General features: G+C 43.1%; 7 protein-coding genes across 13 annotated transcripts in view; 6 read left to right on the forward strand and 1 right to left on the reverse strand.

Annotated features, from left to right (window-relative positions):
* Nucleotides 1-15,469, forward strand: part of LOC310776999 (CD166 antigen homolog) — a 42,959-nt gene extending 27,490 nt beyond the window's left edge. The window contains exons 5-16 of the mRNA XM_083637233.1: nt 251-338; nt 609-782; nt 4,885-5,009; nt 5,177-5,309; nt 5,692-5,804; nt 5,933-6,059; nt 6,216-6,337; nt 9,250-9,382; nt 10,128-10,157; nt 11,742-11,853; nt 12,992-13,127; nt 13,409-15,469. Coding sequence (XP_083493359.1) covers nt 251-338; nt 609-782; nt 4,885-5,009; nt 5,177-5,309; nt 5,692-5,804; nt 5,933-6,059; nt 6,216-6,337; nt 9,250-9,382; nt 10,128-10,157; nt 11,742-11,853; nt 12,992-13,094 — 1,260 coding nt within the window. The 3' untranslated portion in view covers nt 13,095-13,127; nt 13,409-15,469. The remainder of the gene's footprint in view (nt 1-250; nt 339-608; nt 783-4,884; nt 5,010-5,176; nt 5,310-5,691; nt 5,805-5,932; nt 6,060-6,215; nt 6,338-9,249; nt 9,383-10,127; nt 10,158-11,741; nt 11,854-12,991; nt 13,128-13,408) is intronic.
* Nucleotides 15,470-29,340: 13,871 nt separating this feature from the next.
* On the forward strand, nt 29,341-42,208 carry dyrk1ab (dual-specificity tyrosine-(Y)-phosphorylation regulated kinase 1A, b). Of its 4 annotated transcripts, none has more exons than XM_083636921.1 (12): nt 29,341-30,073; nt 31,935-32,004; nt 33,754-33,950; nt 34,359-34,451; nt 34,645-34,833; nt 35,062-35,209; nt 35,319-35,605; nt 35,723-35,869; nt 36,637-36,777; nt 36,935-37,238; nt 37,639-37,763; nt 38,617-42,208. In XM_083636921.1, the coding sequence occupies exons 2-12, from the start codon at nt 31,995-31,997 to the stop codon at nt 39,202-39,204; spliced, it is 2,229 nt and encodes a 742-aa protein (XP_083493047.1). In that variant the 5' UTR covers nt 29,341-30,073; nt 31,935-31,994; the 3' UTR covers nt 39,205-42,208. The 4 variants fall into 4 exon arrangements, with proteins under 4 accessions (XP_083493047.1, XP_083493049.1, XP_083493048.1 ...); XM_083636922.1 differs by lacking the exon at nt 29,341-30,073 and adding an exon at nt 30,726-30,922; XM_083636923.1 differs by lacking the exon at nt 31,935-32,004.
* Nucleotides 42,209-44,052: 1,844 nt separating this feature from the next.
* thap12b (THAP domain containing 12b) lies at nt 44,053-48,747 on the forward strand. The gene is made up of 5 exons (XM_083637034.1): nt 44,053-44,277; nt 45,743-45,863; nt 45,961-46,068; nt 46,182-46,218; nt 46,315-48,747. The coding sequence occupies exons 1-5, from the start codon at nt 44,189-44,191 to the stop codon at nt 48,222-48,224; spliced, it is 2,265 nt and encodes a 754-aa protein (XP_083493160.1). The 5' UTR covers nt 44,053-44,188; the 3' UTR covers nt 48,225-48,747.
* Nucleotides 48,748-51,174: 2,427 nt separating this feature from the next.
* Nucleotides 51,175-58,139, forward strand: map6b (microtubule-associated protein 6b; the record flags this gene model as incomplete). The annotated part of the gene is made up of 3 exons (XM_083637635.1): nt 51,175-51,914; nt 55,487-55,700; nt 57,927-58,139. 3 exons carry the CDS (start codon nt 51,175-51,177, stop codon nt 58,137-58,139), a joined length of 1,167 nt encoding a protein of 388 aa, XP_083493761.1.
* Nucleotides 58,140-64,520: 6,381 nt separating this feature from the next.
* On the forward strand, nt 64,521-72,152 carry LOC310776231 (histone H4 transcription factor). Of its 3 annotated transcripts, none has more exons than XM_083636430.1 (11): nt 64,521-64,640; nt 65,534-65,737; nt 65,915-66,150; nt 66,318-66,429; nt 66,579-66,731; nt 66,849-66,923; nt 67,543-67,663; nt 68,453-68,591; nt 68,728-68,784; nt 69,403-69,527; nt 69,662-72,152. In XM_083636430.1, exons 2-11 carry the CDS (start codon nt 65,587-65,589, stop codon nt 70,089-70,091), a joined length of 1,599 nt encoding a protein of 532 aa, XP_083492556.1. In that variant the 5' UTR covers nt 64,521-64,640; nt 65,534-65,586; the 3' UTR covers nt 70,092-72,152. The 3 variants fall into 3 exon arrangements, with proteins under 3 accessions (XP_083492556.1, XP_083492555.1, XP_083492557.1); XM_083636429.1 differs by having other exon boundaries at nt 64,522-64,640; nt 65,530-65,737; XM_083636431.1 differs by lacking the exon at nt 68,728-68,784 and having other exon boundaries at nt 64,522-64,640; nt 65,530-65,737.
* A 9,252-nt stretch (nt 72,153-81,404) lies between these two features.
* LOC310776171 (mediator of RNA polymerase II transcription subunit 13-like) lies at nt 81,405-107,644 on the reverse strand. Of its 2 annotated transcripts, none has more exons than XM_083636349.1 (30): nt 106,990-107,644; nt 105,989-106,223; nt 103,104-103,272; nt 94,728-94,873; nt 94,409-94,606; nt 94,067-94,261; nt 93,741-93,900; nt 93,545-93,652; nt 92,718-93,428; nt 92,383-92,596; nt 92,130-92,160; nt 91,889-92,010; nt 91,693-91,777; nt 91,393-91,589; nt 91,092-91,291; nt 89,698-90,587; nt 89,402-89,563; nt 88,976-89,199; nt 88,649-88,844; nt 88,114-88,498; nt 87,238-87,454; nt 85,425-85,616; nt 85,067-85,290; nt 84,700-84,842; nt 84,415-84,573; nt 84,097-84,279; nt 83,757-83,902; nt 83,408-83,572; nt 82,935-83,035; nt 81,405-82,338 (listed from the first exon to the last, which is right to left on the reverse strand). In XM_083636349.1, the coding sequence occupies exons 1-30, from the start codon at nt 107,053-107,055 to the stop codon at nt 82,206-82,208; spliced, it is 6,357 nt and encodes a 2,118-aa protein (XP_083492475.1). In that variant the 5' UTR covers nt 107,056-107,644; the 3' UTR covers nt 81,405-82,205. The 2 variants fall into 2 exon arrangements, with proteins under 2 accessions (XP_083492475.1, XP_083492474.1); XM_083636348.1 differs by having other exon boundaries at nt 89,402-89,569.
* An 834-nt stretch (nt 107,645-108,478) lies between these two features.
* c18h3orf33 (c18h3orf33 homolog (H. sapiens)) lies at nt 108,479-113,202 on the forward strand (the record flags this gene model as incomplete). Its single annotated transcript, XM_083636719.1, has 5 exons — nt 108,479-108,601; nt 109,144-109,203; nt 109,320-109,479; nt 112,546-112,706; nt 112,945-113,202. 5 exons carry the CDS (start codon nt 108,479-108,481, stop codon nt 113,200-113,202), a joined length of 762 nt encoding a protein of 253 aa, XP_083492845.1.
* Nucleotides 113,203-139,607: the final 26,405 nt, after the last annotated feature.

Below are 139,607 nucleotides of genomic sequence, written 5' to 3' on the forward strand. Positions count from 1 at the left end.
TCCCCCAACTGCAATTAAAAGACCCAAAGGATCTGAGAGGTTTAGAAATGCTTTGGGGCATTTCATGGTCTACTGCGTAGAAAACTAGCATGCTGTAGAGGCACTAAAAAGACCCCATTTGCACAGATATTTGGTCAATTAAAAAGATTCATATTGATTCTAAATCCATAAAATGGTTATTTTCTCAAGCCTGAGTGTGTAGAGTGCCGGGAACTGCCATTTTTCTCAAGTGTGATTATTTGCTCCACAGCTGGGGAATTGCACTGCGCAAGATGCCAATCCAGCTGCAAATATCACATGGTTTAAGAACAAGAAACCTCTGGTGGCTGATGGGAAAGGTGTGTATGTCTTCATTATTACAGTATGTTGCATGATATGTTGCATGATTTTCCAGTGAAATACAACTGAACATCGGAGGGGGATGGGAAGAGTAGACATATGTAGATCTCACACAAGTTATCTTTCTCCGCTCTGATTAGGCCAGTAGCATTATATTTCAGCTGTGGATTGCAGCCTGCCCCCCTATGTTTTGGTCTTTTTCCGTTCGTCATTACACCGTTGTTTTCCGGTAATACAGCAGCAGTCAATGTTGTTTGTTTTCCTTCTAGGGATTTTGATTCATGCCTCGATGCAGGTCGACCCTAACACCGGCCTATCGACCACCTCCTCCACACTGGAGTACTCTGCTGGGAAGGAAGACACGGATGCTCAGTTCACCTGCGGCACTCAGCACACTGTGGGCCCAGAGCTGGCATCCGTACCAGTGACCTTTACTATCACCTGTATGTACACACACGCACGCACGCACACGCACACGCGCACACACACACACACACACACACACACACACACACACACACACACACACACACACACACACACACACACACACACACACACACACACACACACACAAACACCAAACTCTGCTCACTGCATCAGCTGGCCAGACTTTCCACCTGGTTGTACATGTTGTTAGCATACTGGCTATCCTCAGCGGACTTGCAGTGTTAATCTCGTCACAAAATTAATGACCTCTTGGAAAATTAATGACCTCTTTGTAAATTAATGACCTCTTGGTAAAGGCTTTTTGCGCTTCATCAGTTGAGACAATAGGCGCTTTCAAACCAAACAGTTATGGGGACTGCCTGAGAGGAACTGCCCGCTGGGGAGGTCCCCCGAGAACTACATACCTTCCAGGGCTTTTTTCTGTTTGCATTCGCCCCGCCAATAGGAACCATAGGAACGCTGAAGAGAAGTAGTTAAGCCGGGCGGTGGTTAGCATGCTAACCGCTACTAGTAGCTTCACAACAAAGCAAGTGAGCGTTCATGGGGGATTATACTATTTTGGCTAACAATCACATCTCCACATCTGGGGGCATTAAGTTTGAGTGTATATACATTTATATCACAATTATTTTAAGCAGAGAATGGGCTCTTTGGAGTCTCAGCTTTCTTGCCATACCCAATTTCTACAATAAGCACCACAGTGTGCAGAAGTATGAAAAGGAAAAAAAAGGCAAGAATAACATGTTTTTACTGCATGCTGTGTCTTTCAGACCCTGGAGCTCTTAAACCCTCTATAGCCGATTATGTGACACATAGATGGCTGTAAAGACTCCTGTGGTCCTAATGAGTCCACTTTCATCTTTTATATTTTGTATCGCTTTTCTGTACTTTTGAGCTTTTGAATTTGAAAACTTTTACCTTTACCATATTATCATCATTACTCTGTAAAGCACTTTGAATTGCCCCGATGAGTGCAGGAAATGTGCTATACAAAAGCTGCCTTGCCTTGTCTACTGTGATGGAAATAAGTGTCAGACAATGCTAATTATGGTCATATTCAAGCCATTAGCCATGTGCAACAGCCACTGGACTACTTTCATTACCATGCCCTAGAACTAATGCAATGTAGCTACCCTGAAGTAGGAGCTAAAAAGGTTCCTCTAAACGGCATTCTAAGAACTAGGATGGTTCCCAGTTCCTGCGGTATGAACATAACAAAAAGGGGAAAGTTCCTCCAACTGTTCCTAGAACTATGAAAAGGTTCCTGCGGTCCGAAAGCACCTTATGATGAGTAAATATTCTGTCCCATGATGATATTTGAAAAAATTCCAGTTAATTGTTAATTCTTACTAGTTAATTCTAGTATAGACAGCTATCCGGGACCAATCTGGGAATCCATCTGTAAAAACAAAACAAACAAAAAAAAACTCTGGGGGCAAGCTCGTTTAAATACCTGAGTAAGCGGAACTCAACTTTACCTCAACTGCCCCTTTATGCTAATTTTACCGACCGCTATATCCGGTTCTTCCTCTGTTTACAGTCCGACAAGCAACAGCACTACACAAGCTAACAGACGAGCTGTTTGACAGCGCTCTTTCGCAAGTTGCTAGTAGCGATATTATCCAGATTTTCTTCAGCCATGCCAACATATTTTCATGCAACTCGAAAATCTGTCTTTATTTTTTGTTTTATAACACAGATAAACATGAGGTTGAGTTACATTGGATCATATACATAGAGGTTGCTAGACACAGAATGGTACACTTTCATTGACAAACTGTTTCACAATTGCATTTACTACAGTTTCAGTTGTCAGACTCTGTGTTAGTCAAGGATGTGTCCCATTCTAGTACTGTTCTTCCATTTCTTTCTGTAATCTTAAACTGAACGTCATGCATTCCATTATGTTGTTAACGATATCTCCCCATTGGTTCAGGGTGGGAGGCTCTTCAAGAAGCCAGCGTCTCGTAATTGCTTTCTTGCTTGCTACAATGAGAATTCTTATAAAATTTTGTCTCTGATATCCAGCTCCTTAGATATGTTTGCTAGGTAAAAAGACAAGTGAACTCTATGTCAAATCCTAAAATACTCTTAGTGGCGGCTTGGACGACAGCCCAGAAAGGCTGCAAGGTGGGACAGGAGCAAAAGATGTGGGTGCGATCTGCCATTAAGTGGAAAATCTGTCTCGAGAGATTAATTTAGAGCTAATGTAGGGCTTGTTTATTATATGTACTTGGCTGATTAAATGTGATGTTTTTGACATTAGTCGCACAAATAAATTACATTTTATAAGATGGAGTGTACAGTTAACACATTCAGTGCCAAGGACGTCTGTGGACGTCCTAAAAAAAAGTAACGAGGAGTGCCAAGGACGTCTGTGGACGTCCTAAAATCATAATTCATATTATTCCATAATTCTGCTGTTTAAGGTCGTACCTAGCCAGTGAGCATGAATCCCTTCAAGGGATCACACGGCGCCACCTTAAACATCGTCACAGGAGCTGCTCCACCCACCTCAGATCCTTTACTTTGTACAGGAGACAGCGGAGAAAGTGGAAACCGATGCATGCTTTCTGCCAGCGCCGTATATATTGCTCTGCCTACAGCGGAGAGTGGGCTCGGCTGCATCCGCGCTCACAACTGAGCTCTTATGCTTCTATCTATCTCCACACGATTTCCTAGAAAGGCAGCATCCGAAGCCGAACGGCCATGCCTTTTCGTTCAGTCGCGTTTGCCCATCAAGGAAATGATGCGCGCTGGGATCTGTCCGGGGCAAAAACGAGAAAACAAACTGTGCGTGTGGGAGGAGCCCGCAGCTCAGAGGTGGAGAGGGGAGAGGGGGGAGGGAGGGGGGGGGGGGGGGGGGGGGGGAGAGGTGTGTGTGTCACACAGGCTTCACAGAAACCACACCACACGCCACCACATCAGAAAACACCAGCCAGAGTCAGTGAATGTGGTCGAAATTAGAGTGCAAAAGGTATTCATAAAAGGGCCTATAACTTGGAAAGTAAAAAAAAACGACAGAAAACCATTGAAAGTGCACTTTTTTGAGAGGCTGTAATTTCATAATGGAACTGTCTAGAAACAAAATTTCTTCTTTGGAAGAAGCAGGAGTGTTCAATCTTTCATTAAAGTCCAGCCCCGTTAATATAGCCATAATAGAAAAAATTCTATAGCTGTTTTCAACTGAATGGAAGTGAATCTGGCACAGGCTCCAGACAATTTTACTGAAGCGCTGTGGCACTGAATGTGTTAAGAAACAGTACAGCAAACAAATAGGAAAATGTTTAAATGTTGAAAATGTCATCTTCACTAAAAGTGTGGTGCTATTGTTTTCTACTTGAACTGAATGAGACATATTTTCAACAACTATAATGTCATTATTTTAGTTGACTAGCATCACAGGCCATTGCAGTCAGTAAATAATTGGCTGAATTTATTCAATATGCCATGACTCAAATCTGGCAGAACTATTTCTATCAACAGACTATGACTAAATTTAAAGATGCTGTGAACATTTAACACTGGCAGACTGTTAATCTGCTCATTAGCCAATAGAGACTCATCAATACGCATGATTGATGCCTGTTTTATTTATATATTATTTTCAGTCTACATTTACATAATTAGCTTGTTTCCTAATAAATGATTGCCTCCAGCCAAGACAGACAACAGTGAGGGCATCTTAATGGTGATAATTGATGTGAGGACGAGCCTGTTATGGGAGTGATACTGAACATAGCACTAATGATTAATGCTATATTCTCAAGATGACCTTTTAGTCGAGCCTATCAGTGCTAGAAGGCAGTTTAAACGGTCTCATATGGAGCAGCAACACTGAGATGTCAAAGGACCGTTTGGTCCAGTGCCTCAGGGTGTCACTGCAGTTCAACCACCTCCTCAGCTTCATTTGTGGACTGCCATAACCAATACTGAGGCATGAAGTTTGAGCTCCCTGGACCACTGTAGCGTACAAGCGGTGCTCGTCTCTGCGCTTCCTACTGTCAGCTGCCTCGGGCACATATACACGCCCCTCCTGATGCACACGCTCTTGTTCTCTCTCTCTGTATTCCTCTGGCTGCTGACTCGACACAGACCCTACAGAGAAGATCAGTCTCCAGGTCATTTCGGGGGGACATCTTACAGAGGGAGACAACGTGACTCTGAAGTGTGTGGCAGACGGGAACCCGCCTCCTACCAGCTTTAAGTTTCACCTCAAGGTATTTAGACTTTCCTCAATATCCCCTCATCAGAGGCTCAAAAGCATTCCTCCAGTTCTGCATGTGCAAACTTATTATAATGATTACCTGTACCTTCTCTCCGCTGATGCATCGGCAACTAAGACGCTGCCGGTGTCTGGTGGTAATATGTCATTATGTCTTTGAAGGGAGAGGTGGTGAAAGTGGAGAATTCAGACGCGTACACCTTGACAGATGTGACACGTGACACCACCGGTGAATACAAATGCTCTCTCCTCGATGACGCCACGATGGAAGCTTCGAAGAACATCACAGTCAACTGTAAGCGCCCAAATCACTAACATTAGGGATTGCTACATGCTTGCCACACACCAGTAAATTATAAAGTTAAAAAAAATAAAAATCTGAATTTGTAATGAACACTTTTCAACACTATTGACTCCAGAATGCTCTACCGTTCCATCATCACTGGGCTGTATCTTTCCATCTGTACTTGTATTCGCTAGTGTTTGTTACAGAGAAGAAAGCTGCACTCTAGAATCTCTTTGCTTTGTGATGAAAGTGTCAGCTGTGGTGCCTTTAATGAGCTGCATCTGCAAGGATGTTTTGAGCATCAGGGGTCTAGTACGGTTAATGGCAGGAAAGCCTTCATCCTTCTCAGGCTTCTTGAACCATCTTCTCACAGCTCTGTCCTCTCTTTCAGACCTGGACATGAAGTTAAGCCCCTCTGGGAAGATCTTGAAGAGTGCCGGGGAGGCTGTGGTTCTGGCTTTGCTGGTCGATGCTTCTGGAGACCCAAAGGTGTCCTGGACAAAGGTGGGGGAGCAATCACTATATATACCAAAGCCTATGGTAGTCCCAGCTGAAAGTGTACAATAACTACTTAAAAGAAGAGTATTTGTGCACATTATTAATAGTCGTGATATTCTTTTTTATTTAATTAGGATAATGTTAAGCTGGATAAGCAGCCCGTGTTCAGCAATCTCACCTACTCTGACTCTGGCCGCTACGACTGCGCGGTGACAACGGGCCATCTCAGCCAAAAAGCGTCTTTCGAGCTGGTTGTCAAAGGTAAGGACTTGAGTGAGATTTTCCTCTGTCATTTTCTGATGTGGCCATGAATGAAATACCAGTGCTCTCTGTACTGCATACCCGTGTGATGTAGTGTGACAAAAGCAATAATTTCCCCCCAATCTGATGTAGCTGAAGAGGTACGTCTTCTTTCAGGTGCTCCAGTCATCAGGCAATTGTCCAAGCGGCGTAGCGACGATGGCCGACACAAGGTCCTGACGTGTGAGGCTGAAGGCTCCCCAAAGCCCACTGTTTCCTGGAGCATCAATGGCACCTCGGTATGCACACAGCACACACACACACACACACACACACACACACACACACACACACACACACACACACACACACACACACACACACACACACACACACACACACACACACACACACTCATCAACATTATCCCTGCTGATCACCATCATCATGAAATTGTCCTTGTGCTAATAAGGAAAATGATGTTAATGTTATAATTTCTGAAGGTCATACCAATCGGTTTGATATAATGGCACATGCCTATTTCCCATGAAGGTCATATCAATCGGTTTGATATAATGGCACTTGCCTATTTCCCCTTGTAATTGGAAGATTTTTTTTTATTTATTTAATTGGGAGCCACCTTTCTTCTTTCTGTTGCCAGCACACAAATCATGCCCAAATTCTCCCCGTTTTTCCAGACTTGTTGCCCTCTGGGGGAAAGATGCTTGCAATGAATAGTGATTATTCAGCACATAGTCAGATAGGAGCCAATTGGGAAAAAGAAAACCAAAATATTCAGTTACTGTTTATGCTGAATGGTAGAGACTCAAAGATGTGAGTTTAAACACTTAGCAATGAAGACATCAGTAGGGATGGGACGATCTATAATTCAATATATCACAATAGAGGAAATGTGACAATATGTGTCTTGGGACAGAGAAACTTGATATTAGCTATTTCCCCCACTTTGTAATGACATTTCTAAATTGTTTACATTCTAGCAAGCCAATTGCATTGCTAGATAGATTTGTGCCTCAGAATTATACTGCACAGTCAGACTTTGCTTTCATTGAACTTGTATCTATTACATTAAATTGGTTGGACTTTTGGAGTCAACGACTATTACAGAAACACTGAAGGAGCAAAGATTGTATAGGCTTCACACCCTGTGATTTCTGTGAAGTGACACCCCTTCTGCTCAGGCTGGGGATTCTGGAGATTCCTTACTAAGTTACATACTATTCTTGCAATTTTCCTTGCGTAGACCTAAACATGAAAAAAGAAACTATGAGAGAAATCATAGTCATTCCTGTTCTGAGAATGTTCTGTCCAAATCACAGCAACAGTTTGTCCCACTGCAACAACAGTCATGAATTGGATAAGTAGCCAAGAGCAACATCTGGATGTTTTTCCCCCACAAAGTAGCCAAGACATAGCTGCCAATTCTATCTGCAGCAGGTGTATATAAGACCAAGTTTGTCATTTGGAACGTCTGAAACAAAAGAAAACACGTTTCTACAGGTATATTATGGAACAGCTAGCAGTTCTACGGAGCAACCAATTGTTCCTAGAGCAGCAAAGAAGAATCATAGTTGTTCAAATTACCTGCCTCTATAAAAAGCATGGCTTATCTCACAAAGGCCCTGTGAAGAACAGCATGTTACAATGAACAGAAATAGGGAGGTGTGAACCTGCAGAGACAGTCTATTTCAGCTTCCTTTTTATCAAACTCTGTCACGAAGCCAGAAGACAATGTGAGCTTCATTGTCAGTGTCTCGCTTTTGAGGCAGTCCTTTCTTTGCTCTGCAGAGTGAGTGAAAGGTCTCCTGCTATGCATATAGTGGCTTGACATTGTTCGCATTTCTGTCATACTTTTCAACTTAACTGGTAGAAACAGCTCCACATTTTTCTTCTTATTCCTATTAGTATTAGTATTATTATTGCTTCTTTATGTTTTCTTTTCTAAATGTTCTCTGAGGCTCTCATTTTATTATGCGTTTTTTTTTTGTTGCAGAGCATCTGTATGCACGCTGATAGCAGAACCACACAGTAAAACAGTGTGAATTGAACGTGCAGCCTTTTTTGCATTACATATGGGTTTGTGTGTGTCTGTGCATGTGCGGGCGTGCGCGTGTGTGTGTACACACATATAAATGTCTATGTATGTAGGCTGGTAACAATTCTCTATTCTCACAGAAATCTGTGTCTAACCATTGTACATTATATGTGCAAATAAACTCTTAATTGAAATAAATCTACCTAATTAATCAACATCAAGGATATGCTGACCTCATTTACTGAGTGACAGTGCATTTGGGAGAAAATGCACATTTCAGACAAAGTTTATTCTTTAGTTTATTAGTTCATGCACGACACACCCATTGGGCCAGAGTTAGCTCGACAGCTAATTTACATCTGCAGTCCCGGGCAGAAAGCTTCTTTCTTCTCTCAGTGCATGGTGTGGCATCCTTTAACGCCTATTCAGGGAGAATAATATACGACTCAAAACACTGGCTTAGAAACAGCTATTTACAAAGTACACACATCCTCTTGTATATGGAAAGGATGTGAAAAGGGTGTTGGCAGTGTGCCTTTGTGTCTGGGGTTTTCCCTCCGAGACCCCAGTGTCTCCCAAAGGCACACGCCGCTCTCTTTGTCATCCCAAGGCTGAGTGACACATAGATCCAACACCGCCCTCTAGTGGTGTGAAACAGTATTATGCACTCACTTCTGATAGAGTGCCGAAGTCCCACCATCGCGAGATTGCCCATGGGGCCTAAGGAAATGAATTCCCAATTCATTTTTCCCATTGACATTCCGTAAAATCCAGAGAAAAAGCTATATTCAGAATCACGAGAGACCACAGAACATTTCACGCGGACCAACAACAAAACAACAACTTTTTTTGTTGTGGTTTTGGTCCGGGTGAAATGTTCTATGGTCTTTCCTGATTCTGAATATAGCTGAATCACTTGGTTTGTCCAAATACAATTATTCTTTGCAAGGTTTTATGAAACATCAATGGGGGAATTAATGGGAAATTTCACTCCCTAGTCCCCATGCGGAGGGCGTGACATATCTAATGCTATGGGACAATGTACACTTTCTTCAGAATTACATACCATATAGATGTTGTTAAACCCAAGACATTGTCGACTTATGTCAAAGGAGCTACCGTACATACTAACGGATGTGTTTTTCTCATGTTCAGCTGGATGAGAGTCCCTTCGTCAATGGAAAGGTAACGCACAGGATCACTGTTGTGCCTACTGCCAATCTGACCGTCTCCTGCACGGTGTACAACGAGCTTGGCCAGGACAGCAAGGCCATCTATGTGTCATCCTGTAAGTACAAAGGGGGAGAGCGGGTGTATGGCCTTCAGCCTCCCTGCCCTTCACATGTTTCTCTAACTCCGTAATCTCGCCTTTGTTGATCTGTCCTTACTCTCTGCTCACTAACTCTCTGTCTGCATGCTGACATCACTAAGTTTAGTGATGCTTTACGTAATAATGGTTCACCTAACAATTTGAATTGTTTACTAGGGATGTAATGGAGGGCATCAGTTTACATACCTTTTTATTTGTGGAATAGATTTTGCACACTTTAAAATGGAAAGGCAGAAATAAAATCCTTTTCTGAAAGTATTATTTTTTAATATCGGTGTTGTGTTTGTCGTATGATGACCACCAAGTGAAGGTTGTACGTTACCCTCCTTTTTTATTTATCACTACATCACTGTCACTTCTCTAGCCAACCTTAATGGGCGCATGCACTCAGCTGACTTTTGGGGACACACTCCTCTCCATAACTCTTGGGGACACACTCCTCTCCACAGCTCCACAGTGCAGCTGTCAGTCTTTGCTTCCTCTCATCCCTGTGTGTTTGGGACAGCATTTCATCTACCTCTCTTCTCCCTTTACTTGGTGTGTGTGTGTATATGTTGGGATGCTGGACTCTATCCTTTCCCTCTCTGAATCGTGTTTTTGATTTGCATGCAAAAGTAGCGTAAAAGTAGCGTAGAGCTCTTTTTAGTTTTGTTGGCTTTTGCTTTTTGGTTCGACGTTAATGTTATTTTATATCTGATTTCAGTATTTGAGGAGGTGAGAATGGATAAACAAGGTAAGTTGTAGCAGTCTTTTTGCTCATAAGAAAGGGGAGAGGGGGCCTCTTTTATTGTACATTCATGCTCTTTAGAGCATTAACACCACCCAGGGCTCCTGTACTACTAAATCAATCTTTGGACAGTGTGTTGCTGGTACAGTAAATCAATCTGTGTTGCTGGTACAGTAAATCAATCTTTGGACATTGTGTTGCTGGTACAGTAAATCAATCTTTGGACAGTGTGTTGGTACAGTAAATCAATCTTTGGATAGTGTGTAGCTGGTACAGTAAATCAATCTTTGGACAGTGTGTAGCTGGTACAGTAAATCAATCTTTGGACAGTGTGTTGGTACAGTAAATCAATCTTTGGACAGTGTGTAGCTGGTACAGTACATCAATCTTTGGACAGTGTGTTGGTACAGTAAATCAATCTTTGGACAGTGTGTAGCTGGTACAGTAAATCAATCTTTGGATAGTGTGTTGCTGGTACAGTAAATCAATCTTTGGACAGTGTGTTGGTACAGTAAATCAATCTTTGGACAGTGTGTTGGTACAGTAAATCAATCTTTGGACAGTGTGTAGCTGGTACAGTAAATCAATCTTTGGATAGTGTGTTGCTGGTACAGTAAATCAATCTTTGGACAGTGTGTTGGTACAGTAAATCAATCTTTGGACAGTGTGTTGGTACAGTAAATCAATCTTTGGATAGTGTGTAGCTGGTACAGTAAATCAATCTTTGGATAGTGTGTAGCTGGTACAGTAAATCAATCTTTGGATAGTGTGTTGCTGGTACAGTAAATCAATCTTTGGATAGTGTGTAGCTGGTACAGTAAATCAATCTTTGGACAGTGTGTAGCTGGTACAGTAAATCAATCTTTGGATAGTGTGTAGCTGGTACAGTAAATCAATCTTTGGATAGTGTGTAGCTGGTACAGTAAATCAATCTTTGGATAGTGTGTAGCTGGTACAGTAAATCAATCTTTGGACAGTGTGTAGCTGGTACAGTAAATCAATCTTTGGACAGTGTGTTGGTACAGTAAATCAATCTTTGGACAGTGTGTAGCTGGTACAGTAAATCAATCTTTGGATAGTGTGTTGCTGGTACAGTAAATCAATCTTTGGATAGTGTGTAGCTGGTACAGTAAATCAATATTTGGACAGTGTGTTGGTACAGTAAATCAATCTTTAGACAGTGTGTTGGTACAGTAAATCAATCTTTGGATAGTGTGTAGCTGGTACAGTAAATCAATCTTTGGATAGTGTGTAGCTTTTACAGTAAATCAATCTTTGGATAGTGTGTTGCTGGTACAGTCAATGTTTACTCGTGGCTGCTTTGAAATGTGAAATAAACACACATTTAGAGCAGTAAGAGGAATGGAGCTGCCAGCATCCTGACAAAATTCTCTCAATGGCTCGTGAAATGAATCATGAAGGATTTCCATCACATACATTTAACTCTACAAGAGTCATAATCATTGACAGTGTGGGTGTGACCATTCATCAATGCATTTATTGAACTTATGATGCTCTTCCTTCCCCTTATTAACGTATTGATCAGGTTTTTCGTCATACTGAAAGTTGTCTTTGCATCTTTGTTTACAGACCAGTCGGATGACAGCGAGCAAACCAAGTTGGTGGTTGGACTTGTAGTTGGCCTCCTCATTGCAACTGTGCTTATAGGCCTGGCATACTGGGTGTACGTGAAGAAATCCAAGTAAGTCAATATCAACAAATCAGAATTATGTTACATTGAATATCATCTGTTTTTTAGTCAGAATCAAAATCACTCCATTTGCCAAATACAATAAATGTTAAGGAGTTGGTCTCAGTGATGTTTGTCATCTCAATCTTACTTATTAATGTTGGTCTCGACCTAGTTTCAAGATGAAGACCACGTTAGCTCACATCACAATAGGCATCAGCTCCCAGCTTAAGTCAAGCGTAATCCTAGTGTGACGTCCGTTATGACGTGTGCCTCCTGACTCATCACCCCATCCTCAATAGCCAATCAGTCCCTGTCAACATGCCAATATGACGTCGGTAATGACGTCCCTGCCGAGGCTATGGCGTGGCAGTACATATAGCCATGCTCAGCGCGTCATCGTCCTCTTTCCCTGATCCTTCACCTCTATGGTCACTGTGCCTGGGCTGATCATATCCCATCCTCTGAAGCTGTGTTTCTCCCCACCCACCTCCCCAGTCCACCACCAACGTCTTGACTCCTGAAGAATCCCCTACAGGGGGGGATTCTCTATCCTAGTCCGAGCAGATACCCTCCTCTCTCACCACAAGAAGAGAGGCATTTTACCACGGAGTCATTACGCCAAAGAACTAGTTGCCATGCTGCCATGCCATAGAATTAGTTGCCATGCCATTTCATGCCATAGAACTAATCGCCATGCCTTTCGTGAATAAAGCTTGCTTGTTAAATTGTACCCACTGGTCTCTCATGATTGAAATATAAATACAATGAGGAATACATGGCACAGGGACAAAAGCAACTCCTATTCAGTGCAACGAGACAATACAACAGACAGCAGCAGTTACACACAATATACATTCATCATTCTATCACTATGTGCAATTGTTTGTTTTATACAACTATAATGACTATAAACTGTTTTTTTTTTTTTTTACATTACATTACATTGCATTACGTCATTTAGCAGACGCTTTTATCCAAAGCGCCTAGAATAGCACATTTTGTCAACAGTAGTGAAATCAATTGTGCAACAACACTGTATACGTCAGTCGTCAGCTAATCCTTTTTTTAATGAATGGGGTATCATTTGTAGAAAGTTGTTTTAAGAAGGGTTATCAGCATGCCAAGTGACAATGCTTTATTCTAAAAGGCAAGGGAGCTGGAAGACTGGTGAAAAGGAGAATGGATCTTCTGAAGAGGAGAAGAAGCTGGAGGAAAAAGTGGAGGAAAACAGCCAAAAACCCGAGGTGTAAAGAAGCAGGAACCATCCTTTGGGAATGTGAAAGGTACAGAACAAAACACGTCACATAAACTTCCATCAGGTGCATTTCTATATAGAAATGTTTAAATAATAAAGAGACATACAAACATCTAGCAAACAACAAACAACACGTATACAGAAGGGAAATGTAAATAAGGCTTTCAGTAAATAAGGCTTAATTTCTTCATATTTTCCAGCATAAATAAAGCACAGATGTTGTGATGATTCATTTTTCAGTCTTAATTTCTCCCTCATTGATTTTCTTGTGAATAACACGGTTTTGATTCCTTCTTTCCCCCCCGACAGTGAGGAGCGATAACAAGAAGCTTTTGCACATTTCTCTTCACCTCTGTCTTTTGGGGAAAACAAGCCGAGTATTTGGATGAAGACTATTTGGATTTGGTTTCATGGAGAATTTCCCACAAAAGCATATCCACGGATACTCTATGTGATATACGGTACATAACTTGTCTGCACTACTGATACATGTGTAAACTTGTCTACTATTAGGTTTCATATCCATTAGAAGCGATTTTGGGAAACTGAGGAAATGCAAATTTTTGGGTTTGTTAGTTGATACAAGTAGAATTACTACTAGACCAGTTGCCTTTGGCCTACATTAGTCTACGTTTGTTTGTCTCTTGGACCTTCAAAAGGCTTTGGAGGGGCAGAGGGACATCGCCATCGTTACTTCTTAGTTTCATATCATCACAATCAAACAACGTCTGCCTTCAAAGTCGGTGTATTCAGTCTGTTTATTTGTGCATATGTTTCAGTTTGTTTGTCCATGCATGGAAATGTTGAAATTGAGATGAACCTGCTGAAAGGGCTAAGTTATACTCGGCATTAGATAGATGGTAATATGATTTACGGGTTATTATAAGGCATATTTCCCCTAGCGTTGCAGGAAATAGGCGATGTGCCAGAAAATTATTTGATGATACATACTTTTTGTTTCTTTGTTTGTCTGTACCTCTTTGCGAAGCAGCGGGAGAGAAACTTACAGACGCTCAGTTCATTCTGCCTGTCTCTTGTCATTATGTAGATCGAACATTATCACCAAGACACAGGTAGATTTTTGAAAGAATCTAAGTCATAACATTTTTATTGGCATTAGTTTGATTGCACAGATTGTATTACATATACAGTCATTCTCTTCTTTCATACTTTTCCTTGATGAGAAATTCTTAAAAGTGTAGGCGCGAAAAAGATGTCATTTTTTAGGCTAGTGATAAGCGTGTTAGTGAAATTCTCAGTTGGTGCACAGTCCTATTCTGAGGTATGAATCATTTCTCATATAAGTATAGCTTCATTTGTAATTCGTGAGCACACAGAGGAACTTGCTTGGAAGATAGCTTTCATGATATACTTGCCTTCTTTTGAAAATCTACCTGTAATTGCTTCAGATGTGCACTAGGGTTTATGTTTTTCATGTCAAATTTGTGTAGATATGATGGAAGATACGCAGCTGTACACAATTTTGGTCAGGGTCATGTATGAGCATTTACTAAATCTGAAAATGTATCAGACCAGGATGTAATTGTGAAGTTTGTGATTTTCCTTTTTCTTTTTGCTATTTATATTGTTCAAGATTAGAAATCCTGTTAGGCAAAATCATTCACAAAATCAATAACTGTCACTGTAGACTGAAAAATTGATAACAGTTACTTGCAGACTTGACGGAAAGTAATTCAGTTCTGAGTCATTAGTAGGTTGCTCATAACCTGACGCTGCCAGATGGATGGGTTTGTTTCACATTCTTCACAAACAAAGGTGTGTGTCTTTTTGTGAAAACAATACCGCCCCCATCTGGCAGAGTCAGGTTAGGTTGCTCAGCGTTCTGGTTGAATATTAGATTCAGCATGTGATAATGTCAGACTTTCAAGCTGCTGTTTGTTCCCTACGTTGTGTAAAACCATCAAATTGGAAAGATGACCAAAGAAAGTGAACATTGCCATGCAAGTATTGTAAATATTTGACATTTGTTTTTGTACTTTTGTTTAAAATAAAGTGTACATTTGGAAAGGTTATGTCCACAGAATGTTATGTTGTTATCTTTGTCATTAATGAAGCCTTGATAGCCTTATTCAGTCTGTTTTCCATTACTCAGTCAATGGCACATCATTGCTCATCTTTGAAATAAACAAAAAGGCAACCCCAGATTTTATATACGGTATTATTATTTACATTATATAACCTTTGTGCACCATTGGGGAGGGATTCCATCCTTGTGAAAATTCGTATTACGCAAATTCGTGCATCAGTCCGAAGTGTATGGAATTTGGCCCCATACGTGTATGACCTTGGAATTGTCAAAAAAGAAAGAGGGGGAAATGGCAGTTGGTGAAAATTGCATGGCCTCAATGTCTTATGTCTGCATTTATCATTGGTTTTAATGATTAAAAAAACATTTGTGCATAAAAGCATGAATTCTCTGATGTTAGGCATTCATCCTGGAGTCAAGGCTTCAAATTTGTATTTTTTACTGTCTGACTATCTTCCACCATTTCCCCATGTTTGGCATAGGGATCGATTGATTTCATGTCGTTTAAATGAAATATTTGAGATCCCAGGCTCTGATACCCCCCACCCCAAAGAAATGCATTTATGGGATGGAAAATAACTCACTTTTTGTGATTTTTAAACTATAAAAGAAAACGATGATGTAAACAAACTGGCATTTAAATGGTTAAAATTAGGGTTAGGGTTAGAATTAGTAGGAATGAAATGTTTGTACCTCAGGGGAGGAGGGATGTTACTAATGAAGAAAAAAGGAAAAAAAGTGTTTTGACCTTTGAATCTTGCACACCTTACCTTAGAACAAGTGTACAAAGAATTCCGATGGTGCACAAGGATTTTTTTTATTGTTATTATTTGCTTTTCTTTCATAACATTCACAGGAAACTTGGGATAATGAGGAAAACAATGTCAGTCAATTGCTTGAATGAACTGTTTCATCCTTGTTATAGAATGGAATTTCACCACTCCTCATCTGCTTTATAATGATTCAAACAGCTTATATAAACCAAATGAATGGAAACCATGAGCCAGAAATATGTCTTATGAAAGTATATTTAAAGCCATAACATTCTCCTATAAACTGCATTATAGGAGTGACTGAATCTCAATGTACCATCTGATCAATGTACGGAGTCCAAATATTCAGTAGCGATTGACAGTTTGACACATGCTTTATAGGCAGAGAGAAACAGAGAGAGGAGGGGAGAGGAATGTGTGAAACAATCCTCGTTGAAGCTTGGTAACCTTGTTTTTCACTAGAATTCGGAGTAGGGCTGTCACTTTTTATTCGAAATTCGAATTTAACTTCGAATGTGGGGGAGGAGGGCATGTTCGAATGTATAATAGACCTGTTCGATTTTTATTTTTTATTTTTTTATTATTATTATTATTTTTTTTAATTAACCAAAATTAACGAACTGCTGCTTGCTGGTAATGTTAATCCCATGTCGCGTTAGCCTCTTCTGAGAAAGATTGTCTCCAGGGTCTGAAAAGTTGTCTCGAGTTGGATGCAGCCAAAAAAAAAAAAAAAAAAAAAAAAAAATATATATATATATATATATATATATATTTTAATTAACCAAAAAACTTCGAATATATTCGAACATTTTGCGGGCAATTAAAGTTCGTTCGAACTTTATTTTGGGAAAAAGTGACAGCCCTAATTCGGAGTGGGTAGAGACAGTTGAAAAAGGAGAATTTTCTATACACAATTCACGAATAAACATTGAATTCTTAATCTAATTATGGAATTAAATTAGATTTTAAAAAGTGTAACATCCCAAATGGCAGTAGACATCCATATAGATGTATAGACTTTAGATTAGAATGTTTTCACACGTTATAGAAATTATGCTAAATGGTAGTTTCAGCCACTCAAATGTCAGGTTTGAACTACAGGCAACATGTGCTTTTAGAGACAAGTGATGAAAACTACTGCCTCTGAACACAGCTGATCAGAAGAAGTAGCCTAACTTACACTTTCTGGAGTTTGCTGAAGGAAAAACAAGGATGTTACTACAATAGATAGTAGTATCAGTATAGTATACAAAATCAAAAGGATGCCATCTATAAATTTATATGACAATTGGCTTCATAGTAAAAAAAAAAAAAAAAAGCTGACAAGGCTGAGTTAGATTTGAATGGGAAGGTTGAGGTCTGAAGTAGCATTTCAGGGGAGGTGGAGTGTTGATAGCAACTTGAGTACAGCCGCTATGAACAAAATGGACTCCATGGGTTTAAGTACACTTTAAAATAGGGGCAAGTTGCGCTTTTAATCATTTCATCAGATTGCAATTTGTTGGATTTAATTTACTGCCTGTATCACTGCAGAAGCTTTAACACAGTGTCATAATGTAGCCTACAGCATAATGTAGATGCCATTACATTCTCTGACCTACCAGCCCATGGAGTGGAGGAGACACCTTCAACATGAGCAGTGAGCACCTTCAAAAGCAATAGGGCAGAAGCATGTTTGATCTGATGATGCATGTTGGGCTATGCAGGCCTTTGTACATTGGGGCATGCAACCTGACAAAAATGAAACTAAATCTAAGTCAAATTGACTGTATTGATTGATTGATTGATTGCTTTATTGCAGACTCATGGTCCATAGAAAAAACATACATACATAAATACATAGATACACACAAATCACATAAAAAAATATACATTTCACTTTAAGAAACAACTGGTCAAATAATTAAAATAAATTCATATGCAGGCTTTTAAGCCAATGTGCCCTGAGACTGGACGTATATCGAGTGCAGCTCTTGACTGGGTTAGTGAGAGCCACAATTATGCTGTTTCCAGACACATCCAGTCTACACATAAATTTGTACATGAGATTCCTAAGTACTGCCTGAAATGTGTTAACTCGTGCAGTAACAAACATCTCACTCGCACTGCACCATCGAGGTCTCTTGAGAATTATCCTCATAGCATCATTATATGCCACTTGTAGTTTCTGCAGGCTTGCTTTTTTGTAACTTGACCACAAGTGGGCAGTGTAAAGCGGAGTACAATAGGCTCTGAACAAAGTCACCTTTACATCATACGAACACATACTGAACTTACGTGCAAGGGTGTTTGCTTGTGCATACATTTGGCGGCACTGTCTATAAATATCATCATCATCAGTCATGTGTTCTGTGATAATATGTCCAAGATACTTTACCTTGCTGTTTACACAGAGATCATTATTGGACAACTTAAAATCAGGAAATATCTGATGCTTGTCCTCTTTGGTTCTACTGATTAATATGACACTCTTGCTGGCATTGTATTTTATATCATTTTCCAAGCCATACTCGGTGCATATTGCAAGGAGCTGCTGAAGACCAGCGCTACTCGGGCTGAGGACGGCCAAGTCATCTGCGTACATCAGATGGTTCACCAATGTATCGCCAATCATGCACCCAGTCTTACAGGCATTCAGTCTCTTGGACAGGTCATCAACATAAAGATTGAACAGAACAGGGGACAAAATCCCTCCCTGCCTGACCCCATTGCTTACCCTAAATGGGCCAGATACACTATCTCCCCATTTCACCTGCATAGTTTGGTTGGCATACCAGTACACTAGAATCCTTACCAAGTATCCAGGCACACCTCTTTCTCTCAACTTTGTAAATAGTTTACAGTGGTTAACCCGGTCAAAGGCTTTGGAAGCATCAATAAAACATATAAACACAGATGAGTTCAGGCCTTTGTATTTGTTCACAATCTCCTTCAGTGCATAAACACACAGGTCAGTGCCATGTTTGGCTTTAAAACCAAACTGGTTATCTGTGGAGTGGATACACTCATTGATTTTATCCAAGATAATTAATTCAAGGACTTTAGATAGGATGCTAGCAAGAGCTATAGGCCTGTAGTTATCTAGGCTACTTATTTTCCCACTTTTGTCCTTGACAACAGGTACTAATAAGACAGAAAGCATTGAGTCAGGCAACAGGCCATGGACCATAAACCCAGTAAAGCATAAAGAGAGAAGAGGAGCTGTTCTCAGACTGGCATATTTGAGGTGTTCGGCTGAAATGTGATCAAGACCACTGGCTTTGTTATCGGATATCTTGATCATAGCTTGATACACTTCATGAGACATAATCACAGACACATCATCAGACACAGTATCTGCCTTGTACAGGTCACTTTTAAGACAGTTAAATAAGTAACTATAGTGCTGTCTCCATATCTCTGCAATGTTGTGTGATCCAGATGTTCCATCTACAGTACAAGGTAAAGGTGCTTTACATTTGTTAAGGACCCTTACTTCTTTCCAAAAATTAGCAGCATTATTACATAACAATTTCTTGGCCATGGAGTCAGCCCTCATGGCTTGTTCGTTTTTTGTAATATAGCGAATAGCATACTTGTACCTTGCATTAGTGAGTAGCTTATGCTCCAGCACATGCCCTTGTCTGGGTCTGCCTGCAGAATCCCATGATTCATAAGCTTCTCTGGCTTCAGCTTGATACCCGATTACATACTCACTCCAACCAGGTCTGACCTTATATTTCTTATTTTCCTTGTAAAAAGGTTTACTGCCTTCATGTAGAGCATCCACTATGCTATTATACATGGAACACAGAGCTCTTCCATGCTCCTCATCCTTACAGTTAACATCTCTGCACATAGCTGCATCTTTACATACATTAATATTGCTTAACAAATCATCAGTACGAGCATAATACGTTAAAAAATCATCCTTTGTGAGGGATGTCCAGTCAATTTTCTTTTTATTTTGACTACTGTCTCTCACTACCGCAGGTAGGAGATCTATGTCTAGTGCCATTGCAAATGGTATGTGATCAGTTATTGATGTGCCATACAAAATGTCCATACTCCCCAGTGTTCTTCACAAAGACACATCAATTCATCTTAAACACATATATTTTCATAGAGGTCAGAACAGGGTCATCTGCTCATTTGCAGATTGAGCTGGGGGTTCATAGTGCCATAGGGTGTTTTCATATTAGGTATGATTGCTTTGTACCATGCCTGAGTACGATCCCCCCCTTCCATGCCCCCGCTGCTCATCTTTCACATTAGTAATGTTCCTTACCCGAGTACTTCACATCAGGGCCCCGGGCCCCATCTGAGTACACTTGACCCCCAGTTGAATCTATTTGATAGTGTATTTCCCCCCCGCTACAGTAGTTTTCACACCTGATGCGAACCATAAGTACACATGAGCATTATACTCGAGACTCCCTTTTCAATAGTTATTCCCTTTAACCAGCTCCCACTCAGCTTATTGGCCTCTGTGTCACAATGGCCAGTCTCCCAAAATGAAATGAAAACAGAAATGTAATTGTTTCAGTCAGAATCCAGGCAGTCACCTTCGACCTCAACATCCGGCAGTCTGCAAAACACAAAATAAAGATGGGCTTCTGCTGCCATCCTCTGGTCAATTAGCATAACAGGCAGGAGTGAGTCATGGCAATACACAGGTTTGTAGAACATAGCCTCATTTTGCTCTGGGCACAGAGACTGTACTAATATTTTCAGCCAAGCTAAGCTGCCTTTAATATAGCATGGGGGGGTTACAATATCCCCACCTCATAAGAATTCTACTGTTCTTATCACATCACTGATACAGTAGCAGGGTCATTTTTCAGAGATGTGCAGCGAAGCATAATAGTGTGAGTTGAGTTCCAAAGCTTTTCAGTACTTTCACTGCTGTTGACCTTTCTGAAAACACTTTGTTTGGGTAGTCCAATATTGATACTCAACTACAGTGCACTCCTCCTATAGTGATCACTTTGGGAAGGGTCAAATTGTTCACTATAAGCAGATGATCATTATGACTGATTATTATTTTTATTTATTTTTTCTCATGCAGATTACCATCTAATTGATTTGTATATGTATTACATGAATACAGTACATATAAAGTATGTACTTTATATGTGTATTTATTTTATATAAAATCCATACAGTAAGTTAGGCCTCCAGCTGTTTCAAACACAGCAGTCTCACATAGACAGAGCCACACTATAACCGTGATCACTATAAGCAGATTCCACTGCATAGAAAAGTAGATGTTCGACAAAGTGTCACTATTGCACCGGTATACGTAAACCAAATCCTAACTGACCCATCTACATTAACCCCACCTTTAAGATTAACCCCACAGCACTGAATTTAATATCTATGCATGTAGACTACCGTTCACACAGTTATGAGTATCACTTGAAACTTAGTAGACTTTCAGTGATACATTATAATCATTTGATAGGAAGTTGAAAATCAACATTGGATCCTTTCTCACTATTCATTTCCTACTGGGATCTTGGAGTGATCATGTGATCACTAGTGATCATGCAGGAGATGAGGGAATGAAGCTTATCTTTATTTCACAGAATAACCTATTTGGAAGTAGCCAGGTAACTTTGGATGCTTGATTTAGTTCAAATAGAGTCTCCATAAACTCATTAAAGGTGAGAAATCAAAATCAAAATGTCTGCCTACTTAGGTCAGTTTGGAGATAGGCATACTCAGAGCAATCTAGTAAGAGAGTGGCAGCAGCGGAGGTCCAAAATGCGTGACATGTAGCCAATGAATAGCCAGGAAGGGGGCTTGCGCTACGTTTGAATGCATAAAATAAAGCTGATAATATACAATTTGATTCTTTAAACGTCTGATCCTTTCAAAGTACATCACACGGTCAATTTTGCCACAACTCGACAGCGCTGCTTAACCCAGAACCCTACTTCCAGGAACTTTTGTGAGGTAAAAAAAAACTGGTCCATTGGAGTGAATGGAGATGTCGCAAACTCTTCTATTATACAGCTCTGGCATGGGCCTACTGACATTCAAAAACTGCAGGAAACAAAGTGCACACCTGTTGCTAATGAGGTGTGTACTATGTTATTTATTGCTTCTTAGTTCTTCTCTTTATCCCCCCCCCCCAATTGTATGAAATTATAACAAAATAAAGTTTTATTTGTTTATAAATGAGGGATTCTAACTGAGTCATTCTCCCCACAAGGAATGACATGTATGGCACTCTGGGCTTTAGGGCGTCTCTTACATGGACATCAATGAGGGTTTTCATTTTCAGTCTGAGAAGGCAGTTTGACAAAATATGTGTTAAACAAAGACATGTTCAGATTGAAAACCATAAAATATTATTCACACTTTTTACAAATTGAGTCAGTACGATACTCACATGTAGTTAATCAATAATGGTTTCTGAACATTGTAATGCTTAATTCAATATTCTGACCTTTGATACAAGGCTTATAGACTTACTGTTTAGAGTGTATTTCCTCAAATTAGTTGTCCTGTTGTTTCGGACATGAGATGTATCACTACACCACTGTGGGAATTCCCCAACAAAACACTCCTACATTGTATCATGATGTTGTAACATGCTTATGATAACAGTGTAACAGTAGTCTCGCTGGCCAGTCTCCTCTCCCTTCCGTCCGAGGAGTCTGGCGCCGCAGGTCTCCATAACTGGGATAAACCCTCCCCCGCTCTACTCTGCTCTCCCATTCGAGGCGTCGGTTTCGGGGAGAGGAGGCTGGCCAGCAAGACTAGTGTAACAGTGATCTTCACAACGTGCCTGTCCCAATGATGAGCCATGAAGTCACTGGTGTGTAGTGTATAGGAAACGGGAGAAGACACAATCCCTGAGGTGATCAAGTGGAAGATGAGGCATTATTTACTTTCACCCTCTGAGAACATGTTCAAAAATAATGTAGAATTCAACATGAACATTTAATGCTAAATCACACATGTTCCTAGACTTTCCAGATGTTTGTACATAAATTTGAGTAGGGTTCACACATCTTTCTCACCTGTCTCATAGGTGAACTGGATGTTGTCTATAGTGATGTTTGATGTCATTATTGGGAATCTGTTTCTTTGCTTTAAAAAATGCTAGATTGATTCCATGGCCTGGAATTTACTGTTGTTCTAGTCACAGTGTAAAGTTCAAAGCTTTCCATTTCGCCCTCTTTGGCGACACCTATGAAAATGAGTAACTAGTAGGGGTGTCACGATACACTCAGTTCACGATACGATACAATACACGATATTGGGTTCACGATAACGATACGATACGATATTTTAACAATATTTTTTTGCGATCGATTTGTAAGTTGAGGGGGCATCCTCCACGCTAATTTGAGTAATTTCACCATTTTCATCCTCCGTGTCTGTAACGTCCCTCGTCTGTTCAAACAAAGCAATGAAAAGGAGAGCGAGCATGCAATGAGATGCAGATCAGTGCCACCATGTTCAGCTTTTTTTTCTCACGATATGAGATTTCATCTCAACGATACATATTGTCACGTTTTGATATCGCGATATATTGTGGGACGCTATATTGTGACATCCCTAGTAACTAGTACTAGTAGTAATAAGTTGCACCTACCTCATGCACATAACCCCCCCCCCCCAACACACAAACACAAACACACACACACGCATGCACGCACGCACGCACGCACGCACACACACACACGCGCACACACACACACACACACACACACACACACACACACACACACACACACACACACACACACACACACACACACACAGATCTAAGGGGAAAGGTGGTAACTGTGCAATAACTGTGTAATGACTGTCCCAAAGCTGTCTCAATAAATCAATAACTGTGCAATTACTGTCCCATAGCTTTGCTCATATAGATGGATAAACAAGCGTGCGATATCTGACTTATAGCCTTGTTTACAATACAGCATGGTTTACATATTTCTTGCAGGAGCTATGGAAACTGCCTCCAGTGAGAAGAGACCTACCACCACCACTACTACTACTATTAGTCCTGTTCTTATTACAGCTGCTACTGTTACTACTGTTGTAACTGTGCATTACTATTACTATTACTATGCTCTTAATTTTTGTAGTTGTTAATGGTATCATTATTACTGCCATCACTCTCTCTCTCTCTCTCTCTCTCTCTCTCTCTCTCTCTCTCTCAAACCAACTGCTCATGGCAGAGGAACGCCCACCAAGAGCCAGGTCTGCTCAAGGTTTTCTTCCCTGTTAAAGGGGTCTTTTCCTTGGTAATTGTTTCAATTGCCACATGAAATCGCCAGTGCATGTGAGAATTGATTCAATTGTTGGGTCTAAAATAAAGAGCCTGGTCTTCTCCCTGCTCTATTTTGTAAAGCGCCTTGGGATAACTTTTGTTATGATTTGGCGCTATATAAATATAAAATTGATTGATTGATTGATTGACTTACATACATGAACATCTTTGAGATGATAAAATGTGGAGCACACGGTATTAGACCGCTGCTCAGCACACAACCTCAAGAACATCAGTGATTATCTGGCCCTGGACTTTAACCACTTTCATTTTATCCCTCGAAAACGTTGCTGAAACATTGTACAAGGCGCACCTGTCACACTCTTTCTACACCTGTCTACCAGAAGCCCTAGACTTGCCATCCCCCATCTGTCCACCAGAGGCCCTCGGCCTTTCCCCCTTGTGTGCTCCTCCCCCAGCCTGCTGTTCCCTCCACACCTGCCCTGCATGTACCTTTGTTAGCCCTGCACTGCTATTGAGATTCCCCCTCCAATCCAACATGTTCTCAGTCTGCTGCTTTGTCACACAACTTGTGCGCCGGAAGTTAACACGCTTGGACGTGCACAGTACCCTTGTGTGCCATGTTTGGATGCACACGGGCGCACCTGGTTGGGGTGATCGAGGCACAGGGCAACAAGGGGGGTTGGGGTTAGCCAAAGGTCAGTGATGCCTTGGAGTTGGGGTGAGGCATGGGGTGAGGGACAGGGGGTGAGGGTGTTTAGGTTTAGGTACTGGTAACCACTTAGTTGGGGTTAGGGTTTGGTTACGGTGCAGGGCTCAAGGGGATGGAGCCCCCTCCCCACACTAGATAGCTGCAGCCCCCAACCCACAGCCGAAGGGTTCAGCCTCCAGCCTTGGTCAGAATTCTCTGTCTGGTTTCCAAGAAATCAAGGTGCCGTGTACGTCAACATCCAACACACAAGGTGCATGACAAAGCGGCAATGTTAGTTGACTAATTAGCTCTCCTTATTTCTCCCCGCTCACCAGATGTCCCTCATGTTGTTACTTCTGTATTTTGTCTCCAATTCTGCAGTCCAGACATGAGAGTCCGGTCCTGCACTCCAGATGCCGGTTGTTCATCCTGCATCCTGCCCCGACCTGCAGCCAAATCTTCGGCTACATTCCCTGAGTCCCAGCTTCTCAACCTCCTGAGTGGACCAGGCTTTTTTGCCAATCTCCCGGGCCAGCCTTCGTAACCGAACTCCCGTGTGACCCAGCATTCGTCGCCAGCCCCCTGAGCGATCCTGGGACTTCATCGCTGGCCCCCTGAGTAATCCCGCCTTCGTTGCGACCCCTCGAGTGGTCCTATCTACACTGCCGCCATCCAGAGCGGTTCCGCCTACTTCGCCAGCAGCTAGGCCAAACGCCGGAGCTGCATCATCTTCATCACCAGCACCCAGGCCGTCGACTGAGGTTTTCTGCTCCATCCCAGGTCAGCACCCAGGCCAACTACCTGAGGTTTCTTGCTCTGCCCTTGTCCAGCATCTTGCCTCCGGATCCCTCCTCCAGACTCCCTCCACCCACCCTGATTGGTGTCCCTGTTCAGCTTCTTGTGACATCTGGGATCCATCCACAATCTTGCTGTCCAGATGCCATTCTGCACCTGTCCACCAGAGGCCCTTGGACTTGCCATCCCCATTCTGTAGCAATAATTTTTGAGTCTGCATATAGAATTACTGCACAGGGCAGACATCCACTTTCAAGTGAGTCACAGAAATGAATGTAACTCAAAGAGCCACAATACTGACACGGGCCACCACAAAATCAAAAGTTGGCCAGTTTGCAGAAATTGCTCTTAAGTGATCAGCAGAGACTAATCAGGCCGGCGCCCACATGCTTTTCTATCCCATCTGATTGTGTGAGAGAGTAAAAGCAGAGTTGTTTTGGACTCAAATCGAAAAGCGAGATTAAAATTCAACAAATTTGCTCCAAACTTGCATGTTTGTAACCGTGTGTGTAAAAAGTAACTTGACACTTTTAATCAGAGCTGTGTGAACCTGCCCAACACTATTAGGAAATTAACATGGGGCATTTTTAACTGCCCGAGTGACATCACTTCCAGGTGACCTCTTAGGTGACTTCTTAGGTGACTACATCTAAAGGCCCAATTATACTCTACGTTAAAGACGGAGACAGAGACGGACAGAGACTTTTCTGCATTAATTTCGTGCATATTTCTGTCCGTTCTCTGAAAGCTTACGGATACACATGAAAAGGAGCAGAACCACACACACACTCACATTTGACTCTCTACTGCCCACTGGTGGATGTATTGCTTAACATGATACCAACATGAAAGACACATGGAAGTATGTGTGGGCAGTAACAATTACACCGTTGGAAACGGACGCATTTTCATTTTTGTATGAAAATGGCGTATAATTGGGGCTTTAGGTGACATCTTAGGTGACTACATCTCAACTACCTGATGACATCACAGTCGAGCAATTGCGTGACATAATTTCCAGTTGAGTGACATCACTTCACACACACACACCCTCTTCCTTGTTGCCTCGATCCAGACCTAAATCCAGACCCAGAACTCGGGTGACATCACAATTGAACAATTGCAAATGCATTCAATACACTTACACACACAACTGTCCGACTGACATCACTTCCGTCACAAATTGTGACTAAGATCACAGTTGCTCGAGTGACAGAGTGAAGATCATCAAGGACACATACCACCCCCACAACAGCCTGTTCTCCCTGTTACCCTCAGGGAGGAGATACAGGGTCCCAAAAGCACGAACAAATCGCCTGAGGGACAGTTTCTTCCCGCAGGCCACGAGACTCCTTAACACACACAAATAAACAATCATGTAGCAGCTGCTACCATTACATATGATAATTATGCCTATGTTATTTGCACCTGTGCAAACAGAATGTTTAATCATGTTTTAAGGGGTCTACGCTAGAAAAGAAAAGGAAAAGTTTACTGTTATTGCTTGTTGTTCTCTTGTTTTACTGCATCTATATGCCCTGTTTTTGCACTGTTATACTGTTATTTGCACTATGTTGTAACGGAGCCTACAGCACAAGAATTTCACACGTGATACTTGTACTACGGAGTGACAATAAAAAATAAAAAATAAAAATCTTGAATCTTGAATCTTGACATCACAGTCGAGCAATAGATTGTTTTCGACCACGTGATTTGGATGACGTCTGTGTGACGTCTGAGGGGCAGCTCTCCCAGAGCTACTATGGAGAATGGAGGAAAGCGAGTATGCAAATGGTCAATGGTCTTGCCCTGGTCGCCATCTTGATGTGACATCACCTGAAAACAACCTGTTGCGTGACATCACTTCCAGGTGAGTGACAGCACTTGCCAGATCTCACGAGACTACATCTCGTGGTCCTACACAGGAGCACAAGATGGATTCGCCCGGGTGACTTTTCAGGTGACTACACACAAAGTCACTTATAGAAGTTGTGATTGATCAAACATATCTTTGAAGTGGCAACAGGCCTGAATTGGGTCATGATGGTTTGTCATTTTTAAAAAGTGTGTCCCCAGAAAAAAGTTTGGGGAACACTGCGCTAGACTGTAACAGTGCTTGCGCATGTGATTTTATTTGCGTGTAGCCTGCTCTCTGTCACCTGGCTACTCGCGGTGCTGCAGCTTGATTGGGTGTCTTGCTGTCTTTCCTTCTTGAATTGGTCAATTTCAAAGTGGCTCCGATCACCTCCAAAACGTGCAGAAACGCTTTTCAGGGTCTGGAATCAATCTGGTGAAATACAGCAATATTTTGTAGGATTGGAGAGCTGTGTGTGTGTGTGTGTGTGTGTGTGTGTGTGTGTGTGTGTGTGTGTGTGTGTGTGTGTGTGCGCGCGCGCGCGTGTGTCCGGAGTTGCAAGGTGCATCGTTGCTCTGATCACCTCCAAAATTAGCAGAAACACTTTTCTGGAATGAATCTGGGAATTCTTCGCATTACGGATAAAAATAGCGATTGTTAAATTGAATAATAGTTGTCTCTTTGCCATTGTTTTCTCTATAATTCTGCTTTCAGAGCTAGTTAGGCTTCTAAATAAAGTTATTATATTATTACTTGTTATTGAGTATTAAGTTATTACTAAAAAAAACAATAATCGAATCAGGCAATTATGAAATATGATAACTTGTAGGCTTACGCAAATTTGTGTTCAGCATGATAATCTTCACAAACGTGAATAACTTAAGTGAAATTCCCATTCTAAAACCCCATAGACTTTTCCACTGATGAACCAAATGGCGGCGATTTCTGGATAAGCCTACAAAAATACATCATCCCTGCAGTACCCTATTACTGTTGATGATGTCATACCCACTGATGATGTCATGCCACACAATTGTCCGAATGGTGACCAGAGTGATGACATCATTGTCATCATCTAGACAGTCAAAGGCAGTCTAACTAATAGACATTGTGACATCAGTGATGATTGACATTGTATGTAGACTGTTATCAGTGATGTCACTCAAGCAATTGTGATGTCAGTCTGACATCACTGATGATGTCACAATGTCTATGACATCATCAGTGATGTCATAGACTGAATGATGAAGACTACAGAAGGGGCACAGGCATTGGCATGAGTTTGTTCACACACACACACACACACACACACACACACACCACATGCACACGTGCGTGTCCACACCCACACACACAAAGTGTGCCCATGGCGCATCGGCTCCAGAGTCTCCACCCTAGAAATTGAGTGCTTATACAGAATAACAATCTATAAGTCAATTTTGGTTATTAATCTTCAGATCAACATATTAATAAAGACAACAAACAAACATGCAAACAGATTAAAATGTAAAATATATAAACCAGAAATGAAACCTGTCACATGTTCTAGGAATAGGCTACATAGTGGAGACTGCAGAGGTAAATTTGGACTGTTGAAGCCTACAGTCGCTGGTAGACTAAACACGGCGAAGACAGACAGGGACAAACAAGGAGGACAACGCCAGAGTTATGAGAATATCCTCCTGTTGTAACTCTGGGCAGTAGATTTTATTCGTCATTGGTACATCCGGGTACTTTATTTTTTTGATTGACAGTTGCCATGGCAACAAGCTAGAGCATCGCCATTTTGTCAGAAGGTTTTTTTCCCCCCAGCTCAGTCTTTTCAAATGTTCTCCCTTCCCGCCGGAATAATGCTGTCAGTGGATATATATTTGACGTTTTTGGTTAAAGAAATGCGTCGAGTGGATCGGATTAAGAAAATCAAGAGGCCGACGATTTAACATAGTTGAAATAATTAGGCGGCGCCGCACTAACTCAGTTGTCCGTGTCTCTGGTCCACCGGGCCGGTTCACTGCGCAGGTTTGGACCGCGCGCCATTTTGTGAAAATTGACACAAAATTCTTAACCAAAATTATCAGAGGACACGATTTCCGTTTCATCTTTTTTAAGTAATTTGGATTTATCTAAATTGTTGCATGTCTCGAAGTGACCGACGCTGAATTTGTAAAGACACGTAAAATTGGAATTTGGCACAACGTTTATTTAGCGGTAGCTAGAATTGTTAGCTTCGGGCTAGCCAGGGTTGCTAGCTAATGTTAGCCGCGTTCATTTTGTCAACGAACAGCTAGCCAGTTTGCTAAGGTTAGCTAGTAAGTTATGCGTGCTAGTTAACGTTAGCAAGTTGCTAGTCATCAGCTGATACTAGTCAATGTTGCCGTGGTCACCGATGCTGTTCGTGAAAGCGTATGGTATAAAAAGCATGGTGAAATTGGCTGACGAATTGTAGAGTTTGCCGGTCAGAAGAAGGGGATCGGGTTTAACGTTACTCGCTAACCGTGCAGGGAGGGGAGAATCTCAAGCTGGATAAGTTGCCTCATCATACAGGTTATTGGACTTTAAATGAAGATCGTGCCATCAGAGGTGAGCATTTGTAAAACAATATATTTGACGTCAGCTATCGTTAGCTTAAAATCCAACGTTGGCGAGTCTGCTGAATGTCTAACGTTAACATTTAACGTTAACAATGATGGACGCAACAGTAAAGTTGAGAGAACGGTAACGGTAGGTATGGAAGCTAGCTAACGTTCTGTGGCGGTGCCGACTCTTCTGCAGCTAGCGACGTTTGCTTTCAGTCAGTAGGTCAACGGACTAACGTTGACGTTAGACAGGATTAGCTCCCCAGCTAGTAGTGGGCTAAAGGTGATAACGGATTGTGTGTGCTTGGATGGGGAATCATGCTGGAACGGTGTTAACGTTACAGCTCACCTTGCAATATGTGAGATTGTCATTGTAACGTTGCGAATGGATCAGATGTTAACGTACACTGCTAGCTAACGTCCACATTCGCTTTGCTGTGAATGCAGTGTTTAATTGCATGGATTGTTGTCAGTGTCATCGGAGTTTCCTGGTAATAGGTTAACATTAGCTCACCTACACCTAGCTAACTTGGCTAACGCCTGTTAGCTAATTTGGCTAACGTTAATGGTTAACGTTGGCTTGTTGACGAGCCAGCTGAATGGGCCCACAACCCGCTGGCTGAACATAGCGTCACTAGCTAACGGTGGATAGGTGAGGTTGGCTTGCTTGTCCCGCAGTTTGTAGGGTAACGGAGGTAACGATAGCTAGTTAACGTTAGAGTGCTAACGTTAACGTGTGTCATTTATACGGGGAATTCGAGGCATAGATGAACGATATGTAGCAAGTGAAGACGCGAAATACATTGAATATGCTCTGTAAATTCCAACCATGACGAGATCTACCCCATCAACTGTAAGTACAGAGCGCTACTCGGGTACCTTCTGAATCTTTAGCTTCTAATTATTTCGTTCAGCTTTGGAATGGCTGTGGTTATCAGCTTGATTTGGGACGATGAAACGTAGGCTTGTGAAGAGATATTTTACATAGCCATCACTTACGATACGAGACAGCTACTGAAGCTAGCTAGCTATATTTACACCTAAATAGGCCCGTTGACGCCGTGATGAATAGAAGCCACAGAAGGAACTGTTCATAAGTCAGTACTGAAAATGAAGAATGATCTCTCAACGTTCAGAATGGAGATGGGAGCTACAAGTGCGCTTGTTTAATGGTTTTATGGTCTTTATTGGTCGTTCAAATAAGTTAAATTAATCATGTAGTTTTGCCAGTTGGCCTGTTACCAGGTATTGCGTTTGGGAGATGTGCTCAAAACAAACTTTTTTCACTTCTTTGTAAATTTGCATAATCTTGTACAGTAATTTTACTTTGACCAGTTAGGCTGTGACTCGTTTTTTTTTTTTGTGAACCACAGATTCAGGGCCTTGGACCTACTATACTTTTCATATGGATTGCCTATGGACATGCTGAGAGGAGATATCCAGTATTATGAAATCCACAACAACATTAATCCTGATTTGTTTTGATTGATAGGTAGTATACTAGTCTGTGCCTCCCTGAGTCAACTAGGCTATGTGTCTTAACAGTTTTTCACAAGAGCTTCACACCTTTTGTGTTTTGAAAATGCCATTGTGTAGGCACTAACTGCCTTTGACTGTTTGGTCTACTCAATTTATAAGCAGCTTTCCTTCTTTTTGAATTCCAGCCATATTTTCAGAATTTCTTGATAGTTCATGAATTCCCACCACCACCACAGTTTTTTTTGGTGGGGCCTACGTCTGTAGGCCTTTCGTCTGTTTGGGTTTCCCCTACATTCTTTTAACAAAAGTTTAATCACTTAATATAATATGAAGTTAAATCCCTCCAAAGATGCACAATGATAATGATCTGTTTTTATTCTTTGTAGTGGGTTGTGGTTTGCTGCTGGACTCTCCTCCCAGGATGATATGAAATTTTACAGGAGACGATGCATCCAGGTTAGCTGCCATATATTAAGTCTTTACCCTTTGGTGGGGAGTGGCACACTTCTGTTCTTCCCTTTCAATAATTTCACTGCTCTGGCTGAATAAGGCATCTAATCTTCTAAATTGAAAGGCATCATAAAGTGGAAGAAGTCAAACAATGTCTGGTCATAATTAAGCTCTGTAGTGAACACAGTATTTCATATTTCCATGGGTTGGAATTGTATTATCCCCCCCTCCCCCCATTGTCTGATATGGTGTCATAATGTAAAACTAGATGACATTATGGTCTTTAGGTTGCAGGAATTAAAGACACTCCAGTCATCCTGACAAATCAGTCTTGTCATTTTAGTGCTTGAACAGTGATAGGTTTTCAAAAAGAGCTAAACACATGATTAAAAAAATATATTATATAAATATATATTGAAATGCTTTAATTAGGATATAAGGCCTATAAAATTGAGAAAAAATACAATGCTTCTTTAACAGAATGCATAGTTGAATCCTTGTCACTTGAGGGTCATCCCCTCTTAAATTCAATAATGTGTGTATATAATAATATATATATAATATAAAATAAATATTTATATAGATATATATGTAGATACATGTATACATTCTCACACAGTACTATGTTAAATCATATAGTTTAGTTTTCTTAATTTATAACCTGTTCTATCTATCACAGTTCCTCTTATTTCTTTTACTGGATCTGTATTTCTTCCTTTTCCACAGCTGGGTCAGCTTTCTAACGCTCTCAGATGGAGTGCAGGTTTTGGGCTGTGCTGCTATTTTGCTGTCAGGCTCTTGTGTTGAAAGCAGCGTCTAAGTGTGCCAAAGTTCAATTTTATTTCTTGTTTATTTCTTGTTTTCTCATTGGAAAATGGGAGCAGCTCTGCCCTGGCAACAAAAGTAGGCTATTTGCATACTGCGTTGTGATTGGTCTGTGCATTGATGGGCTTGCCAAATCACGCTGTATCTCTGTGGTGATAGGCTATGCTAATTAGGTGCTGTTGCTGGGATTCTGAATAGTGGTTACTGTGTAGCACTGGTGAATTGTGTTGTCTGGTGAGAGATGCTGATAGCTGAACATGCTATTTAACAATTTTTTGATTCCTTCTGGCTTAAAATGAAGGATGATTCACTGTACAGTGTGGAGAGGTTTTATTTTCAGCCCCTTTTACTGTTAAACCCACCATTTCTGCTGCTTTTTCTTCACAAAGGTTGATATGACTGTTATATATCTTGAGTTTGTTCACATCCTTTGATGCATTTCATGACATTTTATATTTTATGCAAAACAATGTATTTGATTTGATATTTGCCTGAGCAATGAATTTATCCTTTAGTTCTTGTTCTCTCAAAATATTAGTATTGTCTTAGTCCATATAAATGTATGAGCATCAGAATGTCAACATACATGGTAATATTACAAATGCATAATTTGTCTTAGGTTTTACTTCCAAGTCTCTCTTAATGGTGTATTAATCCATTTTTGTTTTATGTGGAAATTTGCACTATGGTTTTTTGTTTATATTGTAGATGATGGTTATTGATAATAAATCTGCACGGCTTGAAGCCCAGGCCTATATTTATATTTTTAGCTGTCTTATTTGGCCATATGTGTCTTTTGTGTGAAAGAAGAAATGCACCTGTTTTACATCCTGAAAATTGCCCTTTGTTATATGGTACATGATATATTTTGTGGTATATCATGTAGAATTAACTGAACATGCAACTCATAACAATGTTAATTTCTTCCAGGAGGAGAGACTTCAGCATGCAAACCTTCGTCCGTCCGGCTTGCGCCCTCTTTTTCTTTCCACACTGCTGGTCTTCAGATGGCTGCTCCAATGCCCCATACGCACCAGCAGTACAGTGACCGCCACCAGCCAAGCACTGACCAATCTGCTGCGGTCTTACCGTACAGCGACCAGACACCACAGCTCACTGCCAATCAGGTATACTGTTACTGTTAATTCACCATTCAAGCTATAGAAACATTGTTTTATACATACTTCAAGATTGGGTCATCATAAAAAATGTAGACAATGGGGTCCCAAGCCATACCACATGCATAATGCTATATGATTTATTTTGGCGTTAACGTGTGATGTTGAAAGAATAGTAATACTTCTGTGAAATGATTTTTTCTTTCTTTTTTTCCACAAGGCCACTTGATTTTTACCGCTATCACTGCGCAGACTAGTTGCTTGTCAAATGTTTCCTCCACTCCAGCCACTTAAAGATTTCCCACATTTACTGAATGGCCTTTAAGATTTAGCACAAGTTCTCGTACGTATAAAAAGTACCGTGCATATTGATAATGTATCTGAATGAAATGTAATGTGTTTTTCCTGATACTTCAGAGGCACATGCCCCAGTGCTTTCGTGACCCAACTTCAGCTCCCCTGAGGAAGCTCTCCATTGACCTTATCAAAACATACAAACACATCAATGAGGTTAGTGGGTTTATTTTCTTTATTTTTAAATTGTACTTTTTCAAATTATTTGTCAGCATGAAAGTGTCCAAATTATTTGTCAGCATGAAAGTGTAAGGTTTCTTAATTTGGAATTTTGACAACTCAAGTACAAAATATTACGTCCGTCTCTGATCATGTCTTTTGCCTTTATTTTTTTTATTTTATTTTACAGGTGTATTATGCAAAAAAGAAGCGGCGGCACCAACAGGGTCAGGGTGAAGACTCCAGTCACAAAAAGGAGAGGAAGGTCTTCAATGATGGCTATGACGATGATAACTATGACTACATCGTCAAGAATGGGGAGAAGTGGATGGATCGCTATGAGATTGATTCCTTGATAGGAAAAGGGTCATTTGGACAGGTGCTTAATTATACCCACACTATTGCATGAGTAGGCTATATGAGAGACAATGAGACAAAATTAATATTAAAAATATAGAAACCTAGTAGTGATGTTGTGTTTTGCTCTGTATAACCTGAGAGATTTAATGCCATCTCATGTATTTTTCTTACAGTTAAATTGAAAATGGTATTTATACACTCATTTTGAGATGCACATAATTATTTTTTATCTTCCTTGCATCTTCAGGTTGTGAAAGCCTATGACCGTGCAGAGCAGGAATGGGTTGCCATTAAGATCATCAAGAACAAGAAAGCTTTTCTCAATCAAGCCCAGATTGAAGTGCGCCTCCTAGAGCTCATGAACAAACATGATACCGAGATGAAATACTACATAGGTAATGCACTCTTTTCAATGTTCATCTGATGACGTGCAAGACTTAATTGAATATTAAGCTTCCTTTCGTCTTACTGTACTGACCTGTGTGCACTCTGGTTCCTCTGCAGTTCACCTCAAGCGTCACTTCATGTTCCGGAACCACCTCTGCCTCGTGTTTGAGATGCTTTCATATAACCTGTATGACCTACTGCGAAATACCAACTTCCGTGGCGTCTCGCTCAACCTCACCCGGAAGTTTGCCCAGCAGCTATGCACGGCGCTGCTCTTCCTGGCCACGCCTGAGCTCAGCATCATCCACTGTGACCTGAAGCCTGAGAACATCCTCCTGTGTAACCCCAAGAGGAGTGCCATCAAAATAGTGGACTTTGGCAGCTCATGCCAACTGGGACAGAGGGTACCTATCTACAATTTTATATAGTATATATCTGTGTAGATAGATATGTGTGTGTGTGTGTGTGTGTGTGTGTGGTCACAAATGGGTGGTCTGACTGTTCCTGGTTTCTTTTTGTAGATATACCAGTATATCCAGAGTCGCTTCTACCGTTCCCCAGAAGTGCTGTTGGGAATGCCCTATGACCTGGCCATCGACATGTGGTCCCTGGGCTGCATCTTGGTGGAGATGCACACTGGAGAACCTCTCTTCAGTGGAGCCAATGAGGTGTGAGGCCAAACACTGAAGTGAAATATCTACTCAAATTTGTTCTGTGTCGTGGCCTGTAATAAAACTAAGGATGCAGATTTTAACTGCTTCACTGATGTGAACAAAAATATGAAGGCAACATGGTCGGTCTAAAATGAGAAACATTCCAAAACAAAAGTAGCTGACAACTTGTTTTGGGTGCACAAAAACTCAGAATACATGAAGAACAAGGGCATTATTCTAGTTCTGTGTCTATAACACTTAACGTTCATTTGGCATACTGCCTACAAATACTGACATCTAGGCCACAAAGATTGGGATGTGATGTTGGTAAACTTAAAAACAAATATTATAATTATTATTAATAATTAATATTATAATATTGTGACTTCACAGTTAGGTGGGTGTGTTTGGAAACAATTTGCCTGATTGATATGCAATGATTGAACGTCATTGCATATTAAAGACTCTGCATATGGAGCCAAGAGTGTGCAACACTTATTTGTTATTTTTCAAACTTAAAAACAAAAACAAAAAATCACATATTGAGTTGTCAGACTATTTGTAACATGTTGAACACATTGCAAAATCATCAATTATTGTGGCCTCTGGATAACATTTGATGACATACGCTTTACATTAAAAAAAAAGATTCAGCAGATACTTTAGCCTCTAACACCAGGTGTAACTAAGAGCACTTTTCTCTCAGGTGGACCAGATGAACACATTCAGCAGATACTTTTAACTCTAACACCAGGTGTAACGAAGAACACTTTTTCTCTCAGGTGGACCAGATGAACAAAATAGTTGAAGTTCTTGGTATCCCGCCTAATCACATTATGGACCTAGCCCCAAAAGCCAGGAAGTTCTTCGAGAAGCTATCGGATGGTACATGGAGCGTTAAGAAGACCAAAGATGGCAAAAGGGTGAGCTCAGTTGTTTGCTGCTCTTTTGATCCTACAGTCTGTGGCTAATAAATGTGATTTCTATCTTTGAATTATTGTCACAACCAATCAAGGTTGTGTAATGTCATTCAGAATTCAGCTAATACATTTGTTGATCTGTGTTCCCTGTCTTGAGCAGTATAAGCCTCCAGCCTCGCGGAAGCTCCACTCCATCCTGGGTGTGGAGGCAGGGGGTCCAGGTGGCCGGCGGGCAGGGGAGTCTGGCCACGCTGTTGCTGACTACTTGAAGTTCAAGGACCTGATCCTCCGGATGCTGGACTATGACCCCAAGAGCCGCATCCAGCCGTACTATGCCCTGCAGCACAGCTTCTTCAAGAAGACTGCGGATGAGGGGACCAATACAAGCAGCAGTGTGTCCACAAGCCCTGCACTGGAGCAGTCCCAGTCTTCAGGAACCACCTCCAGCACCTCCTCTAGTTCAGGTAACTGCCATTTGAATGTGTGTCTGCTGGGGGAGGCAGACATAATTAGCCATCATTCAAGTAGTAGAACTTTGAAGCCATTCATTTGTCAGTACTTGAGTACCTGTGTACTTGAGAAACCATTTTTGCAAGTGGTTTTGTGACTTGACATCTGGGCTATGAACGGTAGCAAGTTATTAACTACCGTACTCGGCAAAATAATATCAGATCATATACAGGTAGCTGTCTGAATTTGCATTCTTTGTGAAACTTCAAACAACTGTAGAACTTGCAGTGGTATTTGGTCTTGTCTTGTACCTCACCAAATGTCTCCTAGTCCTGTTGTTGCATGAGCCATGACTGTTTTGTTTATGTAACATTGTTAAGGCTGTGCTTGTGACACTTCTGTTTACCCCCTTAGGAGGGTCATCTGGGACAAGTACCAGTGGCAGAGCGAGGTCAGACCCTACCCATCACCACTTGCACAGTGGAGGGCACTTTGGCACGGCCTTGCCTGCCATCGATGGGGACAGCCTCTGCCCACAGGTCAGTAAGCTGCCCTGGAAAGATCTGGTCATATTTGGAAATTAGTCTTGACATTTTTAATTTATTGATCTAATGCGTTTACAATGGAGGTATTTTTTTCTCAATTACCGTATATCTTAAATTTTCACATTTGTACTCATTCAGTATTATATGATTACTGTTTTCAGAACGAATCAATTTATTTCATTTGTTTTTCTTAGTAAAGATTTGGGGCTGTATCTTACGCCTGGTGCCAGGCGTAAGGCATTGTCATTGCTAGTTTCTAGCACTCAAAATATCAGTTTTTCTCCTTTTAATTAACACCGGGTTGCTGATCGCATTGATGTACTGACCCAGTGTAGTGTATATAAAAGGGAAAAAAGGGAGATTTTGAATGCTAGAAACGAGCAATGACAGCGCCTTGCACCGGGCGTAAGATAGCCTCTTGGTGTCATTTGCAGATGAGTGTTGTTGATGGTGTGGTGGCAGGGCAAACATGTACTTGTAATGCAGCCTTCTAGAAAGCAAATTTCACACTGCCACAATCTCCAGGAAGTAATGTTAACAAATTAGTTTAACTAGTGAACTCGGGGGAATTTTGGAAATTTTGATTTAAAAGTAAAATAAATAGGTTTTCCATATGAACATGCACCTTAGTTCATACCTCTGCATCATGAAAACTTGCAATTAACATTAATCTACTGAAAAAATACAGTCTGAGGATGTCTCATTGAGAGGGACAGAGGAATCGCAATGCAATCTGCTATACCATCATCTCACTTAGAAAGACAGACTACCCTCAAACACTGGAAAAAAAGAGGCAGCAACCCTATGCCACAAGAAGTAACTGTTTTTATTTGCTTGCCGTTGACAGGCAAGACAGCCTTACCCCCCTCCACTGGTGTGGGGAGGTGGCGTTGGACCAGAGGCAGTCACTGGAGAGACCCACCCAGTTCAGGAGACCACCTTCCATGTTCCCCCTCAGCACCCGAAGGCCCTGCATCCCCACTCACACCCTCATCACCATCACGGGCAGATGATGGCTACGCGGCCACGCCCACGCCACTACACCTCCCCGACACACAGCTCCTCGACACAGGACTCCATGGAGGTGGTTCATGGCCATCTGTCCATGACCTCCCTGTCTTCCTCTGCCTCCTCTTCCTCTACATCGTCCTCTTCCACTGGGAACCATGGCAACCAGGCCTACCAGCTCCGCCACCTGCCCGCCGGTGCCCTTGACTTTGGTCAGAATGGTGGGCTGAGCATGGGGCTGGGTGCCTTCTCGAACCCGCGGCAGGAGACTGGCATGGCAGCGCACCCTGCCTTCCCCATGGGCACGAACACAGGGCCTGCCCACTACCTAGCGGAAGGCCACCTCGGCATGAGGCAGGGCATGGACCGGGAGGAGTCTCCAATGACTGGAGTGTGTGTGCAGCAGAGTTCTATGGCCAGCTCGTGACTGCACTGACATTTGGCTGTGTGTTCCCCCCTGTGCGTCATTTTTAAGGTGGTGTTTTTTACTACAAGGTGTGTTGAGAACAAAAGCTGCTCACGTCAGAAGGGAGATATCACTGAACCGCTACTACAGAGAAAAACCTTTGTTATTAAAAAAGTATATATGTAATTTTCATCAGTTTCTTTTGCAATCATTAGGCACAAAATAATACTGCGGAATAACCATAGTAAGATTGAGACATCCATCTTACCATATCACCGATTTCATGTAACCACCAAGTAATCACCATATGGTATTATGTGGCAAAAATCTTCTGAGGAGCATTTCAAAGTGAAGTTTGAAGCTGTTTTAAAGGTAGCTGTCAGTGACGAAATGCTTGGCGTCCTCTTTCGGTTCGAGCCGTGGAATGCCTGACATTACTGTTCCACTGGTTGTTAATTATTTTGCCCTTTTTTAAGTGAAATTTCACGTAAAAGCTGCTTGTAAATCCTGTAGCTTGACAACGAGGGGAAGTGTTTGCGGTGATATTTCTTGTTGTTGGTCGGTATTGTGTAACTCTGCAAAAGGGGAGCACATGGCAGTGGAGTCCCTATAGCGTGTGCTGGCCGAGTGGAGAGGAGACCCCGCGGGTGGATACTGACGCCGGCCGGGGCGGAGGCGAGGGAAGCACCACCCCTCAGGCCGAGAGGCTGCAGCCGGGCCTGGCACAGACGAGAGCAGCGGCGGGCTCGGGAGACGAAAGGATCCAGCCCAGTGAGAGGAAGACAGTCAGTGGCTGGTTCTTAGATAACCCTTTGGCCTTATGACTCATGGACTTGGAAAGAGATGGAGCTGGACATTATCATTTGAATTAAGATGGCTTTTCTCTATTTTTCTCTCTAGACAGCCCTTAATTCTTTAAGGAAATTAAAACAACATAGAAAAGGTAAATAAGAATGGTAATTTGAGGCCTTTCTCGACAAAGATTTCTTCTTCAGCAGGGCCCCACATAACAGGGTCTTATTGTACACAACAACCTCCTAAACATTACTTCCTTGAAAATCTTATTCACTGATTAAGGATTTTGCAGTGGAAAGAACTATCTATTCCAGAGTCTACCCTTTTATGTTTTGTTACTTTTTTCCCTTTTGCATGTAGTTCCTCATCAGAACCACCTGCACAAGTCTCTCCATCCAAAACATGGAAACTGAAGAAAAAAAAAAGTTAAGTGACTGCCTTTTTTCTCCTCAAATTATGCTGTGAATTTTACAAGAATTTATTTTCCCTTTGGATATGTTTTTATACCAAAGCAGTTGTTTTATAGCATATAGGTGTCTGTAACCAATAATGTAGCAGTTCACCACTTTTGACGCAAAGTTTATCAAGATCTTATTTTAACGTCAATACAAAAACAGCTGCAATATATTACTTTAGCAAAACTGGAGACCGTTGTTGAGATCGTTGGCTATTGTGTATTCTGGCCAGATTTGTTTGCAACGTTTTACCAAAACTGTTTCCATATTAATTGGTAGATTATTTTGGGAGTCTTTTAAAACTTTGGTATGTTAGAGAATTTGGTAGTTACTCTGCAGGCTCCGGAGTAGCAACATAGAAGCTGATGGTAAAAAAAAAAGGAGACTAATGCGTTCTATTTCTGTGTCGTCGTTTTTCTTTTGCCCCCATCATACTATTTCAAAGGGTTTTGCTGCCTTTCATACATCATTTGGTCAACACGCTAGTTTCTGCCATGAAACAAGACTTTATGTCATTGTCCTGGCAGGGTATGGATAATTGTGGCAAATCTGAATTTGTTTAGAATGGTATTGTTCTGATTTGGTAGGGCAGATCCCCATGATTGTTGTCCTATTCAAAGGGAAAGCGTGCCCGTCAGCCCAAAAATCACATGCTTGGCTTAGGCAGACAATGCATGTCCTCAGAACATTACACTCAATAACCAGATTTTTTTTTATATCAGGGATTTTGAAGTGCTTTCTTTTCTGTTGCTCATTTTATCAACTTTGAAATTAGACAAAAAAATAACCTGCCCGCAACATTTCAAAGCCAGGGCAGGGCACAGGTCATTCTCTTGTCAGTTCAGAGGAGAAACCGTCATATAGAGAAATCATGCTTGGTATTTCCACAAACACAAATGTAAAGCTACCTATAATGAGATTGGGGTTTTATCTGGATGTCAAGTTTAATTGCAAATTTGCAATCATTTTTCATACCCCACCGAATTTGAGACATTCAGAAATCGCCAGTGGTTTTATTACTGGCACTCATACTGGTACTAAACATTCCAAAATAAAGACTGAAAAAAAAGAAAAAAATTGACTGCAGTGACTCGTAAGTGTGCGCCTATTTCAGATCATGCTGATTGACCTCTTATTTAGAGCAGTTGTCATGAAATGCAGCCCCTTTTTAATAGTTGAAATAGAATTTATGTATATATTTATATTTTTTTAATAAAGGAAGTATAGAACTCACTACCTTGCTCCTGCTGGTATGTTGATTATGTTTGTCAATTTGGTGACCATTCAGTGGGCAGGAACTCCTGTTTTCTTAGTGGCAAAACCTTGCCTTTTGGCAAAGGTACTTGACTACATCAGGACAACACTATGAGGTAGGGTTTGAATCAAACAGGGAAAGCTAGATCTTCAAACCTTAATAATTTTCACAGGGTATATTGTAAGTGCATGTACATCACAAACCTTACTTTTTGGTTATATGAGAAGCACATGGTTGGAAAAAAAAGTTCCATATTCCATAAGCCTGTTCAGTTTGTGGGTTTTACACAAACGCGTATTCTTGTTAACACATATCTTACACCCAACAGAAGTCGAAGTCCTCTTATTTAATTTCAATATTTTCCTTCATTTTTGATTTCACATTTTATCACTTTTTTGTACATGCAACATGCACTATAGAATTGAACAGCATGGGGGAAAGGATAAGTCCATGTATCCACAGATTGTAAGATCTAGTCAAGACTTTGCTGTGTTTATGACAATGCCCTTTGTATTATATTAAGACAGTCTTATGTATGATATATAAAAAGAAGTTAATTGAATTGTTGTGTGTCTTTATTCTTCTCTGCCAACTACATGACTTACTTATTACTAAGCAGGAGCTTGTCAGAAGCCATGATATTCATGACAGCTCTTGACATTAGAGTGAATTATGTAGCTCCATCCATTGCATAATCATTTGTTACTCATAATTTACCTTAATCGCCATAGTCTTCAAAAACATTTCCCCGAGTATGAAAAACGCAATTCCGAATAGAACATGGGAGAATGCACTCTATAGAGGAGTAAAGGACAATGTCTGTAATGCCCCGGCTCGTTGGTCTAGGGGTATGATTCTCGCTTCGGGTGCGAGAGGTCCCGGGTTCAAATCCCGGACGAGCCCTGGTCTTTTTACTTCAAGTACAAAAGCTCTTAAAAAATAATATTCTGAATGTTACTCAAGACTTAATGAAAACAGGTCGAAAAAGGAAGCACGGAAACGTGGAATATGGTACCATCAGCCATGGCCCACATGTTTTATCCATTTGCCGGTTGCGTTCGGTGTTTCAGCCCGTAGATACACAGTACGTTACTGCCCGGAATCCAAAGTGTTTCAGAAGAGATAATAATTATAGTAATAGTAAATATAATAAAAGGGTGGGCTCGTCCGGGATTTGAACCCGGGACCTCTCGCACCCTAAGCGAGAATCATACCCCTAGACCAACGAGCCACGTGATAACATAACCATCGGTCTGCACTTTTTCATTGTTATTCCGGACATTATATTTTATTCGTATTATTTGTTGATTCATTCATTCAATTTACCATCTAGAAACAAATTATAGCCTCCGTTGTAACTAAAGTGTAACTCGATGTAAAAAACCTTGCAAAAGAAAGTCGACGAGAGTTACTGATGTTGCTTTCAGGGAACCAGTGGGTGGCAGTAAAACGCCTGAAAGAGCAGCAAGTCAGATCACATCACACGAAGAAGAAGGGCGGGGGTTGTAATCATAGACATATAAGGCTAGATGGCTTAAGGCGGAGTCACCAGCGTCGTTGAAGCGCCGCCATCTTGCTACGGCAGGCTTTCTGGTACGTTCTCTGGTAGCTGTTGGAGGGTGCACAGACAAAAATACTCATAACTTGCTGAAATCTTGACGGATTTACAAACGGTTTGGTTTATTACAAGCATATTCCGTTCCCGAGATATGGCAACAACAAAAAAAACAACACTAAAAACACTATATTTTTGATGGGCTCCAAATTACACCAAAATTATACCGAAGCATCTATGCCATAAGAGGGATTCAGGCACAAAGTTTCATGCAGTTTCATCCATTTCCCTAGGAGTTATGATCATCTGATGTGATAATACTAACCCAACAACAGATGCTCATAGCTCCTAGCAAAATGGATGAAACTGCATGAAACTAGGTGCGTGAATTCATCTCATGATGATGATGCTTCAGTTTAAGTTTGGTGTAATTTGGAGCCAAAAATAATAATAAAATGTTAGCGTTTTTTTAACCCATAGATATATATAAAGCTGTGGTGCCGTAGCAAGATGGCCACCATGCGACGACGTCGCTCTCCATTGACCGGCAGCGCGGGTAAGCCATCTAGCCTTATATATGTCTATGGTTGTAATCATTCGTAAGTAAACACCATGAACAGTAATATTTCCGACCGGTGAGAGGCAGCAATGTACAGCAAGGCATCTAGTCTGCCGGAAGCTATTTGAAGACGAAGAAGAAGAAGAAGAAGACTGGGGTTGGCTCTGTTTTGAATCCACAAGCTGGTGCATGTTTAAATTAGTTACCTTAGGTCACGTCTAGTGGATAAGAACACAAAATACGACATTTTAGTGCTAGAAATAATATTGCCGTAACAAGCAATACGATCGCGGAAATTCCTAAACCAAATAACTAAAGTTATAAGTTAGCTAGTAACTGAAGTTAGCTGATGGTAGCTAGCTACGCTAGCGTTAGCTACCTGAAAAATGCCGAATTTTTGCGCGGCTCCAAACTGCACAAGGAAGAGCACCCAGTCAGATTTGGCATTTTTTCGTTTTCCACGGGACCCTGAGCGGTAAGAGATGCGATCTAACGTTTGAATCTTCAACGAAACATAAGTACTGTTTTAACTAACATTATAGGATGAATCATAGAGCACACACAGCACATGATGAACTTTTAGCGCAATCACGTTCCAGGCCAGCCTTTCAGTGCGTATCCACGGATATTTGGAAACGGATCATCTGTTTAAATTTGCTCAACATTTAGTTAGGCTACATCGTTTACCTTTTTCTTTAGTGAGTTTGATCAGCAAATGATTTGGATGAAACAACCATTGGTACTTAACAGTGATCCACATACATTTTTAAACTTTGTAGCAGACAGAGTTTGAGGCTATTTGATAACTACCCCTTGACTACAACATGCTAATGTAATTCATATTGATTACAATAGCAGATTTCTCGCTGAGATACAAATCTTGCAAAGGTATCTGACAATACGAGGAATCAGCGTGACGTCAAGACACCGCAAATCCCCCGGAAGCACAGCAGTTAACTAGTATGAGTTGTGCCAAACAAACGTTAATATCTCAAAAACTATATATGACTTCGCTTATATTTTTGACAAACGCGGTTTGTTTACCAAAATGCTGCTCCCTCTTATACTAGCAGAATACCCATCCCTGTGTGACTCGCTCACAGAGCCTCTCTTCTCCCCAGAGGGTTTACATTCGCCTATTTCACTTCCCACTCAATTCACCCATTTTGTGTCTAAAAGGCAGGAAGTAACACAGGTGCAAGCAGTTGTACACTATGAGGGTTTCCAACCTCCAATCCATTTAGGTGTTCCAGTGCCAGGGCCCTAAGTAATGTCTTGCTTGAACCTGTTACTTCCTGCCTTTTAGACACAAAATGGGTGAATTGGGTGGGAAGTGAAATAGGCCATTAGTCCACTTCAGTAGCTGATTACAACACAGCTCACCTGTGGGCTCCTCCACTCTGCAGCTCGCCATGGTGCAACTCTCCATGGTGCTGAACTTATTGAGTCATTTTGGCCCATTTAATTGGCCCTAATTACCTACCGGTACTTCAAAAATCCGGCTCCCTTTGTCACCCACAGGGGTACTCTTCACACTGACTTCCTGAAAGATTCAGCACGATTGCATGTAAAATGGTATAGTTGTGGCCGAACACAATTCTGCTCACACACTCACAGACAGGCAGACACTTCGCATTCTTATTACAGGATAGGGAATTCTGGTAACCTTACATTTCTTGCAACAGGGCAGAGGCAACATGAAAGTTTCCATACAACTTTCTTGGTGCAAAACTTTTGTGATACAACTTTCAATTCATCTGTGATGATGTGTGTGTGTGTGTATATATATAATGCATTTTAAATTCAAATGTAGCATGAAATTTGAGTTATGGGTGTGACAACTCACAACTAATGGTCCTTATACTGCTGCTCTCACAATTGGTTCAAGTGCATCACTGTTTTTCAAAAGCCAAGTCAAGTTGTTATGTTTTGTGTTTTAGATGCAGAATCTGGGTAGAGAACTGCCGCAGGGCAGATTTGGAGGCAAAAACAGCGGACCAACTGAACAAGCACTACAGGTTATGTGCTAAGCACTTCGACCCAGCAATGGTGTGCAAAACGGTAAGTAGCTCACATGATTCTAGTCAACATGTCACTAGTATCATTTTCCCAGCAGAGGTTGTGTGAGGTCACTGAGGTGATTGCTCTTGTTTTTCAGAGCCCCTATAGGACGGTATTGAAGGATACAGCTATTCCAACCATATTTGATCTGACAAGCCACCTGAAAAATCCTCGTACCCGACATCGCAAGCGGATTAAAGAACTGGTATTTGGAAATCTATAATTTCTTTAGTCATTCTTTAAGCTTGTTTCAAATGCAGCTACCAATTGCTGTCTGACGTTCTCTATTAATGTACATGTATTAACTTTTTTTCTCAGACTGAAGAAGATATAAGGAAGATTAAAGAAAGGAGATGTAAGTAAATGGGAAACATGTTGGACTTGGTCTTTGTCATCTGTTTGTTTCAAATAATAACCTTCCCCTTGCCTGCCTCTCTCTCTCTCTCCCCAGTGGCATCTTCTATTGAGCAGCTGAGGTCAAAAAAAGATACAGTAGTTGAGGATGGCAGCAACAATGAGGTTGAACCTCAGCTGTCTCCAGAGGAGAAAGAATGCCGTGATTACCTGAGATCCTTGTTTGAGGTTGTGGTCATGCTGGGAAAACAGAATATCCCTTTAGCGACTGACAAAACATCTGAAAGTGAACGCAAGTGCAGCAACTTCCAGGCCCTTCTAGATTACCGCATGAATGCTGGAGATGAGGCCTTGATGAAGCGGTTTGAGGCAGCAACTGTGAACACAGAATACCTCTCTGCAGCCCAGCACAGCCAGCTCCTGGAAATCTGTGAAAACACCGTGAGAGAGGAGATGCTCATGGAGGTGAGAGAGAGTCGCTTTTTCTCCCTAGTCACAGGTGACACTGTTGACTTTGCCGACGAGAAACTCCTGCCTCTATTCTTGCGCTTTGTGAATCAGAACAACATCCTTCGGGAGGAGTTTTTGGACTTTCTGCCATTTGATGGCGATGAGTCTTCCCTGGTAGAGAGGCTAGAGGCCCAGCTGACTGACCGCTGGGGGCTGAGCATGGAGGACTGCCGTGGGCAGGCCCACAAGGCCACTGGGACCTCCACCACCAAGATGAAAGCTGTGGCAGTAATACTGATGGAGAAGTATCCCCTGGCATTGCACATGCCTTGCTCCATCACTGCACTGAACATCCACCTGGCCAGCAGTCTACCTTTCCCCAATGTCCAGGTTGTCATGGAAACCCTGAGGAGGATTGATGCTTTCTTTAGTACACCGTCCACCCAGGCGGCGCTAGAGAAATCTGTCTCTACTCACTTCCGGGGAAATGATGAGAAAGGAGCTCTACTGAAAGAAGCCTGTGACTCGCACTGGACAGAGCAACACGGTGTCTTTGATTTGCTGTTAGATATGCTGGAGTCGCTGGTGCTATGCTTGGACGGCATCCGGGCCAACGAGAATGGAAAGTTTGCAGAAGCCATTACAGCAGATGCCTATTCGATCACAGAAACCCTGGCTGACTTTGAGATAATTGTCACCATTGTTATCTTAAAGAACGCGCTCTCTTTCACCAGAGCCTTCGGCAAGAATCTCCAAGGAGAAACGCTTGATGTGTTTTTTGCTGCCAACAGTCTAACTGCTGTCCTGCATTCACTGACTGAGGTAATTGATAACATCGATGTGTACCATGAATTCTGGTATGAGGAGGCTGTGAATTTGGCGACTGTAATGGAGATTCCTGTGAAGGTACCGAGGCTGTTTACTCGGAAACAGCGTGCAGCCGATCTGGGCGAAATCCAATCAGAGGCATATTTCAAGGAATATGTGACCATCCCTGTGATCCGTGGTATCATCCAGGAGGTGGAGGACATGTTCTGTGAGACCAACCTCAAAGCCCTCAAATGCCTGTCATTGGTCCCGGCCGTCATGGGTCAAATGAAGTTCAACACCTCCGAGGAGAACCATGCGGACGTTTATCGCAATGACCTCCCCAACCCGGACACGCTCCCTGCAGAGCTTCACTGCTGGAGAATCAAGTGGAAGCACAGAGGCAAAGAGGTGCGTCTGCCCACCACCATCCACGAGACCCTGCAGCTTCCAGACGTCAAGTTCTTTCCGAACGTGAACTGCTTCCTCAAGGTTCTCTCCACATTGCCAGTGCTGAAGTTGGAGGACGGCAGCGCTGAGACAGCGAGTGTGCGGCTGCAGGTCTACATCGACAGTACACCTGTTAACCAGCGGAGCAGGAGCCTGGCAGTGCTTAATGTTAATGCTCACGTCAAGCACGACCTGGATGTGATGGTGGAAAAGCACTGCAGACTGTACCCAGAGGATGAGCCTGAAGCCGAAGCTGACTCTGAGGCAGCAGCTGAGGAAGATGTTGATGTGATGACATGATGACACTGAGACTGAACTGGAGTGTCAGTTTATGGCTCTTTTTTTTAAGTCGGAGACTCTGAGTGAGACTATAGGTCCTTACACATCAAGAGCGATGCGAATATACGGCACGAAATTGCGATGCGAGTTTTGACCCACCTGTCAATCACAGCCACAGATGTGTACACGTCGGAAGCGAATTTCTGAAAAATCGACCGTGGTTCGAAAAAATAAACGCCGTAATAACGCTCAGCGAAACTTCACCGTTGGTATGCACGGTTGCATTGACTGATATAGGTTTGGAAAATATTATTGACGTGCGAATTAATCGTAAGAAAAAAACACTCCCGATGTGTAAGGACCTTAAGGGCCTCTCCTCAGACAAAACTTGGTCAGCCTTACTTTTCTTGCTTAGTTTCACTAAATTCTTGGATGGCTATACAAAAAAATAAATCTCAAACTACTGTATCTCTGAACCATGTATTGAATCAAATCACATACATTTAGACTATTCTATGTGATTTGATAACTTTTGATAGCTAATGTATGAACTAATGTAAAAAAAAATAAAAAAAAAAATACTTAAATTCACTGAGCCTTCCCTGAAACTGTTTGGAGCCCCCCTCGGGAGGCCCCGCCTCCGACTTTGAAATCCTCTGGTTCTAATGAGATGGATGTGCTGTCACTTATAAAAGCATGCTCCCTTTGATGTTTTGCACCTGATAATCAGATTATGGGCTACATGCACAACTCCACTACTTCCTGAAATTAGTACAGCTTCTTTATTTCCTGTCATCACTATTGGATGAACTGATTAATGTCAGGTGTGCTGCAGTCACAACAATGATCAGGCACACGTGATTAATCAGTTCATCCAATAGTGTAGGACAGGAAATAAAGAAGCTGTACTAATTTCAGGAAGTAAAAAAGTTGTGCATGTAGTCTATTGTCAGTCGTTAATTTGTATTGGGTTTTGCATTTACACCAGGGTTTTTATGCTGATATAAATATATTACAACTTGTAAAGGACGTAATGAATGGCAGTTGACTGAATCCAGTTCCTGAGGTTTCAAAGAGAAGAAAAAATGTTCTACTGTATGTTGAAATACCTTTTTTTTGTAGTTCCTGTCTTAGCTTACTGTGTAAGTAAGTGAGCAGATTGGACAGGAAGAACATGTTAAAAGTGATTTAGTAGTAGAGTGGTTATAGATTCAAAACATTTTTGCTAGACCGGGTGCAACAAGTCAATGGGATGGGAGCGATAGTTTTGTTTATGAAGTGTCATGGGCATGGTCTACTTTGTTATTGGTAACACATATGTACATAGTTGAGCACGTGTGTAGTGTTGCTATGGCCTTGAGGGAAATATTTTATTTTCTAGCCTCTTTTTGTATGGCCAATAATGTTTCCATTATTTTCTTCATATTAAATCCTAAATGTTTTCCCCCACAAATGAATTTCCCTTGAGCCATCAAGGGAAATTAATCATTAGACAGCAGCATCTATGATGTTCTTATATAGGCCTTCCACCATTTATATATTACAGTAAAGTGCTTTGCTTTTAATTCAAACCACATGATGATAGCAAGTGGCCCAATTATATTCATGTTTGGTTGCATCCCACTGACTACAAAAGGAGCACATGAGGGAGCAGAACTACCTCTATAACATCAACATTATCTCATTGTCTGAACAATGCTCAAAGAGAAGCCAAAATTTGAAAAGCAGGAGCATCAGAATTATGGGTAATCTAAAAAGGACCAGACTGATGGGAGTTGACCAACACCATGAGTGGGAAATGTTGCCCCCCCCCCCTCATATAGTAATTGACATGGCTATTATTCAAAACACTGGCATTGTATATCAGCTGAACACAATTTTGAAATGTAGGCTATAATTAAGGCATTGAAATGTTTGTCTCACTTGGCACTGTGTGAAAACTTTGGGGCAGTTAGGAGTGTCCTACAATGCAGTACATTTTAAAGGTGCTAAACAGCATTTCAAATCTGCATTTATAAACATTAAAGTTCCCCAAAATATGTATATCTGATGCAATTATAATACAGCAATTTGGTCATTATTCTGGATGTGACAGCGATTAAGATAGCATTATTGTCCTCTTTTTTGTATTGATAAATAGCATGAAAGTGCAGAGGATTTCACAAGTTTTCCCAACATGCTGCCACTCAAAGTCATATATTGTCATATTTTCATGATTCCCTTTTCACGCTGATTTAATAAAAAATATTTTGAATGAACATTGCTGAAAACAAAAATGCTAAGTCATGTTTTTCTCTCTCAGCCAAGTAGCTAGATACTTCCTTTTTGGACTCCGATTACCATCGTGTAAATCTAGAAAACAAATAAAAGTGAAACATTTATTTCGCCTTTGTCATCATGTCCCAAAATAAATAGTCCAGTAAAACACACGCACACCGAGGACGGCCTCTTCTGAAACAGCCATCTCATCAAGATGGCAACGAATGGGTTAATTAATCGTGTCTCCTCCCTCTTGGCGGCCAGACGGTGACGGGACTCAGGTGATAGTTCATCGTGCAAACAAACGGTGCAGACCCCGGGCATCTCCAAGCATCACACATTGTGGGTGGGGTCGTTTTGATGCGCAACCAGACAGCAATGTGCTCCACACAGCAAAGCCCAAAGTCCATTTAAACTTCAGCAACATCAGAAAGCCTGCGGAAGAAACTGAGCGTGACGGGGTTCTTATTTTGTATAGGCTACCTGAATCCTGGCCAAGATTTGCCGGATACCCGACAGAGAATAGATACAAGGCTATAAAGACGAATAACCCTGACTGGACAAAAAACGGAGTGGGTACAGGGTGAGAGGCATTTTCCAAGTCTTCGAGTCGTGAGTAGGACGTTAATTTAGTACTAAAGTGAGCTAACGTTCTACATTATAGCCGCATTCTTGGTGCATTTCGCTGTTTTATCTCCCATTATATTACACCATGGCATGGCCCTGCCTTACGCGTGCTTGCTGCATCAATCGCTTTTGGACCGAGTTGGACAAAGCGGACATCGCGGTGCCTTTGGTTTTCACCAAATACGCGGATGTGGCCGACGTGCAGCATCTCCATCACCCGCAGCCTAAACAGAAGAGGACCGGTGCCATTGCCATAGAAACCCAGCCTCATCCCAGCGAGCAGGATGCAGGAAAGGCACCGCCCGCGACGGGTGCCGCAGCGGCCAAAGATGGCTCTGCTGCGTCCGTCATGCGCCAAGACTTCAAGGCGTGGAAAGTGCGCCCTGAGCCCAGCTGCAAGCCCAGGGACGAGTACCAACGCTCGGCGGCCCCGTTCAACAACAAAACGCAGTATCAGAAGGATTACAAGCCCTGGCCTATACCGAAGAAGGGCGACCACCCCTGGATCCCCAAACCTAGCCCCACCACCACCTCTAGCGGGGGGCGAGAGGGGAGCGCAGGGAGCAATAAGCTGGAGCATGTGGCCGCCGCCGGCGAGGCCGAGAGCGGCGTGGAGAAGAGCGAGATGGAGGAGAGAGTGCAGGAGAAAGAGACGAGCGAGCTGACGAAGAAAGCCCCGAAGAAGGACCGGTCCGCGGAGAGGAGAGCCGAGGAGAAGCCGGAGCCTGGAGAGCAGCCTGCTGCGGAGAGGAAAGGCAGAGCAGCGGCCGACGCGCTCAACAGACAGATCAAGGAGGTGGTGTCCACTGGTAGCAGCTGCTACAGGTAAACTGAGTTGGGTTTGTGTTGGAGGAGGCAGTAGTGGAAGTAGTACCGAGATCAACAATGTAAAGCTACTCCATTACAAGTGAAAGTCCTGCATTCAAAATCTCTCAAGTAAAAATACACTTGGCAGCAAAATGTAGGCTACTGTATCAAAGTACGTTTTATGCAAACTGTCCCCGTTTAGAGTTATATTTGTCATAACTATTGGAACATTACTAGTTTATTGACACATTTACATTGCTATTTTATAGTTATTTTATAAAGATAGTCAAATGTTAGGCTACCTCAAAATTGTAGGCCTACAGTGCTTCTGTTACTTTCCACCACTGGAGGGGGGGGGTATGATAATATTAGTGGGCGTGATTACAGTAAGCCTACAGTTAAGTGGACTAAACAAACATTTCTGTGCAAGTTAAGGTTGTTTTACTATGACAGGATTATAACCTCAGATTGTTCAAAGTGTAGTCTACAACTCTTACACAACACTTCTGATAGCATTTCAACCATTTCTGTAAGAATAGCAAGGTTGGCCATACTGGTGCAGCTAAAGCGTTATTATAAAGAGGCCTTCCACTGCTGACTGTCACCATGGGATGTTAGGCTAGTGCTCTCTTGTTATCTTGTTACAATCTCCAGTGATTTGACATAATCAAACTAGTATTGTCATAGATGAACGCAGCGTTATTGATTTTTTTCTGCTTTACCCTGAGAGTACCAAATCAATACACAAGTAGCCCATGAAGGAGTAATCCCAGTAAAAGGATCTGACTGTAATCATGTCTGCCTAACATGTCTCTCTATTGTCTAGTCTAGTGGTTGGTGCTGTAAGGTTCTGTTAAAAAAACCTCTTGTTGCCCTCATTCTATGCATATTCTGAAGGGGGAATAATAATGAGTGAGCATAGTTCCCCCTCTGTCCTCAGACAGGTGTGTTGTAAACATGAACTAATGTCTCCCGTAGGCTACTCAGAGCTTGTTCCAACTGCTAAACTGATGATGATGATGATGATGATGATGATAATAATAATAATAATAATACATTTCGCATGACACTGACAAATTAAGTCACCAAGTGCTTTACAAGCAATAAAACAATAATAAAAATGGTTACAGAAGCTCCCACATGCTATGTCCTGCCGGTGAACCTCCCCGCTGTCAGGTGAAAAAGAAAAGCGGCTGGCACTGTGCACGTGTCGAAGGAAGCATGGTGCTAGTCTACGGCTCTCCCCAGATCGACAGAGGGGGTGGAGCAGCAACCGGGGCAGCAGGGGCGAAATTGGCCAAGTACAATTGGGGAGAAAATGTTAGAGAAGGAGAACACATGCAAGTACAACAAGAATAAAGTAGGTAAACACAAGTTCTATGTATAATGATCTATAAGAAATAATGAAAGAGATGGCATTTTGCAACCCAAGCTCATGAGGCAGCTCAAAGACGGATCATCTTTACCCAGACTTACTAATAGTGAAGAACACTGCCTGACAAGCCATGCCATGGTTCATAAGGGGTTAAAAGATGCAATATAAAACTATAAAATTGAAATGGTCATTGAACAATTTATTAACACATTCACTGCCAGCCGTTTTTTTTTTACTGTAGGTAGCTTCTGCCAAGTTTTTTTTTTGAGGATTCTGGCTCATCTTTCAACAGCCGAGGATTATTTTCTGCTAAGATTTTGTGAACACAAAATATCTCAAAAGAACTAATAGAATGTGTGCTTTCTCTGTCTAAAAGAGTTAGTTTGTAGAGTTAGTAGTTATGTAGGCATTAGCACTTGAATACAGCATGGTTTCAGCGTCTGAAAATTTAAGCTGAGAAAAATGCCTTTTTGTGAAATTCGATAGAACAGTCACTTTAACCATTCATTTTTGGCATCAGTAAGACGTCAGACATCTAAACAATAGTTTTGAACAGTAATTTCCTCCATAACAGCAGGAAACCCCCCTCTCCTTCAAACTCCTCCCTCCGTGTGTGTTCTCCTCCTGCCTCCCTGGCTCTGCAGCGGGCGTGTCACAAGCGAGTTGCTGCTGCTGCCTGTCTGCTGGCGGCCGCTCTTTGGGCGAGTCTGGATGGGCTCGCTCGTTTCTTGGGGTTTCGGTTGAGAGCTTTGATGAAGCTTTTGCGATTCTGGTCTTATTTATGCTGCGTGTTTCAAAGTGTGTTCCACCCGTAATCTATTATGCAAATTTGCAATCCCCCACCGCCAGCTCCCTGCGCGAAAGCGAAAGCGTTTTCGCCAATCCATTTTCATGAGAATGGCTTCCTCACGCGGCTGTTTTTGCTTGGCTTTCTCTCGTCTGGAGAGCACTGTCGCCACTTAGTGGGTCGGTAAAATAGATTATACACATTCAATACCTCCCATATTTTAATATGAGATGTAAAAGGGGTTGATCGACGTCCCACCGTCAAAAAAAAAAAAAAAATTTGGACGAGATATCTCGTCCACGGCAGTCAACCGTTGGTTTCTGCTTGACGAGATATCTCGTCCACGGCAGTGAACGTGTTAACCATGTACAGTAAATTACAGCAGTGTTTCCTGCTTGGGTCTAAGTTTTGTTTCAAGCCAAGCTTGTAGTGCTGTAAATGTGTTTTAGTCATCATAAAATCATTACTTCCTTGGACTAGCCTACACTTAGTTTTAGATTATAGTCAAACTAAATTTAATCTCACCTTTTCTGTACGTAGCAGTGGTGGTCTTGCTGTGGAGGTGCATCACTGCTAAATGAATGCAGAGGAGATACTAAAAAAACGCTATAGATACTACAAACACAACACACAGTAGTACTTCGTGATAAAACAGTAATAACAGTTATATACCAATATGTTGTATCTACATGCATATTCTAAAAATGTATTCCTACATTTTCCAGTGGAGAATCAAGGCATGACAGTTTTATTAAAGAAAATGCTTTCATAGTCACTCCCCACACACTAAAAAAAATGACTACATAGATTAAAAAATCTCCTCTGTCTGCTTGCCCTAAAACGTTTGTTTCCTTGTTCTTCTAGCTAGGATACCGATTCATTTAGCTGAGCCTAAAAAGAAATCAATCAAAATGAATTTAAATCAATTCTTCAACAGGTAGCCATTGTACCGGAGCTAAAACAGGCGTAACATGATCTCATGATGTGAATTAAGCATTCGTTAATACCGTGTCAGCAGAACTCAGCACACTCTGGTGCTGTGCCAATATGGCCTCCAATTAAATAGGAGAACAGGGCGTCTCACAGCAGTCAACGTGACACAGTATAAAAGCTTGGTCAAGTCTCTCAGTGCCATCAGATGGTGTGTGTGTGTGTGTGTGTGTGTGTGTGTGTGTGTGTGTGTGTGTGTGTGTGAGAAACCCTGTTACATTTTTTTGTCCTGTAAATACTTTAAGAGCTCAAATTCTTGAAGTTTTTTTACAATGATTCACGTGAGACTTCTAAGCATGCACAGCACATAGGAGATTATTTATTTACTCGTAAAAGCGTGCTTCCTTCACACCTCGTTTTCATGAACGACACAGTTCAATATTTTCAGTGACACTTCTTCACTATAGTGTTTTGTTGACCTTTTCCCTTTGCTCTTAGGAATGAATTCAAGGCATACAAGGATGTGAAACCAGTGAAGCCCATCAAAGCCCCCTCCCAGTATAAGCCCCCCGTGGAGGAGACCAGCCTGGAGACCAGCTACAGTGCCACATTCAAGGGGGAGCAGGCCAAGGCGCTCCCCGCTGACAACAAGCAGCTGGAGCGCAGGAGGATACGCAGCCTGTACAGCGAGCCTGGCAAGGAGCCCACCAAGGTGAGGACCTGCTCGAACTACTGACATGAGAAGATTAGAACAAGTCTGTGAAATACATCCTGAGCTATGTTTCCTCTACACTGTCACCATATGCTAGAACTTAGCACTGTGAATTTGAAAATGAAATAGAAGTTGATAAGCATTCTCAATTCTTAGATTATAGCCAAGGTACTGTATAGTAGTATGCAATTAATGTATTGTGTTTTTCAGTTTTCCATTCATAAAGTTTCTGTGGCAGGCAGAGGTTACCTTACCACTATTATAGAACATTGATATACATATAAAATATAATCTGAACATGGGAGACGTTCATTTGAATTGCTTCTTTGTATTTCCTGCAATAACTCAAACTGTACTGATAACTAACAGCTAATTCAGAACTATCGAACATATATCCCAACTAAAACTGCTTATTTTTTATACATTTTGAGAAACCTATAATGGCAAAATAAATGCTGCACTTGCTGGCACTGGCAGCATATATTATTATAGTTATTATTAAACAGATGCACCTGGTTTAGTGTATTCAGTGGGATTTTCCAGTGAGAGTAAATTTTAACTGATAAACTGATAAACTGATAAAGTCAGAAGGCAAACAATCCACCAAATTATTTTAGCCTTTTTTGGTATTTGCAGTAGAATTTATAAATGTTCTGCCTCAATTTGAAATCCTAGAGGAATACCCCTTCTAAAAAATAGAGATTTCACCCCATATTAGTTGTAGCCCTTTATTTAAAGATATTATTAACATAGAGCGATGTCTCTCCTCTCTCGGCGTGCATGTCAGCAGTACTAGGTGACTCTGTGTCTGCATGCTGTGTGTTTATATGGCCACTCCCTCTCTCACTCTCGTAGGACTTCTCAGAGACTGAGAGCAGCTCTGTTCTAAATCTGCTGTAGTCAGGTGTGTGTTGTCTATTTCTTCTCGAAGGCATGATGGAGGTTGACCTCAGATTGACAGACAGACACACACACACACACACACACACACACACACACACACACACACACACACACACTCACAGAATGCACTATGATCGAGACCAGATCCAGGGTCACATTGATCACCAAACGCAATCCTTCTGCCAAACTATCAGCCACATCTTCACTGTTTGCCCACCTCCCCGCCTGCACCACCCACCACCACCTCTTGCTGGGCTTGGTTTCAACAACTGAACATGCAACTACAGTGGGTCTGTGCACAAACCCACTGGAGGGTGGGTGAGTGGGTGGGTGGGCAGGTGGAACAAAGAAGGTTAGATACCACACATAAAGGAAAATAACTGAAACATAATAGAAGGATTCATGACATCAATTGAAGTCAGTAATCTCTTTTCACCTTTGATTAGTATACATTTTACGCCGGACTTGACTCATAATCTTTCATTTAAAACCATCCAAAGAAGCCTTTTTGGATGTAAGATTTTTTCTTTTTTAACCTTTATCTATTCAGAGCAGAGAGTAAAGTTGAGGACACATTTATTTTGATTATTATTATTATTATTATTATTATTATTATTATTATTATTATTATTATTATTATTATTATTATTACACACACACTTTCTCCTCAGTAGAACCACAGTCTTCTACTGTTTCATAGTCTGATTCAACTCCACTGGAGAAGTTGGGAGATAAGTGCCTTGCTCAAAGGCACCTTGACAGTGGTTGGGAGAGCACCAGTGTTACTCATTCATCTCCCCACCCACATTTCCCCAGCCGGTTTTGGAGTTTGAACCAGCAGCCTTCCAGTCACAAGCCTGCGTCTCTGGCCTCCAGGCTTCTGCCACCACTATGAATTGTGGACCGTTTCCAAAACATGTAATTCTGTGACATGACAGACTAACATCATATACGTACTAATATAGACCATGTAAGTTGTATGTTGTGCCTTCTTTACAACTGGCTAGTGGAAAACTGCACGCAGCACATATAAAGAAAGGCACAAACACACCTCATGTGCTTTTCTTTTCTTTTCATTGCACTAACCACCTAATGCAAATATCACCAATATGGTGACATTTGCCTGTCATTATTTGATAGTAGCAGGACGAAGAGGGTATGTATTGCATGCTCAAAATGAAGCCGATTTGGTGCCATGTGAATGAAACAAACATTTTGTCATCTGAGACATTTGACATTTGAGCATTTAAGCTTGATCGATGTGACTCGTTTAAAAGCTACGGCGGTTTAATCAACGCATTTACCCCCTCTCCTCTCCTTCAGGCGAACAAGCCAGTGTCTCGCTCCAAGCCCAGAAAGACACCGACAACAACAACGGGGAAAATGGTGAAAAAGGCAAAAGAGAAGCAGATCGCTGCTAGTTCCCAGTCAGCCAAGAAGAAAGCGTCCTCCAGCAGCCAGGAAGTCAAGCCAGAGGGCGGAGTCACCAAGAAGAGCAAAGAGATAAGCAATAGACTGGCTGAGGCAAAGCAGTAACATGTGACATCTCTGCACCTTTGTTTGGGGAATAAAAGGCTACTGAAGGAAATAGGCAACTCTCATTCCTTTCTCCTTATCTGTTGTTTTCGCTGTCTTTTCCTTTACTGTTCACCTTTGGATGGGCACTGATGTTGAGCTTTTAGATTAATGCAAATTTCCACATATTTTCACTATAAACTGTGTGTGTGTGTGTGTGTGTGCGCTTGGATTTGTGTGCGCGCGTGTCTGTCGGTTTTTGTGCATACATCTGCTTTCTCTATATTATTGAACACATAATTTGCACATGAATTGCCTACTGTACCAGGTCATTTTGAAGTCAAAGTGTAAAACTTAGAACCATTGGTAGGGCGTGAAAGGGCATTTTTTCCTTTTTCTGAATGGAGATCTCCTAATTATTCAAATCATTATCGTAACGATCGTAGTCAACGTAAAGGGATTATTTTTCTCTGAGGCTGTATCAAACATGACGTTTCTTGAAGATACTCGGAGTCTGTATTGCGGTTGCATTTCCTGGTTACAGTGCCTCCACTGTAATGGTCCTGGTTTTAATTTCATTGTGCTGGGTGGTATCTGGTTTCATCAGTTTGGTTGCTAAGAAACCAAATGAACTGTAATATAATTGCTACCGCTTGCATGCAAGACCCCATTCTTGGTAGAGTAGTAGCAGCATTGTAGTCGGCTAAAGTCACAGTCACATTCTAGCTTGTAAATTAAGTCATTGAAGATAAATTTATAGGGGCAAAACATTTCCAAATATAATGCATGTGTAGTGATAGACTTTGGTCACACCAGAAAACAAAGGAATACAGTTTCACAAAGACACATATGTAAAAACAAAAACAAAAAACAACAATATAGTCTAGTGGCTATAAAAGCTATAAAATAAACCCACCAGCAATATGGTTCTCCCCACAAACACGTTTCTAGCAATCTGTAAAAGGGAGTGACTATGTCCGCTTTCCACCCTTTTAACTTAATAGGCCTACTGCCGTTTTTATGAGCACACAGTATTTTGTGGCATAGTAACCCATCTTCACTGAGGTGTAATGCTGTAGTTATGCTAAAAAAAATAATAATAATTATGCATATAGGCCTGACATAGGAGAACCTATTGTATTTATTTACTCAATAACCTTCACTTTTAATGGGCTGATCACTCCAGGTGTTAAAGTACAAGGAATGAGCCAGGACTCGAAGTTCAGCTCTTTAAATGCTGCTGTGTGAAAATGCTCAAATCCACGTTTGTTCATCGTGAGTGTGAGATGAGGTGTTTTCACTATCGGCATCTCAGCCTTCCTTTCTGTGGTTGTGCACACAGCCCTCCATGTTAGCCTCGGTGGTCCCGTGTGTGAGGGCCCAGTCTACTAGCCACCCTGGTTCTGCTTCCTGTCTGTGTCTAAGCTTCTGACTGTGTGTGTGTGTGTGTGCGCGCGTGTGTGTGTGTGTGTCTAAGGACAGCCTTTGGTATCTGACCTCTGCAGCCTGCTGCCTGCTAGCATCCAGACTGGCCCAGCTACTAGAAGTGCCGCTAAGCACGCCAACACCCTGGTGCTATACTGTATCTCTCTCATCTTATGCTGTGTGGGTCGAACTGAGTGAAATGACCATGATGTCATTATACTGCTAACAGACATGTTGTGATTTTGTGCTTGTATTCTCAGCTTGCTCTGAATGACCTCTGATTAAATGACGATACAGAATCATCTGTTGTCATTTATTGTGTGTGTGTGTGTGTGTGTGTGTAAATATATTTCTCTTGGTTTGTAAGTTCACCCTGTAGTCTTTCCACAGTATTTGACCCTGTAACGCAGATTTTGAGGTCATGTTCCCTTTGTAAGCATCTTGCCAGCCACATTACGTGATTAGATTAGATTAGATTAGCCTTTATTGTCTCCCTTAGGAGAAATTTGTCTTGGGCATTCAAGAGAACAAACAGTAGGTGGCGTCATAACACACTGACTCATATACACACACACACACACACACACAGTACAATCAAACTACATGTAACATTCAATACCACTATCCCTATACATCAAAACATACAGACCAAGATTATCTGATATTGTACCAGCCCTTTACAAAATAAATGTTACCCTTCCCCCCAAATAAGTTGACATGAAAAGTTAATATTGCACCTCTGCCCTAGAAGATATGGCATGATAAGGAGTGTTGTGCACTATACAGATGCTCTGCAATGCATCATCTCTTACTATTGACTATTGAGTAGTTTGATTGACAGTGGGACAAAATAAAAGTATACCTGTTCAGGTTACAGTTTGGTAACCTGTACCTTCTGCCTGACGGCAGCAGCTCTAGCTCATACTCTATGGAGGATGTGGTTTGGGTCGCAGGTGATTTTAAGGCCCTGCTTCCTTGCTGTCCCTTCGAAAATCTCTTGGAGAGGAGATGGGGGCTGCATACCAATGATTTTACCAGCCCTCTTAATTAGGTTTTGAAGTTGTGAGTTTAACGGACAGGTTACCAAACCATGTAGTGATGCCATAGCGGACGTGTTGTTGTTTTTGATCAGAACAAAGTAGCTGACCAAAACATTAATTCACCAAATTATTTTTGCATTAACAAAAAAAAAAAATGATATGTTTTATATAAAGAATCCACTGCATTTGAAATAAATTATCTTTGTGTTTAAAGCAATAGCCTTTGAATGTTATATTGTAATAAGTTAACAAAGGAGGGAATTGAGAAATGTCATGAAATGACAATGAAAGCTAAATAAATAAGCATTAGTCACTAACTGATTACATCATGTAAAAGATAGAAGATGGAACACATATATAAGGTGTAAAGTTAGTTGTTACCCCAAGTTGTAATGTTTAACTTTTAACTTACTTTATGATGCTTTAAGCCAACAGCTATAATCTCAATGTGGTTGTTTTTAGCAGATAACCTAAACTTTGACTTGCCTATTTTACCAATTCTACAGAGTAGCTACACCACTACTGTGATGAAAAGCCCCCTCTTAAGACAAGATGACTCTTAAGACAAAGATGTTTTGGAGAAATTGTCTTTCTAAGAAAAATGCTAAGGATGTTCAAAATGAGTCTGATTAAAAAAAAGTAGCAAGTATTAACCAGATCTGAAAATTATACAACATCGCCTGTGTTACAATGTGGCATTCATGACAGAGAAGAGTGAATCATGGATATTATATGCATATTTTTAAATTATAAAATGATATGCTCTGGATGCTTAGTCAAACCTTCATGGAATTTATTTCAAAGTTAGCAGTAAATGCTAATATCTGACTGAATTACACTAAAACATTGTATTTGCATGTTTGGTCTTATCTAGACCATCACCAGACCTTGGATAATGTTTATCAAATCATTAGGCTATGAATTTGCTTCGTGTGGCCGGTGGGGCGCTAGTTGCCATCAACATTCTAGAAAATAAAAGCGACTTCAGCTGCATTCAATACAATGAGAGTATTGTATTGTAATAATAATGCAGTATTGTCAAACAATGATTAGGTTATTATTTGATTGTTGTTGTTTTAGCTTATTCACTGTGTGGCTTTGCGTGGTGGTGACCTGTGAATCAGTCATCCTGACATAAAACTGCATGCATAATTCAGTTGTTATGGGGCCTTAGGTTTGCAAAGTGGCATGAAATATTGAATACAGCATCAGAGATGGCAGTGGAGAAGCCTAATGCGATGTCCCCTCTCTAAAAGACTTGTCCGGCTCACCTAATGCAATGTCCCCTCTCTAAGACCTCACAGCTTACCATGCTGTATTTCCAGAGTGCAGTTGACACTTGGTACAGGTCTGATTTATGTTTCTCTAAGTGCTAAATCTACAATCTACAGCATAATCTGTGTGTCCTTTGTTGTCATGCTTTAAACATACTGTCATGCACATAACCCCCCCCCCCCCCGACACACACACACACACACACACACACACACACACACACACACACACACACACACACACACACACACACACACACACACACACACACACACAGACACACACACACACACACACACACACACACACACACACACACACACACACACACACACACACACACACACACACACACACACACAATGTACTGTGTACTGTGCAATATCTGTGTAATAACTGTCCCAAAGCTGTCTCAATAACTGCAATTATATTAGTTTCTATCTATATAGCTTTGCTTATATAGATTGATAAACAACGTGCGATATCTGACTTTTAGCCTTGTTTACAATCCAGTGTGGTTTACTAGACTGTACATAGGTATACAATAATTTATTTTATATTATTCCTTGTTAGAGAAAAAACCATCACATGGATGCAACTGGGACGTATCATCAGTGATGTACCCTGGGGTCATAGGATGTTTTAGGTACTGCAACATCATACACCCTCGCCCAGGTGACCCAGCCGGGGTTGATCAAGCCCCGACTTACGTCCCAGTAGCTACCCACGGTCAGCCCTCTTAGGGAAAGACAGGGCCACTCAATCCGCTGCTCCAGAACTACTCTGCCGCGACCGGGAGGCTCTGGCAGGTGGAGGGACTGGGCTCTGCGGGTTGCCCCCTGTCCGGGCTCCTCCTACGTCTCACCAGGTTCAGGACCTGTGCGTTGCACCAGACTCCCCCGCTCCCAACATTTCATTCTGGTATGATGTTTCTTGGGCCGTGGTGGTACTGCAGGCTCCACTTGCGGCTTGAATGGCCCTCCTAAAAGGCCTCTCATGGATTTGTTGGGCTTCTTCCTCACGGAAGACACAGGCTGGGGCGCTAACCCATACTGCTCCCGGGTGCCGTCTACATTCCGGCTGTCAACTGTCTCTCCAGTGGTCACCAATCTATTCCTGGTTGTCACGTAGTCTATTCCTAGGAGTCACTGGCTAGGCCAGGCTAACTATAGAGAAGGTTATACATATTTATAGCGGTCACTCTACATCACACATAATGTAAATAGCAGCTAACTTGCTTAATATGCCTTTGATCGCTGTCCTCGTTTGGCCAATAAAGCTGATTCTGATTCTGATTCTGGTTCCTGTTTATCTCTTTTGGTGGTGTGGTTTATTAGCACACAAACAAGAGAGGGCCTCAGGTCTATAGAAGCATCTAGACGTGGACAGCTGGAACGTAAATGTAACTGATCATCCAATCAACAGTAGAGCAGGATTGATGGCAGAGGGTTCCAGTATGAGTCTTTACCAGTCAGGCGAAGTTTTTCTTTTAAAGACACCTCTCAGATGTCTCTTCCTGAGCGAATAGATACATTCACATTGGGATCAAACTATTACATGTACACCCACCACAACATAAACAACATTGTTGAAATCAGCGCACAATGTTTAATCACTACTCTTTTCACTTGTGTGTTGTCCTGTCCACTTCAGATTAACAGACACCTTTATTCACCTTATGTAGAAGAGATAGTCAGAGACAAACAAACACAATCAAGTTCTGATCGTGTTTACACTTCCTGTGACTCATAAACCTAGTCTGACTCATAATGTATGGCAAACTAGGTTTGACCAGGTGAGTCAGACTAGTTTGAGGAGGTAAAACATTATAATATATAGGAAACATAGGGAGGTGTGATTAATGAACAGTAGGCTCAGAATGAGAGGGGAAATTTGCAGAATGTTATTACAGGGGGAGGGAGTCAATCGAATCAATACACGTAAATAGATAGCGCCCTCTAACGGTACATGGAAACACATCGCATAATAAATATACCTTAATGTAGGCCTATGTGTGAGTGGCCCCTGGCCATTTTCTAATCATTGCAATAAAAACTAACATGAAATAAAGTTTGAGCTCCAGCTAAATTGTCAAATACCGCCATCTGCTCGCTACCCATGCACTTATGTAGCCTATGTACTTAACTTAACAAACTTAACCTAACTATCTATCCGGTGTGCACAACATTGTCAGACTAAACTCCTCATTTCACGAAATGATAGTGGCCCCCGGGCAAAGCAAGTTAAGCAAGTTGAGTATCCCTGATAGCACATCTTTCAGCTAGGTTCATGCAGGCTAAATTAAAAAAAACATTGCGTGTGCACACTTACATACATGTGCTCATAAGTTTCATGAGGGCCACTTCTGGCCCCCAGGCTGCATAATAATGCACAGGTCTGTACTAGACTGTACTACATTATGTGCTTTTATTCCTTTTATTAGCTCTAGGGATTTTACCTGATCCGCGAGAATCCAGCTGGCTTGCAAGGATACTAGGGATTTTAATTATATATAAAAAAAAAAAGTGCTAGATTCTGATGCTATGATTCTGATCCACACTCCATACCAGTTGGTGGCGGTAATGTACCAATTCGTTTGTTTGCCGACCGCCAATAACTCTAAAAAGAAGAAGAAGAAGCAGCAGCAACAACAGAAGAAGAAAGCAGCTGCTTGTCAAAGTAGACTAGAAAGTGCTATAACTTGCCAGCAAGAAGAGACCGTCTCCAACTTAAAAATGTGCGTGTCCCGCGATTGTCCACAATGCCTACAAACCCCTCCCAAGTAAGTTGAAACCATGTTGAAACGAATTTTTCAGATTGAGAGAAAGTGTGGAAACCTTTGACAGATTAACGTAGCTCAAGCTAAAGCTAACCTCTTCTGGGCACGCACTGGCTTCATTAATTTTCCCTATTAGCGTAAATGTAACGTTACAGCTTGGTAAATAATTACCATGCCGTAACGTTATATTTAGCGTTAGCGAATAAAGAAACTAGCGTAAACAAACAAAACATGCTTCACCTTCACGTTTGGAGAAACCAAGACAGCAAACATTCTTTGTTGTTGTTGACGATGATGATGATGGCACCTTATTTCTGATAGTCATCATCATGGTCATCCTCAGTGGTGATGATGAGGATGAGGTGGTGTTTTTTTATTTTATTGTTTTCCTTAAAAAAATGAAAAAAATACGCACATCACTTTGACTCAGGGGTGATATAAATTGCGGTAGAAATAATAGAACCCGCACACACTTGTATGCTCCAAAGAATACTTTACTTAAGACATTGTCAAGACTGTCATTACAGCCATTGTCTTAAGACAAGTACAGTATTCTTTGGAGCATACAAGTGTGTGTGGGTTCTATTATTTCTACTGCAATGTTTTCCCCTTAACTTAACCCTCAGGCTCTTCTATGTTGTGTCTCAGACTACACAAGTAAGAGCCCTCGTTTCACCCAGCCAAAATTTGTTAGGGAATCTGTGTCGGGCATTAAACTCACCTTATTTCTGCACGTTGACGTTACAGGTAGGGTCGCATGGGGCAACCTTATTATATCGGAAGCCTAGTTGCTTCGAATTTTGGCTGGGTGAAACGAGGGCTCTTACGTGTAGTCTTGAGATGCAACATAGAAGAGCCTGAGGGTTACCCTTAACTAGTGTTTTATGTCTAGCTAGGTGGCAAGGCTGAGGTGTGAGCGGTAACGTCTAACCGCACGGTCTCTGCTGTCATGGCAAAGAAGAGGAAACTTGATGACTTGGTGGTGTTGTGCGAGTGGGCATCATGCAACTTCAAGGGCCGCTCCATGGAGGAGCTGAGCGATCATATGTCACTGCACCTAAAGGACCACTTGGGAGACAGAGATGCCATGGAGGAACTTGGTGGGTGAGGAGGATGCCTGTATGTCATGTATGCCATGTCACTTCTCTTGGGAGCATGTCTGTCAGTTCACCCAAGCTCTATGACTGCTTTGCCCATCAACCAAATATCTCGACTCCTAGTATCTCTAATATCCCTCCTCTCTTCGTCACAGTAAGTATTTTTTCTTCCTGGTTTAGATGACTATGCCTGTCTCTGGGAGGGATGTGAATTTCTGGCCATGGGCAGCCCCACGGAGCTGGAGGCCCATGCCCACTTCCACAACTACCATGGCAAGCTCAAGTTCATCGGGACGCAGCTGCTCAAGTCCCACCCAAACCTCCCCAGCTGCAACCAGGACAACCAGGACCTGCACATGAACTACTTGGTTTCCGAAGGTTCCGAGGGACTTGTTTGCCAGTGGGAGCACTGTGATGTATGTATACTGTCAAACCTAATCCAAGTGAAGTTCTGTGATACAGTAGTCTCGTAATATTATGACACACACTTATAATGAAACAGACTTCATTGCAGGTCAAATGATTGCTATTAGCATCGCCATATCTTTTATGGAATATTGTTTACTTTTTTGTCTTTGTACAGAGTACCTTTAACAATCCAGAGTGGTTTTACCGACATGTGGACAATCATGTTCAGTGCACCGAGCAGCAGCCTCTCTCACCTCAGCAGCAGGCTCTCTTCTGCCGTTGGAGAGGTATGACTGAGCAGGAAGAGGTTTTTAAATGGCCATGAAGATGAGAGACTGTACTGTTAGTCCTGCTGCTTCACTCACTTTGGCATAGTGTGGTCTAAGCCGGTTGACTGACTTTTAGTCCTGCTGTTCTCTTGATGTCTCCATTGTAGATTGTGACGCCTACTTCAAGATCAAGTACCGTTTGAGAGAACACCTGCGGAGTCACACTCAGGAGAGAGTTGTAGCTTGTCCGACGTGCGGCTGCATGTTCTCCAGCAACACAAAGTTTTTCGACCACCTCCACAGGCAGGCTGAGCCAGAGGGTGAGAACAAGGCTGCTTGGGTTGGCATCGCTTTCCTAGGACTCACTTGTGTTAAATGTATTGAATAATGTTGATTGCGGTTTGAATTCATATAATTTACTTGTCTCATTCCAACAGTGTCCTTGGTATGTGAGCATTGTGGCAAAGGTTTTGCCAATCAGAGGCTTTTGAGGGATCACGTGCGACAGCATGGTAATGGATTTCTACAACTCTAACCTTAAATTGTTGACATTGTAGTTCTTACGGATGCACTGGCCAGGTTTTTTGTAACAGTGTGACCAGCTAATTTCTGACCACCAATCGAAATTTAGCGTTTTAACTGGACTTTACACCTACAGTATATTACATACTGTTAGTGGACAGCAAGCATAAACGGCACATTTTCAATACATCACTGTGTGTAACAAATTGTACTGTTAGGCCTACATTGCAGGTCTAACCTGCAGTTCAAAACCTTAGCAAAATCATATCCTCACATAGGCTATGAACACAGTGTCAGAAATGAATATATGTGAGCTGTCAGTGTTTAAATTAACAGTTTAAAATAGTGAATGAAGACAGATGCGCATGTTCTCTATTACAAAAATAAAAAAGACTGCATTCAGTTACTATCAAATGGCACATTATAATAAATAATGATTGAAGGCTGCCTATAATGTGATCAGGCAGATGAAAAGGTGCAAAGACGATCATCACCGATGACCATTTGGCATTAGAACGTCTATTGGCTGATTATGATTGGTGCATCTTATCTATTATATGTATGACTTTCATAGAGTAAATCACATGTTATCTTTTCATTCACTTCCAGTGAATCATATCAAGTGTCCTTTCTGTGACATGACCTGCACCACTTTGGCAACTCTGAAGATCCACATCAAGTTCCGTCACTGTGACGAGCGGCCCTTCCCATGTGACTTCTGTGAGAGCAGGTAGACCTCCAAAACAGCCGATTAAATAGAATTTGCAACTGTACCTGAGGCAGCAGGGTTGCTTGTGAGTTGGGGCATTTCCTTCAGTTGGAAGACCTGTGTTCAAGCCCCCGTAGTGACAAGCATTTACCCTACTGAAGTTTCCTCAAGCAGAATAATCTATATACAGTATATAAAAGGGGCAAGTGGGCAATCTCTGTCCGTTTGTTTCAATTTTTGTCCCACTGATGATGTCATAGTGATGTCATAGGATAAAATTCTCTCTTATGACATCACTATAACATCATCAGTGGGACAGAAATTGAAACAAACGGACAGAGATTGCCCTGATGATGTCATAGGCATGTCATAAGCTTCAATTATGCCTATTCTCAGATCAACTGCATCAATCAATGAGTGGAAACAAAGTGGGTAAACTACTCACCTTGGATAGTTTACCCACTTCTGTATTTATTACTACACCCCTGCTGAAAATGTATCTTAATTGTTAAAAATCCATAAAAGCATTCATAATGAGTGTCAATATGGCAAACTCAAGTCTCTTTTTGCTCAAAAAGAAAAAGTTGCTTCATAGTGCCAAAATACAACCTTTGAGGGGGAGTTTTTCTTTCTCCTTATATATGTTGGATTATGTCTCAAAGGAGCAACCTTTCAGGAAAAAAAATATTCAGGACTTTGACATTTTTAATGTCTCATCTACTGTCGTGTACTGCAATGATTGAATTCAAATATTTTCAGCTATATGAAATAAGTTTCTTGCACTTTGCTCTGCATATCTGTGAACTTCAGCTTTAAAAACCAACATGATCTACGGAAACACATGGAGACCCACAATGAGGGGGCTGCCTACCACTGCACAGTGGAGGGCTGTGATTATTCCTCTCGCATGGCCCACACCATGAACCAACATTACAAGAGAGTACATGAGGTTTGTCAGCATCACATTTCACCAAACACCGAGCACTACTATTACAATAAACACAACTATTCATCAAGGAATGGTAATTTGAGACAACAGATGATGTTTGTTTTTTATTTGTCTCCTTTTGGGTTTCACTACCAAGTGTTGCCATGCAACCGGCAAACTGTCTTCCGACTGCAGGCTAGCTAACTCCTTTGAGGTTTGCACAGACAAATTCAGCTTACTTTCTTCCCAATCGTCGTCCTCCTTATATGAACCTTGCAAGCAAGCTGGATTCTCTCGTGAGATCTAAAATCCCACGTTTGGTTTGTGAAAACAATACCACCCCCATCTGGCAATGTCAGGTTACGTCCTCCTGCCGACCTTTCATAATTAAGGTCAAATGTATCGATATTTGCGCTGTAGCAAATGGATTTTGAGTTTTGTGTAGATATGCATTTGGGAATAGCATATGTTTGTTGCACAACACTTTGTCTGCTGGTGAACTAGCCAGCTACTGGGCTACATCAGATGATCTTGTCATAATTTGTTTTTTTATTTCTTATCATAAGCCCTTTTACCACAAAAATGCTGAATGAATGCAGCCTAATCATGGTTATATTAGAACACCTGTCTGTGAAGCAGAGTGATACACTTAGGAAAAAAAAGTCAGCTCTTGGAATGGCCTGTTTTCCAATCAAATTACTCAACTGGAACTAACTGTTGTATAAAGCTTATCATTCATATAGCCTGCTGTAATTATTACCAGTACTTTGGTCTTGGTGACAATTACAATGCTGTTCTGTTTCTTACATTTTTACATGATTTTCACCAACAGGGAGGCATGATCTCCAAATACAAATGTCACATCTGTGATAGGACCTTCTCCTGGTGTTATACTCTCACTCTTCACCTGCGCAAGAAGCACCAGCTGAAATGGCCCTCTGGACACTCCCGCTTCAGGTATACCATCACAGGCAACTACCGCTGAAATTACCTTTTCTTACATCCACTTTTCTTTTCAAGCATCAGCTGTCAAAGAGTTGATGCGACGCAAGTATAATACAATGTTTGGTTTTGATACATTTCCTCCATAGATACAAAGAGGATGAAGACGGCTACCTAAAACTAAACATGGTGCGCTATGAGACAGTGGAGGTGACCCAGGAGATCATGAAGAACATGGCTAAGAGGCGGCAGGCCCCGAGAGGTCCTAGCACCAGTAGCCGGACCAAGAGGGCTGCTGCCAGACCAGAGAGTGGCCGCAGCTCTCCCACGGGCTCCTCCTCGCCCTCTTCCTTTTCATCCTTCTCCTCCTCGTCAGAGCTGTCTGGAGGTGAGGACCTCTCCTCCCAGCCCAGCCCCAGAGGCAGCGACTCTCCTGTCTACTGTGTCATGAGCAACATCCCTCACATTGAGGATGAACCTGGAGGTTTACCTCTGGAGGAGTGTGGCTCCAGTGGGACATCTGGAGCAGTCCAGGCGCTGACTGAGGTTGCTAGGGGCCTCGGCATGGACGTGGTGTGAATCCTCCATCTGACCTACACCCTGCATCCTCGCACATCCTGATATCATCTTGTTGGTATCGTTCCCGGACCATAATTTTTTTCCTAGTATGAGCCGGGATGACTATGCCCCCAAACTAATTTTATTGGTTGCCGCAACTGCTTCTTCTTGGAAACATGCGGCAAGTAAATAAATGTGGTTAAGATCAGGGTTAGGGTTTGAAAAACATGCAGCTCAGGGTGTGCTCAGTCCTGTGGCTTAATGGGTAAGGTGCTTGCCTTCCAATCTTAGGACTGGGGTTCGATTCCTGGTCAAACCATACATACACATTTTTATAAAACATTTAGACACTAGGTTTAGGCAAATACAACAATTAGGTTACGGTTTGGTTATGGTTAGATAAGATAACCCTAATCTTAATCACATATTTTTTACTTGCCGCATGTTTTCAGGAAGAAGCAGTTGCGGCGACCAATCAAATTAGTTTGGGGCGTGGTCTTCCCGGCCCATACTAGGGAAAAATTATGGTCCGGGAACAATACCAACACAGCGATATCAGGACGTGCGTGCATCCTCATGGGTTAGAGCCCAAATGCCGTTTGTAAGCGCTGTGCTAGCCTTCGTGCAATTACAGGAGAAGAAATGTTGTTCCTCTCTTGTTCCATTGTTGTTTTTAGAGTGATGCTATGTTGAGTTGAAATAATTGCACTCAATTTGTACAGCCATTAGTTAAACTGGTCTCTCTATAGCTGTTTTGGAGACCTCAATTGCACTATAGCGGGACTCAGTAACTCTAGTGCGGCAGCTTCATGATGGCTGATGTCGCCTTTTAAATACAGATTAGTGTTCGTGTCGGGTAGTCGACAAAGCTAAGCGTAAATGTGATGATTGAAATAGCACCAATGGAGCACATTTGTCAAATATTCTTTCTTACATTTGTGATCTTAATTTTCTGAGAATTACCATGAGGATGGCCTACATAGTGTCAAATGGCATTGAGTTATATTTCAAGGCTACAATAAAAAACAATTTCCAAGCAGCATTGAAATAATTTCAGGTTTTCAATGCAAAAATCAGTCCATGTACAGTGTTGTAGAAGATATACAATTTTGCTCCTCAGAAAAAGCTATTCTTGGTTTAATATTAAGATTGCCACATTCCCAGAATGTTATTGTAAATAATGGCAGCATTCAGGTTTTAGGTTTGCATTTCAAAGCATTTTTATTTTTCAAATGTGAAGAAAAAGGGCTCGCAAGTCAATTGACTTGTGAAACCTTTTTCTTCACTAGACTGCTGTAAGAAACACATGTACAGTTTGGCTCTGCACCAATGAGTGTGGATGTGCATGCGTCCTATTTTGATATTTTCAAACATGAACATTAATACCACTCAACCAACTCCCATTCCATGGATTGTTCTGTGTGTCCATGCCATCATAGTTTGGTAGTTATGATATTAAATGTTTTTGTTAAACACACTGTTTTGTCATGCATCTTAATATATCTGGGCATGTAACCAGTTTTAAAAATGGAATCCTGTCATTGTAATACCTATCCACTGAGGAATCAACACTGTCAAAGTTCAGGACCCTCATGCAACAAACAAACATTGTGGGGCTGGATCTGGGCTCTCTGACTGCGGTGTCGGAGAAGAGAACGTTGTCCAGGCTACGCTCCATCATGAGCAATGACTCGCACCCACTCCACGGCGTGCTAGTCAAACAGGAGCACGTTCAATGAGAGACTGATTCCACCTAGATGCATTACGGAGAGGCACAGGAAATCATTCCTGCCTGTAGCCATCGGTCTATTTAATGCCTCTCTTAAAAGAGCACCTCGGAGACGCTCAGTCTCCCTGAGACTGAGCCAGCCTATAGGTTAACTGCCTGGCTGAGCCACGTGTAACGTAAAGGGCAAGCCGACTTAATATAAGTCCAGTGTGCAATAACGGTAATTGTCATATAATGTATACTTTACTTATTTTGCTTACTTTAGACATATTCTACTTATTTTTGCTTACTATCGCATCTTACTACTGTTTATTTTATGCTATGTTGTGTTCTGTGAGCGAGCTACTGTAACCTGTCCCAATTTCCCCCCGGGGATCATTACAGTCTTTCTGATTCTGATTCTGAAACAGGAAAGTAGATGTTCTAGACTAGAGATAAAGGTAACACTTTATAATAACTAAGGCTGTCAAACGATTAATTTTCTTAATCGCGATTAACTGTAGTTAATCGCATCTTTGTATCACATGTTTAAAATGCCATTATTTTGCATTTCAAAGCATTTTTAATTCGATATTAATAATTCTTACCAGTGTGTCATGATTGGGAATCAAATGAATGCAAATAAATGTACTTTTTGATATTGAATTTTAGATTTATTTTCAATTCAATAGAAGTGCAATGTAGACAGGAGGTAATGTCTACAAAATATTATTATTATATTATAAGAACCGATACTTCCGGCGGCGGCGCTGTGGAGCAGTTGAACCCCAAAATGACAGCCGAAGAAGGCTGTGTCTGAGCTAAAACCAAAGAGCGTGGAAGGACAATACACATACAAGAGTGACCAGTGTCCTCATGAACACAAATGGGCCAATCGTGTGGAAGTAGCCTCTCTCTCTTGTGTAAGGCTGAATGTGGAGAGATGGAGCCCTGGGCAGCAGCCAGTGGTCAGAAAGCCAGCCTGGAGGTGACCCATGGCAACAGAATGGCAGGGATGAGGTTGGCCAGAGTGAGGATAGTAGTTCTCATGAAGTGAGTGCAGAAACCCTCTCCCTCCACAGCAGGTGTCCTGCTGCTGCTGCAGCAAAGCGAGAGGCAAGTGAAGGCCGCCAAACGCCTCTCTGTCTTTGTACCTCCATGCTGCCTCAGGCATCCTGATCGCTTCACAGCTATTTAGGAAGCACCCTCTGATAAGATGGCCTTGGCTAGAGGGGAGGTCCATGCTCTTACGTCCATCCCACAATGTCTCACGTGAAGGAACTGCGTGAGGATACTTGGCAGCTCCCGGGTAGGAGATGAGCCCCGCACGAGTGGCGTCGTATGTCCTGGCCACACTACTGCCAATGGAGTACAGAGCAGGTATAGCATCCCCTTTGGTAATATGCCACACTGGTGTGATGTTCGAGGATGGATCTGAAAACGAAGTGCGAGTCTTATTGGATGGAGATGGCTTGCTTGATGCTCGACGAGGTGGCGTACTCTTGGAGTCATCGGCCCCCTCTTCTTGCTTGACCCTCTTGACCTTTACGAGGCTCCTACATTCAAGCCGTCTTTTCCTGTCACCTGACTCCCAGCTGCGGCTGCTGGCATGTCTGCCGTCAAGTTCAGGAGTCTGATGCAATGACTTATCCGTAAGAGGTAAAGCCTTGAGGGAAGCATCCAACCGGTGGCCTCGCTTCTCTGTTTCATTCATTTTCCGTTCCCTTCTGTCCCATGATGGGTTCAGCCTGTGAACCTCCTCCCAGTCAGGTTTCTCCCTCTTTGCTGAAAGGCTGTGGTTAGGCGCTGGTGATGATGAGGAATGCTGATCAGGAGAATGGCTTTTGATGAAGTGGTTTATATCTTCCGCTGCTGTTGCTCCTCCTCTCATGTCTGCAATGTTTATTTCTACATGTCCGTATGGAGACTGTCCACGCGGAGATTCTAAAAAGTGAGAAGCATTAAGATCAGTTTGATTCACTTTACTGTCTTCTAATACTGTGGCGGCTAAAGGTATTTTATTGTTGTCCTTGAACTCACCTAGATTGGGGCTGCAGCAGGGTTGGACTAATTCCTTCTGTTGTAGTGTTGAGTTGGTTGGGAATGTGGCAGATGGAAACTCGGGTGCCAGTTCTTTGTTCACTTTCATCTGGATGTTCTGTTTCGGGATGCAGCAAAAGCAGCATTTTTGGAGCCAGGTAGCTACAAAGCTATCAATCACTTCAATCAATTTTACATTTATATAGCGGCAAATCATAACAAGAGTTATCGCAAGGTGCTTTACAAATAGAGCAGGTAGAAGACCAGGGCCCAGTTGCACAAAGCACCTTAAGTTAAGATTCCCCTTAGAGTCAGAGTTAAGGTGTCCATAAAATAGAATTGGCTTCACAAAACACCCTTAAATCTTCTCCATAAGGTTAAACATTTTAAGGAAAACATAAGCACAAGATTTAAGGGTGTTTTGTGCAGCCGATTCTATTTTATGGACACCTTAACTCGGACCCTAAGGGAAATCTTAACCTAAGGTGCTTTGTGCAACTGGGCCCAGGCTCTTTATTTCAGACCCAACAATTGAAACAATTCTCACATGCATTAGTGATTATGTGATTGATTGATTGATTGATTGATTGATTGATTGATTGATTGATTGATTGATTGATTGATTGATTGATTGATTGAAGTAGCTACAGAAAGATGCACCCCACAAGTACAATGTGCGTCCTAACAACATGATGCCATCAAATCCTTCTACTGTAATAGGTAACTACAGGGTATTCAAACCTCTTGGTTTGCATTTTATGGTTGTGCAGAATTCAAAATTGATTACATTTTTGTGGTTTCTGCTCTGACATGGACTATAATCTGAGAATTTACGTAGACATGTGTTTTGTTCTAAAAACCTGTTCAGTGAGTTGGATTTGCCAGAGGTGCACTCATTGTGAGCATCACTGCAAAGCTGCTTAGTAGCCTATTGACTCAGAACATTTCAGCTTTTCATTTTCAATTAATTTGTAAAAACTCAATTTTGACATTTTGTATTATTGTGAGACAAATGTCCTTATTCAATACATTCTGAATTCAGGCTGTAACACCACAAAATGTGGAAAAGGTCATGGTTGAATACTTCCTGAATGCACTCTAGCTTATGTGACAAGACGTTTGATCCATTTAATGGTTACCTGAACTTGCTTATGGTAATAGATCTGCCATGCAATGCAGACATGCTTTGCACCCCACTTCCCTCGTTTCTGAGAAGAAGAAACAATGTCAAAAGATTGCACCAAAAAGTAAAAGAACCAATTCACTAAAGTAAACTATTTTCTCCTCTCACAGTATGACTGAACTTTGAACTATAACAGGCAACGGGCAAGAACATATTTTTTCAATCCGATTGTATGCTACAAATCTATAGGCATGTCCATTTTTGTTTGGGGAGTCATGACGTGGACACACCTTTGGCCGGAAAGCTCCCTGCTGCGAGGTGTTGTGGAAGGCTGTGAAGGGGGTGAAGGAGGCCAGCTTTGATGGTGTTCCTCTGGATAGGGCCTGGAAGAGCTGTGTGAGGTGAAAGGGCATGAATTTGAAAATTATGCTTAGTGGTGATGTGGCAAAAAAAATAAAAATAAAAGGGAATTAAGAAAGACATTTCTAGAAATATGAATAAGTAGAGATAAAGGGTGGCTTATGGTTTGTGTGAGAAGTACTAAATTACTTTAGTTGGGAATCGGTCAAGTGAAGAAAAGACAATACTACAAGAGCACATCTCCTTACATGACTGTCCTGGGTCCCCATTCTAGACGGAGCAGGGAAGATGACAGAGGAATGGTGAAGCATGGGAGTGAAGGAGTGCTGGTGAGTGTGCTGACACGTGTGTTGGTGCTGATGGACCTGGTGAGTGTGCTGACACGTGTGTTGGTGCTGATGGACCTGGTGAGTGTGCTGACACGTTTGCTGGTGCTGATGGACCTGGCTGTGAAGGCAGGAACTGCACTGCTGAGAGGCAGGCACATGTGCTGTCAGGTCCTAAGGATGCAGGATGTTGTACTCTAGAGTGTAAGATCACAGACATTATACTCTATTACTACTACTCTATTCATTTAGGAAGAATAAAGCTCACTTAATTTTACTGTCAAATATTGCAACTCTAACAGAATGATAGGATGTAGTAGTATTATTAGTATGTTGTAATAAAAACATGTCGCGGTTTCATATTAATGATAGTGAAGTGTATTGAAAAGGGGCACTTAGAGAGAGGAGGGTCAAAGTTCAAATGTCAAAAACTATAATGTCAAAAACTGAGCATGTAGGTGTATACTATATGGAGGACCAGAAGAGTCGCTATAATACTGTACCTGACTGGGAAGTCCTTTTTGGACCTTGGGGGACTGGCATCAGTGGGTTTGTCTCTGGGCTCAGTGAGGTTGGCTGAAGAGCTGCGGAAGCTGCAAACATGCTGGACCAAAGTGGCGTGGTCCAATTCACTTGATGCCAAGTCTTCTGTCACCTGATTAAGGATCAGCCTTCAGTCAAGGAAGAAACAGAAACAATATCAAACTATTTCTGGGAATATTCACAAAAATATATGTTGTTACCCCTTTTTCTACTACCTCACATTTTCTTCCATAGGCTATCTTTTCCCTCTGTTTGTTTGTTTGTTTGTTTGTTTGTTTGTTTGTTTGTTTGTTTATTTATTTATTTATTTATTTATTTATTTATTTATTTATTTAGATTAAATATGAATAATAATAAATTAAACTGAATAATACATGCGAGATTCGTCAGAGATGTTGATGTCAATATGGCATCTAAAAATGACTGTGTTGTTAGATTGGATCATGTAATCCAATTGAGGACGTTCTGTGTGCCGGTGCCAATCCATTTAATTCATTTGGGATCCATCCCTTCCAAGGACATATGATTAGTAATGCTGTTAGTGGACACTGAATGTGATATGCAGTACAGTACATCTGTTGCACCCACTGTGGACATGAGCTAGGTTAGGTTAGGTTAAGTTTATCTGATATGGACATCACAGAGCATTGGAGATGTAGCATACATGCACAATAACCAGATACACAGTGTTTATAGCGGAACGCTAATTTTCAATCACCTGTCCACAGGCGACTCCTACACCAAAACACAACCCAAAAGGACATACCCAAAAAGAAACATAATCAAAAAACCACAGAAACAGAATAGACAGAATACTTCATTACTGTGATACATTATTAAATATACAATGTGTATTTCACTAATGTTTGTCTCTGTGCTGTATAAACAGCGCTTAATATGAACTGCAATTAACTCCCTTGTAAGAAATGTTTGTATACATAAATCAAAGTATAAAGGATCTTGAATCTTCCTTTTTCTAATCTAACTTTCTTTGATTCTGTACTGCTTAATGTGACTTTTAATGTTGTCATATCTTGCCTCCCTCCCTGCATATACATGAAGAAGACGGTCCCTCTGTGAAATACTATATTTTCCTGAGAGAGGGTTTGTTCAGGGCTATTGTTTGGCACACATCTTCCCCGAAATGATCTATAAATAGTATAATAGGATTTCCAATTATTTAGTGGGTATCAATTATGGTACTGGATTAAGGAACTCATTAACTCAGCAGATGGCTAATGAACAGACCAGAAGAAGACAGTAATTTGGTCCAAATTCTTCTTATTTGTTTGATGCTGTTGTTCAAAAGTGGTTAATTTGGTGGCAGATTGTGTTTAATAATGCCAACCTGCTGCCAACCAGGTCATTTCCATTCTGATTTGAGTATATCTACCATCCCGCTGGCATGTTTGTCTCAATGCCCTTTTAACCCCTCTAGGCCGCCGCAATCCAATCGCCTGATCCCTCCTCCTTTTCTCTTAAAGATGAGATTAGCTGGAGGTTAAACACCCTCTGTTCGTTCTCTAAATTTCGTCCATGTCAGCGTGCCGGATAAATCGCTTAATCTGGTAAAGGAGCTGTTTGTTAGGAGCTTTGGCTGGGCACAAAGTAGAGTGAATGAGGTCTGAGAAACATCTAGCTGTGTCGTGTAAGTCCACACACACACACACACACACAGGCCACTCGTCTTTAAGACAAAACATAATACAATATGATACATGCCATGTATTTCAAAACATCTCTAAAGTCATACTTCTGATGCTTTTCTAACAGACCTACATCAGCTGTCCGTTTATAGAAGAATTCCATTTACCTTCCAGATTATATAATGACATTTAACAGACAAAATTATATTGCCCTGATATCAACTTCATAATTCATTGTAGGCCTATATATTCAACAAACTGCCCAGATGATGAGCAGATATCCTTCTTGTTTGTAAACACACACACCCACCCACCCACTCACGCGCGCGCGCACACACACACACACACACACACACACACACACACACACACACACACACACGCACACACGCACACACGCACACACCCCCACCCACGCACGCAGACACACACACACACACACACACACACACACACACACACACACACACACACACACACTACAAATTGCTTCTCAGTTAAGTTAAATAAAATTTTTGATTTTGAATCTGAATGCTGAACCACCTTATTGTGCATTTCAAAAAACAAAAACAAACTAAACATAATATATTATAACAAGCATATATCTCACCATTCACTAACCTATATTCCCTGGTTCAGCCAAAAACAAATCTGTTCTATTCTGTCAATATTCCTTACCAAGAAGAAAACAAGTGGAACAACCTCTTGAGTTCTTGATGTTTCAGGGCAGTGAAGATCCAGCTCCTCCTGCATGCAGAGTCTGTCAGTGGAGTGAAAAGAAAGCCTTCCTATACAGTACACATCCCCTCCTCTCTCTCTCCCAATCTCATTCTTCCTCTCTCTCTCTCTCTCTCTCTCTCTCTCTCACACACACACACACACACACACACACACACACACACACACACACACACACACACACACACACACACACACACACACACACGCACACACGCACACACCCCCACCCACGCACGCAGACACACACACACACACACACACACACACACACACACACACACACACACACACACACACTACAAATTGCTTCTCAGTTAAGTTAAATTAAATTTTTGATTTTGAATCTGAATGCTGAACCACCTTATTGTGCATTTCAAAAAACAAAAACAAACTAAACATAATATATTATAACAAGCATATATCTCACCATTCACTAACCTATATTCCCTGGTTCAGCCAAAAACAAATCTGTTCTATTCTGTCAATATTCCTTACCAAGAAGAAAACAAGTGGAACAACCTCTTGAGTTCTTGATGTTTCAGGGCAGTGAAGATCCAGCTCCTCCTGCATGCAGAGTCTGTCAGTGGAGTGAAAAGAAAGCCTTCCTATACAGTACACATCCCCTCCTCTCTCTCTCCCAATCTCATTCTTCCTCTCTCTCTCTCTCTCTCTCTCTCTCTCTCTCTCTCACACACACACACACACACACACACACACACACACACACACACACACACACACACACACAGAGGTTAGGCGTGTATTATAATTTCTTTACAAAGTTTCTTTTACACAAAAGGACACAATTAAAAACATAAAAACAATCAATCACAGTGTGTTACTTTTTATGCTTGTTTTGCTCCATAAAACATGAGAGAGTGCAGCTGTATACTATTGATGTATTTTAAAATATGACACGACAAGTCACATTGAATGCACTGATCCATACAGTTGATGGTTGAATTCAGCACCCCGTCCCTGTCCCAGATACTGCAGAGTAACTTCAATTCGACACGGGACCACCTGTTGTTGTAAACCAGTGTCAGCTGCCGGCCGGTGACCCCTGGCTGCTCATTTAATCAATGTTACTTAACCAACACTAGGAAAGACCATTAACTACCCCTAATGGCTTACTCTAATCCCATTAGCCTTGTAAAGCCTTCTGATTTGCTTTAGAGAAAGAGAGCTGAGAGCTGAGACAACACTTTTACAAAGTCCCTATTAAGATGTTTTTTCTCTCTCAAATGCACGTTCTATCCACCAAAACTCACTCAGATTCTGCTTGACAGTTCAATGACAATTCAGGCAGACCCCTCAGAAATGAGTATTATATTTATATAGGAATAAGAATGCCTTGTGGGGGGCACGGTGGCACAGACAGTGGTAGTGATGGTGCCTCACAGCAAGAAGGTCCTGGGTTCGATTCCTGCCTGGGACGCTGTGGGCGCTGAGGGTGTGCTCCCATCCCCATGTCCTCAATGCCTACTGCCCAGGTGGGCACATCAAAGAGGCCTTTCTGTGTGGAGTTAGCATGTTCTCCCGTGGTTTCCTATATCTAAAAATAAGAATGCCTTGTTTGTGTAATTCCAACATACTAATAGTAGCTTATACAGATTCATTCACACAGGCAGATTTTTTAGACACATCAGACTGGTTCACATTCCATTTTTATCTGATTCTTAGATTGCAGCCAAGCCAAATAATCAGTCAGACACTGCAAAGTTAAAGAGAACTAGAAGAGAACTAGAAGAAGAGAATTGTGGGGGTTGGCATGCTTGCTGTGTTGAAACTGTATTGACTTCCTGGCCAGGGCTCCCTCAAACAAGAGATCACTTCCTGGCCAGGGCTCCCTCAAACAAGAGATCTTGTAATCTCAATGGGACTCACCTGAAGGTTTAACGATAATAATAATAAAACCAATATGGCAATTCATAAAGTGTTAATTTACATTTGTCAGCATACAGGTTGATCATGGATGAAAAATGAGCTCACAAATCAAAACTCGAATTGTTCTGAAATTTTGGTTGGATTTGGTTGGATCACCCAAAACTCTCTTGATGACATCATCAAAATAAACCAAATGTGACGTCAGCTCTTTTAGAAAAGCAGAAAGAAGGAGGATTGTGGAGCCAAGTGGCTGCATGGATTTCTAAAGACAATAGAGCTCAACACAGTGACACAGATGGCCTCCAACATGTAGATTAGAATCTAAACTGCTGGCTAGAAAAATAGTCATTCCTATTGTGGCTGTCATCCATTTGTTTGGGTTTATGGATCCTGTGAATTCTGGAGGTTGTCATGAGCTCTGCCCTGAACGGCCAGACGAATTGGGCTACCCTTCAATTGGATCCTGTTAATTGGATCCCATGAATCAGAATGTAAGGCAGGCAGTGATCAAATGAGCTTTGCGATGACATGTTCTCCTTGATTAGCTAATGCCATTCTCACTAACCAGCCAAATCCTTTTAGTACAGGCAGGAGGAAGGGTCTTTCCCCGGCCACGACCCATGACCCCTCATAACCCACAACACCTTGAGGTGCCAAGATGTTGTTCTTTCCGCCGTGCATATGGAAACTAATTTTGTCAATTCACATCGATTGAGAAAGATGTTTTACATTTAAGGCATTTAAGCCGACTTTTCCTGTGCAATTTCCAATGTGAGAAAAGCGTCGGGGCTAATGCTAAATGGAGCTAATCAGAAGGGAAAAGTGGATCAACATGTCCTACTTGATATTTGGTTTGAATCTGTGCTGTTAAACCAACCTGCACACCAGCTATTCAGTTGTCCCTCAACGTGGGGGGACAAGTGTGCAAAAAAGGCAACAAAAACAAAGACGATAGGTAGACGCACTTTATTCCTAAAACAGAAGCTGCACCATCAGTAGCGGCACACAATTATATGTACACATATACACACACAATTACCTAAATCTGTTATATAAAATATATAATCTGACAATGTACCTTTTATTCCTCTTCAGAGCTCATTGAGTTACTGTGCGAGAGACTCTGGCACCAAAGCAGACGGAGAGGTAAGTCTCATCCACTCATTGGGTGGGACGCAAATGCCCAGGCCAACTTTACTTCATTTTTACAGCGTGGCAATAAAAAGGTATGTACCCTTTGAAAAAATAATACTCTAAAAGCAATCTACAGCAAATTCACTTGAACAGGTTTCCGTATTGTAATTGGGAAAATTACATCACTTTTTAAACCAATTCCTTTACAGTGAGATGGCAATATACACACCCTCTAGGATTTGTAATATATAAAAGATATTAAGCATTAAAAATTCCACATTTAAAAACTTACAATAAATAATATATGCAGGCATTTCATTAGGATAAAATTTCATAGATTGCAATCTAAAGTCATTAAAAAGACAATTTCTTCTCCTTTATGAAACGTCCCTTGATCATCCAAAATGCTAAGATGGGTTCTTGGCTTTTGATTTGATTGATTCATTGATTGGAAACTTCCAGTCAGTCAGTGTTGTGTGAGATACACCAGGGAGGGCAGTGCATTCTCCACATCTACCCTGATGGAGCGTGAGAAGTCCTGGGATCCTTTGTAGCAAAAAAAAACAATCCATGATGATACCGAGTGATCTGTCAGTTCAAACCTCGGAAGTTAGATCCCCTTAGAGTTCAGAGCATGTTCATGATAAAGTTGTACATCTGGTTGAGCACCACAAAGTGAACAGGTAGACAGGAGCGCCGGTCCTGGGTTGCAGGATCGCATGTCAGCCAGGAGAGGGCGTTGTATTGCTCCAGCACAAATCTGTCAAACCAGACACACAAATGAGATAAGATAAGATTCGGTTATCACAGCAGCAATGTACATGTACAGCACAGTACAAAGAGAAGGTAATATAAAGTGATAGAATAGGAATAGTGCAGAAAGGATATAAGCAATGTACATACACAATATAAAATGATTAAAAGGTGTCTCAAAATATTGAACACGCGTCATTCCATTCATTTTAATGTAGACACTACCAGTCAAACGTTTGGACACACCTGAATGAATGTACAGTGTTTTTCATTACATTAAGGCCATTTTGCTCTAAAGGCTTATCCTTAAATGCCTTTTTTTTAACACATATAAATAGTAAAGTTGATGAATATGTTTGAAGTACTTTGCAAAACCTTTGCATTTCTATCAAAGCAAAGGGTGGCTACATAGATTTTTTTTTTTAAATATAAGATTGTTTTGATTAATTTAACACTTAACACTTTTTTGGCTGCTGCATAATTCCTATTATTTCAGTTTTGATGTCAGTACTATTAAGGAAGGAAAAATGTGTGGGTCCACTCCAAACATGACTGGCAGTGTAGTTCAATTATTCACAGATCGATCTGATCCAAGCAGTGTACCTGAGCACATCAGAGGTGTGGTTAGAGTCCAGTGGATGGGAGTGTTTACTGTGTAGAAGCTCATCAGATTGGACAGAAGACACATGCAGGTGCAGAGAGGCCTGGCAAAGGGAAAGACAAATACAAGTCTTTACATTCATTTACCTGTAACATAATTTGAGGTGCAAGTGGCAGTTTACCTATCAAGACATACAGACCTGAGACTGATAGTATTAGCAAATAATTCTTAGCATTTGTCTTATTAATGCTGGGAGAACCCGGTGACTAGAGATTGTCACATAAGACACAGCAAGTTCAGTCTATTTCCAAGTCAGTTTGGTACACTTTTCTGTGATTGACACAAGCCAAACTGTTCTGCTGCTCCAAGAAGGTGAAACTGATCTGCTGCTCCAAGAAGGTGAAAATACTAAGAGTTAAGAATTCACGATAAATACTATTTAACCCGGGTCTGCAGAGATATGGTGCTGATCTACCTTGAGGAAGAGTGGGCACTGGTTCTGGGCTTGAGGGCAGGCTGACCAGAACCAGTCGGGGAGTGGTCCGGCCTTGGCTGTGGAGATGAAGTAGCCCAGGGCCATCGGCTGCTGCAGGATGTTCAGAGCCTCCTCATGGGACTCCATACGATCTGCACTCTGGCCCTGCAAGAGGACATCCACAAAAACAATGAATAAAACAATACTCAACATGTCTTTTGGGTTCAAATTTAATTCCAGCCACTAGGGTGTTGGTAATTGAGATATGATTTTTTTTTATCAATTCCTTATTGATTCCTTCTGAATGAGCTATACCACGGAAATGATTAACTATAAAAAGGAGAATGACCTTGCTGCCATCTCCTCCCTGGTGGTAGTGGGAGCCAGGAGAGTGTCCAGGCGAGGTGGTGGGGGAGTTGGGCAGGATGTTGATGAGGTCCTGATCCACCATGTCATTGTCAAACAGGTCAAAGATGCCCATTCCGTCAGATCCGTCTGCAGAGAAAAACGTCAGATCCATGAATGAGCTCTTGGCTGATGTGAAATCAGCTTTCTTTGCACTCTTAACCCATGCTACCATGGCATTCTAACTGCAGTAGTACGCAATGTCCGTTATTAAACATTTCATGGATGTTGGGCAATAAGACAATAGACTTATGCATTTCTTTTGAGGTGGCTGCGGGACGTACCAGGATTGATGGGATTGAAGTTGATGTCAATGGGCTCAGCGGTGTTAGTGTTGACCTGCACCATGGCCGAGGTGGGAAACACCAGGATGTGTGTGCAAGAAGTGTCCTGAGGCGTGCTCAGCTGTGACGTCTGCATGTTGAGCGTGGTGCTGCGACCAAACACCGACCCTGTCGACACGGAATCTAGAGGAGAGAGGAAAGGAACAGTTGGAGACACATGCAGAGAAGGGTCCGATTAGGATTAAGAATTACGTAATTGAAAACGAACTATTAACTTGCCTCTCTGTCACAAAGTGAAAACAAGTCGGTTGGTTTTACCTGGCATGATGACAAAGGAGCCCTGGGGCTCCATGGCAACCAGGCAGGCGCTGAGGATGCTGGGAGTGTCCGCAGCAGAGATGCCACACATCCGACATGTCTCCTTCAACCGCTTACTGAGAGACTGCAGGTTCCTCCTGCTCAGCAGAATACTCCAGTCTGAGAGATGAGAAGAGGGAGATTTTCATCACCAAGTACTTGTGTGGTTTGTGTTCATACAACTAAATAAGGCTTAGTCAATTGTATGCTGTACAATCAATGCAGATATTTGAAATAAGCGTGAACCTCTCAGCTCGCCGTGGCCCATTCTGCCAAGCCGTCCAATCACGACCCTCCACGGCAGTGAGGTCACCTGCACCAGGCCGAGACACCAGTCCCACAGCTTCTGCAAACCCACTCGCCTGGCTGAGCCCTTTTTCCTGCGAGCCCTGCACCAAACACAGCAAATAGTAATAGACTTAGAACCGAGAACATCAGAGCTCATTCAGACAGATTACAGCTCTCCGCAGCGTACCACGTGTTGCCCATCGAGTCTGTTCCGGCAGTTTTACCGGAGCCGTTACCGCATCTGGTGAACATTAGGCATTGGAGTATTGGCTATACAGCAGGATCCGCATATGAATGAACCGTGTGTCTATGCGGGTGTGAGTACCTGTTGGGCACATCGATACTGATGATGCAGGTCTCCAGCAGTTCTCCATGTTGGTCAGTGCAGGAGGCCAGTAGCCAGCGCTGGTCATGTGAAAGGCAGTAGCCCACAAACAAGACGTTGTACTTCTGGGACGCCTCGCCGAATGTCTCCCCCAACTCTGTCTGCTTGTCTTTCACTGGTGCCAAGATGAAGGGGGGCGTGTACAGACGTAGACACTCAGGCCTCTGTGAAGCGGGAAAAGATGGTTAAAAGAAAAAAGAAAAAATCAACTAAATAAGAGGATCCAAACACAAATTTCTCAACTCATTTTCAGCTGGCTTCGTTTACGAGTAACAGTTGCAACCACAGTGGCAATTACCTCTGGGCTTTTGAGTGCCATGTCAATGGCAAGACCAGGGCCAAAGCCAGTCAGGGCCTTGAAGTTAGTGGAGTTGGGCAGAGGGCGGCGACACTGAGTGAAGACGGAGAAGGCCAGGGACTTGAGGTGCTGGCCATAGAGGTGCCGCTCCCCACTGTGCACAGGCTGCAAAAGGTACTGGCAGGGAATGATCTGATAAAAAAAAACAAAAAAACATATACTGTTATTTTAAACAGGCATTTTATGGCATTTTAAATCTCAGCATTTGTTGTGGTGCTAATCTGGTCCAGAGGCAAGCAACTGTACTCTACTCAGTCTTAGGCTGGCTTTACACAGTGAAACTTTCACGCAACTAGTTGCAGGTTGCAAATTGCAAAAAACAGTTGACATGCAACTTGACATTTACACAAAGCAATTCAAAAATAATCTAGTCTCATGCAACACGGTAGTTTGTTTCATGGTAATGTTTGGTCTGTCATATCGTTTTTCCTTTTCTCTCTCGCCAACAGTAGATTATATTGTATCAAGTGGGAGTGTCATTGTAACTTGTATCTTTGTATATTATTTTGTATAATTTTCTAGCTGGATAATATCAATTCGGACATGTTGTATCGGGTTTTTTTCTGTCACTGGCTGGCTACTTTCTTTCATTATGGCTGTCCCGCAGAATAGGAAGAGAGCCATAAGTACATTAATAGCCTACTAATGTTTTGATTGGCCATTGCATGAAACTAGTTTCACAAAGTTTATGTTTCAAGTGCGTTGCAGAGGGCTTTAGACCATGCAAATCATATCAAAATGTTCAAATGCCACCCAAACAAAATATATTTCAACTTCCATTACTGAGTAAATTGCTCCATTTAGACATGAGACAAACATGCAAACATAATAACAGCACAGCACATGTAATGTAATGTGTGAATCTCAAATCACCATCATTAGAGCCTTGACTGCATACAGGCTAGAATTTAGCTATGCATCAATAATTTGTGTACAATTACAGAGAAATATGAGTGACAAGTTATCCATCTTCTAAGGAAGCAAACATGTTGTGATCATCTGAAAGTGAATACTGTATTAACATGATTGTGGTCTTCAATGTGATATTTACTCCACTAAGAAGGCATTTTATGTAGTTTTCTGAAGTCAGTTTCCACACAACTTTCTGTGAAATCTGATCAAATGCATTTCAGCTGTATTATTATATTTTAACGCAAAGAATCAGCCAAAAATCCATGTGCAACGAATCTTTCTGCTCAGTAGAAAGGACACCAATCCTGTCCAAAATTCTGGCATTACTCATTTTGAACTCGGGTCCCTCTACTTGGTTCAAAATCCCCCTTGGAATATTGATGCAATTGTGTAATCATTGCATATCAAAAGGTGTGGCAGTTACCACCTGTGTTGTCTCCACTAATGGGTCCCCTGCTCATTCTCACCCTCCCTTTGTGCCTGCTGTCAACCTGCACTGCTGCATCTCACAAATAAGCAAAGGCCGGGGACAGATCAGCCAGCTTCACAGCTTTCAAAGTGACACGAGGGGCAACAGGTTACAGCAGTGCATTTTGGGTGTTTTCACTCGAAAACCGGTATTTGTGACAGCTCGAGATGGTGTCAACCAACTACAACACATTTGCAACAGGCTCCCTTTCCACCCACCTTTGTTCTGGTCAAACCCATCCACTTTTGAACAGTGCCTCCGAGTTATGCCCTTGCCCAAAATTCAAGTTTTAACCCAAAATGTGATGAATTACCAAAAAGCAAGAAACCATCAAATGCTGTTTCCTCGTGACTTAAACGCCGAACTCTGTACCTGTACGGAGACAGAATTCCTGATGTGAGGAGGCAGGAACTGGAGCATCTCCAGGTAGCAGCGCAACAGGCCCAGTGAGTAGGCGCTTGAGTGGACCTCTCTGTCTGCGTCTTCGTAGCTGAAGGGGTCTACGATGTACACCACGATGGCAGGTGGGAAAGACACAGCATGGGATTCTCCGTCTGTTGGCTTGCCCACTTTGTCTCTCTCCATTGTGCTGGTAGGGAAAGTGAAGCAGTTGTTCAGCAGGCCGGTTATGTACACACCCAGTTGAGCGGTGAGATTTTCACTCCCAACTGATGGGCATCTGACCTAGACCAGAGGTTCTCAAGTGTTTTTCAGCCAAGGACCCCTTATACAAGATAGAAAATATACCGGGGACCCCCTCATTCTGATTTGTGATTTTGGGCTCAGCTTGTTTCCACGTCAACGTGCTTGACATTTAAATTGATAGGTTTGTCAGATTAGAATGTAATCCATGAACCATTTTAGATTTAAAGCATAACATATTTTCGTTGAACTATGAAGCTTTTGCACACAAAAAAAGTCCCCCCCCCCCCCCCCCCCCGAAAACTTTTCGCGGACCCCCTGGCAAAGTGCCATGGACCCCGGACGCCCATTTGAGAACCATTGACCTAGACTACCGGTCAAAAGTTGGGACACACATTTGTCAGATTTTTAACATTTTCCACATTTTAGAAGACATCACCACTATGAAATAACACAAATTGAACTTTACCAAACAAGTGTTAAATAAATCAAAACTATCTTATATTTAGATTCGTGAAAGGCTTTGTGAAGAAATCAATACATAGGCATCAGGAAAACTGTACATTCAATCAGGGGTTTCCAAACCTTTGCCTGGCAGTAACCTACCTCTCTGGTGCTTCGGTGGGCCCCTGAGGCTGGTTGGCAGATGGCCCGTTTTCTCCCAAACCTCCTGGTCCCTGGGGGTTTGGCTGCGGTCCGTTTTGAGACGTGCTGCCTTGCAAGCCTGCCGTCCCAAAGGGGGGGTAGGAGCTTGGCTTGGCCGAAGCCATTCCCCCAATGGTCTGGGGGCCTGAGGAGGAGGAGGAGGAAGACGAGGAGGGAGGGGTGCTGTTGACCTGGGCAGAGCTGGTGCTGGAGTTGGTAGTGTTGGTGCTCGGGGGTCCTGAGGTGGTGCTGGAAGAGCTGGAGGTCTGGGAGGAGGAGGAGGCCACAGTGGGGCTGCGCTGGGACAATAGAGAGCTGTCCAGAGACTGCTCCGACAGGTATGGCGCTGAAAGAGGTGACAGGTAAGACAAGGAGATCAGCACTGCTTTGATAAACCACGTGGCCGGACTTGTTCATAATATTAATGTTAATAAACCACGTGGCCGGACTTGTTAATAATATTAATGTTATTAAAATGTTAATAAAGGTGCGTTACCCAGATCATAGCGGCACACTTGAGCAAAGAGTTTGAGCTTATTAAAGGCGTCATTGTTGCCGTCTCTGGCAGCCATCTTAAGGAACCATTCGCTAAGGGGCTGCTCTGCCATGCTCCTGCCCTCTGTGGTGCCAACCTTCAACAACCCCTCTGGGTGAGTCTTACAGATGGACCTGTGCTGCCCAAGCTGGCATGCCTGTGGAGAAAAATGGGAGTGAATGAGAAATGAAAATCATCATTACATTTCATTAGAAGCTTTTTTTTTTTGTGTGTGTGTGGGCATGTCAGGGCAAGAAAGATGAGTTTCATTAGCTGCCAGCTGCACACCTCATACACAGCACTCAGGTCCTTGAAGAAGGTCTTGGCTCCACGGAGCAGAGCCTCGTTCTCTGGGCAGACGACAACATATCCCACGTCCCTCTGGGAGCCAAAGGGATCGAGCAGAAGCTTCTCCCAGTAGGGCAGCCCGAATGGAGACAGCACCACAAAATCATACTCGTATCCCACCAAAAAGGTCGGGATGGGCAAGGGCTCTGGAGACTCGTCTGTACCTGGGGTGAAAAGACAATCAGGGTTTAGCCGGAGCTCTTGCAACAACTATTGATCATTTCATCCCATGCAGTCAGGAGCGAATGGAATGTGTGTTTGAAGACTGAAGCACCCAAACACCCTATGACTGGTCTCAAATCTGTTAAATTATCATGGATCAGTTATGATTAAGGATCAGTCTGACAGGGTGTGCTTTACACTTACCATAGGATCCTCTCCCTGCCATCTTGTGAAACTGCTGCCAGGTGAGTGGTCCCTGCACACCCCAGGAGCGCACACTCCTCTTTTTCTGAATGGTGTCCTGCAGCACAGGCTGGAGGGACAACAACACCCGCAGGACGTCCTGAGAGAATAACTTGCTCATATCTGTAGCTTCAGGGAGTGGACAAACGGGGGGAACAAGGGAAGGGACAATTAGCATGATCAGGTTTCGAGCAGTAGGAAGGGAAAAAATGAAAATAAAGCCGATGTTAACTCGGTGAAATTGAGGAAAAACTCACATTTGCGTTTTGGCCATTGATGAAGACAGGTGCTTTTCACTAGTGTTTCATCTACTTTGCCTCCTGACATATTGTCCATGAACTGCCTGCCATGCTCCAGCGCCATGTAGCAGTCATTATAACAGTCTCTCTCTGCGACCCGCAGGAAAGAAGTGGGAGCTGCACTCACAGGCTTGGGATACTCCACACCCGCCATCGGGGCAAACGGGTTAGTGCACTGGTCCTGCAGCAGCAGAATCAGCTCATCTGGAGGCTTCTCCTTCAGGCTGCTAGCCTTGTGTATGGATGTGGCACGCAGTTCTTCGAAACTCCGCTCCGTGTCCCGACTGGCGTCCGAGCCCCGTCCCACCACGTCGAGCTCGTCCTCCAGGAAGAGGCCGGCGCATTGGCCAAAGCGTCGGTTGGTGACGGCGCTGAAGCCGCACGTGCAGGAATACTGCGCCTCGCCGTTGTCGTTGAGGTACACCCCGACGTCGGCTCCCCGGATGTTCATGTTGCAGACGCACACGCAGCAACTGTCGAAGTTGCAGTCCTTGAAGAGGTTCATGACCGACTCGGAGAGGATGAGGGTGACGTAGAGGCTGTGCGCCTCGGGGATGGAGGGCACCGTGGCCGGCTCCACGGAGCTGAGGGGCCGGCAGGTGGAGGGCGTGGAGGCGGGCGAGTAAAGGTCAGAGTTGTCATACTTGAGGGAGCCCTGGACGCTGGAGGGGCCGCGGGGCGTCCGTGGAGTGCGAGGCGTACGAGGGGTGGGCACGGAGAAGCGTGGCGTGGCCGGGGAGGGCAGGATGCCTGCGCCGCTGTTGCTGGGAGGGGCGCTGTTGGACATGAAGGGCGTGTGGGTCTGAGGGGTGTAGCTCTGGTAGTCTGGCTCCACACTGGGGATGTTACTGACACAGGGAAAAGCAAGAATGATGAGACCAAGTTCAGATTCTACCACATCAACACATCTTGACAATGTCCCACTAACAGTAAGCATGCCAAGTGAAATTATATTAAGCCTGGAAACTAAAATTGCATTTGTGATCATACACAATCGTGCAGCAGTTCATGACAGTGGCACCTACAACTTCAAGTACATGTGTCCTTCAAAACACAGACACCCCAGAAGCTGGCAGTTCTCTCGTGGCGGTTGAATCTGATGGAAGTATAGTCAGATAATGCTGCAGTGCAATTAGCTTAGAATACTGCATGGAGACACACTAGTACCTGGAAAAATTAGTTACTAAATAAAATGACAATGATGAGTCATCAAGAACATCCCCTGCTGGTGCTGCCAAAGTAAACTGACAACCTCTGTGGTCAACACTGGGCTATTTAGTGGTTTTGCCGGTCAAAAAAAGAAAAAAGAAAAAGCACAGCCCTGAGCCGTTGGCGATGCTAAATGCATTTACCTGTCTTTGGTGAGGAGAGTCATGGATGACACTGGCTGTATTAGTTCCAGTTTGCCCATGGTCCAGCTGGGCGTGTACACACAGTCTTCTGGTAGCTTCATAGGAAACAGATACTGGCTGGGCAGGACCTTCAGAGGCGCATACATGGAACAGCCTGTGAATGGCTGACTTGCCTCCGGCTTGTACACAAAAGAGAAGTCCTGAAAGCAGAGATAGGGTAGAAGGGACACCAGTTACTAATAAAGAACTAAGGCTATTTAAAAACAGTGGACAAATAGGGTAAATGTAATAAATGACACACCTTGATTTCAGAGGGCTTAGGGCTGCAGAAACCTTCTTCAACCTCCATCTTGAAGTGGTTGAGCTGGCTGCCATCCAGCAGGGTGAGGCCCGCCCCGGCTTCCAGGCCACCGTACTCCTTGTTCATGGGAGAGTAACCTATGATATGCTGCTCCAGGGAAGGGGGCGTGGGAAACATCTGGTGCAGGTCCGCTGAGCCTGGCGAAAAGACGGGGAAGAGGAGCAAAGTTACCATCTCTCCTCGGAAGACATATGTTCAAGTTGGTATAATGATCTGCCGATGCTTAATTAGGCTTCTTACTTATGCAAGACAGGGATTCCAAAGTGCCTGGTTTAGCTTCCTTACAGCCAAACTCTGCACCAAGACCAGCCCTTCTGGATCCAGGCTGTGTGAACAGGGGGGGAGGAAAGGTAGGGTTTGGTAGCTGCTTTGACACAGACTACAGCTATTTCATATTGTGCAATTTAGGGGCTAATGTATTCAAAATGACACTGACCGCTAGCTCATCTTCATCAGAATTGAAGATTTTGTCCAGGTCACTGAAGGAGACAGCCAGGTCGTTCTCATGGATCAAGCTGGTCGAGGCTGAAGGTTTACTGCCTGAGGATCCTTGGCCATCTGCAGCACAACAATTCAGACGGATGTTGAATGTGTGTGTGTGTGTGTGTGTGTGTGGGCGGGCCTCTAAATGTCTGGTCAAATGAGTGAACAGTAATACAAAAGGAAGTCATTCTCACCATCAGCTGAAGTCCCAATGACATCGTCACCCTGGGTCAAACAAAGGCAAGAGCAATCTTAATATTCTAGGAACACCACATAATATGACTACATCCCTTTTAACTTCAATGATTCATCTTACTCATAATAATAATAAGACTGTAATATATGAAGTGTGCACTTCCTCTCAAAAGGTTATTAGTCTGTAGCACCATAGAATACGTGTGAAGAAAAAGACTGGGTTCAATGCCCTGTGGCTGGTTAGGAGCCCACCTTGTGTTTCTTGCCAACCTCTCTCTCTGCAGCCTTGTCCTTCTTCTCAGTGAAGCTGAACTCTTCGTCTCCCTCTACGAAGGCATAAGGGTCTGGCTCTTCACTGTGCTCTCCGTCTCCCCTGGCGGAGGCAAAATGGCTGTTTCTCCGCTGGGCGTACGTGTTAACCAGCTCCTGAGACACCTTCAGCGGCTGTGCGGAGCCCGACATTAACCTGAGAGGAGATGAACAGCGCAGAGACGCTCAAGAGAGACCGATGCGAGCATACCGTTTAAATTAACAGCTATAGTTGCCATTTTGATGCCAGTGAGGAGGACTAATTCTAAAATACTCACTCAGTGACAGACACCACGATGTCTGATCCTCCACCTCCTCCAGAATCATCTCGTATTTTGTCCACAGGTAGCTGGGGTGTGAGGAAGTCGGACGCCTTCTTCCTTGGGAGATTGAAGTACTTCCAGGGGTTGTGGGTGGAATCTTCATGGGGGTTGATGGCTGAGCCCACAAACACAGTGGGCTCCAGGGTCTCGGTGTAGGCCGGGGGGAAGGGCACGGGCATAGACATGGGCTCCAGCCGAGGTTCCTCCGACGAGGCCTTTTGGGGCAACAGGCATGGCTCCACTGACGGGGGGTAGAAGGGTTGGTGAATGGGCGTGGACGAGCTCTTCATGGCACCTGGCTCGCCCTCTGCGTGGTCACAGGGATGGGGGCTGAGAGGAGGGGGCTGGGGGGAGCCGGCCAGGTCGGAAGGGGGGCCGTGGGTGTGCAGCGTCGGCGCTTTGGAGGGGGCCGTGTCCACGTGGTGCAGGCTGGGATAGGACCCCTCGTCCTGCGATCGCAGACAGAGCCTCTGGGTCTGCGGCTCGAGGGACTGGTCCTCAGTCGCGGCGCTGCGGTGGTGAAAAGGCATCTGGGGCCTCTTCTGCTGCTTCTCGCCCTTCTCCAACTTCTCACCCAGCTTGTGCTTGGGGCCCGGCTGGGGGGGCTGGCCCGATGAAGGTGGGTGTCCTGAGGTGCTGCTGGACCGCTGTTTCTGGTTTTTATGCCTGAGGTGAGGACAAAAAAGATCGTTAACAGCGGTAGCAGTTATAGAAGCCATCAATCAAGTATTAAATCAAACAAAAACAAATAGTCACTTGTACATGCGGTCCACTTAAAATACCTTGAGCAATTGCACTGTGCCCTATGAGTTGACTCCACAAAATCCCAAAGTCCTGTTTTGTCTGCCTCCTCCCCACAGGTCCCATTGGTCAAGGTAGAAAACTTCCTCCTATAAGAAGAAAAGATAGATTTTATCTGTGAGCACAGAGGTTCTCCTTTGGCTGCCAGTGTTAACCGAGGAGAAAAGCTGAGCGTACTTGTTCTCAGCACGGTTGATGTTGCACTCCTGCCACACAGACTCCACCACCTGGCTGGCCAGTCTGCGAGGGATTTTGCCCCCGTGCAGACCTCCGCTGTTCGAGCAGTAGCCGTCAGACGCAGAGGACAACTTCAGCCACCTGTGGGCAGACTGATAATCTGGAGGGGAAGAAAATAGAAACCGATAAGTGCAGTGCAATGAGTGTGCAGAAACTCACGGAAGGCACAGGCTGGACAACAGGTTAATGTGCTGAACTGCTCCATCTTTTGCAGGTTCACCGTTTTTACTGTGGCATTCCGGTACATGCACAGCTCTTGGTCTTACCGGTCTGAGCCTCCTCTGGTGACGTTGGAGGAGTGAGTGTGACAGAGGACATGGCGGGGTCTCTGTGAGCCGCCTGGCCCTGCTGAGCGCCACACAGGCTTCCTGAGGTGTTGGCTGAGCCCTGAGGGACCACAGCAGGCAGGTCCGACAGGGGGATAAGCACGAGGCAGGCGGGGTAAACCATCCTCACTCCCGCTGGAACAGAACAAAAACAACCTGTTAGCATATTTCAAACAACTTCTAAATCCATGTGAAAAGCACCGTAAGCAGCAACTTTCTCCCTTGCATTCGGTGGACAGAAGGCGACCTCTATTCTAACAGGATGACCTCAGACAGTCTTACCGACGAGGACCTCCACAGCAGCCAGCGAGTCATCCTCCCAGTCCGTATCCTCCATCTTGTCTTCCTGGACCTGCTTGGGACGGGGGCTGATGGGATAGAACTGCCTCCACTCCTCAATGAGCTTCTGGGTAGGGTGGTCTGACATCTTAAAGGACTGGCCTGTGAGGGTCCCGTTCAAGCCGTACGGACTCAGGATGGCTGGAGTGGAGGGAGGAGTCGGTATACTTAGTTAACACAGACTCCCTGATAGATAAACCCCGACTGAAACGCATACAGGTAAAGATGCAGCATCTTCATGTCAAACGTGGTGAGGTCCTACCTTGCAAGGGGCTGGAGCCCTGCTGGGCGAGGCTGAGGTGCTCCTCGCTCAGGCGCTGCAGAGGCTGGTGCTGGGCGATCTCCACGCTCGTGCACACGTTGCTGTCGCCGTGGACAAAGAAGGTGAAGGCACACGACAGGTGCTCACTGTGACGACATGGAGAGAAAAACATGAGGCAATCGCAGGGATAAGATGCTCCTATTGTCAAGCACCACGGGCCCCACGGCCCACCAAGCCCAAGCCCCTACATTTGGTGGCCAAAGTACATTTCCGGTGGCCAAAATGTAAACTTATGTAAAAACAATACAGAAAAGGCAACCTAACACAGCCTTCCTTAACTGTGACACTGGAATGAATGAAAAGTCATTAACAGGATGAAAATATATCATTATTACTGTATTAGAGTGGTCTTGTTTTCCACCATGTAGCTTTTATTTTTTGGGGGCGTGAGGGCGTTTTTGCTTTTATTCAACAGGACAGTAGGCAGACAGGAAAGGCGGGGAGAGAGAGGGGGGATGACATGCAGCAAGGTACCACGGGGTCGAATTCGGCCGCGCGAAGGACTAAGCCTTTGTGGTACGCACTCTACCAGGTGAGCTAGCGGGGGAAGAGGCTCTGAAAGTACCATGTAGGCTGGCTTCATTGCATAATCCACATCAAACGTTTGCAGCAACGAGCTAGCGGCTAGCGCTGTTTGTTGAGATCCACAGATTTGACACGGAGGGAGCGGAAAGGAAATCCATATATGGTCGCTGCCGGTCAGTCAGAGCCAACTGTAGAGCTTGCAGGGAGCGGAATGGGAATGGTCGGCACCAATGGGAGGGCTAAGTCGACCAGGCTGCTTCAAACAGCCAGACTAGTGTAAGAGTTCATTGTTCTGCAAGCATAGTTGCATCATTAAGGAGCGTGAAGATATTTTTAAGTAAGCATTTGACCAAACCAGCTCATCCACCAACAGGTACTGGCACCAGCCTCACCTCACTGTCAGTAACAGAAAGCTAAAGTAACCCCTGCAGGCTCTCCAGTTAACAGTGTTACTCCACACCACACAGACAGCTCACACACCACAGACAGCTCACACACCACATACAGCTCACACACACACACACACACACACACACACACACACACACACACACCACAGACAGCTCACACACCACAGACAGCTCACACACCACACACAGACAGCTCACACACCACACACAGACAGCTCACACCACACAGACAGCTCACACACCACAGACAGCTCACACACCACAGACAGCTCACACACCACACACAGACAGCTCACACCACACACAGACAGCTCACACCACACACAGACAGCTCACACATAACACACACACCACACACAGACAGCTCACACACCACACACAGACAGCTCACACCACACACAGACAGCTCACACACCACACACAGACAGCTCACACCACACAGACAGCCCACACACAGCTCACACACCACAGACAGCTCACACACCACACACAGACAGCTCACACCACACACAGACAGCTCACACCACACACAGACAGCTCACACACCACACACAGACAGCTCACACACCACAGACAGCTCACACCACACACAGACAGCTCACACACCACAGACAGCTCACACACCACACACAGACCGCTCACACACCACAGACAGCTCACACACCACACACAGACAACTCACACACCACAGAGACAGCTCACACACACACACACACTCACACACACACACACACACACCACAGAGACAGCTCACACCACACACAGACAGCTCACACACCACACCACAGACAGCTCACACACACAGACAGCTCACACACTCACACACCACACAGACAGCTCTCACACACACACACCACAGAGACAGCTCATACACACAGACAGCTCACACACACTCACACACCACAGAGACAGCTCACAGACAGCTCACAGTGAAGGAATGACTGAGGAACGGGGGAGGAATTAAAAGGGAGGAGAGGAGACAGCTGCGGGAGAGAGAGAGAGGATGTGTGAGAGCTCTCATTCTTAGCATATTTGGCTGCTCACTTTGATCCATGTCATTAAACCGTGCTTCCAGGTGACAATTTGCCTAACAGACAACGGGGCAAATGGCCATGGAGGGAGGCTAAAACCTTCAATCAGACAGTCTCAGCTTCAGCACAGTCTGACCCTGCCTCAAACCTACAAGTCAACAAAGAGGCCAGAATCTGAGTTATAAATACACGTGGGTGACTATTATAGCCTTGAAATGTAAAAACACCATCCATCTTTATATTTTCTAACTACTAGTTCTGGAGGTAAATGCACTAAAATAGTCCTTGTTGACATGGTTGCTGTAAAACCACAGTGCAGACTCAGCTCTTTCCAAAGAAGACTGCCCTGTTTACCAGCCAGAGGGCAGGCGACAGTGAGACTACCAGATTTTTCAGTTAGGAGGCTGCCTCAACAACACCCACTTGGAGACATCTGGCAAAGGGGCTGATTCTCTGCACACACACACACACACACAGGCTGCACAATTAGAGATGTTCACGGTTATCGTATTATCACGGTATTCGTAAAAAATTGCTGAAAATGTTCAAAAAGTACTGAGAGACTCACTGAAATCATTTTACAACGTTTTATATTGAAAACTCAGACCGAAAAAGGATTGATACACTCACTGAAATCATTTCTCCAAGGCTGCACTTTTGCATCTGGGAGACTGTTGCACCTTCCTCGGCTCATGCCCATTTTAGAACGCAACCTTCATTTTGATGTCAACTATAACACCTATAAAATTTCATGACTGCATCTTGCACAGTTTTGACGCCATCATGTTTGCAAAATCTGTCCACAGACAGACATATGTTAAACAGCTGGGAAAGTACTCAAAATGACTTATGTGCTAGTTCCCGCTACAAATAGGTGTCTCCAGGAGGACCACATTTTGCCCTGATGACTCACTCACAAGGTGAAAACAATACCAGTCTGGCTGTCGCGGCTGGTAAAAATGATGTGATTATTACTGGGGTCTGCTGGTAACCAGTCCAAATGAATCCTTCATTAGGGTCTGGATGCTCTGCTATCCGCCACTGATTCAGTGACACATTTTTCAGTCCCAACTGATTGGTTGCTGTCTGTGTCAATCATCGACTTAAATTGATACGAACTGAAGCTATTACCTTGTTCCACTGATTATGCCACTGCAGCCCAATGACAGCAGCGCTGTTCTCTTTGTGTGTCTGTTCTCAGTTCTCAGTTTGTTAAACTCTTTGTCTGGTCCAGAGCTGGAAGCCCGGAAACAGCCACCATGAGTTTGCCCGCTTCGATAAAAATGGTATTTTAGAGCCACAATATTGTTATAAATAACAACTAGCCAACATATATCAAAGCTGGTGGGCGTTATGGAAAGAGCGTGACTCAAAATGGTTGGCAGTTATATCAAACTGGTAATTCAGTGGTGTTTAACTGCCACATAACTAACATGCTAACAGCTAGCTAGCCAAGCTAGCAGCGCTCTGCAATGCATTATCAGTAACGTTAGATCACGTTGATGAATTATTTAATAAGGTCCCACCGCCTACATCGACCAGCCAATCAGGTGTCCCGGACAGTATCTGTCCTGAATAAACGCAGTGGATGGGCGTAGGTCCAGACCCATATGAAGAGTGTGACAACGGCGATTCATATGGGTCTGGATTAGGGCTGTGAATCTTCACTGGCCTCACGATTCGATTCGATTACGATTCAGAGGGCTACGATTCGATTCGAGTACGATTATCGATGCATCTCGATGCATCTTAAATCGATGCATCACTTTTTTCCGCAATACATGATTTATTTTTTCTCACTTTCTTTTTTCTCACTGTGTGGCTACTTTTAAAATAAAAGTGCATTTGGAATTGCATTGTATTATGATCCATAATTAAAATAAACAACTGCATGTACTTCCATTATATTTTATTTGATTATTACAAAAAAAATAAAAAAATAATAATAATCGATTTTTGACATTTGTGAATCGATGCAGAATCGTGCACGTCCGCATCGCGATGCATCTTATAATCGATTATTTTTGACACCCCTACTCTGGATACCAGGCTAGGTCTGCTGACTCTGCTCTGTACCAAACAAGCATGTGTCTAACGATACCTCGATACCTCGATTATCGATGCATCTTAAATCGATGCATCACTTTTTTCCGCAATACATGATTTATTTTTTCTCACTTTCTTTTTTCTCACTGTGTGGCTACTTTTAAAATAAAAGTGCATTTGGAATTGCATTGTATTATGATCCATAATTAAAATAAACAACTGCATGTACTTCCATTATATTTTATTTGATTATTACAAAAAAAAAAAAAAAATTTAATAATCGATTTTTGACATTTGTGAATCGATGCAGAATCGTGCACGTCCGCATCGCGATGCATCTTATAATCGATTATTTTTGACACCCCTACTCTGGATACCAGGCTAGGTCTGCTGACTCTGCTCTGTACCAAACAAGCATGTGTCTAACGATACCTCGGTGTGCTCCTCCTGCCACCTGAATATTGCACTTGACATATTTCGATATTGATTTGATTAATTGTGCAGCCCGTCACAGACACACGCACACACACACAAGTCAGTGAGCATGCAATTGCCTCAGTTCCAAACAACAACAACAACCGTTTTTCAGCTACTAAACACTCTGAAATCATGGGCAAAGCTGCTGTGCATCAAACACAACTCTGCTCGTCTGTTTGGATCACTGGAGCAAAGAAGCCAAGGTTCAAATGAACCTGTCAGTCAGGGAACTCCAGGATTCACTAGCCCTCTCATTCAAGTGCGAGGGGATGCCAAACCTATGCCACTAGCCTTATGGAGAACAGCGACCATATTACAGAAACCTCCGAACATGCAAATCCTTTCTTATCTGTTTGGTAACCATGGTCATTAGAGTTAGGACCCGATTTAGGAAAATCCCCATTACAGATTAACCCATTGATACCTGATGCAGGATACTGCAGCATTTGCGTGTATATCCCTTTAAGACCGCAAACACCGTCTGTGTCCTTTTCCCTTTAATGCCGGCTGTGACGCAGACGCGTAGTATACAGATCCTTTCCAAAAAGTGTGAATATCATGGAAATATCATGGATGACCGTGGGCTTCAGCGGATTGTCAAGCAAAGACGATTCAAAAATTTGGCGGAGATTCAGAGGGAGTGGACTGAGGCTGGAGAGTCAGTCATAACTGAGAAGTAACTGCTGATTTTATTCACACTATTCTAATTTCTTGAAATACTGTTTTGGGGGTTTTCTGGAGCTGTAGGCCAAAATTATGAAAAATTAAAACAAATAAAGGCTAGAAATATTTCACTTTTTGAAAGGAATTGTGGAAAAAACTAACTTCCATGATATTCTATATATATATATATATATATATATATATATATATATACATTAGGGATGCACATTTTCCGCAAATTCCAAACTCGATCATTGCTAACAATCAATCGATTAATTGTAATTAAAAAAAAAAAAAAATCCAAACCATACCAAATGCGTTTTTTCCTCAATAAAACGTTTATTTATGCAGCAGCAACGTATTGTATATTTCTCACAGCATTGCATAGCCTACACTATGAAACACATAAAAACATGGAGGCATAACTTTTTAAACAGGTCAACATTTGCCCAGAATCCCCGTCACGCCCGCAGGGGCTCACTAACCCACGCAGAGTGACGCGAGGTTACTCCAGGTGAGCCAATTTATCGGAATGAACACTGTTCTACTTGAACAGCATCTTATGACTTGTCTGAAAAGGGCTATAGTGATGTAGCCGAGTGTCCGGGTCCGCCTATTACTTACACTTTGTTAAAACAATAAACGAGAGTCAGGCTGTAACGTTATAACACGTTTCCACATTCATTCTCAGTTAGCTCCTAGCGTTAGCACCATAGGTTAGCCCACACCAGCTCTGGTCAACAACATAAAGTCCCTCACTTCCTCACTACGGCAACTCTCGAGGGGACAAACACAGAGCCTCGCATACACGCTGAACACAGTCTGTTACAGTGATATCATTGCGCCCTCTGGAGGATCATTGAAAAATGATTTGAAAACACGATTTAATGCGTTGCTTTTTATGTTTTGTTTTGATCGAGTAATTTTTCTTTGCTCGAGTAAATCCTTAACAAGCAATTAATCGAAACTTGTGTGCATCCCTAATATATATATATAGCTGGTTTCAAGACATGTGACCGATGAAATGCACCGTGATTCGCTGAAATAGACATGGCGAAGGTGAAATGCATTGTGGGTTTCATAGTTTTTTTCTTTTTGCCTGGACGGTGTGGAAAGTTTTCCAAAGCTGAACTTCAACATGGCTGACAAGGCAAGTCTACGACGATTCCCGAACACGGCAACGATGATGTTGAAACGCAACCTCGCTGGTCTTCGTCTATACTTCGTGATTAAATTTTGCTCCTAATATCCAAGAAGCTCCCTTTTCTCTTGATTGCTCACTTATGTTGATCTTTAGCAATAATGCTGCCCCCAATTTGCGGTCCTGAAATTGGCTTGAGGTATGACCTATTGTGGACCAAATATTAGGGCAAGTGCCATGATGACTGAACGCTATAAAGGGAGTTATACCCAGTCTGTGATCAGACATACCTCACGGCGGGTTCACACACACGCCTAGAGCGACGCTTTAAGCAACGCCTAAGCAACGCATAAAATTTAGGCGTCCTTGTTAACAGAAGAGAGCGTTCACACATACCGCTGCCACGCTGCGCTGAAGCCACGCTCGCGCTGCGCTGCATTTATCGTTTAGGCGTCTGTTCTATTTTTCAGCGTCTAGGCGCGCTGAACTGTCAAGCTGGCTGTTGTTTCTGACGGACTTGGGCCATATTTTCTACCGAGCTTGCCCAAAAGGGAGGGTGGAGCGCGAATTAACGAGTGCAAAGTAGGAGAGCTGTCCTTCATGTGTTCCTCTATTAACGTCTTTTCTGTCAGATGTATATATACCCCCCCTGTCTCAATGCATGTATCACTCATGGTGTTGATGACTCATAGTCACATGATTACCCGAGGGAAAATAACAATTACAGCCGGCCAGGAAATAGACAGACATCGTCACTTGCACATTGCAATAAAAAAAGAGGACTCACCCATGCTATAAATCAGATCTGAAAAGTGTAAAAAACTGCTGCTCATGTGATCAGCGTAGCGCAGAGCGGGGCTTCAGTGTGGCGTCCTGTGTGAACGCAAATAGGCGCCTAGCGTGCATGAAGCGATGCCTATATGCGTAGGCATAGCTAAAGCGTAGCTTTAAGCGTCGCTCTAGGCGTATGTGTAAACCCGCCGTCACTGCATGTCTGTTGGTTGATACTGAGTAACCACTGTTTTGACTGATTAGGTTGGACAATGGTTTGATTTTCCATTTCGTTTCATTAATGATAGGAGAAACTTTGGTGTAGATCAGTGGTTCCCAAACTGCGGTACACGTCCCCCGAGGGCAGTGATTCTCAACCATGGGTACGTCGTGTACCCTAGGGGTACGTCGTGTACCCTAGGGGTACGTCGTGTACCCTAGGGGTACTTGAGCAGCTTGCAGGGGGGTACAATTTATTTCCAAAATGATAAAAGCAATATTCCAACTCATTTCATAGGCCCATCTTGGTAAAACTGATGACTTTTTCCAATTGAAAACTGTCAGAATTGTATTAAAGGGGAGTGATTCAAATGATTTCCAGTTACTAATCAGATGTGTTAGAGAAGCCTTCTAAAAGTTTAATATGAGGTTAATTATTAGTTAATTAACTGTTAATAGAACTAATTTAGGAGAATCATCAAGTCGTATGAATGAGGGGGTACTATAGGCCTGGCAAAACAGCTCAAGGGGTACATAAGACAGAAAAGGTTGGGAGCCACTGCCTAGGGTTACATGGAGATACTTGAGAGAAAGGGGGGAAATGGAAAAAATTAAGAATACATCTACTCAGGAGGCTGTAATTCAACTCTTTTACTCCATGTCTTATGTTGTAATGTTAGATTCTTCACATGGTGGGTTATCATTCATTCATTGCATCATATGCTACCTATTCATTGCATCATATGCTACCTACAGTATAGTTTTCTCTTGCACTTTTCTAAGCAAAATGTTGTAGTCGGGTAAAGGGAGTACTTGGATACAGAAATCAGGCAAAGGGGGTACTGAAGCATAATATTAATAGAATCAGAAAAGAAAAGGAACATGAACTCAGACAAATACAGATGCCAGCATGCTCCATCTTGGAAACGTGTCAGAAATGTGGCAAAAATGCTTATCATGATCCCAGGCCAAAGTGAAGCAAACACTGACTTTGTCACCCACTGCAATATGTTCTAGGGAGCAGAGAGCATACCTTTTATTGATGGGCTTCTCCTCCTTCTGGTAGGGCTTCACAAACCACTTGCCAATGCGGACAAAGCTGCGGTTCATGAGACAGCGCTCCAGCAGGTTGTGGATGGCTTTGAACAGAAGTGTACGACACTCGTAGGACAGCCCGCTCTCCCACTCGCCATCCTCTTCACCTGAAACAAGGCAGAGACATTAACCCAGATGCTTTGGACAAAACTCTCCACTGGCTCCCCGCCTCCTACCGGATCAACCACAACATCCTGCTCATCACATACAAAGCCAATCATCAACTGCCCCCCCATATCTCACCGACCTCCTCTTCCCCTACCAACCCTCCCGGTCCCTCAGATCCACCTCAGCCGGCTTTCTCTTCACCCCCAATTCCAATCTCCATAGTTCCGATGACAGAGCTTTCTCCAGGGCAGCTCCCAGGCTCTGGAACTCCCTCCCCCCTGACATCAGAGAATCACAGTCCCTCAATTTTTCAATCCCACCTCAAGAGCCATCTCTTCTCCTCTGCCTTCTCTTAAGTCCCCCCCCCACCTATCCCTGTGTGTTTGTATGAAGTTTGTCCATTGTCTGTTGCACTATCGTCATCGCCTTAGTGTTAGTGTATAGTGTAAAGCGTCTTTGAGTCCTTGAAAAGCACTATACAAGTCCCATGTACTGTATTTTTATTATTATTCTGTGTTGTGGAGACAACTGCCTCATGTTAACTGTTGGGGTACGTCTACACGGGTTCAACTAACCTGATGCTGCCAGATGTATGTTACACGGAACCATCTGGGATGTCATCTTTGGAAACGAAACTTTGGAAAAGGACGGGTAATTGGATGAACCATCTGTCTATCACCGTCTATCATACGCTAATTCATCGCTTTCGTCACACCTAAATCCCGCCCGTAGTAGGGTTGGGCACTGATCTTCGAATAGTCATTTTTATTATTAAAAATCAAATAGTTTATGTGACAATCGTCTTGTCTTAAAAAGTATATTTTCCCTTGTTTTTGCAGGCGCCTGTCTCTTTAAGAGCATGGCAAAGCCACTTGTATCAAGTTTGTCCAAGTGGCATTGCCGTACCTGCTGCGGACCCACTTGCCCATGTGCAAGACAGTCTATGGTGCAGAATGGCTCAGACAGCTTGTCAGCTTGTGACAGTAGCAGCCTGTTCCTGGCTAGAAATGTACATTAGGAGAAATGGTGTTAAACTGTATGTGTTCCGCAATAAAACAACACTCAGCCACAAGGAAAAGGGTTCAAGCCTCGTTGCTGCATGAATTTCGAATAGTATTTTTGCTAGAAATGCCCGCAAAAACAGTTTGGAGTGCGGCAAGCTCGATTTCTCGTGCCAACGTGATTTCGTGAATACAGCTCCCTCTGAAAGTTAGGGTTCGAAACCCATGGGGATACTTAGTTTGGCTCTGTAGACAGCCGACTACGGTAATACTTGCAGTGACCCAAATGAGCATAAGAAAAATTATTTCAGCGTTCAGCTGAGTAGTTATAATGCAAAACATGTAACCCAGAACAGAGCAAGAGTCCCTCTGTGCCAAAATGAAAAATGTCCTCTCATACAAAGCAAATCTCTTGTGAAAAAGTACTGAACGTGTTCTCCAATCGAAGCCTCGTTGCTGACATTTCTTAAACACTGCTGCCATCAACAACTGTTTGTGCCATACTATGTCACTTCATCATGACTGAATGTGAATTTCTAACTTAAAGATTGAATTTAGATTATTATTCCTATGATCTTCATAGTTTAGTTGGGAAAATGTCAGTCAATACTGTCAACAGAAAAGTAAAGACCAATCTGTGTTGTCATCAAGAAACACTTTGAGGAGCTCCTAGAAGACAACAGATTGTGTTGTCTAGGTGACAGTACACAAGGGCATTTTCCAGAGATATGTAGAGTTAGAGATTTGTAGCAACAAATATCCACCCCCCCCCCCCCCCAGATTTCCCCTGCATTTTCTCCCCAATTGTACTCAGCCAATTCCCTGTCCCGGTTGTTGCTCCACCCCCTCTGCCGATCCGGGGGAGAGTTGTAGACTAGCACAGGCTAGTCTACAGTCGCCAGCCACTTCTTTTCACCTGACAGCAGATCATGCTCTTCCCCCCAGTTTGCCTCCCCCCAGAACAGGTGCCCCCGACCGACCAGGACTCATACCCCCCTCCAGCTTCCCACCGGCAGACACGGCCAATTGTGTCTGTAGGAACGTCTGACCAAGCCGGAAGTACCACTACCGGGAATTGAACGCAGGTCTCTGTGGTGTTAGTCGACTGCTTTTCACCTCTACACTACTCAGACGTCCCTAGAGAAATGAACTCTTCATCCACAAATCAAGACTGGTGTTGTGATAGCTTGCTCTCTAAAGCTTGCCGCTCTGATATGTGGCTGAGACCCAGTGGATTCCAGAGGGCCTGGGAGACATAGATTTAACATAGATGACTTAGCATAAAGTCATGTAGGCTATAACAGGCATTGTATCATCAAAATAGAAGTGGAATTCTATGCCACAGTTCAGACTTGTTGGCGCTGTTAGTTCATTTGGGTATAAAAGCTTGGAACTAAGATTTTACAAATCCACCAATTGTTGCTGGCTTTCACTGTCAATACAGCAGCTGCAGAAAGTGCATCTTAATAAAATCACAGATTAGGCTTATGACACTCTGGATTCTACCTCTAAGAGAGAGTTGTGTTCACTAAAAGAAAATATTGAATAGTCTTTTACACTGTCAGTGTCCACATATTTTGGGTATGCGCAACTATGCCTGCTATTGAACTGCTGCGTAAATTCAATTTCAAGCGGAATCAATTAAGATAATGTGAGATTCACAAATAAGCATTCTGAGACTGCAGAAAACATCTGGAGCACAACAGGCACTTACTTGAGAGCTCATTATGGATAAGCTCGGCAAAACTGGGGTCGTCGCCCCACCAGAAGAGCCAGAGCTCCCGGCGACCTGGGGTGTGGTGCCTTCTCCACACACTCAGCACATCTGCCGCCAGGCATCGGCTGAAACTGCACAGGATAGGGTCCTCTTCGGTCACAGGGAATAGGATGGGCGAAGAGGTGGGTCCATGCCACACAAAACGCCTCCATTTTATTCCAGTCAAATCAGCCTAAGAGATGGAGAGAAACAATGCCAGAATGAACAGAGAGCATTGCATAGCTGCAGCACTAAAGCAAGTCAGTTGACTACAGAATGTAGTCGATGGGTATCTTTCACCCCCTGCATACACAGTGATGTGCAACGGCATACTAGCTACTTTCTCAGTGAAACACAAAATCACTCATAATTAGGAAAGATGAAAACTTGAGGCTTACTGACAACATGGGAAGTTTGTAGTATTGTATGCATGTGCTACCACAAATCAGGCCTGAATAACTACCATGCAGCATTTACTCTGCAGTTATAAACAACTGCCAGTGCTGAGGCAACATTGGAAGTCTAACAGCAAATTAGCTGGTACAATATGTAATGCCAACTATTTGGTTTATCAATTATCATCTAGGGTGTGTGGATGGGTCAGTCAATATTGCAGTGTCCCTTTAATTAGAGGAAAATATAGTGTGCTAAGCAGGTTTAGTGTCATTTGCCAATCGGCCTGACCAGTTACAGCTTGTAGCTAACACTGAACATTTTTGTTTCCAATGCCGTGTAAACAGACGATCATGCCAAATTCAAGAACAAGTACCCAATTGTACTGTTATATTGCAGCGTCTGCTGTCTCCGTTATTAAAGTTACACGATTTTGCAAGTTGCAGGCCCGATGCCTTCACGCAGCTGACGTTACAAAGCTTGTTGCCTTATTAGCCAAAATGGCTTTCTGGCCTCCCAGTATATAAGAGCTAACGTTAGCTAGCGCAAAGAGCAGAGTGTCTTACCAAGCAAAATAGGTTGGAGTGGCAGTCCTCCAAACTGGCCCCGTTTGGTACAAAGCACGAACTCATCCTTTCACTGAGTAGTTGTCACGTTAGAGTCCATTGTCTCAACCATCACGAGGAGGGATAACTTATTTCGCTAACTTACAGGCAATGCGCTATTTAGGTGTAATTATCTCGTGAAACAGCAAGCGTTACCAACTAGGTTAGCTAACGCTAGTCCAGCACAGACAACTTCTACCCGGCGCTAGCCACTACTAGCCGGATAGCGAAGCTAACGTTAGACAGCCAACCAGACAGTAAACTGTATTCGATTCATCAATCCTATTTGAAATGTAACGTTATTGTCTGAGTTAGCCGACAGCTTGCGGCTACATAACTAACCTTAACGTCAAACAGACAATGTTAACATGACATGGGCAGACTAGCCTCCAATCAAACACCAGGAAAGCTATGTGCGCAATGAAAATATGAGATCGCAAGCTAAAAAACTTCACCTCGGAAGCATAGTCCCTGGTTAGCTAATGCTAGCTAGGCTAGCTGATCTGAAACAATTTCAAAGCAAAGGAACTCTCCCCTCCCCCTGATCTCTATTAGCTTACTAGCACACAAGCTAACATACCAGAGCTCCAACGTTAGCTAGCTAGCTAGCTAAATAAAACAATTAGATATACTGCCCCATTTTCGCTAAAACCACTACAATGCTCTGCCATAGTGAAACTACTCTTAAAACGAATGAAATGCCAAATTCGTGAGACCACTCATCGGCTACTCTTATCTGACGGATCCATGGCATGGGTCCTGCAGATTTCCATTATTTCAGTTCATGGATTGAATTCTTTAATGGCGGCCAGGAGGACAACTCTGCCTCTCAACTGCTATTGGCCAATTTGTGGTAATGGGGGCGTCATCCGGCTTCAAGTAGCTCCATGACTTCACAGGTTTATACAAGATGAAAGCATAAGCATCTGTCACTCCTTAATATCTGTTTCTAAACCTGTTCCATGTTTCATAGTGAAACATCTGCTGCCCAAGGCAATCACAAGCAACGAGGGAGTTATTTGCATCTGAATTTTGGAAGAAGGAAAAATAAATCTTAGCCACAATGGTAGACTGATAAATAATTATGCGTAAAGAACATTGCATAAAGATTCCCCCCACTTAACGTAGTCTACTGTTTTAAATAACTTTTGCTATTAATAACTTTGTCCATTAAATATGCATTGCCGAGAACAAATGCAAATCATTAATTGTGTTTTTGAAATAAATGTACTTTCATTTGTCAAATAATGCATTAACGCTAAGCCCAGCCATAGACTAATTCTGTATTTCAACCATAGATAGATTTCAACATCAACGCCATCTTCCTAACCTGTCCTGTCAAACCAAGCCACGGGGCGGAGACATTTCCAAATAAAAGCAGTCGTTTATATATCCCCTCCCATAGGCGGGGCGATACCGGCGACACAGATCGTTGCAGAATGTCAACAACATGCCGGAACAAACTAGCAGTGAGGAGAGACAAACTGACGAAGCAAAGGACAGAAATAAGCCGACTCCAAACATCGTGTCTGTAATATCTAAGTTCGCCGACGATAATTTAACATTTGTGCGGGTAGGAAACTCCTTGTGTGCAATCATTGAGCAGCATTTGACTGGGAGTGGGCATCAGTTAGCCAGGCTACATCAGTTGGATATGACAGTACAGTATGGGCACTTGCCATAGCCTCAGTCAGTGCGTCCAAATTTGAGCTTCTAGTAACGTTAGGCTGTTTTGGACAGGGACAGGGAAGATGCTGCAAAAATGCCCAGAAACATATGTGCAGATCATAAAAAGCCACCAGGGGAGCATTCAGGACCAATTAATCCCTCTGAGCTGATCTGCAAGATAGTTTGACTTAACAATTCAGTTGACCAAATAATTATATCCTGTCAGTCATCAGTGAGTTGTTCCAGGGCTTTTGAAGTTTGGGTGTAAGCTGAACCTAAATGCAGGGACTTGCACGTACAGTAAACCTTGGTGTTTGTTGAACAGATGCCTTGTCATGTCAGTGCCTCACTCACTCATCCAGCACACAATCAGCTTAGCTTACATTCAGTGGTTTCACTGTCACTCTATCAACTCTGAACTGTCTGCTGCTCTCTTGTCTCACACAGAACATCAGCACGGGACTGGCATTTGCTGGTGTTATTGTAATAGCAAGGAGTATCAAACTGGTAAGAAAAGAGACCCACTTATGCACGAGGGTTTCTTGCTTTGTCTTATAATATAGATTAACAGAATCAGAGTCAATTAGGTTTTTCCACTCAATTGTCTCATTCCACCTCCTCAGATCACCAAGTTTGAAGCAGTATCTGAGATCCCTGCCCGTTTCATTGAGAGGAATGTCAGCCTGCGTGGGAAAGTTAAAACTGTCACAGAGAAAGGACTGGAAGTGGAGCATGTCCCAATTTATCTGCCAGTCCTCTCTTCGTTACTTTCAAAACCAAAGGGTAAAGTGGGATATCCTTTAAGTGAAATCATGAACACGCGCACGCACGCACACACACACACACACACACACACACACACACACACACACACACACGCGCGCGCACACACACACACACACACACACACACACACACACACACACACACACACACACACTTCAGAACCACCAATTAAAGACCAATTAGGCCTGAGCACAAACCATGATACCAATATCAGCTCATTGGTAATATGAAAAACCAAAGTTAGATTGTTGTAATTAGAGCATCAGATCTGTGTCAATAGCATGAATCCCAGCTACTTTTTTCTATCAGTTGAATGGCACTGTAAGACTTCTTTAAAATGTGTCTTATGGCTTTCATCTTAATTGATTTATTACATGGCTGTAATCTAACTGAGGTCACTTTATGTCTTGACATGTACATTCATTGTCATTGCAGCTAAAAGGTGGCATGTTTAGTCAATATCCAATGCTGCAGTGTTTAGTTTTCTTCTCTCCTCCTGAGTGAGATTGTCCCATAAGCTTGTTAGTCACAACAGGCCAGCTGCGTTATTGAATCATGGCGCTGACTAAGATATAAAACCAAGCCGCCTATACTTTTTACAGAGTGCTCCATCAGCGCGAAGAACTCACATGAATGAGTCTCCTCTAGCTACCTTTGTCCCATTTGACCTCCGACATTTTTAGCTTACAAAGGCCTGTCATCAGGGAATATAGTTTTTTTTTAACATAAAAGATAATCTGGTGTTTTATGTACAGCGTTGTTGTTTTTTTCTTGAAGATTTGCTTGCTGGTTAGATTCTGCCTTTGTATAAAATTCTCTGTTGGTCAGAAATGTGCCTCACGGAATCAGATGAATGCAGTGGACTGTAATCAATACTCGACATTTCTATACCTCACATACTCTCTTGAGTCTACATACTGTACAGTAGCTTCAGTCAGACCATACAAGTAAAGATGAAACACCACAGGCCAGACTTCACATCTACCACAGGTGTAAAGATGAAACGCCACAGGACAGCTAGTCCCCATACTTAACATCTACTACTACAGGTGTAAAGATGAAACGCCACAGGACAGCTAGTCCCCATACTTAACATCTACTACTACAGGTGTAAAGATGAAACGCCACAGGACAGCTAGTCCCCATACTTAACATCTACTACTACAGGTGTAAAGATGAAACACCACAGGCCAGCTAGTCCCCATACTTAACATCTACTACTACAGGTGTAAAGATGAAACGCCACAGGACAGCTAGTCCCCATACTTCACATCTACTACTACAGGTGTAAAGATGAAACACCACAGGACAGCTAGTCCCCATACTTAACATCTACTACTACAGGTGTAAAGATGAAACACCACAGGACAGCTAGTCCCCATACTTAATATCTACTACTACAGGTGTAAAGATGAAACACCACAGGACAGCTAGTCCCCATACTTAACATCTACTACAGGTGTAAAGATGAAACACCACAGGACAGCTAGTCCCCATACTTAATATCTACTACTACAGGTGTAAAGATGAAACACCACAGGACAGCTAGTCCCCATACTTAACATCTACTACAGGTGTAAAGATGAAACACCACAGGACAGCTAGTCCCCATACTTAACATCTACTACAGGTGTAAAGATGAAACACCACAGGACAGCTAGTCCCCATACTTAACATCTACTACTACAGGTGTAAAGATGAAACGCCACAGGACAGCTAGTCCCCATACTTAACATCTACTACAGGTGTAAAGATGAAACGCCACAGGACAGCTAGTCCCCATACTTCACATCTACTACTACAGGTGTAAAGATGAAACACCACAGGACAGCTAGTCCCCATACTTAACATCTACTACTACAGGTGTAAAGATGAAACACCACAGGACAGCTAGTCCCCATACTTAACATCTACTACTACAGGTGTAAAGATGAAACACTACAGGCCAGCTAGTCCCCATACTTAACATCTACTACTACAGGTGTAAAGATGAAACACCACAGGACAGCTAGTCCCCATACTTAACATCTACTACTACAGGTGTAAAGATGAAACACCACAGGACAGCTAGTCCCCATACTTAACATCTACTACTACAGGTGTAAAGATGAAACACCACAGGACAGCTAGTCCCCATACTTAACATCTACTACTACAGGTGTAAAGATGAAACACCACAGGACAGCTAGTCCCCATACTTAACATCTACTACAGGTGTAAAGATGAAACACTACAGGCCAGCTAGTCCCCATACTTAACATCTACTACAGGTACAAAGATGAAACACCACAGGTCAGCTAGTCCCCATACTTAACATCTACTACAGGTGTAAAGATGAAATACCACAGGACAGCTAGTCCCCATACTTAACATCTACTACTACAGGTGTAAAGATGAAACACCACAGGCCAGCTAGTCCCCATACTTACCATCGACTACAGGTGTAAAGATGAAACACTACAGGTCAGCTAGTCCCCATACTTAACATCTACTACAGGTGTAAAGATGAAACACTACAGACCAGCTAGTCCCCATACTTAATATCTACTACTGGTGTAAAGATGAAACACCACAGGCCAGCTAGTCCCCATACTTACCATCTACTACAGGTGTAAAGATGAAACACCACAGGCCAGCTAGTCCCCATACTTACCATCTACTACAGGTGTAAACTAGAGAGACCATCTTACGATGGGGTCACACCAGACGCGACGCCCGCAACTTGACACGAATGTGGGGGGGGGGGGGGTCAATGTGGGGGACCGGCCCCTTTGCTTAGATCACTCCCATTTTAAAACTCACCCTTCATTTTTGACACACCTGTAAAGTTTCGTGACTGCATCTTGCACGGTTTTGTCCACAGACAGACAGACAGACAGACAGACACATATAAACACCTGGCAAAGTACTCAAAAACGGCTTCTGTGGCAGTTCCCGCTACAATAGGTGTGACCAGGACCACATTTTGCCGTGATGACACACACACACAGACTCACAAGGTCAAAACAATACCAGCCAAAGCTGTTACAGCTGGTAATGACCCCCCCATGTGTTCCTCTCCAGGTGTGTGTGCGTCCTCGATGGCGGTGCGTCTGGCAGGAGTGGAGCTGACTCCAGAGGGGAGGGGGTGGCTGGAGAAAAACCTGGCTCCCGCCCAAATCGTCTGGCTGAAACTGATCAGCCGTGAGGAGAACACACTCCACTGTCTGGTGTCTCACAGCAAGGTCAGCCATCTAATGGCTCGGGGGAGACACACGGAAAAACTGTCTGTTGCTCAGCTTATGTCTGAATACTTGTTTACATGCTGTCTGTGTTGCAGGCCCATGTGATAATGATAGCTTTCAAATAGTGTGTACCAGCAGACATGTCATGTTGATATAGTAATCACAAGTTTACAGTTTTCCATGCTGTGACTTGAGAGGCCATTTCCTTTATCAACCTGACCCTCCTCTGTCTCTCCAGCAGGGGTCGATGTGGAGCAACTATATGAATGAAGAGGTGCTCCGGCTCGGTCTGGCGCGCACGGCGCCGATCTGTGGAGTCCCGCCTGACTCTCGCCTCTACTGGCGTCTCCACAAACGGCTGCTCAAGGCGGAGGGTAAAGCTGAGAGGAGGGGGCGGGGACTATGGAAGGAGGACAGCCTATGGGAGAGGGCCGCAAAGGCTGTGAGGGACAACGCATTATTCAGACTCATAAGGAGGCTCTTTAAGAGGACTTGATGCACTAATTTGATTCAATGCTGAATCCAAAAAAGAAGTTTTGTTGGCTTTGAATTCAGAGCGAATCAAAACATGACAGCAGCACACTCGATCATATATGGACACACATCCCTCTGACTACATAATGTCAAATGTTTTGACTGATGTATTGGCACGACTAATACACAAGGATTCACTAGGCTGAAAAATAGTCTCATCCCCATCGGTTTAATTGATAACTGAGATGTCTCTCAGACATGAGACATTTTTCATTAGTTTGATTTTGTAATAAAAAGCAAAAACTCCCCCCCCCCTCCTCCCCATTACATTCCTATTACGCCTGTATCAGATGGGTTTTCATCACCCTGTTTGAAATGATACAAATGTTAAAAACCGTTGCCTCCAATCCTGATACTAATCCCCTAGCTGGCTTTCACTCCCCCCATTAAACCACAACCCTAAATCCCTCTGTTTCCTAGCCCCACCTCCTCTGTTGGTGTGTGTGTGTGTGTGTGTGTGTGTGTGTGTGTGTGTGTGTGTGTGTGTGTGTGGGACACCCTGCAAAAAATAAGAGGGGAGGGTAGGGGGGCATTTTAATTGTGTTAAGAAGGAGTGGGGGTCCCGCTGTCCCTCGTCACTGTTGCTATAGAAACACCCCATCTGAAAGACAAAGCGTATCAGGGGCTAAACTCTATATTGGGCCCCCCTCAAACCCTGTGGGAGCCTTCGTGTGTGTGTGTGTGTGTGTGTGTGTGTGTGTGTGTGTGTGTGTGTGTGGGAGAGGAGGAGTCTTTAAAAGGCCATAAAGAGGGCCCTAGGCATTGTGACCAAGACATTAGAGCACTTAACCAAACACAAGGGAGAGGAGACCGGGCAGGCCTGGAAACTAGGGCCTGCCTGTGAAGTGATATCACAAAACTGTGGCATCACTTTGCAAATAACACACCGGCATGGGAAGAAACAGACTTCTAGACTTTGTATGATTTGAAGTTTCCAATGATTGTGTGCATGCACAGTGCACATTAACTAAAGGATAGATCAGGTGCATTTGTCAAATGGGCGGGGGGGGGGGGGGGGGGGGGATCAGGATTGTGTGTACTTGTCATTAGTGTTCGTAGAAGGAATCCATTTTCAGCATTGCACCTGATGTCCCTGTGAGCTTGTGTTATCCATGCTCTGTGTGTGTGTGTGTGTGTGTGTGTGTGTGTGTGTGTGTGACTGTGTGACTCAGGAAGTGAAAGGTAGTGATTCCAATGGGCACACAGAGATTAGGGGGGGGCAGAAGGGGATTTTGGGTCTGTGCACAAAGACAGAGGAGGAGTCCCAGGCGAAGGGAACGGCAGTGAGGGAAGGGAGGGGTGGTGGTGATGAATCAGCTACTCTTTCTTTTGTTGTGCAAATGTTGCTAGCGGTTGTTACGGCGATCAGAGTGGCCTCTGATTGGTGGGCCGGTTTAAATTGTAAGGTGCATTTAGGCTGATGGCTGCTGGTGCTGCCAGACTTTGAACTGTCACTGAGTGGGAAGAGTGGGAGGGAAAGCACGGCTTAGGCCAAGGCACTCGTGTTTCTGAGCTGTTGATCAAAGGAAATGTGCGCTGTCCATTGAGCAAATTTAAAATGATTTATGTATTCTGATTGCGAGTGCTTTTTAAAAAATAGGAATAGGCAGGGTAGCTACTGATGCAAATAATTATAAGCCAGATTTTTTTTATAACAATGCCACATGAAGTAAATTGCTTTTTTTTTTTTTTTACAATTAAAAGAACCAACATCTTGTCACACAATGTCAAAGTGCATAATAATCATATCAATTTCCAGGAGTTTAGTTCAGTGTGGTCAGAAGACATCTGGATCAAATAATCAAATCCCATCCAAAAGTTGTTTTTTCTTCAATTGTTTGTCCTTTATTACCCCTCAATTTAAAAAGAGTGACTCAGTGAGTGAATCAATAAACCATCTCTTTTGTCACACGGAAAAGTATCCCAAGCACTGAAGTAGTCCACTCCAAATCCAGTCCGGATTTTCCCAAAGCCACTGGTCCCGCACTAGCAGTGCTTATTTGAAAAGGCAGTGTGGTGGTGTGGTGGTGGTGGGTGCTTGCCTGCACCAGTGAAGTTGTTGGGACAGTCTCTTCCTGAAACCACAGCACCAGGACTAACTGACTCACGCTGGTGCCTCATGCCATGGAAGGAAAGCATGTGGAGGAATATTGTTTTGGTGAAAGTGACAGGATTTTCTGAGGAAGCTGACAGCGTCTTTTCAAAATCTGAAGCACAAGTGATCAAAGTAAGTGGACTTATGATGCTTTTATATGATAGATGAAAGACTGACAGCAGGTAACCAACAATATGACATCAAGCCACACGAGGTGCATTTTATTTCCTGTGTGTGGCCTGTTTCTTGTAATAGAATGTTTGGCGTTTAACTTTTCAGAGAATGGCAGTCTGCACCTTAACCTTCTTTTTTCATAGCCTTACTTACAGTATGGGTACTGTATACAGTCTCTAGGCAGAAGTGCACCTGTTAGACCTACAGTATGTACCCCAGCCAGGTACACACGCCCTGTACATTAGAAACTATATCAAGCAATTTCAGGCATTACCTATTATGCCACTGCAAGTCAACAATAGGTAATCAAGCTCATTCTCACATTGTTTTCTCTCTGGAATCATTCTAAACAACCTCAAATGTCCACAACCTGATTTGATCACGTATATTTTTGTTTTAGATTTGGCTTGTTTCCCCATTACAATCAATAATTCATCTGCAGTGGTCAAAAGAAAACAATATTTTGCGTTTTATGCATTTTACATCATTTTGGAGTTCCGGGCCATTGTGGCTTCACAGATTTGCAGCAGGACAGCATAACAAAGGCTTTTATTACGCTCAGCCGGTAGCCATCCCAGAAAGAAAGAGAGGGGACACTCCCCCTCAGAAAGCAAGTCCTTGGGGATTTTTTTTTAAATTCGATTTCAGTGGTTGTGTGTGTGTGTGTGTGTGTGTGTGTGTGTATGGCTGAGAGAGAAAGAAAGATTGAAAAGAAACTGAGAGGTGACACCAAATGAAACACACCCCTAAAAAAAGTGGCTTTCCACCTCTGCCCTCCATGTCAAACCTCCCAGACCCAGAGCAACAACTGCTACAAGGAGAGTCTTTGTCAGACCCACTGGTGAAGCTTGTATGTAAACCGATACAGGCATGGTGGCTTCAGGTCCAAAGTCAGTTACTCTTAATGTGCAGTTTGCCTTTGTTGAGTGAGATTCATTCACATGTGGCAGGTATTTTGCTTTCACCTGCTGTCATAATAAACACCCATTGCCACTGTAGCAAGTGTAAGGTAGGTTATTCTCTCTCTCTCTCACACCCATCATACACATGCACTGTGTGTGTGTGTGTGTGTGTGTGTGTGTGTGTGTGTGTGTGTGTGTGTGTGTGTGTGTGTGTGTGTGTGTGTGTGAAGGAATGCATCAGGCGTAAAGTGACTCCCTTGTTATTATGTGACTGAATTACTGGACAGTGTATCGGTTTGCTGGTGTAGGGTTGTAGGAGTGGAACATGACTCTTTGTGGGTGCTGCGATCTCTCATGAATAATTGAAGTCTTTCTCTTGGAGGAAAGGAAGGGAGGAGGGACTGGGGGTGAATGCTCTGGACCCTATGAGAAACTCAAACTGTCAATGTGTGTCTATCAGAGAGAGAGAGAGAGAGAGACACTGACAGAACAGTCTATAATCTAGTTTAGAAAATGAATAATTCAGGAGTCAACATGCTGTCATTTCACACTTTGACAGCGGCCGGTCACACACTTGCTCATATGCATTTAAGTGACATTGAAATGTGAGTGAGTGAGTCGGCCGCTCTCCTCTCTGCGTATTGTAGTATTTTGGGACACACTGACGTGCCTGTGTTGCCAAGTCAGCGTGTCTCGGTCTCGTCCCTCCAGCCGTAAAGCAGAGCATATGTCTGATTGGACATAAAGCAGAACTTATGTCTGTCCTGACGTAAAGCAGAACGTATGTGTGTCCTGACGTAAAGCAGAATGTATGTGTGTCCTGACGTAAAGCAGAATGTATGTCTGTCCTGACGTAAAGCAGAATGTATGTCTGTCCTGATGTAAAGCAGAATGTATGTCTGTCCTGATGTAAAGCAGAATGTATGTCTGTCCTGACGTAAAGCAGAATGTATGTCTGATTGGACATAACACAGAACGTTTGGCTGTCTGGATGTAAAGCAGAACGTATGTCTGTCCAGACGTAAAGCAGAATGTATGTCTGTCCTGATGTAAAGCAGAATGTATGTCTGTCCTGACGTAAAGCAGAATGTATGTCTGTCCTGATGTAAAGCAGAATGTATGTCTGTCCTGACGTAAAGCAGAATGTATGTCTGTCCTGATGTAAAGCAGAATGTATGTCTGTCCTGATGTAAAGCAGAATGTATGTCTGTCCTGATGTAAAGCAGAATGTATGTCTGTCCTGATGTAAAGCAGAATGTATGTCTGTCCTGATGTAAAGCAGAATGTATGTCTGTCCAGATGTAAAGCAGAATGTATGTCTGTCCTGATGTAAAGCAGAATGTATGTGTGTCCTGACGTAAAGAAGAATGTATGTCTGTCCTGATGTAAAGCAGAATGTATGTCTGTCCTGACGTAAAGCAGAATGTATGTCTGTCCTGATGTAAAGCAGAATGTATGTCTGTCCTGATGTAAAGCAGAATGTATGTCTGTCCTGATGTAAAGCAGAATGTATGTCTGTCCTGATGTAAAGCAGAATGTATGTCTGTCCTGATGTAAAGCAGAATGTATGTCTGTCCAGATGTAAAGCAGAATGTATGTCTGTCCTGATGTAAAGCAGAATGTATGTGTGTCCTGACGTAAAGAAGAATGTATGTCTGTCCTGATGTAAAGCAGAATGTATGTCTGTCCTGACGTAAAGCAGAATGTATGTCTGTCCTGATGTAAAGCAGAATGTATGTCTGTCCTGATGTAAAGCAGAATGTATGTCTGTCCTGATGTAAAGCAGAATGTATGTCTGTCCTGATGTAAAGCAGAATGTATGTCTGTCCTGATGTAAAGCAGAATGTATGTCTGTCCTGATGTAAAGCAGAATGTATGTGTGTCCTGATGTAAAGCAGAATGTATGTCTGTCCTGATGTAAAGCAGAATGTATGTCTGTCCTGATGTAAAGCAGAATGTATGTGTGTCCTGACGTAAAGAAGAATGCATTAGTCTGTCCTGATGTAAAGCAGAACGTATGTCTGTCCTGATGTAAAGCAGAATGTATGTCTGTATGGACATAAAGCAGAATGTATGTCTGATTGGACATAACGCAGAACGTTTGGCTGTCTGGATGTAAAGCAGAACGTATGTGTGTCCAGACGTAAAGCAGAATGCATGTCTGTCCTGACATAAAGCAGAATGTATGTGTGTCCAGACGTAAAGCAGAATGTATGTGTGTCCAGACGTAAAGCAGAATGTATGTGTGTCCAGACGTAAAGCAGAATGTATGTCTGATTGGATGTAAAGCAGAACGTATGTCTGTCCTGACGTAAAGCAGAATGTATGTGTGTCCAGACGTAAAGCAGAATGTATGTCTGTCCTGATGTAAAGCAGAATGTATGTCTGTCCTGACATAAAGCAGAATGTATGTGTGTCCAGACGTAAAGCAGAACGTATGTCTGTCCTGATGTAAAGCAGAATGTATGTCTGTCCTGACATAAAGCAGAATGTATGTGTGTCCAGACGTAAAGCAGAATGTATGTGTGTCCAGACGTAAAGCAGAATGTATGTGTGTCCAGACGTAAAGCAGAATGTATGTCTGTCCTGACGTAAAGCAGAATGTATGTGTGTCCAGACGTAAAGCAGAATGTATGTCTGATTGGATGTAAAGCAGAACGTATGTCTGTCCTGACGTAAAGCAGAATGTATGTGTGTCCTGACGTAAAGCAGAATGTATGTGTCCAGACGTAAAGCAGAATGTATGTGTGTCCAGACGTAAAGCAGAATGTATGTGTGTCCTGACGTAAAGCAGAATGTATGTGTGTCCAGACGTAAAGCAGAATGTATGTGTCCAGACGTAAAGCAGAATGTATGTCTGTCCTGACGTAAAGCAGAATGTATGTCTGTCCTGACGTAAAGCAGAATGTATGTCTGTCCTGACGTAAAGCTGAACAGAGAGTAAAGTCTAAAGCTGAGAGCAGCGCGATAGCGATGGGAGGGAGGGAGAGGCAGGGGTTCTCTCTGCTTGAAATAGATCTGAGGGGTTGATCTTATGACCTTACCCACCCCTCAATTCCACAGAAAGGCAAAACGACCTCATCACACACACACACACACACACACACACACACACACATGTACAAACACACACGTGCAGCCTACATACAAGTTGGTTTATACTGTACTGTTACTTTATACTGTATTGTCACTCTGCAGACAGTTACCTTTATAGGATATGTCCACCCAAAATGGCTGAACATTTATAAGTGACAGCATACAGTAAGGAAACATTCAACTACAGTAATATGTGTTTTCCAAAAACCAACGCTATAAGATTCATAAGATTTAACTGATCCAATCATAAGATTTCACTTATCCAAAAGCAGCTTAATATTTTCAGGGTGTTTGGACATTTCAAAATCATATGAAAGCTGTTGTTTTCAGTTTACAGATTCTGAACACACAGACATGTGTTCGCAATCCATACACATCACCAAACCTATATGATCTGTTATTTTCAGGCAGTTGGAGCTTTAAATCTGACAGTAGTTAGAAGCAGTGCAGAGCAGGTTAATCCAGCGTGTTGGCCTGACCGGCTCAGATAGCACCACTGCCCATCCTCTGTAACTCTACCCTGACCCTCCAATAACCCTCTGCCTCAAGGTTTCCTCTAGTCTGCCTCCTTATCAGGCTAAACACTCACCCACTCAATCAGTTGTGCCTGGCCCATTCATCTTCTCTCTCCTCTTAGCTTGGTAGTAAATATTATAATCTGGATTTGGGGGGGGGGATTATACCAGCTTTGTATATTAACTAGTAAGTCTGATTTACAGTCTTTATTCGCAAAATAATAATTAACAAAATTGAAATGCACCCTTGAGTTTTCGGTGAGAAGGCGCTAGTCGGACACACACACACAAACACACACACACACACACACACACACACACACACACACACACACACACACACACACACACAGAGAGAGAAACCAGGAACTTAATTTTCATCTTGACTTTGAACAGGAAAATGTTACAGTTACATTCTGATCAAGCCAAGGTCAAAAACAGTGTTGCTCCATGAACCCCTTTTACCCAACTGAGAAACATAAGTTGTATCACAGCTTAAAATAATGATTCCGCCAAATTGAAAGGATTGAAATAGAAATAACGAATTCCAATTTCCGAAATATGAAATGAAATGAAATTTCGAAATGCAGGGTGGCAGAGGCAGAGTAGGGCTGCCCCTGCCATCCTACATTTCAGAAATCAGAAATTCACATAATGTGGTCGCAAATCCCCGCCTGTTTTTTTCCCTATTTCCCACACTGTCAGCCTACATTGCAGCAGCCTATAGGACGAATCAGCGTGATGTCACTTACCACCCAGAAATGTGGAACCCCCCTGGCAGTTAACTAGTATGAGTTGTGCCAAACAAACGTTAATATCTCCAAAACTCTACATCACATCGCTTATATTTTGACATTCTGAGAGAGAGCAGAAGTAGCTCAAGAGTTTGATGTGTAATATATGCATGTCATGTTAAAGTTGGGTGAACTGTAGCAGTTTTTATCATGTAAACAGGGTCAGCCGGCTAGAGTCAGACACTCAAGTCTCCCAAAGCTCAGTATAGTTCAAAGAGAGTTGACGAGTGCCCAGTCTACACCTGAAGAGCTGCTGTGCCTGTTTGCTCTTCATTCTGATAGTTGCCTAACAGGCATTTACAGGCTACTCATTGACTGTGTAGAGTAGCGAGACGGTTTGCAGGCCGTAGGCTATTAAGATCCTTACCCCTCCCAATCCACTCCTAGTTAGAGCGAGATGACCTTGTCTGATAGAAGTCTTTTCAGTCTTTCGGTGCTCACGCTTTACCTCCCAGCCATCACCAGGCAGGAGACCGCTATATGTGTTGTCATTTCCATCATCCTTGTCGTGACTTTATTGCAGGAATCGAACCATAATTCTAAAAAATATAGAGCTCAAGAGTCACGTGACATTGTGACGTCACGTTGGGTTCCGGAAGAGAATTTCACCATTCATTTTTCTCCATCAGTTTTCGAAAAATCCTTATCTAAAGAGTTTTAAGCCAGGAATCAAGCCAACCGGCCAGCTAGAGAATCATGACCATAACACATTTGATTCAGAGTTGAAAAAACATTAACAAAAAGTGCTAGATACAGTGTAGCCTACATATATCGTATTCGTAAGAGTGAAGAAACTGATCCCATAAATCATTTAGGCATTTCTGGCCAATCAGATGAATAATAATAATAATAATACCTACCTTGGGTGGTTACGACATTATGGCTAATAATCCAAATCTCATTGCAGAATATGAACAGGGAAATACTCTTACGGAACCGAGGTGTCACGTGAATGTTGAGCTTTATAAGGCTGATAATCTCCCAAAATGCATTGCAGCAGTTCATATGTTACGTGTCACTTCAGTCAGTCAACTCAGACAGACAGACAGACAGTATGTGTGCTTGAGAGAGAAAAAGAGTAAGGAATAGCAAAACATAAAAGAATAGAGCGAAATAATAGAAAATGTGCATCTGACATCAATGCAACCTTATTGTGTATATTCATTTGCATGCTGTTTGCCTTTGTGAGTCGTGAGGAGTGACAGATGATGTTGTCTTTGTGTCTGGTGTCACGTGAAGGCCATTGTTACACACACACACACACACACACACACACACACACACACACACACACACACACACACACACACACACACACACACACACACGGACAGGGTTGCACTAATTTAATGGGGCTGGACTGAGAGCTGACGGAGGCATCGATCACCTCTGACTTATTGAGTTATCTCAAACGCCACAGCTGTGCCTCAGAGTGGCATCAGAGCAGATGCACGGCAGACTGACTGTAGTGTGTGTGTGTGTGTGTGTGTGTGTGTGCGTGCGCGTGTGTGCGTGCGTGCGTGCATGTGTTTGTGTGCGTGCGTGCATGTGTTTGTGCGTGTGTGCGTGTGTTCATTTGAGAATTGATGGGGAGGAAAGTGAAATGTCAGCTCTGTGCCAAGACCTAAAAAATGCAGGATAATTGCTGCCTCAACATGTCAAACACCAAGCGCATACATATCTTGAGATCTGTCTCGAGAATCGAGATATTGATATGGTTCATAATAATAATGTCTTCACTCACAAATTCAAGATGTCTCTTTTTTTGTAATACTCTATAACTAAGTAGACCTATTACAAAAGATCAATGAATAGAATTTAATCTTTCCGAGGGAGAAATGTGCTTATTCTTTCTGTTTCTCTGTTTTCCTCAGTTGTTAGGGGTTCAGTGTTTGCTATTTATTTCAGTATATTCCCCAAACTGTATGCTGTCATATCCAAAGAGGATTTATAGTTGTCAGATAACTTCTTTCTGGTATCCACATCATATTGCTGATGTTATGAGAGAGCAAATGTAGCCTACTTGTTATGTATGCAATATCAAATTATACCCCTAAATACATTATAGTCAACCTTGTTTTGCATGGTATAAAGTATAATTACTTAGTGTCTGATCTATACTAGTATTACAGTATGAGTATATAGTTTATGTAGTATACATAAGGCTGGCTTTACACGGTGAAACTTTCAGGCAACTAGTTGCAGATTGCAACTTTCATGAAACATAATTTTCATGCAACTTGACATTTACACAAAGCAATTCAAAAATAATCAAGTCTCATGTAACACTTAATTGTTTCACTATAGCAGCCTAGCTAGATTGGTAATGTTTCATCTGTCATATTATGTTTCCTTTTCTCTCTCTTGCTACAGTAGATTACTGTATCAAGTGGGGAGTGTCATTCATTCATTGTAACTTGCATCTTTGTATCTTATTTTGTATTGTTTTGTAGCTGGATAATATCAATTGGGACGTGTTGTATCAGGGTTTCTTCTGCCACTGGCTGGCTACTTTCCTTGCATGGCTGTCCCGCAGAATAGGAAGAGAGCCATCAGTGCATTAATAGCCTACTTATCAGTGTTTTGATTGGCTGTTGAATGAAACTAGTTTCACAAAGTTGAGAGTTTTGCAATTGTTACAACTGAGTTGACAAGTTTCAAGTGTGTTGCAGAGGGCTTTAGACCATGCAAATAATTTGCAACTTAGTTTCACCCCAGTTTCAGCCAACTAAATTTGCATGAAAGTTTCGCCATGTAAAGCCAGCCTAGAGTTGAGAGAAGGTTGCATCTGTGTATCTGGACTATCGCAGCCTGTCTCAACTAGAAATTAAATGGCAGTAGGCCTATATTGTAAGAGTAAATCTGTGTTTTTATCATTGTATAATGCCCTCTGTTGGCTTAAAAAAAAACACATTTGAATTTTCCAAATATGTCCTCTTAAGGGTATGGCAAAAGTGCAGCAGAAGTTGCAGGCAGGTCTTACAAAGACAAAAAGGTGGGGCTATTAAAAAGCACATCAGATTCTATGACTTCAGTCTGATTGAACACATGTTTATCTCGGGGGCTTTCTCATCCTACTTTGTGTCAGAGAGAGTGGATCATCAGGCAGTCTGGCAGGGGAGCAGTTATTTCTGAGGCACGCTCTCTCTCAGCAGGCCCATAGACAGGAAAGAGCAGATTGTATAGCCTCGGGGTTCAGGCCCTCCCATAGATGAGCAGACGACTAGGGTTACACACAGAGAGGAGAGGCAGACTCATTTTACCAACCCTCATGTCATGACCATGACAACGTCTCCATACAAACTTAGAAGAGCACGCAGCTCACTCACACACATGCATGCACGGACACAGTGACTTTTAGACTGTTGATACGCTAAATAATAACAGAATCATACTTTGCTATCACCGGTAAATACAACCCATAACATATAAAGAAATCCTTACACGTTTTGGATTGCTACCAACATTCAAGAAACAACAAGAAAATGTATTGACAGGCTATCTTTTCCCATTTTGGTTGTTGTTTGATATGCTTGTGATAGTATACAGATCTGAATTAAACAACAGCAAGACAAAATGAACGAAATGTTTACTTTAGAAATATACTATGTCTACATTCGTTTTTGGGCAGGGTTTAAAAGTGCACCCTGACCAGGTGGTTTGTATAGTGGATTCATATAATCTAGCGGTATCATTACTCTGCTTAAACAATGTCCCCAGTCATCTCCCTCCTGCTGAACTCCCGTCTCTAATTTGGACTCTTTCAGGAGAACAAACAGTAATTTAGAAACATTATTCTATAATTAAACGGTAAGCCACAAGAGGCCGTGCTTTAGAGGGATTTCAGAAGGCTTTGTAGGTGTAATGCAGAGTTTAATCCAAATGCATCCTGTTCTCAAATGGCAAAGAGCTCCCATCTAATCTGCCTAATATCTTAACTGCTCAAGGGGTTGACATTGAAATGGTCACAGCAACATTGAAATACTTAGGTATTGTTATTGATGAAAACTTTTATATCACACATTGACAAACTTGTTTCTAAGCTGAAACTTAAATTAGTTTTCTTTATATAAACAAATCCTGTTTCTCACTCCAGGCAATGAAGCACTCAAGTTTTTTTTTTTTACCCTTATTGGACTATGGCAATCTGCTTTTTATGAATGCACCTGACCAGTACCTAAAGAAGTTGGATACTGTATAGCATTGTACAGTACTTTAGGTTTTATTACTGGCTGTGGCAATCTTGTGTTCCACTCTACATACTCTGTATACTACTGCTAAGTCTTCATCTCTGTATGCCCGCAGATTTTCACATTGGTTGGCTTTTATATATAAATCTCTCCTTAGGCTGGTCCCCCCTTATCTGTGTGTATATACGTGTAAAAAACAAAATCAATATGGCCTACGCCAGGGGTGTCAAACATACGGCCCGGGGGCCAGAACCGGCCCGCCAGAGGGTCCAATCCGGTCCACATGATGACTTTGCAAAGTGTGAAAATTGCACTGAGAAGTCCTTCAATCCAATTTTTCAAGCTCAGGATTTGACACCTATTGAGGCACTTGTCAAGGCTAAAGGTCCTTACACATCAAGAGCGATGCGAATATACGGCACGGAATTGCGATGCGAGTTTTGACCCACCTGTCAATCACAGCCACAGATGTGTACACATCAGAAGCGAATTTCTGAAAAATCGACCGTGGTTCGAAAAAATAAACACCGCAATAACGCTGGGCGAAACTTCGCCGTTGGTATGCACGGTTGCATTGACTGATATAGGTTCGGAAAATATTATTGACGTGCGAATTAATCGCACGAAAAAAACGTGCTCGGTGTGTAAGGACTTTAAGAGGTGCCAGGTTTCAGGAGGAAGTTAAATAGCCTCTTCATGTTTTCTGTATTCATCACTAAATGGTATAACTATTTTCAATACCTGTGAATATATAGATAATTGCACAGTTGGTGTCAATTGTAATGCACAGTTACAGACAGTAGATTTGAGAGGCCTATGGTAGCTGAGATAACCCTATGTCAAACCGTGTTCTTAAAATGTACCTGTACGCTAAAATAAAGTAGAAAATGTTGAGGTTTATTGATTTTCTTTGTCTGGCCCACTTGAGACCAAAATGCGTCGCATGTGCCCTGTGAACTAAAATGAGTTAGAGTTTGACACGCCTGGCTATACGCTCTCACGAGACTTTGCCTAATTCCCTTCTAACTCTGGGGACTAACATCTGTAGAGTATCGTGAGAGCATAGGCCATCTTATCTTATCTTTATCTTATCTTATCTTATCTTATCTTATCTTATCTTATCTTATCTAAAGATTCCAGATTTTTTATTGTCACTCTGTAGTACAAGTATCACCTGTGAAATTCTTGTGCTGTAGACTCCATTACAGCATCGTGCAAAATAACAGCTAAAGAAGCTAAAGGGGAGAATTTGGGGATAATTAGGGGAGATTTTTTTTTTTTTTTTTAGTAAAACTCAAAGAAAGACTGGTCATGATTTTTAGATTTAGATCAACACATTGCGCACACACTACACTTGTGTGTGTACTGTAGCTTCTGATTCATCACGACATGCCATGAGTATCAGATTGACAGGATAAGTAAGTTGCTGACCACACGTTAAGTCATAAATGCCACAGGGTTGACAGGCCTGTAGGTTCTAAAGTGAGGCAGCAGAAGGGTCATATAGGAAAACACTTTCACCTCAAAGAGACTCCTGCTTGATCCCTGTGCTCTGCTGCAGACAGACAGACAGAAACCTCCCCTCAGGTCAGCTCGACACCAGACACCGCTAACTGTCACAGAGGCTCCGGGCCCTTCCGGATCTGTGTGTCGCAGCTGGGGTGTGTGCGTGCGTGTGTGTTTCTGTGTGTGTGTGTCTGTGTCAGGGAGCAGTAAATCACAGGAGGACTAGACATACAAGGAACAGGTGAGGAAACACCAAGCAGACAGGCTGCAGGAGAGGTGGGACTGAAAAGTGATCAGTGGATAGAGATGGAAAATTGGGAATTCAGGCATGATGGTGCCGGGAAACAGAAAGATGAGTAGACATGGGAAGAGAGAGAGAGAGAGAGTTTCCATTGAGGATTTGTGGAGATGGAAGTCTGGGATAGATGTAGCCGGAATGGCCTCAAGCTGTTGCCGTCATTCATTTGCATTTACCTGCATCTTGGGTCTGAACGTGACCAGTGTAAAACCTTGAAGTTCTGTCTGTGCAATAAAAACATGGAATTCTTTGCCACTGTTACTGACTTAAAGTTAACACAGAAATCGATGTTTAAAAAGCAAATAAGTAAAAATAGGGGAGGCACGCACATCCAAAGCAGTTATGGTGGGACGTCACGCATGATAAAAAGAAAATAAAAATACTACACGGGCGCTCCAGTGGTGTGCGGATCCATTATTTTCTCTTGTAAAAAGCAAATAAGGAAACACCTCAGAACATCTTATTTGTAGGATGTTATAGATGTCGGATTTGTAGTTTTTGGTAACTGTTGGGAGAGTCATGAGTGTGCACACTGTCCAAATTTCAAAATAAGAGTGACAAAGCAAAACCAAACAAACCCAATAATTTGCCTTGTATGCTGGGATATAAAAGAGCCATGTAAGTGTGAATGATTTGCAGTGACGTCTTAGACACTGTGGAGTCACCAGTGGTTAAGAGCAGTCAAGGGTCAAAGGTGGAATAGGATGGGGGGGGGTGGGGGGCTGTGTCGCAAACTGACCTCTTGGATGGAGACGTAACTGCTGTCATCCTACCAAAGACTTTTGCAATGTTTCCTCATAGACATGTATTTTGTCTTCACTGTTATTACAGTCCTGTAGTTCTTAATCAATCTTCAGATTTAATAAGAAATATCCCTCCCAACTGTCTCTTTTAATTGAGGTAATCTCTGTTATGTTTCCCACCCCAAAAAAATAAAAAAATAATACAAAAATAAATCAATTAAATAAGAATATAATGAACTCAACTCACAATAATACCATGACAACTGGGTGCTGCATCCTTAAAGTAGTTGATAATGAAAAAGAAAGACTAGGGCAGCACTCCAAATTGACTTTTTAATTGCCACATACGTTTCAGGCAAGACCCCCTTCTTTAGTGTGTGTATTGGCAATTACACTGGCAATTACACTGGCAATTGGGTCTCTGTTTCTTGCAATTAGTGAACCCAATTTTCTACAAAACAGAAACAATCATCTTGCCCCCTGATGCGATGTTGATGTTCACTCTGTGTGTGTGTGTGTGTGTGTGTGTGTGTGTGTGTGTGTGTGTGTGTGTGTGTGTGTGTGTTTTCTTTTCTTTCAGGCATTAAGCGCAGTGGGTTTGGGCCTTCATAGACTAGACCAGTTGTTTCTCCTCCTCTCCTTTAAAAAGAGTCATCTTCTATTTAACAAAGAAACGTATATATATGAGCCAGGTCGTGACACGTGTTTTACAGATACTATACTGGATTGCTAAAAAATAATTATAGCATGTTTTTAAAGGACATGACCTTTTAAAGGAATTAAATCGCTGTAACATGTTTGACCAACACTTGACTTACTCTCTCCCCTGTCACAGGTCATCCAAGTCATCCGTAGGTCCTCCTCCTCCTCGCGCTCCCTCTCACCATGAGCTCCTGGGCGGTGAACAAGAAGGGAGAGCCGCAGTACCGCCGACACTTCCTGACAGACAACAGCGTCTTTCATGGTGAATATCAGAGTGACACACACACACACACATGCACACGCACACGCACGCACGCGCACGCACGCACACACACACACGCATGCACACACACGCACACACACACACACACACACACACACACACACACACACACACACACACACACCATCTTCATCTTAGCTGTCCATCATGTTCGATGATGACGCTTGCTCTGAAGGGGAGGGGGGGGGTTCAGCGACGCTGTCGTTGGTGCCACTTCTCGTGGGCGTTGAGTCGGATCCTTGAGCCGCACACCCGTCCGATGGAGCAAGGGAACCCGGATGTCAGGGGGGTACCAGCCACCCGCTGGTGTCGCTGGATGCGCCTCTCGGATCGTCGGTCTTGGTTGGTTTGGTGTATTTGTGAGACTGCAGTGGCACAGGTAACCTGCCAGGCTGATCTGTCGAGTGCCAGAGTTTCAAGCTGCATGGTGTTGATGTTTGCTCGCTTTAGGAGGTCCCTGGTGTAGTCCTTAAAGCGCCGCTTTTGCCCTCCAGCAGAGCGCTTTGCGCCTCTCAGTAGGCCGTAGAGGACTTGGCGGGGCAGGCGGTGGTCAGGCATACGAATGGTGTGTCCAAGCCAGCGAAGATGTTTTTTGGCCACAGCTGCTTCCATGCAGATTGAGCCGTTTGTTCTTGAGGATGTCTGTATGGGGGACTCGATCTTCCCAGGACAAGCCGAGGATCTTCTGTAGGCAGCGGATGTGGAAGGCCTCCAGGTTAGTGATGTGCCGGCTGTATGGGGTCCATGACTCTGCCCCATAGAGGAGAGTGGAGAGACATACTGCGTTGTAAATGGCAATCTTGGTGCTGACCTTCAGGTTACGGTTTTGGAAAACTCTGCTGCGTAGGCGTCCAAAGGATGATGAGGCTTTATTGATACGGGTGTGCAGTTCAGTGTCAAGGGAGCAGCATGAGGACAAAGTGGAGCCAAGGTAGGTGAAGTGATCCACTGTGTTAAGTGGAATGCCATTTATATGAAAGCTGGGGGGTGTGGAGGTTGGGGTAGTGAGTTGGGACATGACCTCGGGTTTTTTTATGTTGACCTGAAGACCAAAGGATTGATACAGACTGGATATAGTGTTGAGGGCGTGCTGCATAGAGTCTGGGCTGTGAGCTAAGACAGCGCAGTCATCAGCGTACTGAAGCTCACAGATTTGGCAGGTCTTTGTCTTTGTGTGGGCCTGGAGCCGACGGATGTTGAAGAGGCTTCCATCAAGGCGATACTCCACCTGGACACCGTCTTCATGTCCCATGCCATGGTGGAAGAGGCACGTGATAGCAGAGAGGAGGATGTTAAAGAGCACCGGAGCCAAGACACAGCCCTGCTTCACCCCAACACACACACACACGCACACGCACACGCACGCACGCACGCACGCACGCACACACACACACACACACACACACACACACACACACACACACACACACACACACACACACACACACACACACACACACACACACACACACACACACACACACACACTGTATATACTGTAGGGTACATCCCTCTGGTACCTTCATATTGTATGTCCTGTGAATGGACAGCAGAGGGAGACACGCCTCTACTGTTGTGCCTGTGTGGGTGTAAGATCTGATCGCCAGCAGTAATCAACCTGTTCAGTCACAGACAGCACAGCCAAGAGCCTTTCTGGCACCAATCAATAAAACGTACTTATACTAAGAATATAAAGAAAACTACCAGCAGAACTGTATGTGAGCTGCTTATTGCACACTGCCATCATCACAGAATGCTTTCAGAGTAGAAATACACAAAGTCAACACATGTGAAGAGAAAGGAAACAGCCCTCACACTTTGATGCGAATGAGCAAAGGTTGCGTGTATGAACTGACAATAGGTAAGAATATCAATTTCGGTTATCAGGGACTACGTATCTGTGTGTGTGTGTGTGTGTGTGTGTGTGTGTGTGTGTGTGTGTGTGTGTGTGTGTGTGTGCGTGCGTGCGTGCGTGCGTGCGTGCGTACGTGTGTGTGCTTGGTGACAAACAAACAGCTAACGTTAGTGTGGTGTGTTCTATGTTGTTTAATTCTATGTTGTGAGTAACAGGAAGCCTCGTGTAAGATAGCCTATAGGCTGCTGGGGGCGGGTTGTTATGGTTGGTTACTTCCTAGAGCTACAGTTGACACATATTGCTATGCTAAAGAAACAGATTTGATCATAGTTCACAGTTTGTCTCACGTTGCTTCCTTTTGAATATACGACAGTTATCTAGCTAACTTTGGCTAATGCTTGTGCTATGTTAGCTAGCGCTAATGTTTCCATTTCGGTAGGCAGCTAGCGAACACTGTTATCGCCGTTAGCTAGCTAGTGGCTACCTAGCTGTCGTATACTGATGATGTCACTAGCAGGAGACGAGAGTAAACACTACCGCAAGGCACTCTGGGTATTGTGGTGTGTAGCTCCCATTTGCGAGGCTAGCTAGCTAGCTAGCTACCATTTGTTTTCTCAGTTTTCTCATAACTGTGGTATATTAACGTGATATACACTAAATATACCTCAGCTCTGCTTGAGAGAGCCGTTTTATAAATACACATGTATACCTGTTTATGCCGGCATCAGGCATACATCTGATTGTATACCTTTAACATTTGATTTTCCTTGATGCTGAAATAAATGTGGACATTTTGAAGCATCAGTTCCATCTTTTATTCATTAGATTGCAGGGAGTGAGCCGTCTCACAGACAGATCAGCAAATCCAGACAAATCCACGACAAAGCTCGGGGCTGGTTTCACAAAGAGAGACTTTGACTATGGCTTTGATATAACAAATAGTCAGACTTCATATAGACGTGTAAACCCCTCTGTTGCACAAAGCAGTTTAGTTCTTGACTATCTTAATCAGGACTAATGGTGCAATGAATTCTGGGTAGATTAAGACTATTTCAAAGTAGAAAAATTGGCAGACCGAGTAACTGCATCCGCTCAGCTCTGTTTACTGTTTAAAATGTTGGTCTTTTGGAAGAATTCAACATATCATTAAAATCGTGAGCTAGCTACCAACCATCCCAAAGTAACCCCACCCCCTTTTGACTGATGTCACCAAAACAATCCCACTCATAATGTGTCTAAGGCCTGAGTTATCTGGGGGCCAGGTGTCCAAAAATGGTCTAACTTGCATTACACTAATTATATGTAACCGAGGTGAATCAGCGTTGATTCCTCGTGAGTCCAGTGTGGTAGCGAGTGGATTGGTTAAACTCACTCCCCAGTATAAAGGCATGTTAATCAGCTCCGCCAAGGCAGCTAGCTCTCTTGGTGGAGTGGTTAGTGTCTTTGACTCCCAAGCCGAAGGTCGGCGGTTCGTGAGTGAGGATTTTCGGCAGATCCTCACTTTCTCACACACCTTCAAAGGGCTGATTGAAGCTTAAGACTTGGTTGTACGGGTTAGGTTAGAATTGGGTTAATGTTATGGTTGGGGGTGCACTATCAGTGCTTCAGCTTACAAACCTTGCAAGACCGCTGCCTCTCAGAAGAGGGACTGAGTGAACACATTATGAAGGAAGCATTCTGGAGCACACGGTCAATTTCAGCAATTTAATAGGTGCAAACAAACAGACTGACATTTCAACACCCCAGTGTCCAGAGCTGTGTCCAGAGCGGTGTCCAGAGCTGTACAAATGTGTGTGTGTGTGTGTGTGTGTGTGTGTGTGTGTGTGTGTGTGTGTGTGTGTGTGTGTGTGTGTGTTGTAGTAGTAGTAGTAGTAGTAGTAGTTTATTTGTCATTGCATAATAAAATCATACAACGAAATTGCAAACTCCCCTTTGGGCAAACATACAGTACAGCCAGTGTGCGTGTGCGCGCGTGTGTGTACTTTCAACAGTTTGCTTGTTAGTGGAGCATGACTCAGGCTTGAGTGGTCCATTACTCCGCTGTTGATGATGGATTAAGCTGATTCATGTGTGTGTGTGTGTGTGTGTGCGTGTGTGTGTGTGTGTGTGTGTGTGGGGGGGGGGGGGGGCAGAAATGACTGTTCCCCTTCTGTCTCTCCCTGCAATTAAGACATTAAGACATTATCAGATTGCTGGATGGTTTTCCATCTTCTCTCTCCCTCTGTGCCCATTATCCCCCGTAAATATCCCTCTTTATTGGGATCTCTTTAGCCCAATTGGGCTGTTCTGCAAAGAGGTGGGATCAATCTATGTCACCGTAATGAAAACGAATGCTGAATACAACGAAAATCAATAGTCTCCTTCTTCTTCCCTATAGTTCCCACTGCCATTCTGTCTGAGAGGGAAAGGAGAGAGAGAGAGAGAGAGAGAGAGAGAGAGAGAGAGAGAGAGCAACCCCCCCCCCCCCCCACACACAAACACACACTGACTGACAGGCCAGGACGACTTGTCTGGGAATGCCGATAGTTTGGATCAAGCAACCTACAACTTTATTCATAACACTTTACAATATGGGTACATTATTAACCATTAACGAACCCTAAACAGTAAATAATGTACTAACTGTAACTGTAAATAATGTACTAACTGTAACTGTAATAACTAACATGAACACCATTAGTGAATGATTATAGACACATCAGCTAACTATTAATTAAGGGTTAGTTAATGCTTAACCAACCCTTAATTATTGTTCCCTTATTGTAAAGTGTTACAACTTTATCCACTGAATAAGCACATGAAAAATGACCCAATGTTTTTCTCACTCTATCCTCACCCACCTCATTTTCTAGTGACACTCGTCTCCTCTCATCCGGCTGATCTCCGCCTGCATTCATTCAGTCTGTCCTCTCCCTTCACTCAGCCAGCACATCAACACATAGTCTCACTCTTCTTCTTTTCCCTTTATTACCTTTCCGCATGACTTTGCCCCTCTCCTCTCCTCTCCTCTCCTCTCCTCTCGTCTCCTCTCCTCTCCTCTCCTCTCCTCTCCTCTCCTCTCCTCTCCTCTCCTCTCCTCTCCTCTCTTCTCCTCTCCTCTCTTCTCCTCTCCTCTCCTCTCCCCTCTCCTCTCCTCTCCTCTCCTCTCTTCTCCTCTCCTCTCTTCTCTTCTCCTCTCCTCTCCCCTCTCCTCTCCTCTCCTCTCACCTCTCCTCTCCTCTCATCCCCTCTTGTCTCGTCTCCTCTCATCTCCTCTCATCTCTTCTCCTCTCCTCTCCTCTCCTCTCCTCTCCTCTTGTCTCCTCTCCTCTCTTCTCCTCTTGTCTCATCTCCTGTCCTCTCCTCTCCTCTCCTCTCCTCTCCTCTCCTCTCCTCTCCTCTCCTCTCCTCTCCTCTCCTCTCCTCTCCTCTTGTCTAATATCCTGTCCTCTCCTGTCCTCTCCTCTCCTCTCTTCTCCTCTTGTCTCATCTCCTCTCCTCTCCTCTCCTCTCATCTCCTCTCCTCTCCTCTCCTCTCCTCTCGTCTCCTCTCCTCTCCTCTCCTGTCCTCTCCTCTCCTCTCCTCTCTTCTCCTCTTGTCTCCTCTCCTCTCCTCTCCTCTCCTCTCTTCTCCTCTTGTCTCCTGCGGCATTAGCTCAGGAGGTAGAGCTGTCGCCGGAATTGGAAGGTTCCCGGTTTGAGGCGGTGCCTCAGTGTCGGCTGTGCCGAAGTGTCCCTGAGCAAGACACTAAACCCCTAACTGCTCCCGACGAGCAGTTAGCGCCTTGCATGGCTGCAGACGCCGTTGGTGTGTGAATGGGTGAATGTGAGGTATTCATGTAAAAGCGCTTTGGGTAGTCGATAGACTATATAAAATGCGCTCTATAAATACAGTAGTTTAGTTTATAGTTCCACTCTTCTTCTGTCCTCTCCTCCTCTCGTCTCTCTCTGCTCTGTTCCTTCCCTTTTCTCCATGGATGAAAGAGTGGCTGACAGTTTGGGTTTGGCCACTGGTCATAAATCATGTCTGTGATCAGACGGGTGTGGATGAGGATAGGTATACATTTAAATCAAAGTGGGCAATGATGCACACACACACACACACACACACACACACACACACACACACACACACACACACACACACACACACACACACACACACACACACACACACACACACACACACACACACACACACACACACACACACACACACAATTCCACTATGCCTTCGACCTAAGTGTGACACTGGAGTCGGACATGCCTCTTTGTTCCTCCAGACAGCATTCATTGATTAAATCACCTCTGGCTCTCAGTGTTCGACCGTGTGTGTATCGACTCTGTATGTGTTTGCGTGCGTTTTTTGGTATGTGTGTGTGTGTGTCTGCGCATGTGTTTGTGTGTGTCCATCTATAATTGACTGCTCCAGTCCTGAAATAGGCCTGAAAGGCTTTAATGTGGACCACTGAACAAGATAACTGTGGGAGCTCCAGACTGACTTATGTAGGTTTCACCTACAGGGATGGCTGAGAGCCACACACGCATGCACACACACATGCATGCGTGCGTGCGTGTGTGTGTGTGTGTGTGTGTGTGTGTGTGTGTGTGTGTGTGAAACACACACAGGGTGCCCCCAATTAAGAAACCACACAGGCAGCATCACTCATATTTCATGAAGCCTGGGTTCCTGGTGTGTCACTGAAGAGGAAGAGGTATCTAATGAGAGGAGAGAGAGAGAGAGAGGGAGAGAGGGAGAGGGAGGGAGAGAGGGAGGGAGGCTATACACCGAAGAATAGATGACCAAAACAAACAAAGACGAAACAAACAAAAACGAAACGTGACATAAGTTCAGTTTGGTGCGTATTCAGACAGGACCGCACCGTCACCAAACCAGCTGCTGAAATGATCACGATCCACGCCTCACTTCAGCTTCTGCCTATAGTTGGCACCCACTCTTTTCATCGAGCAAATGATGTGTGAGAAATCGCCTTATCGCTGATCTGTGCGCCTGGCGAGGGGCTGTGTGCGCGCACAGAGAGGGCTTGGATGTGAGAGGTGTTCTGTGCTGCTTGACAGACCCGCTGCCGCCTGGGAGACAGGTGCTGAGGAGCAGTTTGCGGGCTTGTTTCACTCAGACAATAAGTGACGCACGGACTCAACAACAGCGCGCTTCACGTGAACTCCCAATCATCATGGAGCAATCGACTAATAGGGCATGTTTAGATGGCATTTTAGAATACTGCAACTAGGGGAGGAACTAAAATGATGTCCAAAGCGCATGGAGGGACCTGGTGAGACCAACTCCAGTCCTAAATGGCAGAACTTGAAGTTTCCAGAAATCTCAGTTTGGAACGGGGTAAGCGCAACATTTCAAGCTTATTGACGTTTAATTATGTAATCGTTGATCACGGTTCAGTCTCACGTGGAGTGGAGTGTTGCTCGCATTCCGATGGATGGCTGCTAGTCTGTGTGGCAAAACGGGCTAATTTAAGCTCATGCGTAAATTCTCCCTTGCGCTTGTTGTTGTTGACGAGCGCCACAGCCGAAATTGCCACCAATAGTTAAGATATGAATTTTAATTGAGGATCAACCCACTGACATGCCATTGTGCCATGATGTAGAACTGATTATCTGAATTGAAGGTTTTTCGACAGTTTGAGGTTCATAGACTTAAATCAATCAATCTGAACCTACATTAACATAAATGTTTATTCACAAACTCTGAATCAGACATTGATGATTGACGCTGCCGTTTTCCCTGCTGGCGTCGGTGCATCTGGATGAGAGAGCAGAGCAGTTAGAAGTAGCCTAAGTGCCTTGTCAGGATGGAAAACTGTCCCTGGTGCTGAAATATGCCCCATTGTACCTGTCGCCAGGGGGCAGAAAAGGCCCTTTCTCGTTTTGACAAATGTTGTGCCCTCACTCCACACATCTTACACCTGCAAATAGGCCTAAACTATATCACACCGCTTTGTGTGACATCAGCACTATTAGGGGAGCTTGACCAACATTGGAATGTGTAGAGGTACTGAGGTGCCCAAGAGACTGATCTACCACTGCAAGAGATGGATTCATTGGATAGCCTATATAGGCTACAGGCTGTTGCTACTACTACTACTAGGCTACTACTACTACTACTAATAATAATAGTAGTAATAATAATATTAATATATAATGATAATAACAACTACTACTACTACTACTACTACTACTACTACTACTACTATTAATAATAATAATAATTTGTATTATTTGGATGATAGCAACACCAGAAATGAGAGTGCCTGCTGTGGTCATGGCAGGGTGTGTTGAGCACCACAGCAATGTGGCAGAGCTTTTGGGTTCAGCTGATATGGTGACAGTCCCCAGGCTATTAGAGCATTGTGTCTGCTACCCTTTTGCTCTCTGTCTCATCACACTGTCAAAAATGCGGAGCATCCCCGGCACTTAAAAAGCAGGACATGTCAAGCTGTCACTCTTCCACCCTGCAGTGTCTGTGTTGGTGTGTTTCTTTCTATGCGAGTGTGGGGGTGTTATTTGTGTTATTCAATGGGGATGCAGGCTTCTGTCTTTGTTTATTTCTTTTTTTGGCTATACCCTAAAAAAAGATCCCCCTAAAAAGAGTTCTCGTGTTTCCTGTTTCCAATATGTGAGCTCTTGCTGACAGAGAGAGAGAAAGAGAGAGAGAGAGAGAGAGAGAGAGAGAGCGAGAGAGAGAGAGAAGGTTGAGAGGAGCATGGCTGCTAATCTCTGCTCCACATGGAGGAAATGGCTTTTCCATGTAAAAATCTATTTTCCCTCCTGCCTCTCCCCTGTTCTGATGATGATGATGAATCTCAGCACGTTGCCTCTCTCTCTCTCTCTCTCTCTCTCTCTCGCTCTGTCTCTCTGTCTCTCTCCCTCCCCTTTATCTCTGCCTCTTCCTTTCTGTCGCTCCAGGGCAGAGGAGCTCACAGACACCAGGGGAGGGAAGCTCTCATCTTCTCTCCTTTATGGTCTTGTACTCTCCTCTCCTCTCCTCTCCTCTCCTCTCCTCTCCTCTCCTCTCCTCTCCTCTCCTCTCCTCTCCTCTCCTCTCCTCTCCTATCTTCCCCTCTTCATCTTCTCTCCTCCCCTTCTCTTCTCCTCTCCTCTCCACTCCTCTCATCCCCTTCCCCCTTCTCTTCTTCTCTTCTCTTCTCCACTTCTCTTCTCTCCTCCCCTCTCTTCTGTTCTCTTCTCTTCTCTTCTCCACTCCTCCTCTCCTCTTTGCCTCTAACTACTCCTCCCTATATTCAATATAGCAATGATTCAATGATCACTTTAGTTATTATGCTGTCTTTCTTGCTCCTGGAGCAACAACATTTGCATTTACATAGAATTGTTTGTGATCACGAGTGATCTGCCTGTGATGCATCAGCATAAGACACTTGATGTTTGTAGAACCTCAGCTTATGGTCAATAATGGGATTCTCAATTGTATCAGTTTGAGCTTATTCTAATGCAGCCTAATGCTGATCCTAAAACTGCATGTGGGCAATTTTTGTATGTATGTGCGTGAGAGAGAGAGAGAGAGAGAGAGAGAGAAAGAGAGAGAGAGAGAGAGATAGGGAGCGAGAGAGAGAGAGAGAGAGAGAGAGAGAGCATATTCATTTTCTTTCATCCTCCACCAGTTGATAAGCAACCCAGAAGCTCGGTCCAGTTAGTGACCTCTCCTGTGGCCCAAAGTGAAGCAGCGGGCAGGCAGCTTTGGCTTCTCACTGGCAGTCAAGCATTTGAGATCAGACAATTATCGACTCACAGTCATCCAGCCAGGCTTCTGCAGGGAGAAGGAAGAGGCAACAAAGTTGAGGAATGTGGGAGCAGGCAGCAGCTCGACTGCATGTGCCATAACATGCATGCATGCACACACGCACACACGCACCCTCCAGTTCCCTCCTTTGATGTCAGTGTTGAGCCCCCCCACTCGGGGAGCCCCCCTGTAGCGTCTATGGTGAATGCATTATCATGCTGCAGCAGTGATGTGTTTATTTTTATTCTGGTGCCGCTCCTCTCTCAGCCACCCGGGGGACCGGCGAACTCATTTTGTAGCATTGGTGAGTTGAGCGCCGCCATCAGAGCTCTTAATTAGGCAGGGTGAGTGTCCCCCCCCCCTTACACTCATGAGCTTCATAAGCTTTTATATTACTAGAAGCGATCACAAAATATTTTGGACTACTTCAAACTGAAATAATTCAATTTAGAATTTGAATTAGTCGCCCTAGGTGCCTATTTAGGCTTATTGCTTATTTATGCGACTTTAGAATGTGAGGGGTTGAAACTGTGAGAGAAACAAAACATTGCTGAACAGTCAATAGAGGAGTGCACAAAATCCTAAGCTGCCTTGATCAAGAACATGAATCAACTGCCAGTCAATTGCAAAAAAGACAGCTATGAAGATAAACCTGAAGTCCATCCTGTCTGTTATTGTTCCTTGTGGTTTATAAACAAGTATGCAGTTGTACAGTAATGAACTAGTAGTAATTCAGTAATGAAGGTGTTTCATTTGGAGACATTTTGCCCTCCTTTTGGCTCCTAGTTGGCACAGTAGTTCCCCGGCTCTTTCTGTGTGCATGTTCTCCCTGTGTTCACATGGGTTTCTTCCCACAATCCAACGATATACAAGTCAGGTGGATTGGAGTCTCTATGTCATGTCACACACTGTAACGGACTGGAGTCTCTACCATGTCATAGACTGTAACGGACTGGAGTCTCTACCATGTCACACACTGTAACGCACTGGAGTCTCTACCATGTCACACACTGTAACGGACTGGAGTCTCTACCATGTCACACACTGTAACGGACTGGAGTCTCGAACATGTCACACACTGTAATGGACTGGCCAACATGTCACGCACGCTAACGGACTGGAGTCTCTACCATGTCACACACTGTAACGGACTGGAGTCTCTACCATGTCACACACTGTAACGGACTGGAGTCTCTACCATGTCAAGCATGGTAATGGACTGGAGTCTGTACCATGTCACAGACTGTAACGGACTGGAGTCTCTACCATGTCATGCGCGGTAATGGACTGGAGTCTCTACCATGTCACAGACTGTAACGGACTGGAGTCTCTACCATGTCATAGACTGTAACGGACTGGAGTCTCTACCATGTCATAGACTGTAACGGACTGGAGTCTCTACCATGTCACAGACTGTAACGGACTGGAGTCTCTACCATGTCATAGACTGTAACGGACTGG

Source organism: Poromitra crassiceps, assembly GCF_964638095.1.
Source record: "Poromitra crassiceps genome assembly, chromosome: 5".
Classification (NCBI taxonomy): Eukaryota; Metazoa; Chordata; class Actinopteri; order Beryciformes; family Melamphaidae; genus Poromitra; species Poromitra crassiceps.

Excerpts from the sequence above, each read along its gene's own strand:
- LOC310776231 (XM_083636430.1), top strand. The coding sequence starts at position 65,587 with ATGGCAAAGAAGAGGAAACTTGATGACTTGGTGGTGTTGTGCGAGTGG. Across the intron at positions 65,738-65,914 it reads AGATGCCATGGAGGAACTTG|ATGACTATGCCTGTCTCTGG; the intron begins GTGGGTGAGGAG and ends TTCCTGGTTTAG. Across the intron at positions 68,592-68,727 it reads ATTACAAGAGAGTACATGAG|TGTTGCCATGCAACCGGCAA; the intron begins GTTTGTCAGCAT and ends TTCACTACCAAG.
- thap12b (XM_083637034.1), top strand. The coding sequence starts at position 44,189 with ATGCCGAATTTTTGCGCGGCTCCAAACTGCACAAGGAAGAGCACCCAG. Across the intron at positions 45,864-45,960 it reads CAGCAATGGTGTGCAAAACG|AGCCCCTATAGGACGGTATT; the intron begins GTAAGTAGCTCA and ends CTTGTTTTTCAG. Across the intron at positions 46,069-46,181 it reads GCAAGCGGATTAAAGAACTG|ACTGAAGAAGATATAAGGAA; the intron begins GTATTTGGAAAT and ends TTTTTTTCTCAG.
- LOC310776171 (XM_083636348.1), bottom strand. The coding sequence starts at position 107,055 with ATGAGTTCGTGCTTTGTACCAAACGGGGCCAGTTTGGAGGACTGCCAC. Across the intron at positions 93,429-93,544 it reads GCACAGTGCAATTGCTCAAG|GCATAAAAACCAGAAACAGC; the intron begins GTATTTTAAGTG and ends TCCTCACCTCAG. Across the intron at positions 84,574-84,699 it reads GGGCCACGGCGAGCTGAGAG|ACTGGAGTATTCTGCTGAGC; the intron begins GTTCACGCTTAT and ends CTCATCTCTCAG.
- dyrk1ab (XM_083636921.1), top strand. Across the intron at positions 35,870-36,636 it reads TCTTCAGTGGAGCCAATGAG|GTGGACCAGATGAACAAAAT; the intron begins GTGTGAGGCCAA and ends TTTTTCTCTCAG. Across the intron at positions 36,778-36,934 it reads AGACCAAAGATGGCAAAAGG|TATAAGCCTCCAGCCTCGCG; the intron begins GTGAGCTCAGTT and ends TGTCTTGAGCAG.